This window comes from Thermobia domestica, chromosome 5, assembly GCF_964235325.1.
Source record: "Thermobia domestica chromosome 5, izTheDome1.hap1.1, whole genome shotgun sequence".
In the NCBI taxonomy this organism is placed as follows: domain Eukaryota; kingdom Metazoa; phylum Arthropoda; class Insecta; order Zygentoma; family Lepismatidae; genus Thermobia; species Thermobia domestica.
In genome coordinates this window covers 148,443,234-148,587,412 of record NC_137458.1, presented here as the reverse complement: position 1 = coordinate 148,587,412, position 144,179 = coordinate 148,443,234, and the positions used below count along the sequence as shown (strand labels likewise).

At 33.9% G+C, this 144,179-nt stretch overlaps 2 protein-coding genes across 10 annotated transcripts; both read left to right on the top strand.

Annotated features, from left to right (window-relative positions):
* The first annotated feature begins 41,385 nt into the window (after window positions 1–41,385).
* On the top strand, window positions 41,386–41,955 carry LOC145685270 (histone-lysine N-methyltransferase SETMAR-like). The gene has a single exon (XM_081757638.1). It carries the CDS (start codon window positions 41,386–41,388, stop codon window positions 41,953–41,955), a length of 570 nt encoding a protein of 189 aa, XP_081613764.1.
* A 6,004-nt stretch (window positions 41,956–47,959) lies between these two features.
* LOC145686164 (START domain-containing protein 10-like) lies at window positions 47,960–109,783 on the top strand. Of its 9 annotated transcripts, none has more exons than XM_081759170.1 (8): window positions 47,960–48,205; window positions 78,224–78,459; window positions 87,366–87,513; window positions 91,340–91,492; window positions 97,090–97,208; window positions 99,140–99,262; window positions 101,666–101,788; window positions 105,494–109,780. In XM_081759170.1, the coding sequence occupies exons 2-7, from the start codon at window positions 78,304–78,306 to the stop codon at window positions 101,771–101,773; spliced, it is 807 nt and encodes a 268-aa protein (XP_081615296.1). In that variant the 5' UTR covers window positions 47,960–48,205; window positions 78,224–78,303; the 3' UTR covers window positions 101,774–101,788; window positions 105,494–109,780. The 9 variants fall into 9 exon arrangements, with proteins under 9 accessions (XP_081615296.1, XP_081615294.1, XP_081615295.1 ...); XM_081759168.1 differs by lacking the exon at window positions 47,960–48,205 and adding an exon at window positions 71,643–71,782; XM_081759169.1 differs by lacking the exon at window positions 47,960–48,205 and adding an exon at window positions 71,664–71,804.
* The last annotated feature ends 34,396 nt before the right edge of the window (window positions 109,784–144,179 follow it).

Genomic DNA, 144,179 nt, shown 5'->3' with positions numbered 1-144,179 from the left:
ATTTTAGTTATGTTAGTAGGCCTATAAATCAGGTAACAAGTTATATTGTCTTTAAATTCTAATACGCATTATTTGTCCTTCTACGAACTGTATTATATTTAATTCACATTTATTATTATTGAAGGCACACAATTTGATGGTTTCTTAAATGATATTTTCCATTATTGTCCAAAGAAAGGTTAAGCTCAATTTTAAGATCTCTAATACCTGAAACAACTGCCCTTGCACAATATGTCTTTTGTATTGTTTTATAGCTTAAATTTCTTACGGATGAACAATTTTCTGAGTTTTCTTTGCTGCACTTTTGAAATAAATTATATTGGTTGAAGTTAAAATTTAATGTATTTTCTATTTAAAATAGCTGGAACAACCAACACAGTTCAGTGAGACAAACAACCCTATTCAGTGAGACAACCAACCCAGAGACGGGGCAGGTTGTCACTGATGGAAGACATTTTTGAAACTTCAAAAATGCCACTTTCGTAAGAACATTTATCAATGAAAAACCATGGTATTGTGTGAAAGAGATACCAAAGTTAACACAGAACAATCGATACTTTCATAACTTTCTTTCCTGCAAAGTTACATTCCGAAAACCAAAAACTGTGACAACTAACCCCGGCCTCCCCTATTACTGATTTTTGTAGATTTGTAATAACAAATGTTTTACGTTTATCTGTTCAAGTTGTGTCACAGTACTTCTAGGAACAGTTGGTGTAGTTGAGATAATGATTACTCTTACTGTAACTTTCTGATATTTCCGTAACTTAAAAAAAAAAAAAAAAAAATCGTCAGCCAGATCTCTATATTTGCTTGTTTTTGTACTGAATATTGCATGTATGTCACAAGTCAATGGTACTGTTACATTTATGATGGTTACTTCTTGGTCCATTTTTCAATAGTGATGTTGGGTCTGTTTGCTGGTACCGTTACATCTGTTTTGATTTCTCGATCCCAGTAGAATTTGTATTTCAAGTATTGGACTTTGCTGGTATTTGTGGTATGGCTAGGTATCGATTATTATTATTATTATTATTATTATTATTATTATTATTATTATTATTATTATTATTATTATTATTATTATTATTATTGGTTAATGATAGAAATCCAAGCGTGTTACCATCTTATTGATAATAAAGAAGAAAATGATTTAATTGTATTATTAAGACTATAACGATATTGAGCAATAGAAGACTGTTGGAATGCCTATAGGATTAAAAAGAGAAGAATGAAAAAGAAAGTCACTTGAATACACTGATGCTATCTAGATTATTGAGTTTGCTTTAACTTAGCTTTTTATCTATTCTTTTTCGTGTGCATCATTATTATCAGGTTTTCGCGTTTCTATTATCAACTTATCACCATTCACTTACATTATTTTGTTTCTCTTACCGTGAGGTACATAATAGTTGAACATTAATTAAATATTTCATTTATTATGTTTGAGACTAAATAAAAAATTACAGACCACTGTACTAAACTTTCTTACTCCCATTTTCTTAAAGTTAAATTCTGTCTTGCTGCAGATATTAGAGAAACATATATATTTCTTTAACAAAATATGAACAAAATTATACGAACTTATACAAAATTTTAGTTTTCGTGTAACTTCGTTTGAAGTAAATCCCCTCCCCCTTAAAAAAATCTGTATGGATTTCGAGAAAATTGTCCGAAGAAATTCACTCCCGAGAGTAAATTAACTATTTCTTGTGGATTTGTCATATGAAATGACTTACGTCAAATTTTAAGAATATTAATGATTTTCTATTCTTATTTAAAAAATTATCATTAAAAACCTCTATGGATAAGCTACAAATTCTGGACTTTTCCTAGAAAAAATGATTATACCATATTTATAGGTTTATTAGTGAAATATTGATTTATGAACATATGAAGAAAACGGTTTGAGCTGTTTCCGAGAAAATTTTATTATTATTATTATTATTATTATTATTATTATTATTATTATTATTATTATTATTATTATTATTATTATCACTGCAGCAAAATGTCCTTATTTGGAGGGGCACGGTGGCTCAGTGGTAGAGCACTTACCTCTGGTGCATGGGGTCCCTGATACTATCCCCGGTCAAGTAAGTTTATGCTGGACAACATCGTGTCCGTGTATTCTCTTGGGATACTCCCGTTTCTTCCAAACCTCTTATTCCACCAATTCTTCCATCATCATTTACTTGCCTTAATCATCTGTCTCCCTTAGCCTAAAGGCCAAAATGGTGTGATTTTTATCTGAAAGATTCAACTTCATTTAAATACGGTATTTATTTTTGAGGGTGAGCTTAATTAATGATAAAACAGACGAATACATCCTATACGTGCAAGGAATAAATTCTTAATATTTGAATTTAGAAACATGGTTTGGTTGGTTCATGGAGACTAAAGTCCTTTTCAGCGCCAAAGTTATATCGAGACGTGGTTCTACAGCTTAATATGAAATATGAATCACTTGAGCTTCCTCAGGAAACCGAAACCAGATCTCGCGGATCTAAGTCGTGTATGCTAACTATATAGTTATGAGAAAGCTCCTCAGGAATGTGAAAGCCACAGATTTGTAACTACAGTAGTTATACGCAATAACTCTTCCAGTCAAACAGAAGAAGAAAATCTATTTTATTTAGAGGAGATAGTATGACTATGTACACAGACAATTTTCTTCTTCTTCTTCTTTATACCGACATACGTTATCTGTATGATTATTGTTCATTGAATTTCTATCTAAAGCGATGATAGACAGAAGCCTTCAAGCTACAGTGGATGATAAGCTGAATTCGTGACATAGTGTCTGTTCATATCGCAATAGTGCTCACGTGCAGCTGTTTCTCATAGTACAGTATATAGAACTGAAGCAAAAAAGAATAAGGACTTCGTAAATTCGAAAGGAATTCAAGGTAAATGCATATTGTTCATCATATATCTGTTTATTATTAAATGTTTATTGTAATACACGTGAGAACGTAGCGGGAAGGGAATTCCGCGGAATCGCGCACTTGTGACAAGTTTTTGCAATTTTGCATGGTGTTAGGTGTAGAGATAAGGGGCCGGCCGTATGCAGAGTCATTTTGACGCATGATTAGTGCCATACTAAAGAATTCGACGAACATAAGGTTTCTGTAGTAGATCTTTAGTATGACGGTAATCATTCTTCAAAACGACTCTGCATAAGGCGGAAGGTTTTCAAAAAGCACCACAAACAAGCTGAGGCTGACCTCTGTTGGCCTGTTTGCGTAAAAACAAAATGGCCGCCGGCGAACTAAGTCTCTCTAGATTTAAAGTGCTATAACTTCTACAAATTCTTAATTGAAACTTTGTGATTGAGTGAATATGTAGGTAACATATTGGACACATCATTTTACTAGAATATATTGCTATAGCGACGCTATCTTTTGAATATGGCGTCCTTAAATCCCAAAATTACGTATTTTCAATCCATTTTCTTTGTATTTAAAGGTAAATAACTTTTTTATTACCACGTGTAGGTAAAACTACCCTGAAACGAACGTTGTTGGACAGTTCAAGAGCTTTCCAACGATGTATGTGCCATTTTTGTATCTTTAAAATTAACGGAATTAGCCCATTTTTTTGTGATCTTAAGTGTAGTACTTTATGCCTTTAATAGAGTCGGAAAAATTTGTCTGAACCCTGCCTTTATAAGTTCGTGGGTTTTTGCTTGAAGACATGTTGCGTGTAGGGAGAAAATATCTTCATTAGAAGCTATCTAATCATGTGGTATCAGGTGTCAAGTCGAAGAATGTGGTAGTGGCCCGGGAGGGGAAAGGGAACAAAATGACCGCCGGCGGAATTCGTTTCACTAGCTTTAAAGTGCGTTTTTTTTTTTTTTTTTTGTTTTTTTTTATTCTGACATGATATTAGGTATAGAGATAGTATTTTCAAAAAGCATTGCAATCAAGCTGAGTCTGGCTTCTTTTGGCCTGTTTGGATAAATTCAAAATGGCTGCCGCGCGAAAACTATTTTATGCTTCACATCTATTTTGCCCGTGCGTTATAAAATATTTATTTTTCATTTTTTTTTTTTTTTTTTTTGCCATATTAAAATTGACTCTTAAGGTGATAATGGGTGATATCAATAAAAATAAGTAACTACTCCTGAGAAGTCCTGCTCGAGAATCGGAGTAACTACACCTGGAGTAATCTCCTCCCTCAATTTCGTAGGTCTAGTCTGCTCCAGATTTATGAACGTTTACTCGCCCTTCCTCTGCACGTAGCACTGAGTCGTATCAATAAAAGAAGTGATTACTCATTTCTCCCATTCATCGCGCAGTCATTTCGTTGTTTTTAACCTATGGCGTAGTATCTTAAAAGCCAGGAAACGGGCAAGTAGCAACGATAGCTTCAATCAAAGTGCATTTGTGGATATTGTAAAAGAGTTTCCAGTGGTACTTTCAAAGTCACAGCTACCAGAAAGTAAACGAAGGAAAGCCGAAACTTTGAAGGTAATTACAGTGAAATGCAACGAAATATCAAATTCATCTACGACTGAGACGCAAATTCAAAAGAGAATCTTTAATATTCGAGCGAGAATAAAACAAAAATAAAAAAGAAGAAAAAATAATAAAAAAACGGGAAAGAAGAAAGTAATACTCAAACCATAGGAATGAACCTATTTGAGCTGATGGATGTCGATTGGAATCCAGCAATATCAAGATTAACACGACAAGCGCATATCACGTGTTGTCCAAGGTCTTTGTAGATTGTTTGGCTTTAAGAACGAAATCAGACACTTGGCTCCTTTGTTTTCTTTTTAAAAAAGTCCAGCCACCCACGTCATAAATCACGTCCATCTGATTGCGTTCTCCATACCATACATGTCCCCTTTCGCCTTGACATAAACAAAATACATTCTCATGTATACACCCTTTCTATCAACGTCGAGTTGAGTTGATTATTAGTTTAACGTCCTTTTCAGTAGCGTGCCTATGTGAGACAGAACCCACTGATTAACGTGGAATCCAAACCACATGAGCTCCTGCCGGGAATCGAACGCGGGTCTCCTATGCCAAAGGCATGTACGCTAACCGCTTAGCCACGAAATAGCTCTTCCTATTAACGTATTACTCTCCAAAATACTAGGTTTCTTTAATGCCACTTGTGTATAGTCAAGTGCTCCGATAGCACCCGGAAATGTATATTGTTCTTGCCACTCTGCCTTTGCTGTTTGTATATTACGCACACTTCCGGAAACAATCCATTTTCAGGTAGTCATAGACAGTACTTTGAGCCACACCAGAATCCCCTTGAATTCCAACCTTGAATTCCGGATCACTCACGTAACGCAAGAAAACCAAGGGCACCGATTTCTCTGTAAATTGGGGGGGAGGGCATTCAGATGCAGAAGGTATATATATCAGGATTTTAAGACAAATTGCACTCTAATTATGCCAAGTATTGTACATTCATAAATACAATAGGGGGCCCACATGAGCTTTGGGGGCCCGGGCCCCCTGGCGCCCACAGGATCGGCGCCCTTGAAGAAAACCCGCATCTTTTCATCATTACGTAGTCCACCACCCCGAATTTCGGTTGATTCTCCTTAAAAAATGTTGTGCTAATCACTACATTTTCTTCCATAAACTTATAATGCTTTTTGTAATCTCCATTTCCAACATTTCTATGCAGTTTATAAGTTTTTCTACGTAGTAAAACAATCATATACTCTGCCATATTTCGCACGGAGTCACCTATTTAGCTTGCTCCACAAATTTGGAGAAGTTACTAGCATGACAGAGGAGTCTTTGATTTTTATTGATATCAAACGCGTAGTAGTTACTCGGCTCGAGAATAGAGGTGTGGTTACTTCAAAAGGGCGGGGCTTCTTCGAGGTCAGCCGGGACGACTAGTGCTCAGTTCTCTTTTTATTGATACCAATGCGAGTAACTACTTGAAAATTGGGCGTAATGAGTAACTTCTCCGTTTTATTGATATCACCCAATGACTTCATCTAAGTGAGTAACTGCATATTGCTCACAATATCCATTAATATACCATTTACAATTATTATACCATTAATTAACTATGTTTTCACATATTTTACCACGTTATACACATGTTATTCATACATTACATTTATAGTTTGTCCGAGTTCTGCATTATACATTCAGAAGATTTGATGTTATGCTATCTGAAGTGTGCACACAAGTATTATTCAGGGGCAAACTTTGATGCATTAGTGAAACTGTTTGTGCAACCTCCTTGGCACTTGCACAATGGACAATTTCTTGCAGTTCGTTGTCATTTGCAATTACCCTTACAAGCAACGGAACAACTACAATGCAGTAGAAGTGAACACCCCTTGCTTGCGTCCGGTAGGTCAGCTCAATATGGGATCCACATTTCAGTTCGAGCATTCCATTCCCAGCCCCAGTTAGTTGAGTCAGGGATGTCTGGTACTTTAGAAAGATTGTCCCCAAATAAAGGCAGCAGTAAGTAAAGCACGCTTTGCATGTTGGAATAATGCATGCTGTGTCGGTGGAATAGAATCGATGGTTTCCGGCTGTGTATGAACTTAACTTTCCTTGCCTCATTCACAGACTCTGCACTGCAATTTCTACTGTACAAGGACACTGTAAAACGCTCCAAAGTTGCATGTGACTAGATTCAAGTGTGAGGCTACTTGGTTTTGGGGTAATGGAATTGTCAATAATATCAGAGGAATTAAACCAAATATTCCATGCTGTCTTCTTACCAATTCCAAGCATCAGCGACGTTAAATCACATCCTGTGTAGGCGTGAAAGAAGGCAGGAATGCCTGACATAGTTGAAATCCCAACTGTTCACAAATATAATGGATTGGAATCTCTTTGAATGCCTTTCCTGATCCAAAGCCGATCCACAACTCGGTCAGATTCATCTGGTTGAAATAATAGATTCCTAGGACAACAACATCGGTGTCCACTGCCCGGATATAGGCTTTTCTATGCCCTTGCTCAGAAGCATGATGTAAATGGAGCATAAGCAGTGTATCCGCTTCTTCATGGAGCCAGGGAAGTTACGTCTGTTGATCTGTTGCTAAGTATCTGGTCTTCTTTTGTTGTAAGCAGCAAATACTTTGCAGCATTGGTGTGTTGCACTAGTTCTTCACTGAGGAACTGTTAGAGCTCGGCCTTATTCCGGGAATCTTTTAAAAAGTTCTGCCATTCAGTTCCCTTAGGAATTGGTATCTTTGGTGAGACTCTAATTCTCCGTCGGGGCCGCGGTGGCTCAGTGGTTGAGCGTTCACCTCTGGTGCTTGGGTCCCGGATTCGATCCCCGCCAAGTGAACTTTAGGGTGAAAAAACATCGTGTGCGTGGGTTTCCTCGGGGCTCTCCCGTTTCCTCCCACTTTCTTCATTCCACTATTTCATTCATTACTCATCATCACCGTCTCCTTTAGCCTAACCTGCATATCTGTGCGACGTAAAACTCAAAGATTTCATTTCATTTCATTTTTTCTAATTCTCCGTCCTCCAGTTTCACTACGCTTTTATGCGAGTTTGAAACTTGAGACTTGGATTCAGGTATCTATCGCACATTGCACCAACCCGAGTTGTATGTTCTGTTGTTTGTTTCTCCAAAAATGGCAGTAAATACATTTTAGTGTAGTCTTCAAACACAGAAGCACGCTGGGGTTTGACCAGGTGAATTATTGCTAACATATCTAGCAAAATCACTGACGCCTGCTTGGCTGCTGAGGAACGCCCAGGAGCAGGTAATTCTGGCAGACAGGAAAGAAGAGTAGATGTTTTTTTTTTTTTTTTTTTTTTTGCCTGATATCAGTTTCTCGTTATTGCATAAAGATGGTGGTTCTCGCTGGTTCTCATGTCTAAAGAAGTCATCTATGTCGGCATTAGGTCGTGCTTGCAGATAAAAAGAGTTTGGTAAGTGATGTCTGACAAGAGCTTAGTGGCATTGCAATTTACACTAGATTGCAATCTAATCATTTCTGCTCCTTGAAAAGAGAAAATACTATTTTAAAAACCCTTCTATTTGTTACCTCACATGTACGCCCTTGAAATGTTATTTGTTATTTTAAATGACCTCAGAATATATAAAGATTCATTCTTCTCATTGAAAACAGTTATAAAAGTAATAATCGAATAAATGAAGGGCTAAAGTGGAAGTAAAGCATAATGTAAAGTTTTCGCGGGCAGCCATTTTGAATTTAGGCAAACAGGCCAAAAGAGGCCAGACTCAGCTTGTTTGCAATGCTTTTTGAAAATACTATCTCTATACCTAATATCATGCCAGAATAAAAAAAAAAACAAAAAAAAACGCACTTTAAAGCTAGTGAAACGAATTCCGCCGGCGGTCATTTTGTCCCCCTTCCCCTCCCGGGCCACTACCACATTCTTCGACTTGACACCTGATACCACATGATTAGATAGCTTCTAATGAAGATATTTTCTCCCTACACGCAACATGTCTTCAAGTAAAAACCCACGAACTTATAAAGGCAGGGTTCAGGCAAATTTTTCTGACTCTATTAAAGTCATAAAGAGCTACACTTAAGATCACAAAAAAAGGCTAGTTCCGTTAATTTTAAAGATACAAAAATGGCACATATCTCGTTGGAAAGCTCTTGAACTGTCCAATGTTCGTTTGAGGGTAGTTTTGCCTACACGTGGTAATAAAAAAGGTAAAGGTATTATTTACCTTTAAATACAAAGAAAATGGATTGAAAATACGTAATTTTGGGATGTAAGGACGCCATATTCAAAAGGTAGCGTCGCTATGGGAATATACTGTAGTAAAATGAAATGTCCAATATGTTACCTAAATATTCACTCAATCACAGAGCTCTCAATTAAGAATTTGTAGAAGTTATAGCACTTTAAATCTAGAGAGACTTAGTTCGGCCATTTTGTTTTTACGCAAATAGGCCAACAGAGGTCAGCCTCAGCTTGTTTGCGGTGCTTTTTGAAAACCTTATGTCTACACCTAACTCCATGCAAAATTGCAAAAACTTGCCACCAAGGGTGCGATTTCACTCGATATAAGGATATTCCCTCTCCGCTAAACGAATGTTTCATGAGGAGTGATGGCTTCTGAAGGAAAAATTTAACTTTTATCGCTTCAAACTAAAGGAAGAAAACACCTAATATACTATAATTTTTGTATACAAGAATTAATGCAATGGAAGTTCTCTTTCCCTGAAGCAATAAAAACTTAATTTTTTACTGATGTTACTTCTCATCAAGTTGCCACTCATCTTCAGATTGATTGAAATTGATAAGTGTAGTCTACATATACATCCTTGAATTTTCCTGCTAAAGTTATTAGTATTTTATTCGCATTTGTAAACGAGTGTTTGAAGCACTATTGATTTGATAAAAATACTTCAATCTTTGCTAGAAGGAATAATAGATAAGGTAGGATGCAGGGTCAGTTCTAGGTATTTTGACATCCTAGGCGAGAAAGATTTCAATTTTCCCCGTTTCTCCTGGCGCCCCTTTACCTAAAAAAAAAAAAAAAAAAAAAAATCCATCCATTGCGTACCTAACCTGAACCTAAGTTAATAATATGTCATTTCGATTTCGATCAATTTCAAGTACATGGTGAAACATGCTATCATATATGGTAGCTTGCTTTATTACTTTTACATGGCGTTTTTTTTTTTAAAGTAATTGTTAACCCGATTAACGTTACAATGTCTGCAACGCCAAAAATAAATAAATAAAATTAAAATCTCCCCCAGCACCCCTTCCTCTAAATAAAAATTTGCCATCCTAGGTGGCTGCCTAGTTTGCCTATACGGACAAGTTGGTCCTGATATTTTTTCCAAGTGGGGAACAAAACTCAGACACTCAAGCACGTCGCGAACAAGGGCGAACAAAGGCAAAATTTTCACCCGGGCATAGTGACTTTTTGCCTCCCCTCTCCCGTAGTCCTAGCCTATATTTTACATTTTATTACAGTGACTAATATTTTAAACCAATTTTTCAAAAAGAAAAATTAGTACTCAAATACATGATATAGGTATATGTAATAATTAAAAATATACATATGGGATCAATTTCATTGTTTTTTATTATTATTTACCGTTATATAAAAACAAAACAATCGAACAGCATTTGTTGAATATTACTAATGTGACATGATTACTGCTATATACTTCAAAAGAGTAACATGGGCTATAAAATCCGATAACATTCATTACCTGGGGAAAAAATTCACGAAGAATATGACCCACTTTAAATAATACCGACTTCCCCCATTCTTTCTTCTACATGCCATGTCTCGATTTGTCGATAGAACCCCCTAGCTCTATGAAACTCTCTTCTTCCATGGTGGAATGGGAAAATATTATGTAACTGACGCTACTTTACAAGAATATAAACCAAAAAAAGTCAGTAGAAAACACGTTATAAAATTTACTTTTTAGGGCTCGTTTTGGCGCCCTCTTGACTGTGGCTCCTCGGACAGTCGCCCGGGTTGCCCGGGGCTTGGTCCACCCCTGGTCGCGAATATACACAGTTTGATGCACACATGCTCATAATACATCATATAAAATAAATTATTTGCACATATATCCTTGTTAACTACAGTGAACAATCTATACTAGCATAGTACTTAAATAAATATATTAACTACTATAGTATATGAGAGCAAATTAGTATATTTTGTCATGTGTTTCCAAGAACTGAGCAGAAGTTCCTCATGGCTAAGCGGTTAGCACACGCACCTTTGGCATGGGAGACCCGAGTTCGATTTCCGGCGAGAGCTCAAGTGGTTCAGATCAAACGTTAAGCTGTAGATCTTCGTCTCATATAGCTTCGCTGCTGAAACGGGTGCTAAACTCAAAATCAAAATCAAATCAAACCAAGAACTGAACATCCTACAAAAATCCAGGAGGGGGCCAACTTCACCCTTCACCCCGCTGCCATGCAGGCCATATGTATATAACTGATATTCAACGAACTTAAAAAGTTCGTTACTGAATTTTCTATGTCTCTGTGTGTGTGTGTGTGTGTCTATCCGTTTGTCTGTTATTTGCGATTTGTTCAATTTCGAACCCTGCATTCGATAGAGCATCAAAAACTATCACAGAAAGTGATTAAATTTTTCGCGTCACTTTTACCGTTCCCGAGATATTGGCCAAAAGTGGCCGACTTCCAGAGATTCAAGAAGCCATACCTTGGGAACTGTAAGTCATAGAGAGACCATATTGGTGTTGATCAATATCTAAAATATTTTTGTACCAAATAGTAACCGCTGGCCACTGGCCACTGGCCAATTGTATAGTGACCATCTATCAATATCGGTACGAAAATATTTAGCATTCTATTAGGGATTGATTACCATAATATCATATCTCTACGACTTACCGTTCCCGTGCTATTGGCTAAAAAATGGCCAATTTCTAGATATTTAAGGGGTCATACCTCGGGAACCATAAGTTGTAGAGAGATTATATTGATGTTCATCAATACCTAAGAGGATGGTAAATATTTTAGTACCAAATAGTAACCGGTGGTCACTGTCCAACTGGCCACTGGTTTGGCCACTCACCAGTTGTATAGTGGCCATCAATTAATATCGGTACGAGAATGTTTAACATTCTATTAGAGATTGTTTAACACCGATATAATCTCTCTCTATGACTTACCTTTCCGTGATATTGGCCAAAAGATAGTTCCGATTTCGGAAGATTTGAGGAGACAAATCTCGGGAACCGTTAATCACACAGAGATCATATTGGTGTTGATCAATACCTAAGAGGATGGTGGACATTTTGGTACCAAATAGTAACCGGTGGCCACTGATTAACTGTCTACTGGCCAACTGGCCACCGTTCCCCAGATATTGGGCAAAAAAGTTCGAATTTCTAGATATTTAAGCATCCATATCTCGAGAACTGTAATTCATAGAGAGATGATATTTTGCTAATTTTTGTGAGAAAGAGAAGAAAATGCGGATAAAATAATTTAGTTTTACATCCAGGAGCAATGACAGTTATCCTTCCCGCTCTATCTCTTCATTCTTTTTATGTTCGTTCTGGCAATGCTCTTGGAGCATTCTCAACTGGTTTAATTTTTATTTGGCACTTTCATATTCATAGTGAGACATCTCAGATAAATGTATTTAATACCACCTATTTCTGATATGTAATTATTTGTCATGCATTCTGTATATTTTAATGTTTAAGATGTAATTATTCTTTATGTTTTGATCATTTTTAATAGGTACAGTATAAAGATTGCATTAAAGTTAGAGGAAGCACAATAAGATTTTGAATAATGAGAATAGTTTCCAATTAATTTCGCTGTGCACTCATTATCTTCGTTAATGAACTTACAATTCTTAATATAATTTGCAAGCTTGCAAGGAATTATGGATAATTTTATTTTTCAGTTACCAATCCTACCCTCACCCTAAACGATGCCCCTGCCTAGAATCTTAACCCAATATAATAAGATTTATAGCGAACCAAAGAGAGAAAACTATAATTTAACTAAATTACAGATTAAGTAATGTACGTTAATAATACCGTAATAATAATAAATACTTGCATATGGTGATGCATATGTGATCACCATTATGATGTTATATCTTCGTGAAGAAAGAAAGCACAAGTCGAGTGAAAGCATGGACGCATATTTCTGAAAAGTGTGGTTCAGAATTCGATATTAGAGATGCTATTTTGTCTAGCTACAACTCTGTTAGAACCTATAAGAAGAACATATTGCATGTAAATAACCAACTACTACTAAACTGGTAAATATTTAGTTTCGCACACTGACGACGGCTGGAATGGGGAAACATTTATTTATTGATGGAGAGGCAATGTAGACTTCATTAAAATTTAATTTCGCTAGTAATGTAATTATCAAGCACGCACGTTTATTCTGCAGATGGTAGACATTCCGTTACAGCAAGAGTATCAGCTGACATTCTATCGACCATGAACACATTTATGTCCATATTAATAACAATAAGAACTCTTAAACAAGGCTTTTAAAAAACAAGAGCTAAGCAGAAGCATAACGCGTTTGAAAATCAATATAGCATTTGCTAATTAGTTATTATACTGTAGACAACGGTCACTTCGAATTTCGTTTCCAGAAATGTGACTAATTGTCGTGTCATGTTAACAACTTAATTAGCAGTAATAACTATATGTTAGTAACTAATGAACTCTAAGTAAGTGGAAAAGATAAACTTACATGTCAAGTTAAATTTAAACTTTTTAAAAGGAGCACATTTCCCTCTCACACTCTTTCTGAAATCACTTGATATTACTTACAGAAAATTGAGAAGTTTTGATGCATGATGTTCCAACGTTACTTGAGTGTTACTTTCAACGTTTCCTACGTTTGACTTAAGTATTACTGTCTGGATAATCTTCATTTCCTCTCATTACTTTCTGTCAGATCTACGTTCTATTTACATTCCAATTCCTCTTAAATAATGCCCTAACCAGTTACTTTTACTCTATTTGCTCTAGTATGATTCTTCTCTCCTTCGCTATTGCTAACAGCTACTGATTTTAGGTTTTACAGGGTTAGACCCAAAAATCTCCCCCAACATATCTTCCTCCTGGACATTCGAATTCTACGAGTGAGGACCCAAAAGAAACCGGGCTTTCGTTCGAAAAAAATAAATAAATAAAATAAAATAAAATAAATAATTTATTACATTTTTTACAAAGTTCTTTCAGTCTCCTTCAAAGTACTCTCCATTAAATGCGATTCATTTCTCCCATCTTATTTCCCACTGTTTGAAGCACCTCTGGAACTCTGGAACTTTTATATCGTCCAGTGCGCTCTGCGAAGTTCTTTTTACAGCCTCTACACCATCAAAACATTTTCCTTTTAGATTTTGTTTAATTCTCGGAAAATGTAATTATGTTGGTCAAAAAGTTTGGATCACTTTCAATCTGATTTTTCAAGTCCTGGCTCAAATTCAGACGAATGATTTGATCCTGTGTGAGCAGGCGAGAAACAAACTTAGTGGCAACATGTCTCATTTGCAAAACCTCACGCAGGCACGAGCTCTAACTCACTCCTGCCTGTTTTGAAATATCATCGATCATGAAACGACGATCCTCGCTGATTTTGGGGCAGATTTGTTCGATGTTTTCGTCGTTTCGAAATGATGAAGAGCACCCAGAACGAGCATGATCTTCAACACTCATTTCACTTAAACCGCCCAAACCACTCAAAAAATTGTGTGCAGTTCATAATATCCTTCTTGAAAGCCTGTTGAAGCATTTGGTAAGTTTTCGTTTCCGATTTTCCAAATATGATAAGAAGCAAACACACTCTTGTTCCTTTGAATCTGACATAACGATTTCGCAGGCGGCAAACGAGAACAGTTGAGAAAAACAATAATACGACCAAACGTTAACCTCTTACGCAGACGCCGCTTGGTTAACTGATCTGGGAAGGTCTCTACTAGACCCACCTAGCAGGAGAACTCTCTACTACGCCTAGGAACGGCAGCGCTCTTTCAATCCGGTTTCTTTTGGGTCCCTCCTCGTATTTTACCTCTAGAATGTTTTGCACCATTGTGTTCCTTTTTGTCAGTTGCGTACCGTTCACTGCAGCCTCCGTAAACTTTACTGTGAGAACTGTTGCCTTCATCATTAAAATATGTAATAATTACAGACATGTTTGAGGCTTTTTCCTATGCTCTAACTTTTCTTTCAATATGCAAAAAGATGAAATTTAATTTTCCAGTATGTTTCATTTTCTTCCAAATTTTTCTAATACGAATGCAAGTTGTTTGAATATAATTTAACTATTCTCACTACTGGCTTAGTTGGTTTCTTAATGGGGAACATTATTGTAGTTTACTCAACTTTAGTAATTCTATTAGTTTTAGAATTGTGTTTAAAACAATTTGAGTATTTCGTAAATATCAATAATGTTTTCAACATAGCAGTTTGTGTCTTCAACATAAGCACGTAGTCGTAGCGAGAGTCTAGGTACTCTCGTTCAATAGTTTTTTTTCTCTGTTTCCATGATAAGTGATGCTCTAGAATCGACTGAACCAAACGAGGCAGTTAGACCCTGAACAATTCAAAAATGAGATGTGATCCTGTAAATAGCTCCTGATCCTTTGGCATCTAACTGCGTGAACTACTTTAATAAGTATGATAGCATTAAGTTCCTGAGCTCACTCGTGGCTAAGCGGTTAGAGTGGCCTTTGGCGTAGGAGAATTGGATTCCGTTCTCGGCGTGAGTTCATGTGGTTCGGATTCTACATTAAGGTGTAGCTCCACGTCTCATATAGCCTCGCTGCTGAAAGGGACGTTAAACGCAAAATTACATTACATCATATAACTATTAAGTTCCTAAAATTGTTTCCGGTTTGTCATGTTTGGTGTCTGCTATTATGTTGCCGAACAAAAGGGAAAAAATCCAAACATTCTCAAATTTTAGTCGAAATGTCACGACTTCCACTTGAAGTTGATATGTCAATTAATTCAATGTTGATGAACACAATCAAGGAGCGTAATGTTTGAGTACAATGACAGATTGATAATTTAACAAGAACTATAAGCTGAGCAATGTACGATAATAATAATACGAAAAATGTAAGAATAATGTACTATAATAATACTACGATAAAAATATGTGGTTGTGTGTGATGACGTAAATGTGATCATATAATTGCACTGTACAATAACAATATTTCGATGAGAGGTGAAGGCAGCGGAAGGTCAGGAACATGAAAATGAAAAATATGATTCACGAAGAAACGTACACTCCCAGGAATCTTTTGAACGAGATGCAATATCAGAGAGTTTGGCTTGTAATAATATGACCCTGTGTTCGATTCCCAGCTCAGCCTTTCAGAAATATTCTTCGCTTGCATGCTGTTACTTCAATAGATTTACATTTTATTCCTTCAATAATGTACAATTTTAGATTACAAAATGAGTTTTCATTTTTTTTTAATTGTATAGATTTACACGTATATGCTACGCACTTTCCATAACACCAATGTTTTTTTCATGTTTTAATATTACCTTGCACGATAATCCTTAACACAATAAGTAATCTATTTATATATAGTTTTTAAATGCTACTGTGAAGAATATATTGTAAGTATACTAATACAGAAAGAGACCTTGACAAAAATTTAATGCCTTTACATAATAAAGCTTTCTGATTAAATAACTTAAGAAAAAGTATTACAAATTTGATGTTTATAACAAGCTAAGTTTTACGTCGTTATTCTTGCGACATGTAATTGCGTAATTTCTAGGAGACGTTGCTTATCTAAAAATAGGCTATTACTACATACATCAAGATTCAGTATAAATTTAAAAATGACAACTCTATTTTCAATTTACTATATGAACTTTTAATTTCTAAAACATCTTTTTCTAGCAGAAGACTATTCATTTGCTGCCAAATAAAACTTTTACGCAAACCTTTACAAACCTTATGTCTTTTATATTTGAATACTGATTGTGAAAAGAGAAATTGTTACGCCTCTTTCAGACTATGCGGAGTTTGCCCCGTGCTGCATATGGCACGGCGCCGTGATTATTTGATTACCATTAGTATATATGAGGATTTTCAGATTATCTGGCCACGGCGTTTCATCGCGTGCGGCCTCCGTAAACATCACGGCACCCTTCAAGACGCGGCGCGGCCCCACGCCGTACACGTTATGTTGATTAGGGACTATTGTCGCTTATGGTTCTCTTCAGACTAGACGGCGCGCGCCTGACAAAATTCTGTTTACTAGTTTATTGAAAGGTGCTAAATTTCACCTAAGTTGCTTCTCAGCCTAAGTTGCTTCTGGCTATCTTAAGAAATTGATTTCATGGAAGATATAGATACATTACTTACGAGGAAAGGGCGTGATGTCACTCATAGATAATTGCATCAAATTTGGTGTAGGAGTCGGTAATAGGAATAGACATGAACGTGTGGAAGCATTCGTTTCACAGGCGTTCGAAATCAGAAATAATGGACCCTACAGTTCTAGAAAAGTATGGCCTGTCAATCAGACATTGATGGGACGGAGCTTTTGCTCGCTGTTGTGGCCAATGCAGAAGAAGTTTAATGAAGTAGAATGAACGCAAAAAAGATGAGCTGAACAGAAAATGAGCCAATGTCCACCCTAAGTCACACCACGCAAATGCCGGGATACTAAATTTATCAACTGCCCTTGCCATTACCCATTGGGTATGCGTCACTAGTTAGCTTAGTGAAATGATATTAAGGAAATAAAGGAAATACTGTATGTACACAGAAATAAATCGATGTCACGAAATGCTCATGTTCACTCTGTGTTGATACTATTAAAGTGCTGTATTTGTGAAACGCGTGGCTTATATTTGGAGTCTTGAACAAAGTTGTTGTTACGAGGCTGTTTTTGTCCAATACATTTTGCTGCTTTCTAGTGATGGGTAGAAAAAATCAAATATTCCCTTTATGCTTTGTGTTAACACAGTTATGTTAATGAACAGTCTTGTGTGTATTCAAACGGTTATTTTTGTCATGGCCATTCACAGTCGCTCCCATTTTAAACATCACTAATTCCGAAATATATATTTGTTTTCTCACAAACATATAGTACTTTAATTTTGGTATGTGCCACGTCGTAGATATTAAAAGCCCGTAAAAATGTATTCAGTTAATATTGGTCTGTTCAAACATTTAATACTTGCGTACTGACAGCATCTTATAGTGTGAAAAAATACAGCAACTTCATTGCGATTTCTTCCCTGGAAAAACTTCTGGCGACGCTCATGATTAATTTCTGTATATTTTTTTATTCATTTTCTTAATATAATTTTATTAACCTAACTAGTGATGCATACCCAATGGGTAATGGCAAAGACAGTTGATAGATTTAGTATTCCGGCATTCGCCTGTTGGGATATTGGGCGGATATTGATGCATTTTCTGCTGAGTTAATCTTTCTTGTTTTCATTCTACTTTATTAAACTTCTTCTGCATTGGCCGCAACAGCGAGCAAAAGCTCCGTCCCATCAATGTCTGATTGACAAGCCATACTTCTCTAGAGCTGTAGGGTCCATTATTTCTGATTCCGAACACCTGCGAAACGAATGCTTCCACACGTTCGTTTCTATTCCCATTACCGACCCCTTCACCAAATTTGATGCAATTATCTATGAGTGACATCGCGCCCTTCCCTCGTTAGTTTGGTGGAGGAAAAGTCCAAACTGTGGGACAATCTTCGATTCACACAAGTCCAAGAACGAAAGAACAGCTACTTGAAGGGAGGTTTGCAACAGATTGAATTACAATTTATTTTTTCTAACAATTCATCAAAGGTTGCTATCGACATACGAAAATAATTTTTAAAAATTTTCTTTCATCACTTCGTAAGTCACTAAATAATAGCACAAATGCACCAGCTACAAGTCTTTGAATACTCAAAAAATGAACCCATTTCCTTCTTCTATACCTTCGTCTTTTAGATTTTAAGTAGAACCACTACAAATATAACCTGTCTCGATCATCCATATTGTCTCTATAGTAAAAACGACAAATCAGTTTGGCCGGCAAAAAGAAGCTGCTGTAATATTCACGAAAAAAGCAGTATGTTTCACAGCACGACTTTTGTACACACGGCGCGGCGCCGTCAACGGCACGGCATGTAGTGTGAAAGAGGCCTTACTCACTTTCCTCTATTAAAGTTACAATAAAAACACGATAAAAACAAAGTATATTTTATGTGTGAAATTGTGTTTACTTTTAGCTCCTAGCCAATATCGTAACTAAGGATGCATGCTTTCCTATTCCCCCAGCGAAAATTAAAAGAAAAAAAGACTTTTCAAGTTCATGAAGGTATGTAAAATTTATAAGCAATGTTTCTTCTTTTTTTAAACTTTGGATGTTCCATCTAACCAATAGCTACTTGCTTGTATTATACAAAAATTCCACAATCACCTACTAACTTTTAAACTATGCTATACATACTGCCTAAGTGTCGTAAGTCTTATAGACCGTCTATGTCCGTCCGTCCGTCTGTCTGTCAACGAGTATAAGAGCAAAAACGATATGAGATATCAAGAAGTAACTTTTTGCAATCGATTCAGTGTCCTGTGAATCTCCTTCAATAACCCTTTATTCAAGCCGGAAATGGTTGATTTCTAGCATTTCCAATTTCAACGTGGATCCCTGTAGAACAGAAATGGTAACTAGATAACAATAAGCGGTTTTTTGCAATCGATCCAGTATCTAGAGGACATACCATCACCACCCGCAAAAATCTACGGAAACCAGAAGTAGTTGAAATTTACTTGTACCTTAGGTATTTCCATAGAGCAAAAAACAGTAAAAGATACCCAGAAGCTGTATTTTGCAATCGATTCAGCGTCTATTCAAACCGGAAGCGGTAGAAATCAACCATTCTGGTTTGAACGTTCATCGCCATAGAACAAAAACAGCAATAGATATTGACAATCGGTTTTCAACAATCGATTCAACGTCTCAAGGGAACATATTATCACCATCCAAAACACTGCCAAAACCAGAAGTGGTTGAAATTTACTAGTACTTCCGGTTTCAAAACTTTTAACTATAGAGTAAAGACAGTAAGAGATTTCGAAAAGCCTTTCTTTTAACACAGAGCCAACATCCCAAGAATGAGTTTTGTCTTGACTTTTATCTACTCGTGTACGCTGGAACCGGAAGTAGTGAGAATCTATGATTTTGCGGTTATAACAGTACCCGCATAATGGATGAAACCGAAATAGATAATGACAAGCATATTTTAATTATGGATTCAGTACCACAAGAATATGTTTCACCTCTAATTTTATTCCTTTATTTCAACAGGAAAAAAGGAATAAAATTAGACATCGATTAGCACTTCCAGTTTCAATTTTAAGCTCTATAGAGTCAAAACAGTAAGAGAATAGTGAGTAAGAGATAATGATAGGCTTTGTATAATGATTCAGAGTCCGAGAATCTGTCTTTGGTCTTATTTCTCTATTGCAATCAGTAGTTACTCGGTGTTCCCTGCTGTCAAAACTTGATTTTTTACCTACTTTGGACCCACCTTTAAGTGCGTGTATAACTGCGATTCTGTTGCTGCATATCCGGAAATAATGCCTCTTAGGGAATCCCTTGCATATCCATTGCACATTGCTGAAATAATGCATTTTTCAATAGCATATGATTGACTTCTTTTATGTATATATTGATCTCTACTCCACAGTTTTACGTGTTTGAAATATCACTGTCGCAATTTATTTTCCCACGTCCTTGGACGGCTCTATGCGCTTTTTCATATTAACTTTTTACCTCAGGTTCATATGGATTTTTCTTTCTTATTTTGATGCGAGAAATCACCTCTTAATGTTTTTCGGTATAATTCAATAACACACTGTATATACTTTATTTAAAAGAGAAAGAGGGAAATTTCTTTATTCTTTATCTGTAATGTGTTCTTAAAAGTATTATTTGTTGCAAATAAAGTAACAAATTCGTATGTTTATTGTTGATACTTACAATAAGTTAATCTAAACTTGAGATAAAGTGGACGCTTTAATTATTAGGTCTACTAATTAAAAATAATTAAAACATATCCTTTATCAGAATGTTGGGCACAAGCGTAAACACACTTATTTTGTACGTGTATTAAATATACTACTTTCCAAAATGGCATGTTATTCGTTGCAGTTTTGCTATTTAGAAAATAATAATTACACAGTAATAATATAAAATGCATAAATGCTCACAAGTATAGAGTCATGACGTAAATTGGTGAGCTTCTCCGTGACTAAGTGGTTAGCGTACGCACCTTAGGCGTGGAAGACCCGGGTTCGATTCCCGGCGGGAGCTCATGTGGTTCGGATTGCACGTTAATCAGTAGGTCCACGTCTCATATAGCCTCCCTGCTGAACGGGACGTTAAACCCAAAATCAACTCAACTCAACTCATGACGCAAACTGAATCATATAAGCTTTTTTTTTTTTTTTTTTTTTTGAAAGCAGCTAGCAATCACAAGTTTGTATTTTAAAAAGTGTGTAATTTATCAGGTATTAAAGAACAATACGTTTAATCGATGCCGTATAATGAGGGGGATGAGTTACTTGAGATTAGAACTTGAATAGTGCAAATTGAAAAGTGTCTTGATTTTGCACTATATCATGTCAGAGAATACGGGGGTTTGCGTCATGGGCCTTCGAGGGAATTGTGCACACTTGGCGAAATAAAAGGTTTATGAAATTGATCTTTGCTTACAGTGCTTAATTTGCTTAAAGAAAATCTCCCATAACCTTGAATGTGATAAAGGCAGCTACTAAATTTCGCAATGTGGCAACTACTAAATTTTCTAACTTTTTTATTTATATAACTACATGATTCTTTTTCAAATACTTTTTCTTTTGTTATTTTATTTCTGATACTAAATTGAAGCGTTTCTCATACCTCTGCAAATACACACACACACACACACACACACAGAGAGAGAGAGAGAGAGAGAGAGAGAGAGAGAGAGAATCCATTACCGGATTGACGCATCGTGCTTCATTCGTTCAATTCAAGGCCGTCATGAATCAATCATAGATCACATGTTTCCTTCACGTGATCTCTCTCTCATTAAAATTCAATTGACTAGGACGACATTGAAAAAAAAAATCTGCATTAAATTGCAATTGTATTTACAAACATCTAGAAGTCAAAGTAAATTTTCGCCACAGTAAGGTTTAGTCCATATTCAGGATTTGCTATTTCAGGACCTCTCAAAATTATTCTGAAAACAGTGCAGTTTCAGGACCTATTTGAAATGTTGTCCACTTTTAGAACTCGTATCGAAAGATAAGAGGGCACAAGTTTAAGGGCATTTAGCATAATCTCAAACTACAAAATTTGGAAGGCACGTTTGAATAGCATTTCTTTTCTCTTCTTAATCCTTCCCATTCGCGAAAAAAGGAAGTCATTCCAAATATGTGAGGAAGCTCCATCAAACCTACTTTCTAACATCGTTTTTAAAAGTTATTTTGAAAATCATGGAAATGCAATGAAAGTGAAAAATTATATACGATTAATGTATGCGATTATACTCACAATTTACAAGGATAAGTCATAAGTCTTACAATATTTCCACAACCTCAAAAAACAGGCGCGTGTATACATCATGATCGACCGTACGTACCAAGCTAATCTGACTCAAGAGGCAAATATGGCGAGCGGACTATTTAACATGGAGGGTCACCACTCAGTCTGTATCTTCAGTAAGTTTTTAGTGACAGTGACGATGAACGCTTAACAACGTCTGATATGTAAACTGTTACTCTATGAGTAGGGGATAAATGTATGTTCTAGCGCACTTTCACCCCCACCCCTCAATAACATAGCACACCCCTGCTTCCAAATATCTTCTAATCTACCCCCTAATAATTTTTAACACTTTTTATCCCCCAAATAACTTCTATCACATCTCAAATAACTTCTATCTTACTCATAATAAGTTCTAATGCATTCAATTACTAAATCTAGTTACAAAAATCACTAAATCTGGTTATAAAAAATCACTAAATCAAGTTACAAAAACAAAAAAATCACTAAATCTAGTTACAAAATCTGGTTATAACCGGTTTTGACTTCAAAAATCACTAAATCTGGTTACAAAAATCTGGTTATAACCGGTTTCGACTTCAAAAAATCACTAAATCTAGTTACAAAATCTGGTTATAACCGGTTTTGACTTCAAAAATCATAAAAACTTACATCTAAAAACTTACAATGGAATCCTAATATATTTATTGCATCTTAATCTCCAGTTTATAAGCTTTCATTTGACACTTGAATCATGAAAATCCGTTAATAATTAGCTTTAAAAACTCAATAAGAAGGAATACATACAACTTCGGAACAGATGATCTGTCACTGATTCATTTTGAACGATTCCAGTACTAACATTGGAACTTCTGAGTATGTAATAATAACAACACCAAAACTGTCCGTCCTGGCTGTCTGTCCAGGCTGTCTGTCTTAGCTGTCACGGCTTGTTGTCTGTCCCGCTTTTTTCGATTCAAGATCATCACTTTGAAGAAAATTCTTGATACAAAATCTGTCCGCAACTCTCTAGCTTTTATTACTCTGAAACATACCACATGTAACACCATCTATTGAGTAGTTGAGTAACTTATTGATCATAGCCACCTAACCGGGAAATTTAGTTAAAAGATCAATGTTCAAAAAAGAAAAAAATCAGTGTCTCCAACTCAATATATTTTTTCGGAACGTTCCAGGATTTTAATTTTTCCAGATATCGCTTTAAAACATATCGGGATGAATTCACCCCATTACTAATAAATATGATAATTGTTAAAAGTGAGTTGGCAACACTTGCAGTCCCACCCCCAAATAACGTTATTATTTAATACCTCGGTCCCTAATTAACCGATTTCAAAAATTCAAACGGTAAATGAATACTAATAACATATCCAATTTTTTAAAATGCATATATGGTTGCATAACCCAAAGGATACTTTCCCTTTTTCAATATCTCCGCAAAATTTCAACAAATCGAAAAAATAAAAATACTACCATAAGTCAAATAATATTTTAAGACTTTTTAAAGAATAACATTTTCCCGAAAACTCAAAAATAAACCCGTAAAAAATTCCCGAAATTTTGAACTTGCTACAACATCGTCAAATATTAACCGATTTTCAAAATTCAAACGGTAAATGGTTTCTATTTTCTTATAATTTTTTTCTAACGCGTTACTGGTTGTCTATGTCTAAGGATAAAATTATAAAAAATCAAAAATCTTCATTATGTAAGAATGTATTAAGGAAATGTAAACAGGACATAAATACTAGACTACAAAACAATTATTTTCATGCATTAATGGTTGCCTATGTCTAAGGATAAAATTACAAAAACAACTTTTATGACTTAAAAATATAAATTTTATCTAAAACTAAACTATACATAAAAGTTAATTAAATTTTATCTAACACTAAACTATACATAAAAGTTAATTAAATATGACCTAAAACTAAACTAAACTATACATAAAAGTTAATTAAATATGACCTAAAACTAAACTAAACTATACATAAAAGTTAATTAAATATGACCTAAAACTAAACTAAACTATACATAAAAGTTAATTAAATATGACCTAAAACTAAACTATACATAAAAGTTAATTAAATTTTATCTAAAACTAAACTACACCATACATAAAAGTTAATTAAATATGACCTAAAACTAAACTAAACTATACATAAAAGTTAATTAAATTTTATCTAAAACTAAACTACACCATACATAAAAGTTAATTAAATTTTACCTAAAACTAAACTATACATAAAAGTTAATTAAATATGACCTAAAACTAAACTACACTACACATAAAAGTTAATTAAATTTTACCTAAAACTAAACTATACATAAAAGTTAATTAAATATGACCTAAAACTAAACTACACATAAATACATTTTAATTATATCTTATAATGCCCCCAAGCTAATGTACTTATACCACCCTCTAGTATATATCTTTTGTCATCATTCGAATCTAATGCTAACTTACTTACAGCTATGGTATACACATCATGCTTACAACTTCGAATTAGATTTATATTTTTATATATTTTAACATCATTGAATAGGGTTTGTTTATAATCATCAAATTGTAACTCTTTTGCTACTACACATTTTGTTATTCCTTTTGCTTTTTTCTTCTCTTTATTTTCAACTTTAAATGCATATATCTTTGATCTTAACCCAATAAATTCTGTCATTATTTTACCATTGTTTTCATCCTTCATCTTTCCTAATACTTTTTTGTTTACTAATGGTATTCCATATTGATTGTCCTTTCCATATTCACTTGTATCAAATAAATCAACCATTTCTTTTAAGTCTTTGTAGAAATCATCTGTATTAATTTCATATATAAAACTATCAGTATCCATATAACATAAGCCTATATCAATATCATATTTAGGTTTCATAATGTTGTAATGGAAGTCATACATTAATAGTTTTGACAAATCTAGCACACTCATACCAACATATATAGGTTTGTTGAAGGTCAATTTTTCTTTTTTCATATGTATCGCACACAAATCTTCAGTAAATATTGTTCTATAATCAAAGTTCGGTTTCGCTATTAACTTTTCCACCCTCATTGGATCACATTCTAAGGTAATAGATGGCCTCTTTCTAATGTTTTCCATTGTTTTACCAAATACGCTATTGTTCATTAACTTGTAAAAATCTTTCTCGAAATCATTCTTAGCTTTTGTTCTCATATTTGTATTTAGATCAATATATTCCTTTAACCAATTTGATTGCTTGAACTCTAATACTCTATGAATTTTCTTTAATATCATCCCAAGTGACATATACAATTTTAAGTTTCTGTAGTGAATAACATATCTTTCTTTATTGTAAAGCGTTGTTAATAATTTTGAATGTTTCGATCCTGGTGGACACATATTTTCTGGACCTAATGGTAGATCTGTATGTTTATCATGTAAGTATTCTGGATATTCTAAATCAACTTCTAATATGTAGCCAGTTTCTGAATCATCTGGAATATTCATTATGTTTATGTAAGGTTGAACCCATTTAAAGTCTTTGTAAGGCATGTACTGACTCAGCCCATCCATATAAATTATTTGCATCTAGATAAGCTAAATACTTTGAAGGTTCGTCTTTGTTATAATTTTTCATATACTTATTATTTGCTTTTACATATCTCTTACTACATTGTGAAATTCCACCTCTTATACCTTTTTCTATCATTAATATTTTGTCATAGTCAGTTAACATTTCTAGTTTGATCTTAGTCATCTTTAACATTGAATCCCACGATAAACCAGGAGCAGTGAAATACCAAGCAGGATCTAAACCATATGCTTTTAAACACACATCTCTAAAACTTTCAAATACATCAGCTAATATTAATACATCTGTCTTGTTATAAAGTTCTGTATATTCACCTAGATTTTTAATATTGAATAACTTCCAAACATTTTTCGCATGCTCATAATCTTCATCACTGATGTGGGTTTTAGTAAGTTTATTAAAGAACATTTCTTTTGAAGGTAGTTTTGTTTCTTCTAATCTTTCAATTGAGTCAACATAATCATATGGGTACACACCTTTTTTAATTACTAAATCTAACAAATCATTAGGGAAGTACTTTGACGTTTCTCTATATTGTTCTTTTGTAAGGTTATTTGCTAGTTCTGCTAAACTCTTTGACATAAACCTAAATGAATCTAGAAATCGTAAATTAATTCCATTCTTTTTATCAACCTTCACATATTTTGAGTATGTTATATATTTTTCCTCATTATTTGCAATTAGTTTTATTTCATTCTTATCATAAGCAAGTTCTTTAACAAACAGGTGAGTATCATAACCACTTAAGTTGTGAATAAATACTGGAATAAAATTAGGATTTCGATAGCTTAAGTTACAATAACTGTGAGCTGCACCTCTAAACTTCCCAGTTAAATGATCATGATCTCTTACTTTTGCCTTATTTTTATTTATATCCTTTAAACATTTTCCTAATTCATGTTTCCATTCTTCTAACTTTTCAACCATGCTATCATTATCTTTAGCGAATTGTATTTTCTTATTTAACATATTTATTTGTTTTTCAAATGCTGGTGGTAAATCATTCAAGTTTCTCTCACATATATGACAACTATTGGAATTATTATATACCTCGTTCTCATCTTTAGTTAGGCCATTCATTTTAACTTTTTTGTTATATATTTTCTTTATTTCTATTGCTTCTTGTTTTAACTTCTCCACAAACACCTTTGCAGCATCTAAACCAATATAACTAACAGGACGTTTATACATACCATTTGAGTATTTAATATAATAACAGAAACTCATTGGTAAATGCTTTTGATACTTCACAGTTTTAGAACAATTATGGTCTACTTCCATTTTACATAACAAACATTCAAAATCGGCATATATCGTAAATGGTACTCTAAATGATCTATTATAATTTTGGAACTGTATTTGATTGTCATATGGTTTTGGAAGTTCTATTCTAACAGATTCATGCTCCTTACAATATAGCTCATGTTCTTGTAATTGCATCTCATTTCTAAAACGTCTTGTTAAACACCTATCACAGAAGTATAATTTTTCAGTATGTTTTGTTACTTGACTTCTTATTAATCTCGATAAATCCTTTATCCAACAAAAATGATCGTTATTTTCATCCTTTACATATAATAAATTAACGTGTCTGTCCTGCTTATTTTTTGTAATTTGAAGTGGGTATATATTATATTCATCATCATAACTATACACGTTAATGGATATGCTACTTCTCTTTTCAAACTTTACTATATCTTTTAATTGTACAGGAAATTCAATACCATTAAAATAGTTATTTTGTAATTCATCCACAATTTCTGTATAGTGTGAAGGTCGTTGAGAATCTTTTTCTGCTGGTTTTAAATAACTTGCTATAGAATATAAGAAACATTTATTATCTTTATTTTGAACATTAATTACTGCTTTCTTGTCTTTAATTGGTTTAGGAAGGTCAATGTAGGAAGAAGCTCGTAATGGTACATATTTATTTAGTCTGATTTCTAAATGTTTAATTTGGTGCAATGTCCATCCTGATCCTCTACCTTGAAATTCCTCCATCTCTCTACATAGTTTTTGTTTAGCATAGGTTATATATTCATCTAAGTCAGTTGATTGTAATATTCTTTCATTCATAGTTTTAAAATTGCGTTCTTGTACTTCTTTATCTTTAATATAATCACAAATAAATACAAGGTTGACTTTTAATGGATGGTGCTTTAATTCTTCCTTGATTTTGTTAATAACTACTTTCCCACTTATATTTAAAAACTTCACTGGATCTTTATATCCTCCTATGTTTTCAATTGTGATAGTTTGTAATCGTTTCTGTATTGCTGTTTCCTTTGTTTCTACTTTAATTGGTATTCGTTGTGGTTTCGATTCTTCAAAAACATCTTGTTTAAATGGAAATATGTTTCTAATTTGTGATCTGTTTTGTTCATCTTCATATTTTTTAATACGGTCAATAAGTTCAGCCTTTCTTAATTTAGAATAACCTTTTATTCCTTTCCTTTTACAATGTTTTTTTAATTCATCAACTTTCATTGTGTATATAACTTTCAATTCATCTGATTCATTTTGATATTGTTCGATTTTTTTGATTAATTCACTCTTATTTAAAGAACTGTAGTTACGGATTTTCTTGACTTTACATATTAGTTTTAGTTTTGTAACCGACATCTCCTTCATCTCCTCACCAGTAAAATTAACATTATTTATACTCATCTTATATGAAAAAATACTGTATCGTTTATTTATATATTTACCAAATTTTTTAGTTCATTTTCATAATATTTTTTTTCATGTTATATATACCAACATTAGCATACTTATTTTTTCTAACACAACTGCTAATACTTGTACACTCCTGCCATTGTCTACATATATTAGTGTGTTGTGTTAGTATAGGGCTTTTATGGGATCACCCCATCAAAGTCATTATTAATATGATAAAACTGAATCATTTTCATAAACTCACTCATCATAATAATTATCATTTACCTTCTTATCCTATTTACCTTTAATTAAATAACTATAAAAGATAACATTTATAATATTATATTACTTTTATTTATTTAATTATTATGCAATTATTAAACCCTAACCATTTAATAAATCCTAATTATTTAACAAACACTTTATTACTTTTATTTATTTAATTATTATGTAATTATTAAACCCCAACCATTTAATAAACCCTAATTATTTAACAAACACTTTATTACTTTTATCAAATAACATTTATAATATTATATTACTTTTATTTATTTAATTATTATGTAATTATTAAACCCTAACCATTTAATAAACCCTAATTATTTAACAAACACTTTATTACTTTTATGAAAATATTCATAAAAGTTAAACACATTAAATTTACACTACAACATTTTCCTTATCTTATCAAACTATTATGTGAATTATTAAACCATAAAATATAACATTTATAATAATATATTATTTAATTATTATGTGAATTAATATACTATAATTATTACATTTATAATATTATATTACTTTTATTTATTTAATTATTATGTGAATTATTAAACCATAAAATATAACATTTATAATATTACATTACTTTTATCTATCCAAATATTATGTGAATCATCAAACCCTAACCATTTAACAAACACTTTATTACCTTTCTTTCTCAATATTTTTTCAACCAAATACTCATCCTTATATTTAGTTTTCAATAATTCTGGTTCATAAAATCTTCCTCTAACTTCTTCATTGTTTAAATCTTTAATTTTATATGTTGGTGGATTATATGGTATAACCTCATTAATAACAAACACTTCTGTTGACCAATTCGGTGTATATCCTTTTTCAAACAAACCTTTAATTTTACTTATACGAACATAATCACCAATCTTATACTTTAACTTAACAGACCTATATTCTTTCTTATACACTTTTTTCAATATCGCATGCTCATTTTTCTTATTCACTTCTACAGGTTTCATACCAATTGTTCTATGTACTTTGTTATTATATTCATCAACCAAACCTTGCAATATTTTTAACCACTTATAATTACCTTGAACAGTGAATTTCTTCCACATATTTTGTTTAAGTGTTTTGTTAAATCTTTCAACAACAGAAGCTTTTTTACCACTATATGTTGAGTAATGATTGATATTGTTTTTTCCCATCAAATCTTCAAATTCTTTATTATAAAACTCTTTACCTTGATCAGTTTGTAAATTATTAGGTTTTCTAATTTTTAACACTGATTCAAATGCTTCTGTAACATTCTTACCACTCTTATCTTTAACAGGAACAGCAAATGCATATTTTGAAAACACATCTATAATCGTTAGCAAATACTTATACCCTTTATTTAATTTTGAAACACCTTTTAACACACCACTATCCATTTCCACAAGATCTGCTTGCCATAAATCATCTATACCTTTAACAATAACACTTAACCTAGGATAATTTTTTCTAGATGGTTTATGAATTTCTTCTATAATGTCTTCTCTAATACCTTCACCTTCATATAGTCAATCGGGCTTTTTAATTAATTGGGATTTATTAACACCACATACAACACATATACCTTTCTTAATATATCTTCCATTCTTTGTTTGTTCTATTCTTATGTTATCTATTTTTGTATCTGTTGATTTCTTACACTTAACACAATACATCATACTATTTATTATATGGAAAATTATTAGCCTCAATCTATAATTGAAACACTATATCAACTAACAACATCATTCTACAGATCGGCCTAATTCAAACTATAATTCAAGCATATGTTTATGTTTGTTTGATGCTGTTGTCGATATTTGATGATTAATACTATAATTAACGGGTGTCGATATTTGATGATTAATACTATAATTAACGGATGTCGATATTTGATGATTAATACTATAATTAACGGGTGTCGATATTTGATGATTAATACTATAAGTAATGCTGTTGTTGGTATTTGTTCATTAATACTATAATTGATCATGAACTTCAATCTATAATTCAATCTATAATCAATCTATATAATAACTTCAACAATTCAAACACTTTTCATCTATATAATTTAATCAATATAACATTCTATAACTTAGTCTATAATTCGAACAATAATTCAATCTATATAACAATTTATAATTCATCTGTATAATTCAATTTAGAATGTTGTTATATAGATTGAATTAAAATGTTGTTATATAGATTGAATTAGAATGTTGTTATATAGATTGAATATAGCAAATGGTTTTATGAAAGCTCTCTTTCTATATACATAATAACTTGCAATGGTTGCCCTTCTTCCATAGCTGAATTCTTATTTGCTTGAAACGTAATTATATCACCCTTTTTAATGTTTACAGGTAAATTTTCAATCAAAGTATCACCTAAATATTTGGTCTAGGAATTAATTCGTGCGGTTGGTACGCACACATTGAAGCTGTAGTACAAACACAAAATACATAAATACCTTAAGAAAAATATTGTCCATCGCTAGCCACCACTTTCGCCCATCTGTCAGGCAATGTACGGATTCCGTGGCGAAAGAAGTCCTCATCCTTGGAAGCGATCCAGTCAGAGACCCATGTTTCGATATCTTCTGAAGAAGTAAACCGCTGTCCAATCAAATCGTTGTTCATGCAATCGAACAAGTAGTAGTCCGAAGGAGCAACGTCTGGTGAATACGGCGGGTGAGGTAAAACTTCCCATCCGACATTTTCTAAATAGGTTTTGACCGGTTTTGCGACATATGGGCGAGCGTTATCATGTTGAACAATAAGTTTATCATGTCTGTTCTCCCATTTTGGTTGTGTTCTGGCCAGAGCTTGCTTCAAACGCATTAATTGTCGTCGATAACGTTCTCCATTCATAGTTTCACCCGGTTGCAGCAGCTCATAGTACACCACACCTTTCATATCCCACCATATGCACAGCATAACCTTTGCACAGTGAATATCTCGTTTTGGTTGTGATGGACCGGGTTCACCTGGTTTCACCCAGGCCTTTTTTCGTTTAGGGTTCTCGTAATGGATCCACTTCTCATCACCCGTAATAATTCGATGCAGAAACCCCTTTCTGCTCTGTCGTTCAAGCAGCAATTCGCAAATGGTTTTTCGTCTTTCAACGTCTCTGTCTTTCAATTCATGTGGAACCCAATGTGACATCTTTTGAATCATTCCCATGGCTTTCAAGCGTTTGGAGACTGTTGTTTGATCAACGCCTAATGCTGCTGCAAGTTGTTCCTGCGTTTGACACGAATCCTGCTCGAGCAATGCTGTCAATTCTTCGTCTTGAAATTTTTTTGGCTGTCCAGCTCGCTCTTGGTCTGCCAAGCCGAAATCACTACTTCTAAACCGTGCAAACCACTTCTGACACGTTCGCTCAGGTCACCATACACTTCCACCAAAATACGATGACTTTCAGTCGCACTTTTCTGCATGTTAAAGCAATGCAGCAGGACACCCCGCAAAAACACTTTATCAGGCACAAATTGCGCCATGTTCACTTAACTACAAACTGGTGTTGTTGACGCTTTAATCCACTGCCCTATACTACGAACGATACGCGATGACAGGGGTTTGCAACACATGTGTGGATACACGGAACTGTGGGACGCTCCGTTCGTTGCGCCATCTCTTGTCCACCCGCACGAATTAATTCCTAGACCAAATATATCTCTAGAAAGTATTTATCCAAACTTAATTCCATGTGCATTATTTTCCCATTATAGAGAAATTTGTAACCATTAGAGAGATTAAATATTCTAAAGATTGGTTCCTTAACATTTTTAACTCTCAATCGACATATTAGTGGTATAGTTTCTTTCTGCATAATCAATTTAGTAGTATCCATCCTAATCTTTTGAAAATCATCTTTCTTTATATATGTGTCTTGTAATGTTTTTAATACATCTTCAAATTTGTTTCTATCACCTTCCAATTGACTATTAACATTACTATTTATTAAATCTAGCTGTTGTAAAGTTACTACATCATGTTGGTCAATTGCATCACCTACATTAACAAGTCTTTTGTTTTTAAAATCAACCCATGTTATATTATTTGATGTAAAAACTTCACTTACATGATTGAGGTTTGTAGTCCTCCTTTTAGTATTACCAAAAATATCCATATTTATTATATAATAATTTGAGTTATTTAACAGCAAGTAAAACAGTTATACGAGCTCCACCAAAATCAATCAAATCACCATTCTCATCTTTAATTGAAACTTTGAAATTATTAAATTTATTGTGATGTATTGGGAAAAATATCTTTTCAATAGGTTCATATATAATTGGTTCTCTAAACTCTGCATTTGTTCTAAATGTTGCAATTTAAGTCTGTTTCGTTGTGTGTTGTATCATTGTGTTTTAAAATCATACCTTCTGCTAAATCACAGTGAATATTTATAGTATCAAACGGATGAAACTTTGGTGGCTTATCTCCAACATGTTCTATATTATTAGTTAACTTTTTCTCACTAAAACCTAATACAGTATTAATGGTATCTAAGGTTATATCACAAACCTCACTAAATATTTTAACTCTATTTCTCTTCCTGTCTTCCGTAATTTCAAAAGTATCTTTGAATTCATCAGTGTAGAATGGAAGGTTTGATTTAATATATTCTTCTAATTCTTTTAAACTATATTGACCAGGTTGAACTATGGCTTGTCTTGTAACTTCAGGTTCTTCAGTGCAAAATGTTAATTTATTATTTTTTTCTGTAATGTTTGGAGTTAAGTATGTTGTGTAAAATCCTGCAACAGCTACTTCTAAATCATTTTCAAATGGGTAATGCAATGACATGTTTAATACAGATGAATAACCATTTAAATTAAATACCTTCATTTATTATATAATAAATAACTAATATGGATAATTGGGATATTAAAGTAAGGTTAACAGAAGAAACGGCGAAGAGAAAGAGGAATGGTGAGTTGTTACCTGATGATATAAGATGTTTAATAGTTGGACCTAGTGGTTGTGGTAAAACGACGTTAATGATTGATAATTTTTTGTTAGCACCTAAATGGTTAAAATATGCAAATGTTTATATATATTCTAAAAGTTTAAATAAACCTAAATACCAACACTTAATACAACTTTTTCGAGATATAGAACGTAATATTAAAGACACAATAGCAATAATAAAAGGAAACAATGAAGAGATTATTCCATTAGATGAATGTGAGGACTATTCTGTTGTAGTATTTGATGATTTCATATTAGAAGAACAAAACCACGTTAGAGAATATTTTACTCGAGGTCGTCATAAGGGTTTGAACTGTTTCTATCTTGGACAAACATATTCTAAAGTGCCAAAACAATTAATTAGGGACAACTTAAACTTTCTTTGTATATTTAGACAGGACAATGTAAATTTAAAACATATATATGATGAATTTGTTGCATCTGAAATGTCGTTTGAAAAATTACAATCATTATGTAGCAAGTGTTGGAGTGAAGAACATGGTTTCTTAACAATAGATATGACTAGGAAGGTGAATAATGGTAAATATAGAAATAAAATTAAAGAATTTCTAAAAGTGTAAACTAAACGTATATGAATGCAGGTGAACGTATATGTTATGTTATGTTATGTTATGTTATGTTATGATATGTTTTTATTTTTTCTTTATATAATAAATGGATGTTAATAAAGCTAAGAAGTATATTAAGTTAAAAGAAGAACTTATTAAAAGATTTAAGGAAATTAAACAAAGTAATCGAAGTATGAAAAATTTAAAGAACAAGATCAGCCTGTTATTGATGCAATTAAAGATTTAGGGCAAGATATATCAAAAGTAGCAGAAGAAAATAAAAATCTAATTCAAGAGTTAGTTCCAGTTGTGTATAAAAGTACGAGAGTGGATTCAAGCTTATTAGAAACACCGCCTATGTATGATAGTCCTATAAATGAAAGTGATACGCCTATAACAGAAGAAATAAAACACATGAAAAAACAAATTAAATATAAAGTAGAAGGAATAGAATCTTTAGCAACAACTCATTTTGGTAAGATTGCTTCAAGATATTATGCAACTAGAGATGATAAAAGTTTTGGAATACAACCATATGATGAAGATGGGAAAATTTTACATATGATAGGAAATGCAGAAGTTAAAATTCATGGTGACGATTTAGTTATTAATAATCGACATTATACAGGAACAGAAGGTTTATGGGAATTATTGACAAAACATAATCCAACAAATTATAATGATGATGATCTAGAAAAATATAAACAAATAGTAATTGATTCTAGTGTTGCATTTCATAATAATGATCCAAGTACAAGAAAACAAAAACCTAGTAAAGGTAAAAAGTATAAAGAAATTATCAAACCTATTTGGGATGAATATATAAAACCAACAACACCTTCAAAAAAGACACCAAAATCTGGAGAAGGAATAAAGGTATATAACGAATTATCAAAAGAATACATATGGATGGATGATGTGAGAAAACTGATTGATCGCTTGATTGTTATTGATGGGGAAGAAAAATCTGGAAATGATAACTTTTATAATGAGAAAGTAGGTATTATGGATATGATTAATTCTAAACTTGCACAATTTATACCTAATGATCCAAAAGGTATAGGTTATTTGATAAAGATTTTGAATACGCTGCCACCAAAATTTTGGAATAGTGAAAAGTATGGAAAAGAATTAGTAAATGATTTGATTAATAAACTTCCATTTGAGTTGCATATTCCAGGATTTCAATATTGTGGTCCGGGTACAAAACTTCAAGAAAGATTAGAAAGAGGTGATGAAGGTATTAACCCATTAGATGAGGCTTGTAAAGAACATGATATATACTATAGGGATAATAAAGATACAGAATCAAGACATATTGCAGATAAGGGATTAGAAAATAAAGCTTGGGAAAGAGTTTTTGCTAAAGATGCTAATTTCATAACTGAAAAACTACCTGCTCTTGGAACTGCTTTAGTGATGAATACAAAAGTAAGATTTGGTTTAGGTTTATAAGTAATGAAAGTAAGATTTGGTTTATAAGTATTTTTTAGATTTAGGTTTATAAGTATTTTTTAGATTTAGGTTTATATATACTTTTTATGGAAATTTTTCATAAAAAGCTTTTAATTATAAAATAAATATGCAGTTAAAAGGTTTTACATTTACGATTCCTAATCAGGAACTTAAACAATTAAATATAGATCACATTTTAACTAACAAACAACTCAAACAAAAGGAAGCAAAACTAAGTAAAGGACAGTGTATGTCTCTATCTCTTTCTATACCACAACTTAAGAAAATAAACAAAGAAATGAAGGCAAATGATAATAAAGTTTATTATGGTGGTTTTATATTTACTATTCCAACGATTTTAGCTTTAATAGGTGCTCTAGGTTATGTTGCTGGAGGTGCGGCTGCTATTGCTAAGACTGTAGATGATGCAAAAAAGAATAAAATGGAATTAGAGGAACAAAAGCGACATAACTTAGCAATGGAAGAAAAACAAGGTGGTAAGCTTTCAAAAAACGTAAACTCCAAAACAGTAAAGAAAAAGAAGAAATTAAACCTTTAAGTAATTTAGACCTAATACAACTTGTTAAAAAACTTAAGATAAGAAACTTTAGAGGTGTATTTATGAGTGATGAATTGCCTAAACAACCAAGGAAGAATGAGTGTGGTATTGTTAATTTTGATACGTCTAAAAATATAGGAACGCATTGGATTTGTTATTGGAAAAAAGGAAATAGAAAGTATGTGTTTGATTCATTTGGAGGTAATCCGCCAAAAACACTCGTAAAATATCTTGGTCATAATATAGAGTACAATAGCAGCCGTATACAACATTTTAACGAGATATTTTGTGGACATTTATGCATTATAGTGTTAAAAATGTTTACAGATGGGTATAGTTTTTCAGAAATTATTAGTCAGGTGAATAGGAATAAGGATATTTGGAGAAGTTATATTTAAGTTTTTATGGGTTTAATTCATATAACGATTACAAATATTTTTTTTAATAATAAATATGGATAAGATAGAATCATATGAATTACAATCCTTTAAACCTAATCAAAAAACAATCGAGAATTTAAATAAGCCAAACAGGTCTATTGAATTTGATATTGACGTGGGTGATGGCTTCATACATCCTTATTATGCTGATATTTATGCAACTTTTGAAATTAGAGGTAGAGATGGTGATGGGGAATATACTACTGGTCAAAATATTAGACTTATTAATAATTTCTTCCCACATTTGTTTTCTCAAATTCAAGTTAGTAAGCATGGACAGATATTGGATATTATTGATTATCCTGGTTTAACTTCAACAGCTGTAAACACATGTACGATTTCAAAACCAGAGGCAAATCACTATGATGAATGTGGATGGGAAGGAATTACGTGGGCAAGAACAGATGAAGAAATAGTGTTTTTGCTAAGACTTTTGCCAGGATTTTGTTCAGATTTTAAAGATATTATGTGGAAGGGAGGATTGAAATACACATTTAAAAGAAGTGGTTCTGATGATAATGCATTTGCTATTTGGAAAACAAAAAAGCAGGATGGAACATATGAGAATGATCAACCACATCCAGGTAAAATTAAGATTACAAATATGGAGTTAAGAATGCCTATTGTTAATTATGAACCTAACTATGCCACCTTGTTAAGATCTAATATGTTAAAAGAAGGTAAGATTCCTATTTCATTTAACACGTATCAATGTTTACAGAAATCAGTTAGTGGTAAATATTTAGAATTCGATTTAACCACACAATTTAACTCAAGTGAATTTGATATGCCTAATTTTGTAATTGCCTTTTTCCAAACTGATAGAAATGATAATCAAGAAAGAGATTCAAGCTATTTTGATCATTGTAAAGTTCAGAATATCCATTTTCGTAATTCTAGAAATGAATCTTTCCCATTAGAATCTTTAAACTTAGATTTTGCAAAACGTAAGTATTTGAAAGTTTATGAAATGTATACGGTATATAAGCGAGCTACAATTGGAAATACTGAGATGTTTTATTATCCTAAAGAGTTTTTAGAAAATAGACCAATGTTCGTAATTAACACAAGCAAGCATAAATCAGTAACTGTAAGTGATAGAACTAATTTGAAACTGACTGTTAATTTTGAAAGCGATGTATCAGATAAAACAATTTGCTATGTTGTTATGATTGGTAAGAAAAATTTAGAGTATGATGTTGAGAAAGAAAAAATAATTGAGAAGATATAAATCAATTATATGTTTATTAGATTTGTTTAGTTTGTAAGTGTTTTTTATGACAATATCATAAAAAACTTATTTAATAAAATGACTATTCCAGATAACATTCCACGTGAGAATTTAATTGTGTTAATTGAAGATACTATATTAAATCTTGAGAAGTTATTAATGAAAAACAAAAGGAAGTTCAAGAGAATAAAATGTGTTTATATTACTCTTATTACGTTATCAATTCTATTATCAGCTTCTACAGGGTTCATCAATGTATTTATTCCTGTTACAGTGTATTCAATTATTACAACTGCATTTGCTTCGCCTTCTGCTGTTATCACTGGCCTATCAACACGGTTTAATATAGCTTCAAAGAAAGAATATTATAAAAATATGGTGAATCGAATTCGGCTGTTTAAAGATGAGCTTAATGTAATTAAGCTCATGAATGGTGAATTAACAGATGAAAATGTAAGAGATATTGTTAACAGAATCAATGACATACTTAATGAAATTCGAGGCTATTAGAAACTGATTTTTAAAAAGTTTTAATATAATAAATACGATGGCGAGTCATATTGAACTTTTAAATAAACTTGGAAGTCTTGAACAAAAACAGGTTATTGGATTAAGAGAATTAGAATTAAATACAGAATATAAGATTGTGAAAATGGAAAAGATAAAAACTAAGTTTGGAAAGAGTATTTTAGTTGAATGTGAAGAGTTTAAGGTATTTCTTCCACCTAGATTTACAAAACACTTAACAGATAAAATGATTGATGAGATCGTTAAAGATGGAATAAAAATCAAATACACTGGTTTAAAAGATAATTATCCAACTGTTGAGTTCTGTATGTGAATCCAAAAATAATAAAAATGATCAAAAATATGTCGTCAGAAGTAAAAAAATGGAGTGAATAGAATGGATCCTCAAAAGAAATTTATACTTACTAATAATTTCAATGTAATTGTAAAAAATGTGCAAACCGAAGTTCAAGTTGTTTTTGATATTAACGGTTGTCTATTCAGCTTGAATTATGATCAGTGGACAGAGTTTAAGAAGTCATTGTTTCCTATAGAGAACGAGGTTAGCAGAAGATTCCATTATCAATATCCGAACTTGTAACAATCAATATACTAATTTGTAAGTATTATGTAATTATGTAGAATTTAGTTAACTTTTATGGTAAAATCATAAAAGTGTTTTGTAATTTTATTTTACTAAATTTAGTGATTTTTATAACTAGATTTAGTGATTTTTTTGTTTTTGTAACTTGATTTAGTGATTTTTTATAACCAGATTTAGTGATTTTTGTAACTAGATTTAGTAATTGAATGCATTAGAAGTTATTATAAGTAAGATAGAAGTTATTTGAGATGTGATAGAAGTTATTTGGGGGATAAAAAGTGTTAAAAATTATTAGGGGGTAGATTAGAAGATATTTGGAAGCAGGGGTGTGCTATGTGGGGGTGAAAGTGCGCTAGAACATACATTTATCCCCTACTTCTATGTGTTCGAATACGGGTATAACGTTGCGGTAGCAACCCAAAACATTTGTCATGCGAAACGAGTAGATGCAGTGAAGCACAGCACAGTAATCCGTCAGTTCCAGAAATTTCGTACGAGTTCGAAAACTGTCGATGAGCCAAGGCTTCGGGTAACAGATTCCGAGGTCATACTATACGCCATTGTGAAAAACCCATCTACCAGCGCACTACGATCGGCATGTCCCAGTCCCTGTAGTGTTTCACCTTCACGAGCCCTGGAAAACCTCCACGAGCTGTCGTATTGTGCTACATGAGTTGACTCCAGCTCAGACCTAAAGGAGAATAGGCGTGTACCAATAGCTGCTGAAAAATCAGTGTGATGTGTGTTTCCTGAAACAGATTTTTACTTGTGACGAAAAATATATGTGTTTCCAAAATCCGAATGTATAAAAATAATGATTGATTAAGGGTCAACTTCCAAAACTGGCGTCAAACAGAGCTGTTTCGGGCATAAAGTTCGCTCTGTGTGTGGTGGTACTGCAACAGGGTAATTCGCTTCAAATTCTTTCCTAACGGACGCACAATCAATGCCGACATTTATTATGAACAATTGGAGCGGATGTATGCTGTATTATGCCAAAAATATATGTCCTGCTGGAGGAGAAGAACGCGATACCGCACTCGCCCCGAAAAGCGCAACAGAAAATGCAGGAACTTGGTGGTATCAAACTGATGCCACGCCCGACATATAGTTCTGATCTCGTCCCTTCGGATTATTACATGTTTCGATCAATTGTGCACTTCCGGAACTCATGGTGCTTTACCAAGCAGTAGCAGATAGAACAGCAGTCATTCACTCTAAAACAAGACATACTATCGACGCGACGCGACGTGGAACTGGCACGAGTTAGCTGCTGTTAAATGTTAAGGCCGTGTCTAACGTTTTGAGCTGAGATCATCAGTCCCTATATAATAACATGGTGAACTTCTGCTTTCATTGCACTAGGTATGTTGTGCATCATAATATTGCAAGACTTATGACCAGTGACGACGCTAGAGGAAAGTAAGGGGGCGGGCGACCTCCTGGTGACATCATCTACTCAGAAACACACACACACACACACACAAACACACACACACACACACACACACACACACACATATATATATATATATATATATATATATATATATATATATATATATATATATATATATATATATATATATATATATATATATTTGTGGTAGAACAAGTACCGTTTTATATATGGAAAAATAACTTCCCCTTTTCTTGTTCCCCCTCCCCAAGAAATTAAAGCTTGCGGCGACATTGCTTATGAATCATTCTTGTATACAGGAGCGAGCATATTTTTGCAACAAAACACATTTCTATCCATATACAAGACATTTCTGTAACTCGTACTAATAAATTGATTAAGAAGTTGGAGCACTCACTATATACTAAACATTGGACTTTTTCAAGTCATCATTTCTTAGAGTGTTTCTATATGAAGAGTAAAAATAGCGAAATGTTATCAATTCGGTAGCTATCTGTGAGGAAATCTCCTTTATTTACTGCATTTAATTTGTTTGATACATAAAAAGGAAAATAAAACAAATACGAGGGCCATGCCGAAAGTTTTTAGCAGCGCAATAATCTAACATCACAGCAACATTTGGTTTATTGCATTCAACACTCTGATATTTTGTGACTTTCAGCCATCAATGGCAACAATGAGTTTGTGATAGCATGGTCAGAGATAAGAGAGATAAGGAAGAGCGCGTGACCCATTGTCTAGTTAGCCATGGAGCTGTCAAGACGTGACTTTCGCGCCATGATTTTCTACGATTACAAGAAAGGCTTAACCGCGGAGCATTGCCTTGAAACTTTGGTGAATTCTTTTAGGGAATCTGCTCCTTCGCGAGCCTGTTTTGGAAATCGGTTTTGGGAATTTAAAAGGGGACTACGTCACTTGAAGATGAACCTCGTTCCGGACGGCCAAACATTGCAGTGACTACCTAAAACATCGAAGCTGTGAGGCAAATTGTGAAAGACGATCCCCATGTATCTTTCCTGGAGATCGAAGCGACTCTCAACATTGGGTCAACAGTAGCGCAGACAATTATGCATGAACACTTGGGTCTTATGCATGAACACGCTTACCAACCAGCAGTCGCAAGTGTGGTGCTTGGAGAATGAAGATCCCCCAACCAAAGGGAAGAGACCTCGGAGTGTTGGAAAGAAAATGGTTGCGTCTTTTTTCTCAGGGAAGATACATGTTGCGGCTGTTGTACTTGACAATCGGCGTACGGTGAATGCTGAGTGGTACTCAACAGTTTGTCTTCCCACTGTGTTCAAGAAATGGAAGGCCCAACATCCAAGATCAAAACTCGGCCATCTTCTGTTGCATCATGACAATGCAAGTGCCCACAGTGCCGCAAGAACTGTAGACTTTTTGAACCAGGAAGGAGTTAGATTGCTGCCACATCCACCCTATTCGCCGGACTTGGCCTTGTGCGATTTTTTTTTTGTGTGTGTTTCCCAAAGTGAAGAAACACTTGCGTGGACGTCGCTTTTCATCAATGATAATGCGATTGGTGCTTATTTGGAGTCTGTGGACAATATAGACGAAAATGTGTGGAATGAACAGTTTTCTAAGTGGTTTGAAAGGATGCAAAAGTGTATTCGTGTCCGTGGAGAGTACTTTGAAAAACTGTAATTGTTTTGTTCCAGTTCGATGCTTGTTGTGGTCAGAGCTAAAAACTTTCGGCATGGCCCTCGTATGAGATCTGGAAAAACTTAAACCGTTCTTAAACTTACTCCGCCTTATGCAGAATCGTTTTGACGTATGATTAACTTCATGCTAAAAACCTGACTACTGCAGGAAACATGTTAGTCGAACTCTTTAGTATGACACTAAGCACGCGTCAGAACGACTCTGCATAAGGCCAACTAACTCTAAATTCGTTCCTATAAAATACAGTTTAAAAATAGAGGACTACAATTGACATTATTACATAAATTAATACAGTTAAGAAAAAGTGCACTTCTCTTAAATTGCACAGTATACACATATATGGGTCGTGTGTCATTTATAAGTCCTCAAATGCAGCTAAATGATTTATAAGGATTTTCGCGGTTTAGAACTTATCGTATTCATAAGAACTTGCTTTATGTAGTTTGAACTTTTGTGCTTTAGTATCATGTTTATAGGTGAATTTTAGGACTACTGCTGATGTTCTATTCATTTGCCTTGATTCTCGAAGTCGCCACATCCACAATCACAACCATAGAGCTATGTACGACCAGCCTTAGGCAATTTGCTGCCCCCGTGCAATAGCATCATTTGCCGCACCCCGTTTCTCCAGAACGAATAATTCTTAAAAGACATGATTTTAAAATACTACCCCATCATGAATAACAAAGTTTTGTCTTCAAAATTGGTCTGTTCTTTCGTAACACTTCTTTAAACAATAAATTAAAAGTAAACTGTTGTTGTCATGTGACTAGTGATCAACCACAACAATGAAATGAAGGGAAAATTGTGGTTTTACATCTCACTATTACGCCTTGTAGGATAAAGGAGACATGATTACGAATGATTATGAAAGAATTAAGACAATGAGAATGTTAGAGGAAACGAAAGAACTTCGAGAAGAATACAGTGTCAACAATCGAATAAGACATTACGAATATAAATTCATAACTAAAATGTTAATCACCACTTTCTACTCAGATTCTTGACGCATGGATACTTACAAAATGTGAAAATCTCGTGTCATATCTATATACGCGTGCATAATAAATTATAAAATTTCCATCAACTGGAGGATGGAAGAAAATTCGCCGCTCCCTAAGTTTGCAGCTTCAGGCTATGGTTCATGTAGGCCCCAGTGTGACCACTCAGCAAAAATATTTCGTACTAACTTACGCAGAATAAACGTACTAGATCTGGGGAAAAATACTAAAATTTTATCTGCTCCCGTTTCACCCTATTTACGATATTTTGCGATATTAATGTTTTATTAGTTTCCGGAAGCTTGTCCCCTGTGGGTTGGGAAGTGACCCCCCACATTCCTGAAAGAACCCCCAACTTTAAATTTCTTACAATCAAAATTCGATACAAATCGTGTAAACCACTTACACCCTCCCAATTTTAACTTTACAAACCCAAACTAAAAGTCCTGGCGGAATCCCTGCTTAATTGTCATATTAGAACTCAATGTGAAACCACTAAACTAACTCAAATATGACAAATATAGAGGATGTCGGGAGAAAAAAAAAAATGGGCTTATAGAGAAAATCGAGTTTTAATTCCCTAATAGCCTACTGTTTAAACGTATCACCAAATATGTAATATTGTTTACTGTGGTCATTTATTAGTTTCAACCCTTCGTTCTTTGACACTTTTGTACTTTCAATTTTCCCGAATAGAATGAACTTTAAGTTACAGCACAGAATCTATAGAAATGGATGTTTCCTCCCGACACCCTTAACAGTGAAATTTTCATACATTGCCAGATTTTCATGAGATTCCTTTTTCTCTCCCAGATGTATTTATAAGGAAAGAAGAGAAAGAGAATAGTACTAGATTTGTTAGTGAACGTACTAGAACAATAAAATATTATAAAAGGCACTAGATCTAGTACGAAAGTACTATTGGTGGTCACACTGGTTGGCCCATGCCTAAATACGGCTCTGGACATGGTATTATCTGTCATAAACTCGCATAGCCTGGGGTCGAATCAGGAACTACTCGCACCAGAGGTGAGCGTTCTAACATTGAGCCACCGTATCACAGTAAAATAATAGTAAGCACCGTATTTTTAAAAAGCGAACTTCTGGTGAACGAATGGAAAATAGGAATATTCTGATTACAAGCGACTCATTATTCTCCATTGAATGACGTTAAAGGAGGTTAAATATAGTTCATTATGAAACCTGCATTTATCAATGGCAAGGCCAGCTGAATTTGCCACAACGCCTCTATTACAATAAGACCAAAATAAAAGAAAGGGGCGATGCATGAACACACCCCATCCTGCAGCAGATGTTACCTTGTGTTTACAGTGAATACGTGATATATCATCAACCTCTTTGTCTACATGAAGTATGATTTTGTTTGTTTTTAATTTTTAATTGTGTGGTTAATTGCTTCGAGTGTGTTTAATTTTTGTGTGATTTAATATGTTCTTGCTTTTATAAATCAATATTGACTCTTCCGTAATAGTGATATACGAGCAAGATTATGTTAATATATTCGTAGATATTCTATGGCCTTACTTATAAATATTCTCATTATACTGCTGCTATTAATAGGGAAGGTAAGTCGTGAAACTTTACTTTAACCTATCTTAAAATAACTTAAGACAAATACTTTTGCTGAAACCATTATAAAGACTGTGAAAGCTCGAAAACTCGAAAAAGATTTAATATGAAAACAAAATCATCTTAATACTTATAGAAAGCGAAATTCATTTTTCTTCACCCACACAAACTTAAATTTTTACATGAAATAAAACACTGATTTGGTTTATTTAGTTCCACTGTCATATAGGCTAAGTTCATGTCCAGAAAAAAAAAAGTCAAGGAGTTACACTCAACTGGAAAATAAAGTGAAGTTTGGACATTTCGAGGTGGATTTTTACTCGCAATATCTTCTTTCCTAGTATGTTTGGTTTTACTAGATCCCTGCCAATAACCAAAACTGCATACCCTGACTATATATTTAGTATACACGCTTTTGCGCGGATAACTCAGGTTCGATTTCAAGCGGGAGTTCATTTGCTTTGGATCCCACGTCAAGCTGCAAGTTCACGTCTCATGCAGCCTCGGTGCTCAAACAACAATATAAATGTCTATATATTACTTTTTCTTAGTTTTAAAAGGTAAATACTTCAGTTTGTGTCGAATTATCCTGCAATGTTATACAATTTTGCTTAAGATTTGTGTAACGTTGGTTGTAGATAGATAAGGGGGACAATGAGAATTCCTGGTAATAAATGTTAAATATCTCACTGCGTCACTCTAATTCCTAACAATCACTCTAATAGATAGCGCTACACGCGCTATCACTTGCCTCCTTGATACTAATAGATGTTGCTACTTGCGGGATTGTCCTCACGTTTGACAAGGTTAGTGGACGAAATAAAATATAAACAAATAAATTTGTTAAACGTAAGCAATTCGAACTTTTATTTAAGCACGATTTTAACCTAGTGTGCAAGCGGACTGAAGGCTTGAGCGTAATGACTAGTGTTTAATAATTTATAAACAAACAACCATATAATCACTCTTTCTTTGTTTTAACATAATTTAAATAACTTGCATATTTTGTCAAGAGCTAATCTGGAATCAATAATATTATCTGACTTATTAAGAAGTCTGGTTTACCAAAACTCCTCGGGTATATTTACTCTGTCCGTGTGTAAGGCGTTTCGTTTAACAGAACTCGGGAATATTTAACCTGTTTGTCGGGCGGATTCAGGGAGGGGGCGATCTGGGTGATCGTCCCCCAGAAGATGAAACTTTATTATTTTATATATAGATAAAACCCATCCCAGAGTTTGGAGCTGGTTAATGGTAGTTCTAAGTAGCAGTATTACAACCCCCCCCCCCCAGAAGTTCATCCTTGATCCGCCCCTGTCTGTTCGTGTGTAAGGAAACTGGTTTAATAAAACTCCTCGGGTATATTTACCCTGTCTATCAGTGTGTAAGGAATCTGGTTTACCAAAACTTCTTAGGTGTATTTACCCTGTCTATCCGGGCGTAAAGAGTCTGGTTTACTGAAACTCCTCGAGTTAGTCCGTCCGTGCGTGTGCGTGTGCGTGTGCGTGTGTGTGTGTGTGTGTGTGGCCGTTCAAAAGACAAGAAACAGAACTACTGGATGGATCAGGATGAATTTTAACCAGGAGGTGAAGGGTCAAAAGTTAGAATTTGAGTACATTGTTGGACGTGATATTTAAGCTGGAAGTGGTACGGTATTCCCAATTTTAAAGTTGATCACTATAGAGGAAAAGAAATAGCGAGAAGTGGTTTCCTGCAATCGAGTAAATGTCCCAGCAATATATTTCATTATCATCCTTAGCTATTAGAAAAAAAAAAGCTGGAAGTGGTAGAAATCAATCATTTCCGGTTTTAACGTTTATCACTGCAGAGCAAAAATGATCATATATAGCGAGAAGCGGATGCTTGCAATTGTTTAATTGCCCGAAGGATAAAGTTATTTCCAGCCTTCACTCTCTATTAAAACCGGAAGTGGTAGAAATCCATTACAATTTTCAGTACTTTTACAAAGAGATATAACGATAAGAGATGGTGAGAAACATTAAAAAAAAAAAATTACCGCTCTAAGAACAAGTACCATCTTCTTTCTTAACTCTATTCAAACGTGAAGTGTCAGTACTCAACCACTTCTTGTTTTAATGTTGAACTCTATAATAGAGTAGAAACGGTAATAGATACAAAGGATCTGTTTTCTACAATCAATTAAGCTTCCGAAAATATATTCCATCCCTTCTCTAATCTCTCTACTAATACCGGAAGCATTAGCACACTTTCGGTTTCAATATTAATTTAGAAAATATTACGCCGTACAATCCGAACTTCTTTACGTTCAGAGGCAACTCGTAAGGTAAGTCACACAAGTAAAAATTAAAACATTTCCTCTAGAAAATAAAATAAGAAAAGTTTCTTAATTTAACAATTGTTGTATACTACAATTAACAAATCCGGTAACATTTATTCACTAATTTCAAACGATAAAACTTTTATTTTTACAATGTGATTTCCTTCATGAGCCGCCTCTGTACACTTGACTTGCGAAACCTATTATGAGCGATGAATTGCTATCGAATAAGACTGCATCAGATTTCTATTTTTTTTCAGTCTCCAGATCAAAGAAGGTTGAGATCTGACATTACAATCCGGAACTACCAGGTCCATCAAGAAATTCGGTTAAATACGCAGCAACACATAAATCTGCGACAAAGAGAAATAGTTCATAACAAACTTTTTTTTTTTTTTTTTGCATTTCTTATTCTTATGAAAGTTTCCTCAGTAGCATATTGCTATTTATTTGTTCAATTATGAAGCAATTAAATCTCTGACCTTTAAGCACTTTTATTTTTATATGTGAGAAGATGATTAAGGGAAAATAGCAGACATTTCTAAATAATAATTAATAACAGTACATACAGTGATTAAATTTATACGAAAATATTTTAATATTTCCTTCAGCAAGAAGTTATATGTTCTTTTTCTTTAGTTGTGTAACTATTTTTGCTTTAGAAAATAAAATTCGTCCTTCTAACTTGAAAGCGAAGCAAGCATGCATAAATAATTAGTTTGAAGGATCTTTGGTTTTCATTAAGCGTATCTCTACTCACATTCGCTTATCATGCTTAGTCCAAAACCATCTCAGTCAATTTTATTATTATTTTTACTCTAAATTTGATCCTTGATTTACAGCAGTGTAGCACAAACAAAATCTTCATTGTTCCTTTTTCTTGATGATGCTTTTGCTTGTTTTAGTTGTCATTGAACTACGTACATACACAAACTTTTCTTCTGTTCCAATTTAACGGATGGTTTCAAGTGTTTGAATAAATACATAGCGCAACGGTTCAGCTCCAATTGCACTGGTTTCTTCTACAGATATTTACTTACTTGCTTCTCAGAGTGGCATGGACGGATAAACGTCAAGAAAATGTGGAACAGTTCCGTCTTTATCCCTTTCCATTTGGCTGATAAATCAAGTGTTTCGATCGCAGTGACATGTCGTTCTGGTTGTGTTGACGATATCTTTCTCCTTGATTTTTCTTTCGTTTTTAAAAGAGTATTATGCTCTTCTTAATTCGTAATAATTATGCAATAAGTGAGAAGTTTAGATAAAAGTGTCGTGGAATTGATTGTGAAGCATTGTGATACAGTGCATAACATATTTGGCAGAGTGAATAGGAGTATTACAGGTGAGTTGGTGAACATGAATAGCAATTGTTTATATATCACTTTTTTTTTGTTAAGTTTGAACTTTATTAACTTTATTTAATATAACTGGTAATATTAGTCAAATTTCCTACTTTATCATTCCGATCACGATCCTCAATAATTTACATTTATAGTTTAATCCAGGGCTTCTCAACCTGGGAGTCACTACCCCTAGGGGGTCACGAAGATAACCGGAAGAGATAAATACGTATAATTAGAATCTAATACCGGAAAATATTTTTAAATATTACTTTGAATTTTATTCTGATAAGCATATTTTTATTTTTATACATACTGTTAAGAACAACAAAAGATAGGTCTACTAAACATTTTGAACAGATACAAAATTGTTTAAAAATCAATCTAAGTGAAAGAAGTATGGTTTATACTAATGAGAACTGCATATTAAAATACGAGAAAAATACAAATACAACAAAAGCTGCATATTGAAATGCAATTAAAATTGAAAGCCAATGAGATACCTGAGCATGGTGTGATTTCACCACTGCGCAATGTCCCGCTCAATCTTCTGACGCACATTATCAAGTCATTTAAAATACTCGATAACTTTTTTTCAACATACTGCCCAAGTTTTTTAAACTAAATTTAGAAATAACTTTATTTTTTATCATATGCCCCAAAATTAAGGGAGTTATGAAATTTTAAAATTTTCAAACGATGTCCATTCTGAAACAGTATGACGGATCGGCTTCGATATTTGTAATATGAATGAACAGACCAAATTTTTGTTTTAATTCATTCGCTTTTAGGGAAGTTACTGTATCCACTATATACAGGAAATGGATTCTACTATTATAGAAATAGATGGATATCGTGGGATCTCCGCAATAGGTATATTAACAATCCCACACAAGTTTATTACATACCAGAAATTATAAGGGGGTCGCTGGCAAGAGGATGTGATAAAATGGGGGTCGTGACAGGAATTAGGTTGAGAACCATTGGTATAAAGGTATAATGACAGAATTTTAAGATTTTGATTCCTTCTTAAAGATTTAATAATTCCAAAAGATCAGCATTAAAAAAAATATGTAATGTGAAGATATGAAAATGCAATGTGGCTGTACAAAGGGTATTTTTAAGTTATTCTAATTAAAAGTAGTTGAGGGTATAGTACTTTGTGTGATTTGTTTATTTCCATATTTATTTCAAATTCTCTCGTTGCTAAAAGTTAACAAATTAGCTTTCAATGGAGGAAGGCTTGAATTTGATTCATAATAGGAGCAATGTTTCTTGTAAGCCCATACCTTAGGGAGCTTTCTCCCAGACCTAAGATAAATTATAATTGAATAAATAATCCTTCAGCAAATAATGCACCAGTGAAACCCTCTCACGGAGAAAATTTTGTGAAAGAAAGTCTGTATGGGAGTATCTGTAGCTCAGATCCCACGTTAAGGTTTAAGTTCACATTTTGTATAGCCACAATGCTAGAAAGAGACTATAATAGATAACTACAAGTTTCTTTCTTTTCTTTTCTTTTCTTTCTTTCTTTCTTGTATGGTTAAAATTGCTGGAGTAAGACAAAATATGAATCACTCCTTATTTCTTCTTCTTCCTTATCATTAACTTCAACTGACACTCAAAGGAGTCAGAAAGTGTACTGGAATAAATAGGAGCATTCCTTATAGGTAAGCAAACTTCTCACACATATTGTTAAATGAAAAATAAACTGTATTCAAAAATATCAGTAGCAGTGGGAGAGAACAAAATTTTAATTTCATTATCATTCACTTTTATCAATCATCCGTCTCCTTTAACTTAACTAGGTCGGTCCCGGCGTCCCCCACAGGGAACATAAAATATGACGACATTATTATTGCTTTACAACTTTAAAATCAGACTGGCAACATTGAAAACTGTTTACAAGGGATAATCATAGATGGATCGTCCCTTGTAAATAGTTTTCAATGTTGCTAGTCGGATTTTAAAGTTGTAAAGCAATAATAATGTCGTCATATTTTATGTCCTCCTATGGGGCACGCCGGGACCGACATGGTTAAAGGCCATACCATATCTAATAAAATGACAAATTATAATGAATGTACAGTATCTTAATATAGAATATAAATGATGAATATAGTATCATTTAGTGAATATTCAACTATCGCTGGAAGATAACTAACTAATTTTATAGCCTATGCAACCTGGATCTTCAATGCCGCTCTCCATTCACAAAACCTCTACACTAACTTCTGTCCTTAGTCAATTGGGTACAGTTCTATTTTTATTCTTATTTCTGCGAGATCCATCTTAATATTGTCCTGTCATTTGCGCCTAGGTCTTCATACTGGTCGTTTTCCGATTGGATTATCAGTTAAAACTTTGACAGTGTACCTACTTTTTTCCATTCTGGCTATATGACCTGCCCACCTGAGCCTCCTAAACTGATGACCCTAACAATGTTTGGCTAATGGTATAAATTATGCAGTTTCTTGCTATGAAGTTTCTGCCATTCCCCATTCCCGTTCCTCTTGGGTCCTACGTCTCAGGATTTTATTCTCAAATACTTTCAGTCTGCATTCTTCTCTCAGAGTAAGCAAGCATGTTTCGCAACCATACAGTACAACAGGCATGATTATCGTTTTATATACTTTAAGCTTCTGGGGCCGCAATAGCTAAGTGGTAGAGTGTTCATCTCTGGTGCATGGGGTCTCTGGTTCGATCCCAGCTCACGCCAAGTGAACTTTGTGGTGAATAAACAACGTGTGAGTGGATTTTCTCAGACTTCTCCCGTTTCCTTCGACTTTCTTTATTTCATTTATGTCTCACCATCGCCGTCTAATTTAACCTAACCTGCATAACCATGCGACGTAAAACTTAGGTATTTAAATTAATTTTCATATTTTAAGCTTCTAGTTCCTCGACAGAATTTGTGACTACAAATGACTTTGAACTGAATAATAACATGAATTCCCTGCTTTCAGTCGACATTTAATTTATTTGTGAATACAGTTTTGGTCAATTAACATTGATCCTAGATATTTGAAAGTATCTACTTATATGATACTTTGACGCAACCATAATTTGCAATATTACGATCCCGGTGAATTTTCATGTGTTTAGTTTTCAGTTTCTACTTTGAAAATTTTAAACAATTAGAATTTTTGAGGAGTTTAGTTTACCAAAACGCCTTTAATGTATTTACCCTGTCTGTCCGTATGTCTGCCCGTCCGTATGTCTAAAATCTCAAGAGCTGCTAGATGGATCATCAATTTTACCCAGGATGTAGAGGGTCAAGAGTTAGGAATTAAATTCGTTGATTAAAGTAATATTCAAACCGGAAGTTGTAGAAATCAACCACTTCCGGCTTTAACATTGATCACTATATACCAAAAAAGCAGTAATAGATAGCGATAACCGCTTTTATACCATCGATTAAGCGTTTCGAGAATACATTTCATCTCCATCCTTAACTCTACTAAAACCGGAAGTGATAGAAATACATTACAACTTTCAGTTTCAATGTTGATCTACATGGGGCAAAAACGAAAAGAGATTTGAGTAGTTTTTTTTTTAATCAATTTAGCGTTATAAGAATAGATGCCATCTTTTCTCTCTATTCAAAGCAGAAGTGGCAAATATTCAACCACTTCCGGTTTTAACATTGATTGCCAAAGAATATAAACGGTGCTGGGTTTCTGCAATTAATTTGGCGTCTCAAGAATAGCTACATTCCATCTCTGTTCTAATCTCTCTATTAAAACTCGAAATGGTAAAATCTACCACCATTTCCGGTTTCAGTATTGATTGAGAAAATATCACCCCATTGAAACCAAACTCTTTTACGTGGCGTTCACTTGACACTGATACTTGCTTCATACACTACGGTCTCCGCCTAACCTATTAGGCTTGTTCTAGGAATTGTCTACTTTAATACCGTCAGTCAGCTGATGTCTGCTTTGTGATTTTTTTTTTCGTGGCCCCACGTAGCGAAGTCGCTAACGCTCTCGTCTTTGGTCCCGGATTCGATCCCCGGTGGGAACACTGGTCAAAAAAGTGTAAAAGCTTTCTCAAAACAGCCATCCTGATTGAGGTTTTCCTCTTTCATACCAGGAAAATGTCGAGATGGTACCTAACATACAGATTCCAGGCGCATCCTTCCTTTCCTTTCCTCGGATAGTGTGATTGCCGAAAGACGTCATCCTTCATACGTGATGGGCTAATATGGCCATAGATGCCGAAAGCTTAGAAATCTAATTCCTAATCCTAATCTCTAATCCTGATTTTCTTCCATTTGACCTTATATTATGTCTTTTAGGAATGTCTTGTTTTTCCTTCTTTCATTTATCTACAGTTTTGTTCTCCCCTCCACTTGAATTGAGAAGAAACTATAATGATTTTTGAGTTCTTATATCCTGACTACACATTACCCGATAAAACATGCATCTTCTATCCGCCCAAAATATTCCGTAAGTTGTGTATTCTAGGTTCATGGAGTATATTATTATTATTATTATTATTATTATTATTATTATTATTATTATTATTATTATTATTATTATTATTATTATTATTATTATTATTATTATTATTATTATTATTGTTTTTCTAAGAAAGGAATTTTAAGGTTATCATAAATATTAATTTCTCTTACAACAAATCTTAACAAACAACTGTTTATTTTCATTTTTAGAGTTGAACACAGGGGCGTCATTTAGGGGGAGCAGGGAGGGGCAATTGCCCCCCTGAGTTTGAGATTTCTATAGATTTTATCAATAAAATAGAAGTAAATCAGTGAAATACGCGAAATTTTACTTATATCAAGGGGTTTTGCCCCCCCCAAGCAAAATCTGAAATGACGCTCCTGGTTGAACACTTAATTAGAATATTTTTTAAAAAAAACATAGACAACGTTGTTTACAAACTAATTCTTTCATTTTATAATGTCAATGTTAATATAAGACATTCAGTGTGAAAACTAATAGACAATCGTGAATAGTCGCCTTATACTGTATATTAGTGTGCCAATTAACTAATTTTATAATTAGTTATGTTTAATTTTGTGAAAGATGTCAAATCTATACTCAAGGGTCAAATCAGAAGCCATGATCCGTCAATATACTATAATATATACTTAAAGCCATTTCTAATAAACGTATGTATATTTTGATGCAATAACCTCATGTTTCTTTCGTATTACACCCTTAGTTCCTATGATTCATTTAAGTTTTATTTGATATACTTTAAGCATCCACATAAAAGAACTATTATGAAAGCTTAGTGTTAACTTTGACATATGACTTGTTTCGTTTGTATATACGTATCGATATTTCTATAATTAGTGAGATTCACTATTTCATAGTAATTATTTAACTAATTTCTAATTGTAGATTACTTGGACTAGTTTCTTTGTTAATTAAAAATGAAAAGAAAAACAATCTGCTTTGATTCTAGTTCATTTTTACATGTTTCTACCATTACGTGTGAATTCGTGATCATTAAAAAAAAAAAAAAAAAAAAAAAGTGATAATGTCACACTTTTGTGAAGCCTGGTGAGACTTTGACACGTAAACTGAGATACACTTTTCTCGACTGAAAATTTTGCATACATCAGCTTGAATGTAGCAACACGTCATGTGGGTTTTCAGCGTTTTTTCATGCATAACAAAATAATATATCAGATACAAGTTATCCGTAAACTTAGCTCATAATTCGTATCTTTATGCAAATGTGCCTACTTTATTTACAAGTATTTCTTCATTTTAATAATTTTTCATGATTAAGAATGACGATGTAAAAGTCAGTATCAAATTCTAAAATAAATAAATAAAAACCATGGAAATTGTTTTCCAACAAAGTTAAAATTCAGGTGTATTTTTACACAGCTAAAATTTCAACGCAGTTTCATTTTTTATATAAAAATAATAGGTTAGACTGTAGCTATCGTACTAACAAGATGCATGTGAATTTATTAGGCCTAAGAAGTCATGAATAATGTGCAAATGACAGTAAAGTAAATTAAGAAAGAATATATATTTTTTTTATCAGAACTTGTCTTTGTAGATATTAAAAATATATATTTCATCTAAGAGGTGAATAAAGACTATATCCAGGGGCGGACTGGCCCACCCTGCTACCCTGCAAATGCAGGATGGGCCCCCCAAACAGGAGGGCCCGCTCCACCAATTCTAAAAAGATGTGCTCAATTAAACCTACCAGCATCAAAAATATGCCCGGGTAACTCCCGCAAACTTGTGTTTTGCATAAAAAAAGACGTAAAGTTGAACTTTCATGAACAGACCTTACTCTTCTTCACGTTGCGGGGTTTGCGATACAGCAGCTGTTAAAAACGAGCACGTTAACGGCTTTTATTGGATTTGGATACCATCGCCTTCACCGGTCCTTTTCCAAGCCGGCGAGTGGCGATGTTTTAAAGAAACAATAGTTTCGTAGATATTGTCATTGTGGAAAGTGGAGGGGGAGTCGGAACGCTTTTGAACTGCATTGTCCTCAGATCAAGCTTCGAAGAAAAAAATCGGATCAGGCTTCGTTTTTTTTTTTTTTTCAGTACGGTAAAGCGAAAAGAAATTAGTTGCCACTATCAACGATTGTTTTATATACACCTCAAACAATTACTATGAAGTTGCTGCCCTCGGCTCGTGTTTTATTTGTATATTACATCGAAGAGCAAATCCGATAACAGCAATTCAATTATTGGAACACCAGTTACGTGTCGTTTGTCGTGGAAGACAGATCTGGTTGTGTCAGTATGGATAGTAGGACTGATTGTAAGATTACTGTAAAGAAAAAATATAAAAGTGATACTAAAAAGCGAGAACACAAACGAAGATGTGATTTACAAAAAGCTGCATCTGACCCAAAACAAGGTAGGCTATTTGAATGGGGGAAGCCCCAAGAAAAAAATGAGCGTGATGTGACTCATTCCAGTACTGCAGAACAGTTGCTTTTTTTTTTTTTTTTTTGTCTAAGGTGTTTATAAATTATAATGTATACACCACGTCTTTGGATGATTTCAGTCAATTGTAGCTTATCTTTTATGGCTATTTTTACTTGAAATTACACAAATTTAACAGGCGAACACGAAATTAACTGAACTGTTTGCTGCCGCGTAGTGCTTTCAAACGGATCAGATCAGCCTTTCATGGGTCAGGGGTCGAGTCAAGCCTGTTTGAGACACGGGTCGGGTCGGGTCACCTACGCTAGGGTCAGGGCTGCTCTAGCCACGGGTCGGCTCGGGTCAACTTTCTTATGCGCCGTTTCGGTTAAATCCTTCTCGGGTCGAGAGGGTCGGGTAGAGTTGAACGTCGACCCGACCCGACTCATGACCCGAATAATGACTCGGGTCAGGGTTTCTAAAACATGACACTCATTTGTTTAAATAAATGGTTTAAGTTCATTACATAAAAAAACAATAGCACTATATAAATAACTGAAAGCACCGATTCCGGTATTGTGTGTGTTTACAATAAAAAAAATGATAATGCCTATTACACACTGTATGAGTTACTGTTAAAATGTTCCTACTTCAGATTTTTTGTAATTAATGTTTTGCTTTTGTATGAATATATGGGATACTATTTATGGGTTGGAAGATGGACTTTTATATGTAATACATATGAAGAAAGCCAAGTACATTTTTTTTACATTTTTATACAGTGGGCCCTCATTTCAGTTTAGCAGGGTGGGCCCTATGGTTGCCAGTCCGCCCCTGACTATATCTTATGAATTTCAGCAGAAACAATTAACTCAAAGCATTTAAAATTTCAGTGTCACATTTAAATAAATGAATTATTCACCACAAACTTTGTTTAATTTATAGGTGGTTTTATAATGTAGTCGCAAAGACACGTCCCTTCTCAATTAACACAAAGGAAATAATTAAGAAAAAATATACATTTATTTCTGTATACGAATGAGGAACGGCTAAAGAGAAAATTTAGTTATTTTAATATTGAGTTTGCAACTCTGATTGGTGTCTATGATAGATTTGGCAACATAATATAAGTCATTATGCTTAATGTTACTCTCTGTTCATGTGTTGTGGCTTGGCTTTTCCTAGCGATCGCCTGCCTCACAGAGTAGCCCTTTAAACATTTGCCCTTACGTACAATGTAATCATACATTTTTCGTGATTGAAAAAAAGAATCCGTTTTGGTTAGCAGGCGGAATCAGGGGAGAAGAGGGAATAGAGTGGAGCCTAAGCTCTGTGGCTGAGCTGACGCTCCCAACTCGAGGAAAATGGAATATATTATTTCCGCTTCTCGTACACACACAAAAGAATGACTCACATTGTACTAAAGACGAGAAGAACTCACAGTAGAATTTCGAATCATTGTTTATTTGCGACGCATTATTATGAAAATAAATAAGAACACTCTGTATTTTACAATTTCGGAATTTAATAACACCTTATGTATGTTTATGTAACTTTTTTTCAATCATTTAAGGAATGAATGAACTCTGTTGAACTACATTATAAATTGATTTACCTACGAAATGTTTAGTGAAAGCGAACCCACAGACAAATATGTAAGTTTACACTTGTAATTCAAAATTATAAAATAACAATAAGTAGAGAATAATCAAGTCATGTAGAGTTGGTTTCAGGCAGACAACACTAAAGGAGGTCAGTTCCCAGTAGACTTGCCGAACTTCACACATATATTGAAGCTTCTTTGTCAATATACCCAGTGATGCTATTCAGCCGGTTCGTACCAATTCGATAGAACCTGTTGTTAAAATATTTTGAGTTCGCAGAACCGTTTGTTATGCCCATACATTTAAACATACACCAGAGTTGGAGTGGGTCAGTGGGTCGGTGGGTCAGTGGGTCAAGTGGGTCAAGTTTTCTGAGTGGGCCAGTGGGTCGTGGGTCAACAGCATCTGACCCACTGTGACCCACCACCCACCGTGACCCACTGCGACCCACCACCCACCATGACACACTGTGACCCACCACCCACCATGACACACTGTGACCCACCACCCACCATGACCCACTGCGACCCACCACCCACCGTGACCCACTGCGACTCACCGACTCAGTATGATCTACCGACCCTCTCTGCTTACTGCATTGTAGACAGTATCTTCTGAAGAATGGTAAATTTGTCTGCGTTTTACTTTCAAGACCTTCATTTCCCTTCCTTTTCCACTTGTTTCTGTCTACTTACCTGAGGTGAGTATATCTAACCAAGTGAAAAAAGAACTTCAGACACTTTTGAATATTGATATTTTTAATAGTAATAATAGCAATAGGACTTACACTACAACTTGGCTTTCGAGACCTGTGACTTTTTAGAGCTAACTACTGGAAAAAAATACATTTTTGAATCTCTGTAATATATAAATTATTATATAAAAAATTGAATGTAACTATGTGTGCCTGATCATCACGGTCATATTGCAAAGTCAAATGAAATTACTTTTGGTATATAGTTAGGCCTCAATCCAAATTAGGATGTTATATTGCTTTTATTATAATGCATAATATCCTAAGGAGGTAGTGAGTATCCGAATTTTTGAGGGAAAAAAATGAGTATCTCGCAAGCCATTAAACTTACGGAGCTGAAATTCAGTGTATTAACTCTTTATTGAAAATAAACAGAATGTGTCCTAGCATTTTTAAAAATTCTCCTTTATGTGGGGGGGGGGAGGGCACTTTCTATATATGGAAAATTGGTAGTGAGTTGGTTTGTAAAAATGATCGAAAACGAACTATGTTATTTAAGAAAAAAATCAGAAACAAAAAATACAGTCTTGGTTTCATATATCCATTGCTTTCTGCTATAACAATTGCTGAAGCTTATGTTTATTATATGGAGCGCTTACAGCACAGGGCAATCAACCCATAAAGTTGTGAGAAAAATAGGCATAAAATTTGTACTGTGAGGTTAATTACACGGAAATTTGAAGTTTGGATTGTGCGCATAATTGTATGGAAAATTTTACACTTTTTCTCCCTTTACGTTGGTCTACTTACTTTGATTTGGAACTTTGAAATTTCATCCTTTTTTCCACTGAAAAGTATTGATAATTCAACAAGGAAATAATTATACTATGATAATTTAATTGAAATTCATCGTAATTTGGCACATGGCAAACAGCAGTGTGATAATTGAAGTTGAAGGAGGAGGGAAATTCCCATTCACCACTGAACACTTTCCAGGAACCTCGTTCTCTTTCGCTTTCTAGACGGGGGAGGAAACTTGGTAATGGTATCAAACCTTCATCTGTTATTACAAAAATTACATTTATAAACAAATAAGAAATCATCAGTTTATCAGTCTTTAATTCATAATTTATTCACAAGATTCCCTATCAAAGGCGTGGTAGATGAAGTTTCTGTTGTACATGGGTCGACATTACCAACTGACATGGTCGATATGGAAAAGATGTATGGTGATAGAGAGATGATGCTTCTTGCTAAGTATTTCAAACCTGACCAAGAAAAATCGTTATCAGACTTAAGTCTAACAAGTAGATTGTCGATGAGAAGTTGCAGAAATCGGGTAGAAGTATTATCAATTTCCACGACAGAGTGCGAACGGGGATTTCCCCTTATGAATTTAAAGATGACTGATAATTGAAATAGACTAAGTGCTCAAACATTGTCTAACTTGTTGCTCATCAATGTTAATGGCCCAACGCTAGACATGCTCAAAGTAGACGAGCTAGTTATTTCTTGGCTGAAGGATGGACATCATTCCACTGCGGATGATTTACTGCCAATAAGTTACCAACAGGAAATAAATCCGATTTCAGATTTGTTTTAAGGTGGAAAATTACGAGTTACGGAAAATGTATACTTGTATTACTAATGGCTTATTTGTGTTATTCAACTTTGTACCTAATATTTAGTAAGTCTCTTCTTTGCTTTAGGTAAACTACTTTGAATAAATATTCATAATAATTGCAATTATGCATATTTGTAACTTAAATTTAACGTGGTGTTTTAGTGATTACACAAATTACAATTATGAGCATACTTTTTGGAAATGCTCTCACATAGGGTACCCGAGCACCTTTATACCCTATGAACAATTGATTTTTCAAGTCTTTTGTGAGAAAAATACTGTCAACTGAGAAACCATAACCTTTTCCATATTGTACAGGGGTATTTTCCTGCGAATAGAAGTTTCTTGTGGAATGCGTTCAGAAATTAACACTTGCAAGAATACTCTCTTAGTACAAGTATATTTTAGGCACACACTAATTTCCCTCCACCTCGAACTATTTCAGTTTCCTCACTGACAAACACTTGACCATTTTATATCGTAAAGGTCAGATCCACCGTTATTGTAACAGAGTGGTGCTTGAGCGATTGACTAGAAATTCAAACTCCGATTAGTGACAATTTCACAGTCTTGTTTTATTACAAGTGTAAACTCTTTAGTCAGTTCAGAAGAGGCCGTGGATCGTGTTCAGAGTTGATGACGATGGATTTTGGTGAGTCAGAATAGGTCAAAGTGGATGGGAGTGTTTCATGGTGGGTGGTGTGTCAGAGTGGGTCACGGTGGGTCACGGTGGGTGGTGGGTCAGAGTGGATCATCGTGGGTGGTGGGTCATGGTGGGTCACCGTGGGTGGTGGGTCACAGTGGGTCATGGTGGGTCATGGGTCAGAGTGGGTCATGGTGGGTGGTGGGTCAGTGGGTCGTGGGTCAAGTTTTCATTGACCCACGCCAACTCTGACACACACACGCGTTTGCGCGAGCATGAGATACCAAGAATGATGCTCAGACATCAAGAATGAGAATTGGTATCATATGAATGAAATGGTGAGGGTTATTCATATTTGAAACACCATTATTTATATTTGGAACATTATTTATATTTGAAACATCATTATCAACAATTGTCGATCCATTGCTCTGGATTAAGGTCTTTCCAATACTTTTTGACAAACATCCATCTTGGACAACTCGTTTCCAAAATATTTGCAGTGCTACTTAGTTTCGTCATACTACCCTGTATTAGGAAACTGTGTATGTCTCTACTTATCATTTGTGATATCCAATGAAAAAATCATTTTGTTTATCTTTAATGGTTTGTTTCCTAAGAGAATTATATATATATATCTGTCTATCTCTCTCTCTCTCTCTCTCTCTCTCTCTCTTTCTGTCTCTCTTAGACATTTTTACTGAAATGGGCTCACGACTCATTTTTGTTTTATTGACCTTTTGTGTACTGTTTTGTTTATATAATGTATTGAACCTATTTGATGCTTCATTTATAATTTTAAGTTCGTATCGTATATGGAATAAAAACACTTTGTCTTAAATTGGCCCTCCTCGAAGGGCGGAGAGCTTCCCTGGGGGCAGTTACCTCCTTCCCCGACAAGTTACTGCCCTGATTGTCTCTCTATTTTAGAAGTAAATAAATAAATATACTGTAAACGAAACTACTTGACTTTTCACTATTTCTTAGTATTGTATCCGTTTCAAATCACGCTCTCAAGTAGGTATATATATATATTAATGAGAATGTAACCGAATTATTTCTACAGAATCGATTGAGAAATTCTATTGAAGAAATATGTTGAATAGTTTTGACAACATAAATCATTTTTCACTTCTAAAATAACTTGAATTCACTGTGCTGAATAAGTTAAATAATTATGTATGTAAGACACATATATTAAATATATGATTATACGCAATGTATAATGTAGAATGGCAGATTTACCTGTAATAATTTTTTCCCACTTCTTCGTATTTGCTTTGCACGCAACAATTAATATTCTTCCCAAATAAGACACTCTCAATTCTTATAGTGTAAAAAGACATCTTTACTACAATGATACACAAATACTCGAACATCTGGTTCAGTGAAGCACAGTGTTTAGGGAACTAACAAATAATTATCTTGATAATAGTAAAATGAATAACGATTATTTAGCTAACAAATCTGTAAAATTTGAAAAACTGAAACTAATCATGGTTGGTTGTAACAGTCGTAGCTACAATACCCAAGACGTTAAGTGATGTACTTGTATTATCTACCTCAATGTCTGATCTGGATAAGAATAATATAGTAACTTGGCACGGTCGGGAGTCGAACCCGGGGCTTTACTCCATAATACTTGTCATAGTTCCCTCATACAAGTTGTTTCTTTGCCAGGCACAACATATCTGTCTACATGAGCTGTCAATTAATCTAATTGTGAGCTCCCTAGTGAGTAGTGACTATGTGGATAGCGCACGCGCCTTTAGTCTGGGAGACCCGGGTTCGATTCCCAGCGGGATCTCATGTGGTTCAGATTCCACATTAAGCTGTAGGTCCACGTCTCATATAGTCTTGCTGCTGAACGGGACACTAATTTCAAATCTCACTAACTAACCAATAATCTACTTGTGTTGTGATACAATTCAAATTTTGGGAGTTTGAACTAAGAACTCATTAATGAATTGTAAATTTTAAAGAAATAATAGATGACCAATTGCTGAGAACTTGTGCGTCGGAACTCATTCCTGGAGCTCCCAGAAAATGTAAAATTATTCTCCGAAATGCCCTAAAATGTAGAGCTATTTTCAGTAAACACGCTTCATCTCCTATTTTAAGAATCACTCAAATGATACTGCTGCTGCTTTCCAAATTCTGGTGTCATGTAATCTGTCCAAATTACCTCTGTAATCTCCACTTTCGGACCAGTAGCGTCATTTCAGATTTGGCTTAGGGGAAGGGCAAGACCCCTTGATATAAGTAAAATTTCGTGTTTTTCATTGACTTACTACCATTCTATTGATAAAATCTATATAAATCTCAAACTCGGAGGGGGGGAGGCAAATGACCCTCCCTGCCCCCCTAAATGACGCCCCTGTTTCGGACATTTCAAAATTTCATCAGTGCCGTTCTTGTCTTTAGACCTGTTCCTGTCTCGAAGATTGAGAACTGTGCAGAGCTAACTTCGTTATTGGGCGTTTGGTAGTGATGCGCAAAACGATAACTATGTGTGTAGAAGACAGACTCGTCTCATTCCAAGTTTCATTACAACGATATCTGGTGTCTTTGAACTCCACTTTCTTTCATATTACCATACTACAAAACGGGGAGTTATTAATCTGTGTTACTGTGTCATTTGACTAAATAAATATTTGAAATCATATTTCCATTAATGTACACAGAGCGATCGAGTTGTTGCCTGATTGCTAACTACACCTTGTAAAATGCCCTCTCTTCCTCTGCATCGTTCCTTTATCTGAGAGAATTATGGATAGCATCCCTCTTACAGATACGTATCCAGGATTTCGTAATAGGGGGGGGGGGGGCGTGACGAAATATTGCGGTTATCACGCCAGTGCTCGATCATTCTGAACTATTTTACTGTAAACATATATTGGTTCGTTTAGCCAGGATTTCGTAATGCTGGGGGGGGGGATAACATGAAATACTCTGGTTACACACCAGGGGCTCGATCAATCTAAACTATTTTAGTGGCAACACGTATATTGGTTTGTTAGGACAATAAAATGAGGATATGCTAGTAAGTATTTCAATACTGAACTATCTCTCGAGTAAAAGAATAAAGAATCTCGAGTAAAAGAATAAAAAAAAAGTATTGAAAAAGATATAATATTCCGAGTTTCTTAAGTTCTTCTTAGAGTCTATCTGATCATCGAACCGGTTTCTCGATCATCATTTGTTGTCCATAGGATTAGCATGGAGCTAAATGGAATTTGGAATGCTCCGTTACAATAATATTCATTTTCAACTTGATCCCCCCCCCCACACACACACAGTTTCCTCTACACAAAGCTCCTCATAAGAAAAGAGTAACCATACGCTTGCTGTAGCTTTATACTTTTAACGCTGATTCTTTTTTTTCTCGGTTTTTTTTTTGTGTCATCCTTCCTTAATGTTTTACATTTCTGGTTCCGAAGGGGGAAGGGGGGTCCGGACCCTCCGGACCCACCCCTTGGCTACGTGCCTGCCTCTTAGCTTCCTCGGTTCTGTGGTGGTGTCTGAGAAATTTCCGGATATAAGTGCATTATGAATAAACATCGAATTTTTATGCAAATGCGTATTTTGTTTGCTTATATGCATCTCTGTTAAACTTGGAGTTTCTAAAAACAATAATACAGCTCGAATTTGAAGTTTCATAATATATATAAATGCATATTTTGAAGGTTTAAGCATTAAGCATATATTAATGCTTAAGAGCATATTCTCTAAGTTTATATTTTAAATATACCCTTACAGCATACAATAAATTCAATTTTGCATATAATTACAATGCATTTAAGTTCTATGCAACAAAATGGCTTTTACTATGAGAGGATGTAGAAGCGCTTAGTTTATGAAGGACTAATGTTTTTAGCAACCCTTCAGCAGAGCAAAGACGCTTTCAATTGTCAAAGCGCTAACAGAAATCTGATAATGATATAGATTCATTGTAATGACGTGTCGACATCAATTCAGAAATAAGAGACGCGAGGAATGCTGCTCAGTGAATGATTAGCTCTAGTTGAAGTTCAGCACGAACTCCTGGTAAATTCGCGCGCTCTGTGTTAAAGAAATTGATGGATGTTCTTGCCAGAGACCCCGCCTACCAAACAATTGAAGCCATGGAAAATACCTTTAAGGGTGATGTTCCAATTTACCATAAAATATAGATACTAATCTTGCTCTTCTCTATAAAATTTATTCTGTAACTTCTGTTGGTGTTGACAGGTCATTTTATGGCTACAAACGTCACAAACTAGCTCCATAAAATGTAGAGAAACATCTCGTGATATACTGTAAGGCTAATTGTGTTCTCATATCACCGTGTTCATTTTAATCTTATAACCTGTACATGCTGTAAAAATATTAGGATATATAAACTGTAAATATCATAAATTCTAAAGGGAAGTCCCCAAAACGTAAAGTACACTTTCCATTTTATATTTCAGCTACAAAACTTCTGTCCGAATGTCACTGCATGTTTGAAAGTGTTCTCTTTTATTGCATTGGGCCGCGGTGGCTCAGTGGTAGATCGTTCACCTCTGGCGCTTCGATCCCAGCCCCCGCCAAGTGAACTTTGTGGTGGACAAACACCGTGTGCGTGGGTTTTCTCGGGGTTCTCGCGTTTCCTCCCACTTTCTTCATTCCACTATTTCATTCATTACTCATCATCACCGTCTCCTTTAGCCTAACCGGCATAACCGTGGGACGTAAAACTCAAAGATTTCATTTCATTTCATTTTCTTTCATTGCATTGTTAGTGCATATTAAGTGCATATTTTAACACATTTAACAGCATAATTTCATTCATATTTCATGAATTTTAAGTGCATAAAATTCCGATATCTAATTATGAAATAGTTCACCTTTCTAGTTTAAAACCCTCTGACGTCCTTGGTTGAGGCTGAAGTGCAAGATCTCCAGTCATTTGTTAAACTCTAGACATAAGGTTGACGAGCATCTAGTTTTTATATTTAACAGGGGATTGATATTCAAACTCGAATCTCTTGTTTTGAGGATCCGGTCATTCATATTTTTTCCAGAAATGCCAAAAAATCAAGAATAAATTCTTCTGTGTGCTTTAAGATCGTCGCCTAAGATCTCCTTTACTGTTTTCCTGCTTGTTAATTTTTCAATGAATAAAGAAACTATTTTAAATGACATTTTCGTAGCGGGCTTTACAATATAATTTCTAATTTATTACTGCACAATAAAAAGAAATTTCTTAAAACGTGGTCAACGATACCTTATCAGAAAAGTGGTAAGAAATTAATTCTTCTTAAATTTAACTCCTCTTCTTTGCTTCTGAAAGATTAGAAGAACTTTATAAACACTTGTTTCGACAGGTATCTAATAATGAACTGAACCAAATCATTAAAAAGTTCTCCTAACCTTCCTTGTTCCTGGAAAAAGAAAGGAAAAAATGATAATAGATATTATTCAAGGTTCAAGCAGAAATTTCAATATAAAGTAAGAAGTTTACTAGTCTTTGGGTGATATACAAGTACTATAGATACTTTATTATTATTATTATTATTATTATTATTATTATTATTATTATTATTATTATTATTATTATTATTATTATTATTATTATTATTATTATTATTATTATCATCATCATCATCTTAAATTTTCAAGAACATACACAATATAGTGTTACTGTACGCATTCTTTATGTATATACACCTTTAGTTGTTACAAAGGTGTCATCCTATTTTAGAGTACCATTCATGATTTGTGTAGTTCTTTCAATAGGAAATGCACTTCTATAAGTACCTTATGAATTATTTCTTATGGGAGAAGTTGATTTCCTGGGTGCTGATTCACTTTAGAAAGGATTAAACAAAAACATGAACACGACAAGAGACGACTGTTGGAGAAGAACAGTTTGATTTCATATCAGGAAGAGGAACAACTGATGCTATCTTCGCTTTGAGACAATTTATGGAACCAGTGATGTAATGCTATAGATATACCACATTGACTTGACACTTAATCTTCCGTTCCAGACGCTGCTATCGGCTGAAGGAATTCCACTCCCTTTCGCCAAGGCTCTCTCGCTTGACAACAGCTGAACCCTTATTGGCTCAGCGCGTAGGTGTGAGCTTTAGTTCGCATTTTTGCCACGGTTCAAGACATTTTGGCAGCACTATAGAACTTTTGGTAGATGTACGCTCGACCGTTTTCAAGAATATAGCCTATATCCACCTCCATATAGGCTCGCTCTTTCGTAAATTTAAGGTGTGTATACGCTATACCATAAAAATAATAGGTGGGTATAAGCTGTATATTCCTTATACGCTCAATTATAGCCCTGGATGGAACAATGTAGGGAAATGCAAGCGGATTTGCACCACATTTTCATAAACTTGGATAAAGTAAAACTATGGCAATGCATGAGAAAAATGAAGGTTTCTGAAAAAAGTGTGTACGGCTGGTAAGTGACATGTACGTGGGAGCAGAGACTCAAGTGAAGAATAGTGTGGGAACGACAGAACGTTTCTCTATAGAAGTTGATCTGCATCACGAATCAGTTCTCTGCCCATAGTAGATCAATTTGATAATGGATGTGTTGGTGAGGAAGGTAAAAAATAATATTATGGTGTATGGTGTCGGTATATGCGGAACATAGATAGAGAAGAAACAGGAAGAATGAAGAAGGGTGTTGGAAGAGAGAGACATGAGAATAAATAGAACAAAGACAGAATATTTGGCGCTCAACAAAGAATACGAGAGCTTACTGCCGCTAGGAGAGAGGCTAGTACCGAGCTCGAAATTTAAGTATCTTTATCTTACATCGACCAGGATAGATTCATACAGAAACCCAACATAGAATAGACCTACAATCTGGCTGGCTAAAACTAGAAAAGGATTAGCGGAGTACTGTGCAACAAGAAAGTAAGTTTCAAGTTAAAAGGTTATATACATAAAACTGTAGTAAGACTGGCAATGATGACCAGTATAAAATCTGAACAATCACATAGGCCCAGGAAAAGAAAATGGAAGTGAAAGAGACGAGAAAGTTATGGATGTGTCGTGCGACCAGGGCAGGCCCTAGGCAATTTGCTGTCCAGTGCAATAGCATCATTTGCAATCCCTCCTTCCGTAGAAAGTACACATCTTAAAAGCCACGAGTTTAAGTAACATTATCCCGTCATCATTTTAATAACGTTAATGAAAATATAGGATTCACTTAATAATAGTAATATTTTTAGATTACGTGTATAAAAGTTCAGTGAAAACTATCTATAATTAAGAGTGAATTGGAGAAACAAAACCATTCCCTGGTCTCTTCGGTGGGCTTGTAGTTATAATTTGTACTCTATCCACGCGAGTATAAACTAATGTAACGTAAACTTGATATATATTTTAATATGAAAATAGACATTTCAGATTAGTAAATTTAACATAATCATAATAATATATTTTTAATGTATTTCGATTTTATTGGCCTATAGTTTATGCTGGCTTTTAACAGCCCTACAATTCTTGCTTCCCCGGGAACATATGTTGCACATATGATTGCCAGCCCTGGGTCTGACGAAGGAGGATAAGGAGTGATAACATAAGAATGATTATTAAAGTGAGACCCTTGTGTAAAAGTTTCAAAAATGGAAGCTAAGATAACTGAGACATGTAGAACGAAGAAACAATGACTATGTCAGAAAGAAGATGGAAAACTAGAGCTGAGAGATAAAAGGAAGAGGGGAAGAACCAAAATGAGATGAAAGGACAAGATGGAAGATGATTGGAGGTAGAGGGGATGGAGAATAGAGGACGCCCAGGATAGAGGAGAATGGAGGAAAGAAATTAATGATAGGAACGCTGATCATATATAAATATTGTGAAAGGCGGAGACATAAAAAGGATAGTGCAACAAATACAAACCAGTCTATGATAGGTGGATTCTAAAAAGCACGAATGCTATCTAGCCCGCGTAAGGGTAGGACGATGATGGTAGGCCCGTGAGGCAGCGCGGGGGGGGAACAGGCACCCCGGTGATAGTAGGTATGTGGGTAAGCCAGCATAGTGTAAACATACTAGGCCTTATGCAAAGTCGTTTTGACGTATGATTAGCGTCATACTAAAGACCTGACTACTGCAGGAAACATATATGTTAGTTGAACTCTCTAGTATGGCACTAATCACCCGTCAGAAAGACTCTGCATAAGGCGGACTGTGTTTCTCGTGTTACTATCTGCCTTATTTGTCAGATAGCTTTAAATAGTTACGAATCATGACATAAAAACACTGCACTGACATACGAATTCAGATCATCATGGTTTCCTTATAGAGTATTACATGGTTAAAAAATACACTTAGGATTATGTTATTTTAAACATTATTAGGGATGTTATATGTACACTCATATCCAAAATGATTGTCGCATATCTATAACTGTCTTCTTGTAAGAATATAATTTGATGATGATTTTGCAGGGTACTTTTAATACTGATACTATGTGTATAATAGGAAAATGTATATATGTGGTAAATTTCATAGGAAAACAATTATAAATACGAAAATTATAATGAGTAAAATAAAATGTTGCTAAATGGAGAAGAAAATTTTATTTTAGTTTTATGGTTCTTATTTATTGCTCTTTTGACCTTAAATTTGCTACATACATGTCTTTGCCGATTATAGACATACTAACATTATAAGAAATACCGTTCGAATTCGTTATCAAACTACGTATATTCCTACAACATATTTATAGACATGCGACAATAATTTTGGACATGGGTGTACATCCCTATACTCTTTCATCACTTAGATATTTCTCTTCTAAAATAACATTAGGCATTTCTTCCGTAAATTTTAGAAATCTATTTTTCCCTAAACTTCAAGACACCGATGCAAATGCCATTAAATTTTGTCTAAGTTTCTTTTTTATAGTGAAGAATGGTTGTCATAGTTTGATTATATTCACAATTCTCTCTCTCTCTCTCTCTCTCTCTCTCTTTCTCCCTCTTTTTTTGTGTGTAATATTACTATACGCATGTCCAATCCAAAATCTCAGCCGCAACGCTTTACCAGTCCCTCTGAGGTCAAACAATGCCAGATTTGATTACACTTGCATCTGATCAATCTTAAAGGAAAATAAGATAATGTTGACACTGGGAGTTTACCGAATGTCGTGTAGGCTACTTTTATGGAAAGTGATAGTACGTTTATATCAATAAAACCGCCATCAATGGCAGTGGGATCCGCGATATACTAACTACATATTCCAATTTCAAAGTTGTCCTCTTGAGCCCTTCGGAGCTTTGTGTTTACTTTCGGATTTAACTTACTGAAAATACTTTCTGATTTATTGAAAATTAAAATAAAAAAGTAATCTCTGATTTGTTGAAAATTAAAATAAAAAAGAAAGTAATCATGTTCTGATGAGTAGTCAGAAAATTTATTAAAAAGACTATGTACTACTATAGCAAGCTTTTTGTAACTTTTAGGAAATTCTTCCTTTCTTAAAGGATATTTCAAGATAGTTCGAAAAACACAAAAACCGAACATCTATTTTAAGAAGGGAAATTATGATTGTGTTAGTATTACAAACTAATATTTTACCTTTAATTACTATTGTTTCCTTTATTTTTTTCCAAAATGTCATGGTATTCTATCAGAACTACAGTGTGAGTTTTCAAGAGGAAGATTTACAGAAACAAATTACGTATTATGTAGATAAACAGAAGCGGTGTATTTTCTTCGATTTCCGAAGAATATATATCGATTTTGAAATTGTAAATATTAAAGAAAATCTCTATTATACTTCACAATAAGGTACTAGAAAACATATTTTACATTCATGAAAGTTGTTGAGAATGAAATTTAACATTAAAACGTTCATTACAACAAAAGAAGTCAATCTCAAGATGATCAATAATTTCGTATCTGTTGATGTCTGCTGGGACAAACATTTAGATACGTTACATTGATCTTTCCTATTTTCAAAAAATGAAGTATTATGTATAATATACATCTAGTAATATGCCTCTGCTAAAGAAAAAAATACACGTATTAATAGGGGGATTTTGTCCTATGCTGTTTGTCTCAAGAAGGAGATTTTGTCCTATGATTATGCCTTCACCTCAGGGGGGGGATCTATCTGCATTCCGATTTTCACTGTAGGAAGAAAGTGTATCTCTTAAGGCTACTCCGTTCGATCTCTGCTTAAATAGTATGCGAAAATTACTTAAAGTATGGGTCATCCTTAGGATTAATTCGGTTCTATCACTGTAAATTAAGATAAATCATTCTTGGGATTCTAATCTGCTTGGGAGAACCATATGACTTTAGTTTGCAATCAAATCAACATTTCTACGCAACAAGGACTACCAGGGAGAAAAATCTATCTAGAAAAGCTAAGACCTTGTATTACGCACTATGATACGCAATATTAAAGTATGATATCTGAGAATCACAACTGTGGTAAGTTAATACCTAATAGTAATAGCAAAAGTAGCCTTGTGTTCAAACTGAAAAGTAATGATAAATTTACGTCAAATTGATAAAAGTGCTTCTTAAAAGACAGTTCTTTAAAGGTCTTATACATTTACAAAATTGTTTAAAGACATCTGTATTAAGATATATACAAAAATAAGTTGATTTCATAAATAAAGATTAGGCTATACAGTTATAACACGCATACTGAAAAAAATACTTTCATGTAGTTCAACACAGGAATAATCGATATATTAAAATGCTACGTTGATATGTTTGTGGTTCCTTTCGACAATGTGATCTCGGAAACCATAAGCTCTATGAGTTTTGATGTGCTTTTGAGTTTAGTGTCCCTTTCAGCAGCGAGGCTATATAAGATGTGAACCTTCACAGAGTGAGCGATGGCTCAGAGGTAGAGCGTTCAATTCTGATGCTTGGGGTCCCTGGTTCGATCCCAGCTCGCGCCGAGTAGACTTCGTGGTGAACGAACACCATGCTCGTGGGTTTTCTCGGGGTTCTCCCGTTTCCTCCCACTTTATTCATTCCACCATTTCATTCATGTATCATCATAACCGTCTCCTTTAGCCTAACCGGCATAAACCATGGGGCGTAAAACTGAAAGATTTCGCATTAAGCATTTTGTGAACCTACAGCTTAAAGTGGAATTAGAACCACATGAGGTCTCGCGGGGAATACCATAAACTTCAGAACATATCGTTTTTGCTGGTCCACTTCAAATTGCGTGTAGATCTACCAGTTCTCATTCGTTTTTTTTTTTTAAAGTGTCATTATTTTCCTATTGAATCTTTTAGGTGTTTTGAGCACATAATAGTATTTAACAGTTACTAGGGCATTGCTAAGGTTGATGTCCTTGTGTTAGGCAACCAGAAGAAGAGCTACGAATAGTGGGTTGACGGACATCGCAGGCGAATATGAATAGCAAAATATATATGCCAGCAAATTCAAATGTCTACAGAACCACAATGAAACCTAATTGGATACCAATTTATGAGACGAAATGGGAAGGAAGTTTTATGTTCATATTAGAACGATGCCCTGTGTAGAAGCGCAGTTTCAGCTAGTCTATATATTAAAATGTTACGTTTATATGTTTGTGACTAATTCCTTTCAACAATGACATCTCAGAAATCACATTCTCTAGAAATGTGTCGTTTTCGCTGGTTTACTTCAAATATTGTGTAGATTTTCCTATTGTCATTAAAATCCCCCTCCCCTAAAGTGCCGTTGTTTTTGTATATCCAGTGTTCTAGGGGGTGTTTTGAACCTATAAGACTAATATTATCGACAGGGCTTTGGTAGGTCTTCGCTGTTTCCTAATAAAAACGCAATACAAAATTGTAACGAAATTGCTAGCTATCGCAGGTCAAAACGTAAATGTTGCGTTGCGTTAATGCAAAATGTGCAGTTTAGTTTGGAATAATCGGTATAATAGTTATAATGGCTTTTTGCAATTTTACGTTGTATATCATACGCAGAATATTGCGAACATTGATTCCACGAATGAATTCCACGGTCTCACTAAAATGCTTTTAAATAGAGGCCTGGGAAATGTCGGTGAAAGAATGGAAATTGTGTTCAAGAGAACCTGAGAAATTTCCGAGAAGAGGGAGATAAACAATCAACATTAGCAGAAAGAAAAGCAGAAAACAACGGTCGAAGATGCGTGGGTGAGAGAGTGTAGAGAAATATGTTAGTGAAAACGAGAAACATTGATAATTATTAGTTCCAAATGTTGGTCACAGTATTAAAGATAGTGTAACAGACAGTTATAAATACTACGTTAACATTGACCTGTACCACTATGGGCAGAGTTCCTTTTTTAGTAGTTGGCCTTTTTCTTCGAAGTGACTATAGAATGATACCTTATATTTATTTACAGAGATTAAATTAAGTTAGTTCGTAAGTAAAGTTCCGTTTTAAACTGGCTAAATCAATGTAGTGATATATTAAGAGATATGCCAGCACTAGAGAACTTCATTCAGTACTGTCTCAGCTTAGGTATCCACACACAATTCATGGATATTTTTTTGATGAGGATGCACTCCTAATGCCTTGTAAATTATTTCTTGTGCATTCCTGGGTGCTCTCAGTACATATTAACTTTAGAAAAGCTTAACTGTTATGGGTATATTTAAGCACCCAGACATGGCGTGAAAACTACACTGCAAAAATACCCACCAACCTGTGCTAGGTTGGCACTATTAACACGAATTTTATCTAGAACCAAATCAGCGCAGGGGTGTAGCAAGTGGGCCGACGTAGGAATGCGTGCGTAGGTAGCAGGCGTGTCAGTGACGGTAGACATGCGCAAAACGAAGATAGTTAGAAAAATACGACAGGTTGACTCGAGCAGATGGTTCTACCAAATAGAAAATTTATAGGTAAAATACGATGTGAAACATTTTTTCTGAAGGAATGAGAGCGTAATATGAGTAATTTCTGTCAGTGCACAGGATACTGAAAAGAATTTTGAATGACAGTGAAAGTTGGTAAGCATTGAAACCTTTCGAAGGTAAGAATTATTACCAGTATTTTAGCTTTAACCTAACCTGCAAATGTAAGAAATCTGTCAAAATATGGTAAAACCGTCTGCTCGAGTAATGTTATACGACATATTTCTGTCCATTGTAAGGCATATTTTTGGAATTGGGGGGCAAAGAAACTACTGTCGCATGTAAGAAGAAATTAAGAAATAATCTTGCACTAAAGCATTGCCATCACAGAACATTTTGAGTTCATCATGGCCTCGTTATGCGGTGAAAGTGATTAAAAGCATACATTGTGTATTGAGGCATTCCATATCAAATCAACACACGATTTCGGATCGACCATCACAGATTACAGTGATATTTTATAATCTGTCCGCTATCATCAGTGTGTCGAACAAGCACAAATCTCAACTAGATTTGTAAAACTGTCTCAAATTACAGGTCCCCAAAGTTTATCAAAAATTGCATGAGTGGCATTCGTTCGATTAGCATTTGAGGCTGATCTAAAGAACGTAGAACATTGATAAAAGTGTATTTTGAAGCTTTGGAAAGAGCTTTAAGAAAATATATAGCGCTACAGAACTTTTATTTTAATTTGGGTGGATTCGAACTTGTCGTTGGATTTGAGCAACATGAGCTCCCGCCAGGAATCGGACAGATTACACAGAAGACATAAGGATGGATTAAGATCAAATTAACTTACCAGTGTCAAGAAAGAACACTGACTAGTTTTTGTTCATATTTGGAAGTCCTGAATAATGCTTACAACTTAGTTTGAAGTCAACATGAAAGGCATTTTCGGTTGTGACTACATCTTTGTCAGGTGGGTCAGCATTTGGCTTCCCAGAATATGTAAAAAATGGGGATAGATCAACTGAATGGAGAAACGTCAATTTCACTTTATCCTACTCTTATCTTTCCCCAAAAATATATGCCAGCCACTACCTTTTGTTATAGATAGCAGTTATGTATTCACTTATGTCTGGCATGCCGGGTTGTCATCCAATTTGGTGAGTGTCTGTTCCAATGAATCCTGACAATACCTTGACAGAAAATTTCAGAATATCTGAAGCTGCAGGAATGAATACGTAGAATTTCTGTTTCCCAGGAATTGTTTTTTCGTTAAATCGATCTTGTAGAAGTATTTCTGGCACGGTGATCTTTACTTGACTAACAGATGTAAACTTCACTCTAGTAACGTTTGCCGCTCCTAGTTAAAAACCGTCGTGGAGTAAGAATTACATTATCATATGAATGCTACAGTCTTGCTCGGGCTGCCAAACTCTTGACTGTACCACCAATCACATCACAAGGCCCTTTTCGTGAGCTATTGCAACAGAACGCCATTCAGCCTCTACTATACTAAAATCAGCTTTATATAAACGCATGTGTAAAAAGCTCTTTTTTGTTTTTGTATTGCACACAAGATCCATCAGGAAAGTAGTATATCTCTTTCAGTCTAAACTAGTTTCTCAAGAGCACAAGTTTTTGTGGGAAGCAGTACACAAGCTTAATGTTGTGTTCGAGACACTCCAAAATTACAACCAAACCGACATGCTATGTTTGTTTCCCCTTTATAGTACACTACAAACAGTGACTACCCCAGCTTTAGTTTCCTGAAAATGAGGGGGGGAGGGAGTAGGGGCAATATATATATATATATCTTCTTTTGTATATTGAAAAGGATAATTTTATATTATTTTGACCTAGTGACAATAACACATGTATGAGGAGCAAACGTAGTCAACAAGGAGTACCTGCTCCTTCTACCGTCATCACTGACTATAAATGGATGAACAATGGCTTGCTCACTAGTTTAATGATTGCTTTGCGCCTCATCTGTTACAAAATTATCTCCATCTATTTTACAAAATTTTTAAAATATGGGTTTTTGCAAAAATCAAATTTTAAAATTTTGAATTTAAAAGAAAATAAATTTTGAGAACTTTGAGGTCCTGTAATTTTGAAACCAGTTGACATATCAACCTGAAATATCAGGGTTCGTCATTTTCCGGTGGCACTAAGAACTATAATAAATTTCATTAAAATATGACAATGTAAGGTGAAATTTGTTTGAAAGTTTTGTTTATTTGACACGAAATGACTCATTACGTATTTCTACATCATAAGGCATGTTGTAGGTAAGATTCCCATACATTTTGATTATTTATAAATTCCTCTTTTGAAATAACATTACATATTTTTTCTGTAAATTTTACAAATCTTTGGACACCTAAACTGAGACAGCACCTTTTATCTAAACTATAAAATCAAAATATTAAAAGTAAAAATTAATATGTATAAAAATATTTTGAACTTTAAATGTGCTAAATGCAAATTCATTGTTTGGTGCCTGAAACAGAAAAGATAACAATCCGCTGAGTACAAAGTGAAAATGTGTTTTATGCCCTAATTTCGTTACCTATAGGAGGGCTGTACGTCCAAAAGTTTATTACTAACGAACAGTACCGAAACTTGTTGAGACATTGAAGCGACTAACCACGTAAGCTCCCCAGCGTTTGAGAGGGCCGACTTCAAGGTACCCCATATACTGCATATGATATTATATGAACATGAATGTGTAAATGAAGCCTGTAAGTGAAGTGGAGATTCACATCATCCAAACAAAACGAAAATCTAACCTGGGCTCATTTCAGTAAAATGTCTACTATTATAGTCCCCCAAAAATGATATGTATTTCCTTTAAGATTATAAGTTGTGTCAAATATTGTCTCCTTAATTTGGGTAATGAAGCATGGAATCGAGCCATCACACCATTAATAAAAGAACTGAAATTGATTTAAAGTGCTGCTCCTCCCATCATTTTATCAAAATATATAAGATGAAGCATAAATGGAATCTTGGTCCTACTTCAGTAAAACACCAACTGAGACCCTAGAAGTAATAATAATAATAATAATAATAATAATAATAATAATAATAATAATAATAATAATAATAATAATAATAATAATAATAATAATAATAAAGTTTATTAAGGTTTAAGGTTTTAAATTCTAGAAGGGCTCAAATATTAATGCTCTACCCTACCCTCTAATTATGGTGCTGCTGTTGAGATAGTGATGTTACTTTTAGAATGAGGATTTTAAGTGTCGTTTTAATATTAATCGCATTGGCCAACCTCCGAAGAAGACAATAGTACAATAAGATATTTACAAGCATTAAGCTAAAGAAAAAAATACTAATATTGAAATAATTCAACCTGATACCCGTGGTTTAAATCACACACTATTATTGAGAAACATCGAATATGTACGCAGTATTAAAAGAATATTAGTTTGTAAACGGATTTTTTAAAAATGAAATAAAACTTTCGCCACATTGATAGTCGTTTTCGGGAATTATTATAACGTAGAACTAAAAACGAAAGGGCAAGGAGGAGCCACTCTAATACCTTATTTTATATTTATTTATTTTATTATTATTATTATTATTATTAGTTCTAATGTCTCTTGAGTTTTCTCATAATTTCTCAAGGGCGTTCCGGCTACTACTTTTGGTGTTGTAGTGTAGAGGACGGTGAATAATAACTTGTTTTATAAATGATTTATGTGGTTTAGTACTGATGGGATGATAATGAGTCTTAGCACAGTTTTGTGTGCATTAGAAACAATTGTTTACAATATTAGAGCGGCATTTTCTGTATACATAGATTCTCTCTTATTGTTGCTTTAAGTTGTATTATAAGCTATCGTTTTACTCGCTTCCAATATAGAACAGGGAATCATTATTATACATAACATAAGAACATGGAATCCCACGTATGCAGAGTTCGACACCAAAATCATAAAAGAACAGAAATTGTTCACACACACACACACTATCGCTAATGCAATTGCTTGGTGGACATACTCCCACATTGTCACGAGAGTCCACCAACTTCGCCATGTCCAAACCGGATTAGATACTAGTGACTTTCTCAAACTACTTGACCGAGTAGGTAGAATATCTCTTTACTCTTCCTTATTCTACTGCATCGTAGACTCCTCTATATTTTGACTATAGTACTCACCTAGTTGTTTTCCGTAAGTACTACAGTTACAGAAACACATATTTCTTGAATCATTGGCTCTTTTAATCTTAATAAACATTTTTATTACTTATAGGGCCCCGGTTGTCGTTTTACTGAAGTAGGACCCAGATCTCATTTATGCTTCATCCTAGGGAAATATATTTTGTTCAAATGATAGGATAGCAGCAGCACTTTCATTCATTTTCAGTTCTCTTATAAGTGGTATGGTGGCTCCATTCTATGATTCATTACTTAAATCAAGAGGACAATATTTGACACAACTTAAAGCCTTAGGAGATATATATGTTAGTTTTGGAGAATATAATAATTTTACATTTTACTGAAATGAGCCCAGATTAGATTTTCCTTTTCTTTTGATGATGTGAATCAATTTCAGGCTTCATTTACACATTCATGTTCGTATCGTGTCATATGCGGTAAGAAAGTTTTATTTTATACATTCTATCAGTCAATACTCTACTACATTTTATGCTACTGAAGTCTGCTCTGCACCAATATATGCTGCTTACTTTATTCAACTATTCTAATGTGCTCAAAAAGCATTTATAATGGCTAGTAAGGTTAATCTACCGAAATTTCAGCTCTTAAGAATGTTGGGAGATTCGACTTTCATTAATGGCCTCGTTACAAAATGAAGGGATTATGTTTGCTATTTCCAGGAGTCGAAACGAAATAGAATGAATCAATTTGATATCTCGGAGTTGTGTTGTGTGGGCTAAAGGTAAAAGAAAGAAGTACAAGCAAATGATTAGGAGATAGTTGGTGCTGTGAAATAATGAGAGGAAACTAAAAATGTCTTCCTCCTTAAAAAAAAGTCAAGGGTACTATATTGTTCATATGTTCCCACAAGGCTGCTGCAATCGTATTATGAATCCTTCGAACTTCAAATTTGCTCAATAAACATAAACTTCATAAAATTCTTGTACTTTGTGAAGCCGAAATGAAATGACTTACGAGTAGTTTCTTATGAATGTCGTATTCCATTGTAATACCTAAATACAAATAAGGACTTCTTCGTGTCTAATTCAGTCCGCTTCTGGTGAAAGCCTGGGTTCAGTTCCCAGTGGGAGTTCATATGGTTCGGATCCCACGATAAACTGTATGCCTACAACTTAGGATTGCAAAACTTCAAATAAACACGTATAGTCGCAAATACCAGGTGTGTTTTCACCGTCTCCCTTAGCAGACTCGGAGTATAACCATGGAGCCTTAAACTTAAAAATAAATAAAAAAATGTGTTTGTTCTTCGTTACTCTGTTTAGTTTATATATGTATGTTTAAGGGGTGTAAAATATCGAGTACAAACTTTGTATATCTGTTACACCCATTCATCTAACCACATTGTAAGTCGTAAACTCCACAGAACGGCGTATTCTTCCTTTTTTTTCTCTTTCGTTACTACTACAGAAGCTACTCTTCTCTTCCACTGTGTCTACAGCACCAAAAAACTCTCTTCTTGGAATGATGCCCGGATATTTTTAATCATATAATGTATATTTGTATTTATTTCACTGTAAACTGTGGATTTTGTAACTACTATTATCATTAATATTTATTTTATTTAGGTAAGCTCATGTGATAGTTCAATTGAGACGCCAGGAACGTAAAGGCAGCTAGTCATCACTGTGTAAATGAGAGTTGTGCAATGGAAGTTGGAGTGGTTAAAGTAGCAGAGGATCGTGATTTTGAAAGGCTAAGGAATCTATTAGACAATCATGCAAATTGGAAACTTGAGTACAACAAAGGACAAACAAAAGTTTGGACGAGATCAACAGAATCCACAAACTTCAAAATGATAAAGGTATGCCAGTCGTCTTTCTGTTCTTTTTATTTATTGCTGTAGTACCCGTTTTGTTAGTTCATTTTATGTGCACGAATATCCGAGTACTGGTATATATGTTGTGTGTTTGTGTGTTCTAATCATAAATGCCATCTGTTCCTTCTTTTTTATGGCCATTATCGAATTTCATATTCATCGGAATTCATTATTTTGCTGTACGTCTTTATGCAATACCAAGCTGTAAAGGGAAGACTAAAGTGGAATAGTTATTTACTGACGCAATGGCGAAATCGAACTGGAATATCGCGTCTTCTGAGATCAACGAAGTCAAGTAGCGCAGGAGAGAAGGGTGACCGTTCGTCCTCATCAGATGATGTTGGCATTGCAGTATCGTGAGGACAGCTACTATCGTGAGGAGTCAGGAACTACTTGAAAAAAGATATTGCGAATCCGGTCCAAAATGTAAGTAAAATTGAGTCATATTTTTCGTGGACTGGAATAAATACCAGAGCAGTTTTATGTCATTAGTAAACTGAAACCTTCAAACAGTGTGAATTTCTATGGATTTTCTAACAACTTGTTAAAAAAAATAATTGATGTTATAGTTGAATCTTTAGTTTATCTATTTAACTAGATGCTTGTAGAGGGAATCTTCCCTGACTGCATTAGATTGACAATCACAGTACCCTTACATAAGAAAAACGATAAAAGTAAGCTTAATAACTATCGTCCTATATCCTTAGTGCCAGTTATATTCAAAGTTTTTGAGCAATGTATTGAAAATCAATTATTATACTATCTTAAAACGAATAAACTGCTCCACAGTTCGCAGTTTGAATTCAGACCGGAGTTTTCCACGACTAAGTCTGTGGAAAATATAGTAGCACACATATTAGACAATTTTGAAAGTAATTATATACGTGTGCAACATTGCTAGAGCTGAGTAAAGGTTTCGATACACTGTCATTCGATTTATTGGTTGCAAAATTATATTATCGTGGTGTTAGGGGAATTGAGTTGTCATTAATTTAAGTTCTATCTTAGCAATAGACGATAGGCTGTCCGTATTGCAAATGAAGGATCAAGTTTATTGAATGGAACATTAGGGGTGCATCTGGGGAGTGTGTTAGGATCTTAACTCTTTCTATCTGTGTAAATGACTTTCCAAGCTTTCTACCATAGAAATCTGTTTTATATGCTGACGACATAACATTTCTAAGTACAGATAAGATTTTAATGAGAGATAAATTGAAAAAAATAATGAAATATTAAAAATGCCATCAACATCGTTAAAGTAAAACTAACTTTATCTCAATGAATCTGATAGAAACCATTCATTTTTTTTTCTTGCTAATCATGAGACTGATGCAGATGCATGCCATTCTGAAGAACTTCGGAAATCTATCTAGATCTATCCACCTTCAGAAAGCTATCCACTGGAATGTACGTACTGAAAATCTATGTAAAATATTATCTAAAATATTATTTTAATTTGCAAATTAAGGACAACAGCTACTGAAACCGTGCCTCTTACAGCGTATTATGCTTTTTTCATTGTCATTTACAATACGGTATATTATTGTGGGGTAATTCATCAGGTACTCAAATTGTCTTCAAATGGCAGAAGAAGGCTAGTAAGAGCAATAAAAGGTATGCCAGATACTGTGTCATGTAGACCATCCTTTAAGGAGATGCAAATAATGATAGTTCTTCTTTGTACATTTATAGATGTCTTATGCACGTTAGAGAAAATCAGGATGGTATTTGGTTATCACAATAATCTTCACTCATATAGTACAAGACGTATAGATGATTTAAATAACCTATATGTGAGGCTAAATACAACTCAAGCTATAAATATACTGGCATGAAACTGTATAATGCATTACCAGTACCTATTCGACGATGTGTAATGTCGATTTCGAAAACCATTGTAATGCATTTCTTGTAAATAATTCTGTCTATTTATGGTATGAATAGTAGAAGTCCTCAAAAACGGCCCAACAGTTCTTAAACCGAACCGAACCATTCTACAAACCGAACCGAACACTTTACAAACCGAACCGAACCGGACCGGTTTGAAGTCCAAACCGATTGATTCGGTTTAGACTACAAACCGAACCGAAACCGGTTAACCGGTTCTTGGAACACCCCTACTTTACCATTGATCTAATGACTAGCACGCGCGGTTGGGTTTAATATTAAAATGTAATTGTAATGGACATTTGGTTCATGTTGTTCCGGGTTCGATTTCCAGTGGGAGATCATTGAATTTGAATGCCTTACGGTGGTTTGAACTCGAACTTAACATGAGTCCACGTCTCGTAAACCTCGGTGGTGAAAAGGGTTGCTAAACTTCAAATAATACTAATAATTTTAGAAAATATCAGATATACGTATAAAACAAGAATTAATATTCAAAGAAGAGGGAGAAGAATATGCACAATAATAATAATAAAAGATTGGATGAAATCGGTTGGGTTTATATCAGTTCTTGTAGGTGATTCACATTCAATATTAAAAAGGAATTGTAATGGTAATAGAGCATGGAGCATACTTTCAGTGTGCGAACAATGTATGTTCTAAGTGAGTGACAGGTTTTAAATATGGTGCAGTGCTAATGGAATATAAGCTCTTGCTTAAGATAGAACACATTGTCAGTTATAATTAGTAAAAGTATAAAATGTGAATTAGAAACGTACCTTATAAATATTTCCATTACAAGTCGCTGGTTGTGTTGGTTTTGATATTGTATATTATATCCATGACAACATGACGTATTAATAAAAATAATTTTTATTCATTGTTACTTTACAATATGATGTTTTGATATTGTAGTTTGGCAGTATCAATGCATTAATTGTTATTTGTTATTACGGGTTTATAGCCGTGTGTACCAACGAAGTTTAAACGAGCGTTCACTCAAACGCGTTCAACATTAAACTTTCAAGTTTAAACGTGGTTCCTGGACTTCCGTTGCGCCATTGAAAGTCGAAATTCAGTACATCTCGTTTAAGTAAACTTCGGTCAATTTGTAAAATCGACTCTGATTGGTTGTCGTCTTTTGTATCTAATCTTCGTTTAACAAAGTAACAAATGAGAAAGCATACCGCGTGCTGGTCTTTTCGACTTTAGAGATTGTGTGCATAGAGTTGTGAGTATAATTTCACTGATCGTAATTGTGATGGAAACAATAATGAAACCACAAGCAAAAAATTTTTCCGGACACGAGAAATGTAATTTCATTAGTGGAAACATACAAAGACATTATTGAATGTAAACAGACTGACTTAAACCAACGAAGTTTAAACCCCCAAATTTGGCCGTTCAAGCCAAAACCAAGTTTATCCACCATTTGACCGAGACTTAACCTTGAACGTTGTTGGTGCAACAGACATTTCCACCGAGCTTGGTTATGACCCTCGTTCAACAGTTGAACTTCATTGGTGCACACAGCCATTAGTGATCACGATTTTTTGTTTGTTTGTTCAAAATAATGCTTCTTTGTCGTTTCTGCTAATTGATTTTGTCGTACAATCCAGTCATAAATAGATCTGAAAAATAATTGAAATATTTAGCTGAAATAGTTGAAAAATATTTTAACGAATACCTTAGATGAATATATATATGCATAATATAGTGGGAGACCCGGGTTCGATTCCCGGCGTGAGCTCATGTTCTTCGGATTTCACGTTAATCAATAGGTCCACGTCTGATATAGCCTCGCTGCTGAAAGGGGCGTTAAACTAAAATCAACTCAACTCAATATACAATCCTTGAGAAAAATATTTTATACTGATGAATTGAACCATATAACTAAAGAAAAATAACAACAACGGTGATTGAAGAGCTGAGAATCAGTCGAATAACATTAAGATACTTACTTGGATGCTCCGCTCTAAACCTCTGTGAACAGATTTAATGATACAATGCTCCTGCAATACAGGAAGTGTCTACATTATTTTTGATCGTGCTAGTACAAGTAGTTGGAGTGTGTTCATTTGAGGAAACATCACATGCTTGGAATAAGGTGGGGAGATATTTCCCAATGTACAGGTAAAGAATAACCACTATTATGACTGAAAAGATGCGAATCAGTCAGACAACAATAAAAGACAACGTACCTGCAGGACTTTCTTGAAACTTCTGTGAATATTCTTTCTAGTTTTCCCAAACGTCCTTAGTAGTTTAAGGCATTGTGGGAAAGGTAGCTAAAGTAAGGGAAAGGGAAGTGTAATAAACATCTTAGTCCGACACAAGTACACGTGTCAAGTAAAGTAAGCAAGAGCTCCTAGAGCCAGATATACTCTCACATCATAACTTGGTAGTAATGAAATATAATTTATGATATACAAGGAAGCATCCTTTATAGAAAGTTTCAAGTCTGTATAAAATATGGATTACTGAGTTGGGGGGGGGGGGATAAATTTCAAGAGTCGCTCAAGTCAATCAAGGAATTGTAATAAATAAATAAATAAACAAATGTGGAAACTATTTATTTTTCCACACAACCACCTGCTACAGTTATGCATTTATCCCACCGTTTGACTAATGCCTGGAGGGTTTCGAAATAGAAACACTTGTCAGTATATCTAAACCATTCTTGGACAGTTTGCTTCACTTAGTCGTTGCTTGGAAATGTTGATCTCCGAGGAATTCTTTTAAGGGTCCAAACAAGTGGAATACCGGCCTTTCTTGTCATAGCGATCCTTCAATTCAGTACAGACTTCGTTTCTTCCAAAAGCTGAAACCTATTTTGGAACCCAGCGTGCACTCACTTTTTCGAACAGCAAATGGTCATAATTTATTATGTTTACTGTACCCAACGAAAAATTACACAACTTTACAACTTCACGACAGGTTATGTCACGATTAATAAGCTGTTTAACACCCTGCATATTTCCAGGAATGATGCTGTGGGCTGGGTTCCACCACGATCAGAATCGTCAGTGACAGACGTACTGCCAACTTTGAAATGCTTGCACCGTTAAGGTGTCTTACTGCGGCCGAGTGTCTCATCATCGTATTGTGATTGAAGTCTTTTGTAAATTTCAGTTGGTATTATATCCTCCTTCACTAAAAACTTCATCCCATCCAAAACTTCTGTGTACACGTTCACACTGTTGTCTATCATCTTGAATAACGGTCTCTGGATTGGCGCGCGAAATGAGTTCCGCCTGCGAGTAACAAGATATAATTGCCAGTTTCTACTTCATGCACTATTTCTGCCCTGGGATTCGATTTGAAACCTTTAAAAAAAAAAGAAAAAGGTTCCGGATTAACTTGAACGCCCCCCGTACCTTGGATGAATTCCAAGGACTGACGGAGAAAAGAAATAATCAAACACTGGGAACATAAACATTGAATCGATATGAAAAAACATATGCTAGTACATGTTAGTAAACAGAAATGTAGGAAGTGGATCGGGGAAGGATAATCATCCGTCTGTTTCCTGGATTAATCAATTCTTCGGATCAGGAGACTGCTAGAAAGCCAGTGATAAGAGGTGACAAGACTCGCAAAGAAAACCATATCTTCTATATTAAAAAAAAAAAAAAAAAAAAAAAAAAAAAAAAAAAAAAAAATTAAGGTCTGATACAATATTCTAGAACCAGATTAGAAAAGTAACCCTTCTTCAGTTGGTAAAACATCCAAGAGGACGAATTAAAAGAGAGATCTAGAAGAAAAAAGTGGGAGAGATTTAGAGATATGGGAGCAGTTGCAAATGCCAGTATTTGTCAAACTTTTTTTTTCTTTCTTTCTTTTTAAAGTGGAGATCAGTTCTATTAGTCAGAATATTCTGCTGACGACGAAACTCTTGTTCCCTTCGACAGCAAATTTATTATTTCTTAATTTGTTTTATATTATTTATTTACTTACTAATGTTTCGAGCATATACTAGTAAACAGTTATAGCTTTAAATACAAACTTAATTTGTTTGAGAACCCTGTTCAAGTTCCAAGACAGTTTTTCTCTTTAAAATAATATAAATTGGATTAATTCATTCTTAGGTACCACAAATTCGAATTTTCAAATTGATTTTAACAATAAATAAGCTAAAATATTAAAAAATAATAATACTATTTGAATAAACGTAGAATTTTTAGAACCCATGGTGAATACATTGACGTGTAAAATAAGTTACAAAACAGGTACAAAAGCATAAAATTAATAGTTGAAATCACACGAGATGCTTTCGTTACACCTAACAATAACAAACTGAACGATAAAGCGCATGGATGGCTCGAGCGCTGAGAATATCTATGCATAAACACACTGAACAGCGTGCTAGTCGTTCAGATTCCAAAGGAACGTTCGTGTTCCAGAGGAAAATTTGCTCTAATATTCCAGGTTGTTCGAGTTCTGAGTCGTTTCGATTCCAAAGGCAGTACTGTACTTACTTTTTAAAAATAGTATTGGTTAAAATTTTCACAATTTTCTTCTAATATTATAAGAAATGTATATACTGTGCCGGTGCTGTGCCATAAGCTGTAGCTCAGAATAATCTCTAAAATGGGGGTCGCGGTGGCTCAGTGGTAGAGCGTTCACCTCTGGTGCTTGGGGTCCCGGGTTCGATCCCAGCCCCCGCCAAGTGAACTTTGTGGTGGACAAACACCGTGTGCGTGGGTTTTCTCGGGGTTCTCCCGTTTCCTCCCACGTTCTTCATTCCACCATTTCATTCATTTCTCATAATCACCGTCTCCTTTAGCCTAACCGGCATAACCGTGGGACGTAAAACTCAAAGATTTCATTTCATTTTTTTAATCTCTAAAATATTCACAGAACAATGTAACAATTGGGGATGAAACTGATGCACAACACGGTACTTAACTGCGAAATAATGGTTGAATTTAAATAAAATTCAAATGTTTTAATTTTGAAAATGACTAGTTGGGGAAAAGGTAAGAGAGAGAGATAGGTTATAACTAAGAAATAAAGGATGAGCACTAGCCTGACATTCCGATGAGGGTGGTGTCATCCTGGTCATCTGGATGAAGAATGGTTTTCCCTGGAGGAGCCTGGATGTACTGGAGTCAGCCAACAACTGGATCTTAATCCTGTTGGACTGCCAGGGGCATCGAGTTCTCTTGTCTTGATGCGTTTCCAATTATGTTCTTCTACACCTTTATTCCACTAGTCAGATATTGAACTCTACTGAATCTGCGGTGATGAACCGACAGAATGGTAATCCCAAGACATGGAGTTGGATGTTCTTCAATGGAGCGACATGCCTGTCACGACGATCCTGCACCTCCCCAAGCCTTGTGTCGAATACCCCCTGTTGATGTGTCGTCCGTGGTTTTGTTTGGCTGTAAAGTCCTGAGTTTGGCGTTTAGAGAACGGTAAAATATCAAGCTATGCGGAAAATCAAGAAGGAAACTAGTCGTGTTTATTAACAATTTCAAAAGCGAGAATTAACAAATACATGATTACAGAAGCTGTCTGGAAATGTACAACATTAATAAAAGGTTTTTTTTATTCCGCTGGATTTTATAGAATTCATGATACTGTCAAAGATAGTCGTAAAAATAATGAAATAAAATTTAACAAATTAAATCAATAGTTCGCAGTCATCTCACAGTCACATTACTGTTAATACACAGATCCTTCACAATACATAGTACTTTTTAAAAATATATTACTATCAAGAATCTTTAAAATAATAAAATAATGTGTGTGTGTCCAACATCAGCTTTTTGCATGGGAAGGAGACACTTAGAGCCACTAAATCTAATCGCGTACGAAGCAGTTTTTTTCTTCGATTCTCGGTTCGGGAGTGGAGATCGAGTCAAAATATATTCATAAAAGAAGAAGATAAATACCCGGAACAACAGATATTAGTGTCAAATTCATAATTTTCGGAGTTGCTAAAAATGAGTAATGATACTCCCGACGACATTCAAGTTCAAGTTTAGACCCCTTGTCAAAGAGGGTGAAAAATAGGATGTCCAAAATTACCGATATTAGTGTAGTTTTCGGAATTGCTAAACTGATTGGTGACAGTCCAGATGACAATTGAGCTCAAGGTAGGCAAGAAGGGACATGTCAGGTGATCCGGAAATTGACAGGGGCATCCCCGAACGTGTCACTCTTCTTTATTTATTTTGTTCACTCATGTTGACAGTGACAATCTTAAAGGTGTTATCTTCGTTAGTTATGTACTTTACTCATATTGATAAGGCAGCGCCTTTGAGCGTTGGTTTTTCTTATTTCTTTATTTAATTTATTTACTTACAGAAATTTTGCATAAACCTCATCCTCTTCATGCGAATAATGAACATTTCAATTAGTATGTTGTATTAGAACATGGATTTAGAGTTTATATAATCTACACTTGTTTGAACTTCTCAACTGTAGTGTCTGATTCACTTGAATATTATTTTTTTTCTCTTTTTTGGACATGGTAAATCAAGGAGGGCTCAAGAGCTTACCTCCAAGGACCACAGTTTGAGCAACGCTGCCATAAAATACCAAGAAAGCACTAAAGCAGGGATAGTGGCGGGATTTAACTAAATTTTAAAGTTAATAAACAAATAAATAGTTTTGTTCTTAAAAAGAAATTTGAACTATAAATAAAATTGCAGATATTGTTACTCGCACGAAGGTGATGAAATTAAGATAGGCCTGATACATTGTAAGGAGTAACAAAGATTTTTCATCTGGAAATAAGCAAAAAGATAAAAGGAACACAAATATGCAAGGTTGATTTTCCTATACACTCGAGTGGAAAGAGAAAAAGGTCTCGTTGATTAATGAATTGACTAAAACTATGAAATAGCTTGGTCCTATCATTCTCTGCTTAGACTTGTAAGAAATCAATACTTCAGAGCCAGTTAAACTCTCGTAAATAAGGGATTTCATAACTTTTTCTCTCAGTTAAATTTAGCAATTAATTTAGCAATGTAAAAAGTTCATTTTATTTTCAGATCAAAACAGTATTCTCTGATATTGATCCTGTGGTGATGTATGACGTTTTGCATGATCCTGAATATAGAAAGGTCTGGGATCATCATATGATTGAGTCTCGTGATATTGGATGCCTTAACCCTAATAACGATGTTGGATATTATGCGCGTAAGTATTCCCTGCAAATTAAATCTCACGTTTTAATTTTAGGTTTCACCTTTTCAGTTTATAAAAATAATTTAATTTTTTTGCTTATTTGTATAAATAATTTAAAGTTCTCCCTGTGTAGGGGTAGGTAGAGCTTAGTAGAGTAAATCATAGTCTGGAATCGTCTCCCCCATTACCGGTTTTTACTATAAAAATCCTCTATAAACAGTATTTTACAGAAATACTACGATGATGTTACTTCTATAATATTAGGTAGAGAAAGGTGACCCAAGGCCCAAGCAGCCTAGGGCAGGATCTTTACAGAGCTCCGCAGCAAGCTGTATGGAATGGTTTAGGAATCCCCAATGCTCCGATGCAAGTAGAGAGGGAATGAAGAGTCACAGAACTCCGAGCAAGTTAAGTGACTGAGGTTGGGAATTCCGACAGAGCTCAGAGCAAAGTAAGCGGTAGGAAAGGAAAGCCTAAGTTCCGAAGCAAACTAGAGGCTTTGGGTTGGATATCTCCTAGAGCTCCGGGCAAGCTAAAGGAGCGATTGACCAGCCGAGACTGATAACTGTCCATGGAATCTACTCGGTTATGTAGACACTCCAAGTGAGGCGATGGCGCTGCTGTTCTCTCGTCGTCATATAACTGGTGGTATCGGTGCTGTCTCCGTCGTCTGCAACTGCAGTACTCTATAGTAAGGTGCACGGTTGTTTATAAATAGGAGCACATGTTGGGTGTGTGTAAACATAAGCACGTGGGACATTGAATAACCATTTCACAGATTATTACGTAAATATGATGCTTTTGTGTAGGAGTCATGTCAATTGAACCGCAGAGAAACTTACTCCCTTTAAAATATTGTAATGTATCGCATTGGACACATTAATAAAAAGTATGCAATTTACCTACTGTGTGTAGGAATATTTTAGAAACTAATATTTGCATTGTTCCTTCACTGTGATCGTCATCAGAGTTTACAGATAGGAAAGAAACGAAGAGGTTTGTATGTAAACAAACACATTGAGTAAAGAAAACTGATTTTTTATATTTTAATGTAATACACGTAAATGTAAATGTTGAGTTTTCAACGATCTTCTCTGCACCAAGTTGTTTTATCGAGTAATAAACTCGACTAAAATCAGTAAAGGGGATCACGTGAAACTTACATCTGTGCCGGTAGTTGAAACGGTCAGTATCCCATCTATGGAGTATGGCCACCGTTATCCTTAAAGATTATGGGATTGACTTTATTAACTTACCTGGTCGAGATAATCGCTCTAGCTGTGTATCGCAGGAAACAGATTCCAAAAATTCGCTTTCGTTCAAGAGTTACCATGTGGAGCAACTGACGGACAGATGGACTACTAACATTACATTTTTATAAGATCTACTATCGTGATCCTAATAAAGTTTTCAGGTAAACCAAGAGTAATCAAAATATAAGAGACTGATTTGTTTGCATCAGAACATCTTGCAGACAGGGACACCTGTCAAATTGGGTTTCACAAAGCAATAAAAGTGTACGCACTCGTATATTAGTCTCCCAGCTGTCATGGCAGTGGGCAAAATGCCGCCGAAATAAAACCGCTTTTGAGAGTTACTTCATGATTTTCTTCCTTTCAAACTTGAGCGTATCTGCGTAGTATAACGGTGTCGTGGCAATAAGTTTGTGGTAGGATGGGCTACTGTTAGTGATAAAATTATAGGTTATGCATAGCAGTCTCTTCTACAATCCACATCACCAACGAAATCACGTTGTGCTAAAAAAGATCCGGGATATTGAGACGTGTGAGAATCCATAACCACAACGTGGCCAAACAACTAAATTTGGCCAGTCAACAGTGAATTGTGCAATACATCACACATTGAGATTGCAAACTGTCCACAAGGTCTGTGTGTGCATCAACTTCTTTGTGTATCTCGGAGTGAAAGAGCATGCTCAGAAGGCTCTACGCGCGGCACTTAGCTCGTGACCTCTGGAAACTAGTTGTGGTAATTGATGCAGCATGGAACTACCTTAGTGACAGTGGGAAAATTCGGGGCATCACCTACAAATGATCAAGACCGAACGATGCGTTGGTACAAAGAAATTATCTCGAAAGGTTTTGTAGTTCTTACTTGCTTTTGCTATAAAAGGATGTTCAAAATTCTTAATGTAGAGAAAATTTCAAAATCAATGCTGCTTATTACCAAAAACATGTCCTATCTCCAGTTTACAAGACGAAATACCAGCATTATATGGCGACACCTATCGTGTAGAACTGGAACAGGACAAAGATTTAAGGCATATGACAAAAACATCGTTGACCTCCTACCGATGCATGGCAGCTTCAACTGATATCCCTGATATTCCAGTTAAAAGAGTTCAGATGGCACCTTTCATCACGTCAGTCTCGTACAGTAAATGGCCTCTGGAAAGTCTGCAAGCAGGAGTGGGACAACATACCGCTGATATAGCTGCAACGAAACCTGCTGCAGTGGGAACTCCGATGTCGTGTAATGGTCTTACTGGTGTCCATCACATCGAGCATCTTAGGTAAACATTTGGTTCGGATAGAAACGGATCGGTCTTTATATATTTGAAAAATATTTCCGTTATTGGAACATTGGGAAAGCTGAATAGTGATGTGGAATTATACATTAGGAAAATGGAGGAAGAGGGAAGGGGGGAGGATAAATAAAAATAAACTATTATACTGTTAATGCATGAACAACATACAACTGAAAGCTTGGTTAATACTAAAGCACTAAAATTTTCTGCTGGATGTTCCTGGTAGTGAGAAAGTACGTTAGATGAAGACCATGTGGAATACATATTCTGAGTTACATTATAGTTTGTAAGGTTGTAAATGAAATGTTATACATTGATTAGTAGCTGCAGTGGACAACATTAAAGATAAGTGAACGAGTTCATAATCTCTTCAAGGGAATTAGAGAGTTCAAAATGTCTAGAGTAAGACATTGGAAAATGTACGAATGTCTTTAAATAACAGGTCATGTTTGCAACTAAATCATCACTGACAACATATTCAGACGTGTTGACTGAACATCGCAGCACACAGTGGTTATATACTTTTGGAACACGAATGATGTCTTAATCTACAATGTGTTAGTTATGTGGTAGTAAAATACAGTTAACGTTATACGGAAGACATTTATATGAGTAAGGAATTTTAAACTCTAAAATGAGAAGACACTGATGGCTGCAGATAGACTCAGGTGGTTCTTTATTCTTAGAAGTATTTACCTGAAGAACTAGACAGGGAGAAGTGTGGAGCGTATTTTGTACCTCAATGATCATCCCATCTCACATATTTCGTGAATAGAAACCGAAGGAGCGTATAAAATGGGCTGTGTGTTACAAACTTGTCTGTGAAATCGGAAATGTGTAAATTATGTTTTCTATTGGATCCGATTACTCCTTCTCATCGTATCTTTTATAACACTGATGTTTGAACTTAAAGGTTGCTATATGGAGAATTTATAATCCACACATTATGAAACACTTATATGAGCTTATTTATTAGTACTGTTCATTCTTTTTTACTGTATTGTTTGAAATTTATTTTTTTATGTACAAACATTTCACATCTTTTTCAATCTGTCCCATTGTGTAATGGTTAGAATATTAAATGTCGCAGGAAGATTACGGTATACTTGTGATTCATAATATCTCGTTAAAAAAAAAAAAAAAAAAAAAAAAAAAAATCAATGTTGTCATTTGCAGGCCTAATCTTCATGTTTTCTGTCGTATTATTTATTTATTTAATTAATTAATTTTAATTTTGTTTGGTTACATTTAAGTGTGATTCATGTCGCAAACACTGTTTTCTCCAAACAGTATCGTGCCCCGCCCCTCTTCGGAATCGAGACTTCATATTGCAACGATCATGGTTGGATACCGGAAAAGAGTTGTTTATCATCAATCACTCTGTTTTTCATCGGGACTTTCCTCCACGTAAAAGCTTTATTAGAGCTACCTCCTTTTTTACAGGTATGTATTTGTTTCTATTGCACGGTAGTTAATACATTTTTCATATCATGTGGTATTAAAAATCTTAAGATCAGAATGAAATAGTGATAATGAAGTTTGGAAATAGTTTGTTGTGTTATTTATTTTCTATGAAGGATCTCAATCATAATAAATGTCGCACAAAGATACATTATACCTGTGATCCAGGGCAATTGATATAAACAAAATTCTGGGCGTATATTTTGTCTATATCTATATTCATTTTGGTTCATCTGAAAGAAATACGATCCGGCAGAGCGCGTCCAATCCTTCTCACATTTATATATATATATATAATTCTCATGAGCTAGGTACCTATAACTGATGTGCGGAATAGATATTATAGATGTCAGAACTTCCGTTATTTTAAAAATGAAACTAAGTTTTTAAATTTTATATCCATTTTATATCCATTTATATCCAAGAAGATCTAGAAGACATTGCGTAAATAAATGATGATAAAATATACAAACAATGACAAAAATTCACGAATCAACCGGCTTACTATGCTGGTGCGGTAACCACTATGCTACCCGGTTCACTCTCTGGACAGCCATACATTCTATCACTTTTGAGCTCGGTGCTCGACCATTCAGAACACATAAATTATACCACAGCTATTATGCTTAGGCAGCTCAGTATCTATATTACATAGCACCTCTGACGGTTAACATCTGTATTATTCCTTCCCGCTGGTCTAATGGCAAGCGCGCACGTCTTTGGTACACGGGGTCCTGGGTTAGATATCAAATGGGAGAGCATTGAACATTTTACAGTGGTTCGGATTCCGCCTTCAATCCATAGGTTCACGTCTCATATAGTATCGATGCTGAAAGGGGACGCTAAACTTCAATAGACAAACAAACAAACAAACAAAGTAAATGTGAACGAATGATGTTAACTGATGAAATTATCAATGTCAACTGCTTGAAGGCTGCGTCATAAACTCAAAAAGTAGATACCTTCCTCTTCTCGATCTAGTTATATCAATGATAGAGAAGAGCAAGGTAAGGACGTTTTGAGTTTGTTTATTAGTTGGTGGAATGATGATAAACTGCAAGGGAATGGGCGTACGCTGTGAAGACATATGACCACAAAGACTTCGTCATCTGAAACTGAACTGCCAATGCCTCATACCACGGGTGAGCAGTTTACTAATAAGAAACATTACAGTATAGGCAATGCACATATTTACATAAAGATGAAGATTTATAATGTTCTTTCTTTATATTGATACAGTTAAGACAGTTGCGTCTTTCATTTACTTATAAACGTAGTAGATTGTATATTGAGTAAATTTATAGAATTTCTTGCCATTAATATTCGCATCAAGGAATTATTATTAAATCATTTCAATATACTCTGATGTCTTCTTCAGTAATCCATAACCCACTTACACATCAGAGTCATTAAAAGGATGTTTATATGTGGAACTATCATAGCGGAGTTGACAAGACAGACTGAAGTTTAGACAGATTTTCAAGAAATAAGGGCCTAAGTGCAGAAAGTGATCATTAGCTTTCTGGAATTTTTGTGTAAATCCATGATAATAGTTCAACATATAAAAGCTCCTTTTAATGAAATTTGTGTGTGACTAGGTTATGTGGATTACTGAAGAAAATATCAGAATATGCAGAAATGATCTAATAATAACTCATTGAACCGAATACTAAAGGTAAAAGATTCTATTCAGTTGTGTCCTTCTTAAAATTTAAGATAAAAAAAAATAAAAAAATGAAATGAAATCTTCAAGTGTAACGTCCCACAGTTACGCCCTTTCGGCTAAGGAAGACAATGATTAAAGCAAGTGAATAATGATGGAAGAATTGGTGGAATTATAATATGGGATGGATGTGAAACCCAGAAAAAACCCACGCCTCCGCAAAATCCGAGAGAAATATATATGTTTAAGAAACATATTGTCTCTGTTTGTGTGGTAAATTTAGTTAAGCATAAAAATTTTGAAAAGCTGAACTGTTAAGAAAAACCCAAGAATTTTTATTATGGCAGTCCTGTTTTTATTATTGATGTTTAGTTTCCGACAACTGATATATTCGAGTAAGTAATGATGAAGGAACTGATAACATAAATATAGTAAGGGGGAGGGCGCATGTTAAAAATAAGCTCGCAGAAACCGAAACATAAATCCTTCGCACCAGTACTTAGTGTTACACTTCTGAGCCAATCTTTCCCTTATATCTTGGTGTGTTTTTATAGTGTTGTACAATCTACTGCCACGGTATCTCGTCTCAGTTAAGTTTGAAAAACATATTGCTTGTTTTAACCCCTTCAGGTCCATACGAATTGTAAGGCAGCTAGAACATAGTTTTCGAGTTATTTAGGCTAAAACCGACATGTAGATTTCAAAAATCGTTATCGCAAAAATATCACTTCAACGGTTACATAGTTATAGCCTGGGATATATGTGACTCTGTGGTCAATAATGGATTTTTTTAAAAACAAATAAGCATTCATAATTCTATCTGTGATTAGTTTTTTTTTTCTATATATTTTTATTTCTCTAAATAGTGTTATCAATTTTAATGTTTGTTGTATATGCTAATAGTATTGTTTTCTATAAACTTCATAAATCCATGAGTAGCTTTTAAAAATTATACAAAACCATAGATTGATTTTTAAAACTATTATAAAGCAGTTTGCATTCATATTCAATCTCATTTAGGCAATCCCAACTCATGAAAATTGAAGCATTTTAAATGATCCAGTACAAATTTAGGACAATTTAAAGAAAATGAGACAGATATATCCAATGGACACGAAGGGGTTAAAGTGAAAGAGAAATTTGTCAGTGCCGTTATGTAGTCAACAGAAAAAGGTAGATCATTCCTTGAAATGCGTTTAAAAATAATTAATTAATGACTTTAGATACTGCTACATACGTTTTATTTATTTATTTACAAATAGTACGTACATCAGTGTTAGAAGTTTATCTGTATGTCTCTCCGTAACGGGAATGCAAACAACAGTGGACATAATCTGCTGCTTAACGCTATATATTATATATTATATATTATATATACAGTATTAAAGAACTAAACCAGCTATTCATTATTATTGGCAAGAAACGACGTAGCTTTTAGCGTCATATAAATTCGATTTTCTTAGAAACTATGCATTAGAATTTACCTTGAAGCACATCATTCTGCCCAACTCGATTCGATCTATCGATTGGTATGTTTCTCATCCCTGGGAAATTTTAAAGTTAAACAAAAAATAAAGTTTGAATTAATCTTAATTTTGGGGGCTGTATCTCATTAACCATGCTCTATGCTGTCACCTTGCTAGTATGACGCTTAATGACGATATACTTCAGTATTAGATTCATGGCATGATTAATTTTTAGATTTACAAAGAAAAATTCATTTTTGTCGATTTTCTCGTAAACTACTCATGGGAACTTATACTCATCTATATCATTCCGTTCAGTTTAGTGTGATCTATGGATTGATATATATCTTATCTTTAAAGATTTTTGTTTCAGTTAAGTGCTAATAATGTTGTAAGATTTATTTATTTTTTCATCATCTCCCTCGAACTTCTTCAGTTAAATTTGTGAAGTGCATGACGTTTTGTATACTCTGAGGCAATTCAACGTTTCTGTAGTTCGGTACAATCAGATTTGTTATCGCCGAATTAGTGAATCTACTGTGTATACGAGGGTAACTCAATATTGAATGAGAGACTATATTTTCGCTAGTGTTTCGTCGACTGGAAAATTGAGCCATGGGTGGTTCCACAAATTCCTCGTAGTCCCATACGCCATTACTAGCATTCAGGTAGCTTCTTGGTGGCCGTGGAAAACTAGTCTTTTGTTATATGTCGCACACACTCGCGAACAGTATAACAAGATTCATCAGAGGACAAAATTTCACTTTCATAAAGAGGCTCTTTTAGTTTAATAAAGGTGGTATAGTCTGAGAGCAACATCTGAGGAGTATGGATGATGAAGTAGGACTGCAAGCCCAAGGTTTTCCATATGTTGAGACGTTCCCTTGCTTGTGTATACCCATACATTGTCATGCAGCAGCAATGTTCTATTTATCCATTTACCTTATCTCCTCAACTGTATTTGCTGACATTCCCATTAAATCTCAACTAATCAATCGATCCTCAACTGTATTCCGCGTAGAAGAAGTGTGAGTGTCTTACAATTCAGAACTATTCATCGTGTGGTTGCTAGGAAGCCAATAAGTAAGCACTATATCCTTCCTGTTTCAGGGAAACAGTAGCAGCTGGAAAGGTGTGACACGGACTTTTTTGGTCAAGACTGCCACACGCTTCCACTGCTTCGATTGCATCTTTAACTTAGGTGTGCTGTAATGAAACTGCGGTTCATCACCGCTGATTAATCGAAAGTATAACTGTTCTATATTCGTATGATATACAGTTAAAAGTTTCTGGCTTGTGTTACTCATGCTTCCTTCTGTTCAGTTATCAGATTTCGGGATACTGAAAGTTTTCTGTTTTCATTTTCAACTCCGTATGGAATATTGTGAACACTATTCTATTTTTCTGACACTGTCAGGTTTATTGCCGCACATCTGCTGTTCTTGAAAACGTTGTTAACTTCAATCACACGAGGAGTTCTTGCACTAAGCAGCCGTTCAGCGCTCACTCATGTCCACTCTTAAATTGTTCAATCGATCTGAACACTCACATGACTTGGATCTGCATCATTACACATTGCACATAATGAAAATCTCTGGATATCCTCATGGATACACGACAATTAGGACGTCCACCGTTGTCTGTATTGGTCGCTTTCCATTATACTCGACGTTTCATATCTTATTGATATTGTCCTCTTATTAGTCCTTCCTTATACTACGTAGAAATATCAGTCCATCTCATCTTTGGGAAAGAAATATCAATCACTATTCGTACCAGATCACATCAAATGAATAACTGCAAATCTTATGCACCCAGCTCCTCCTGGGTAGAAGTTAACGTCGCGATAATGATCTGTGGTGCTTTTAACATATCCTCGTATTTTTAACATGTACTAATAGCGCTACTAGCAGTGTGGACAATCATCTATTTATATTCAATTCATGTATCCACCACTGGTATCCATTATCACTACAGGTTATTGCTAGTACTTCCGAACAACATGCCACATTTTGTATTCTTAATTTTTGAGTGATTGGAACATCACCGAAAGAAAGCAACAATATGTTTGTTATATTGTTGCATTCATCATTAAAAAATAAATAAATAAATAAATAAAAACAAATGTATTTGTTATTGAAGAAGTCATTAATACAGACTGAACAATCTTGTTTAGCTTTTTTTTTTTTTTTTTTTTTTAAGAAAAAGTGCTTTCTTTAGAAAGTTACGCAAGATTTTTTTTTTTGTTTTGTTTCTTACATATGCTATTGTAAGCTTATAGTAAGACGTGTAAAAGTAGAGAAACCATAGTAAACATAAATAGAATTCCTGAATGAAGTCTGTATAAACAGAGGCTTTATACTTGACATTCTATTATGTTTACTAAAAAATAAATATCCTCAAATAGTTGAATTTCATGTCTTCTCTCTACAGAATTGTGTACTTTCTAGGTTTCTTGGTTCGACCAAATGGCTCTGGCTGTGAATTAGGGTATGTTTCTCATTCTGACCCTAAAGGAACGTTACCGCCATGGTTGGTTAATAAAGTTACACAAATTTTTGCGCCAAAGGTATGCAATATTTCATTTATTTTAAATTTAAATTTCGATACATTTTTTTATAAATCGGGAGGTGATTGTTTCTGTCGCAAACTTTTGTCTTTGACGGAGTCAGTCAATGATTCTTTAGTTCTACTGGAACATCTACCTTGTGTTACAAGTAAATTACTGTAATGTTCTAATTTTCCATATTAATAAATTTCCTAGCTGTCACACTGGAAGAATAGGTTTGTGGAAAATATTGAAAAGGCATATTTCAGTCTCCTTTCCCCCTCCCCCTTTAGGATGTATATTTAAATCGAAATAGAATGATAAAATTCCAGCTCCAGCCAAGTGCTAAATATGCCATTATTCTATGTATAAAAATTTAAACCTTCTTTCCTCTTGGGATATACATTTCAATCAAAGTGTAATGATAAGATCTATGTCGACCCAAGTGCTTACTATTTTAAAAAGAATTCAGTTTAAACGCAAGCCTGTACTTCCCATTAGGCCAACTAAACCCATGCCTCGAGTGAATCATTTTTTTCCTTTATTTTTGTTTGATCAAAAACTTCTTTAAAAAACCAAGAGCAAAATAAAGGATCTTATGCGTTTGATAAAAAGGCCGTGCACTTCGAATTTATGCAGTAATAAATACAAAAACGAGAAACACTCAGCTGCATGAACATAGAAGTGCATCAGATTTACTCAATAATGATACAACATGCTTCTCTTCCGCTATCAGGCTTGGTCCTTAAATTTACTTTTAATTTAGGAACGAAGGAGTGCAGAAGGAGAGAAGAGGAGTGGATGAAATTGTTAGGGGTGTTGACGGCAAAAGTGCATAGGGGTGCCAAACTCCTAAATGCGGCTCTGTTAAGCGGTTTAACCGTTTCCTTATTTTGACCAGTTTATGCATTCAAGAAAGTAAATAAAAATTTTACACAAATTGTTCTCTTCTGTCTTACAAGGGGAATTTTCGAAAATGTTGGCACACGTCGAATTTCGTCTCCTTAACTTGAGGGCTCTTGAGATACTTTATACCTCTGCCTCTCCTTGCGAGACGCATCTTAATGAAAGTGATACAATTTTTTAAAAAATCCCTAAGGTAGGCACTATGTTTCAAAATTCATTTCAAGGTTCAACAGTGTGCATTTGTATAACAGACAAAAACACAAGCATCGAGCTTTATATGTAAGAATAGAAATTTGCGATACAGTCTTTGCGTATAGATTAACATTAAACGAGAGTTGTAAATTCCCCCTGTTTGAAACTCTTCAGGACCATTGAGGCATAACTTTTCCCCTCATTGTCCTTGCCCTCAAAGCCCTCCTTGCTACTCTAGTGGCTACCGCGTATGCCTTTAATGCACATGGTCCCGAGTTCAATTACTAGTGGGGTTCACAATAATTCACTTTTATTAATTGTCCGTCTCCTTTAGCCTAAGGGGTACGTTAAACTAAAAAATTTCAATGTTAAATTTCCAAGTGAAGAACGGAAGCTAGGGTAATTAACTCCGAAAAGCGAAGATTTAGATGTCTTAATTATGAGACAAATGCTTCACTCCGCGCTACAATTTCAAAATACTGTCGTATTGAACCTAAACGTATAATTTTCGTTTTCTTCATAAACTTCTAATTTTATCACACATCTAGTATTGTATAGGCATTATTAGATTAATCTATAAATAAGTAAATACGTAATAATAATAATAAAAATAAGCATAGTGGCATTTGAGCCCGAATTTCGGAAATACATGGTAACATAATATGAGTGAATTCAAACGATGCAATTTTCCGTACATGTAGTTACGTGAATACAGTTTACGTATCTAAATATTTAACATTTTTCACATATATTTTAATTTATTACAGTGGTCAACAGATTGCGCATGTGTTAATTTCTCCGGCATGTTGACAGATTTTTTAAAAATTTGTATTTATTTATTTATTTATTTTCAGATGGTTAAACGTCTCCACAAGGCTTCACAGGGTTATACGACTTGGAAAAACCAACACAATCCGAATTGGAAACCGTGGCACTATCCTGAACAAATAACAGCTCCAAGGATTAGTGTAAATGACGTACGTATTATACGCTTTAAAAAAATGCTTATTTAATTAAACTGATGATGGAAGAAAATAGTACATGTAAGAAAATATATGAGTGTTCTTACAGTATATAACGCGGTTTTGAACTGCACGGGTTTGCTCTAATGCGGTCTTTATTATTGCTAAAGAGTGGTAGTTGTGACAAAAATCCAAAAGTGCCATATTTTGCCATTTCTGCAAGAAATAGTGAATAAATGCCATTTATTGTAATTATGACTGTGTTTGCCATTTTATGGTTGCTTCTTAAGTTTTCTTCATATTTATACCGGAAGTAGAAGCTGCATTGCTTACCGTCTATTTTGGAATGAAAGTTAACGCATTTCATTGGAGGGAATAAATAATAAACTAATCAAATACATGGAAAGTACGATTTATGTTGCTATGAATTCCAAGGTTGTGATGTGTTTCAGATATGATCCTGTCATATTGATAGATGTTGTAGACTTCAAATGCATTTTAACGGGCAGACAATGTAACTTGTATGTAGACAGTCTTTTAAAAAAAATGTTTATGATATCGTGCAGAAGAGAACTAGATGTTGTATTGCATGACTGCTTTATCAAGTATCAATGTAGGATTTGTCTAATATAAACTTTTTTCTTTAACGTAGTTTTTGGCCACGGTATTCATTAGCATATTTTTTCTGTGGTTTTATGTTTGATACTAACATTTCTATGATTTGTAATTCTATTTTCTCTCTCTCTCTCTCTCTCTCTTCTTTGTGATGTGTTCTGGTTATTGATTCTTTCGAAGTCATACTTTTTAATTAGCGCTATTTGCAATCTTTAATGTAGATTAACGCATTTAATACGTGCTTTTTGTAAATTAATGATATACACCGAATAGATACATTTTTGCAGTATAAACTGCTATTTTTGAAATTTATTTTGTTAGCTTGCTTGCCTTTTCCTTTATTTATTTATTTATTTATTTATTTTTCCACCACTGCCGGTCCTTAATTATTACGCATGAGTTACGAATTGGTAAAAGGTTTGCTAATTCAACTATATAGGTAAAGTTGAGTACTGACTTGTGACACGACAATATTAATTACAATTGAAAAATGGAAGCATGGTGGCTCAGTGGTATAGCGCTCATCTCCGCTGCTATGGGTTATTGGTTCAATCCCAGACCATGTGATTGACAGTATTGTGGTGGACAATATTGTGTTATGGGTTTTCTCGGGGTGCTCACGTTTTCTCCCACATTATCATTTCCTCTGTTTGTTTCATAATCATTCACTCTCATTAATCAATTTAATCACCCGTCTTTAGCCAACAGGACTAATCCTTGGGTGTAAAACTATAAGACTTTTTTTTATTTATAATTTATGTTTATGTTGAATGAACAAATTCAATTTAAACTCACTGTAAATACCTCGAACAACTCGGTTCGTAAACCAGTTATCTGCTTTATAGAACCAATTATCCAGAATTATTAGAACCAGGGTATTCAGAAACTGTTAAAATCAATAAAAAGAATGCATATAAAAACTATCCTGTATAATGTTCCTTTTTAATGATTTTTTGCCGATATTTTCAGTACACTTCATGGGTAATGTTCTTCGGGGCTAAAGCTTAAGAAAATCCTCATGCTGTTATTCACATATTTGTGTTATAACAAACGATGATGTGAAAATATATACACACTCTTAATATTATAATAATTAGTGCATTAACTTTAAATACCATCATTATAATATTAAGAGTTTGTATATATTTTCACACCACTGTTTGTTATAACATAAAATTGTGAATAACAGTATAGAAGATATTTCTAAGACAGCCCAAATTTGAGACATGCTGGAAATATCAGGAAAATAAAATTAAAAAACATTATAAAGGTTAGTTTTTAGTTTCGAGTGACGAAAAGAAAGATGAAAGTTGGGTGATCGTGAAAAAAAAAAATGATTTTCGAGATTTTAACGGATTTGTACGTTTCATGGCCCATAGATACCGAAAAAGTGAGCTTTCGACATCTGTCCGTCTGTTTGTCCTAATATGCACTCACTCACAGGCCATTCAACGTATTGTGACCAAGTTTTAAACTTAAACAACCACAGAAGCAGACTATAGAGGTTTAAGGTGTGTGTATTGTATAGCAGGAAGTAGTTTTTGTTGAACAGTACAATATACATCATATCTCTACTAAAACCTTTTCTTTCTTATGCGTTGACAATGCTGACAACTATCAGTGAAAATTAGACATTTAACATGTTTGCTTAAGCTTCATCAAGAGATACAGAAAAAAAAATGTTAATAACTTTTGAGTTATTTGCTAAGGTTGCTCTTGAATAGCTTACAGTATAGTGTAATTATATTTGACTTTGGTATAGCAATACGTATTATAGAAAACAACTTATTTGATTTTCTACAGTGTGTGAAGACTGCATCGGATTCTGCTATCCAGTACATTGATGAGTCGAATATAGATGAGAGCTTAGCAAAAGATTTGGAATTAACAGATGACAGTGATGATATTTAGACAATAAGTGATCAAGTAAGTAAGTGCTTTTCTCGTATAATGAAGTATTAATTAATGTCTGAATCTTGTATTTGAAACTTTTCACTTTGCATATAGTCAGTGTTACCCAGTGTCGAATTTAAGCTAAAGAATCATTCTGGACGCAAAATTATTGAATACTTATTTAATCTGTAAGAAAGTATTGCATCATTACTTGCTTTAATGACCGTTCAGATTTCCTGGGCCTGTTGTGTTAATATGACTTAAGATGATATTTACATCATCAGTGAACCAAAGTTGGAAGCTGTTAGCATTACGTCTTCAATACTCCTTCTAACATGATCCAAATTTTTCAACAACATTGAGATCTGGCGAATTTAGTCTAGATGAGATTTAGGACGGCAGATTAATGTTTTCTTTGAAGTGAGTAATTCTAGGTCAAAAAAAAAAAGTTCTATTATCACCTTATAAATGTATATCTTCTTTGGTTTCAGAAATTGGACAAGCGGCAACAGTCTCATTAACCAGCTCGAAAAATTTAACTGTGATGCTTGTACTTTGTACAGCTCTTTGGATATAAACAAACTATAAGTGTATCTTATATTTCTAAACAGCACTACGAGACGACCCGATAACGGTGTAGGCATCCAATTCAACTCACTAGCTGACGATAAAGCGGGCTGCGAGGTAGTGTAATTTGGTTAGGCTAGGTAAAGAATTCTGTTGCTACAAACAATTACCTATACGTATTTACTTTATGAGGAAGTTCACAACAATTATTCTCTATGGTTGGCAGTTTCTGCTCTTTCTGGAAGTAACGGCCTGAATTGTTAATACAAAGACACATCCTTGAGACTGTTTAGGTAGAGACGCAACCCACATTGAGCAAACTCATTGCATATTCAAGTGGTTGGTCAGAATGGATACACGTTTTTAGAATGGATCAATGATTCCAAGGATATCTATCGTTGCGAGTAATCCCTCCATTATGTTAAAATTTACCTCAGTAATCGTTGTTAACGGACGACCACCTTGCAGGATAAGTGCGGCAGACTTGCGACCTTTGACAAACATTTTATGTCAACGAAATATTGTTCTCTCACTTAACATCTTTGTTTATAGGCATACTTCATTTCCTCACATTCGCCGAGGCCGATAACCGTTTCGAACACTGTATCGAATTGCACAGCGCTCTTGTACTTTTTATATCCATATTCACGATTCTAAGAATCTGCAATGTAAATTAACACACCTTCTTCGCATTGCTGAGCTTAAACTGGTGAACAAAACACGTTCTTCTCGTTGTTACGGTTACACGACGAGTTAAACTACATGCCTACATTGTTGTCTGGTTGGTTCGTGAATTGTTTGGAAATACGAGTGCGACTGACAGTTGTTTTGAGACAGTTTTTGTACATTTTTATTGAAATCTTTCCCAACTTCCCTAACTCTTGGGTGGCCATCATTGTAATATAAGCAAGATATTAATTCATTATACCATATTACGCGTCTCCACTGTTCAGTAGTGCGGAAAAAAAGGAAAAAAAAAAACTGTTTGGCTCATATCAGCATAAACACATCATATATTCACAATGATCGTTCAATAGTAGGCTGTAATTTCCTTACATGAAACGTTACCGAAAGCTTTCATCGTTTATCGTGAGTGGTTTTTCAGTCGGGTGTAAGATGAGGGAAGACAGTTTCTTATTGAGGATTTTTTAGAATATGTAGTTGAATACACCTATGAACAATCTTTTTGGCAGGAAAAGTAGTTCCCCTTGGTTTCTTTGCTAAAGTTATCGTCTAGAGTAGTAAGTGTATTTCACTGCCCATCCTACAAAGTCTCTTCGATAAGAAGAGGCCCTCTCTAGCATTTTCCCTCACCGTCATATCTAATAGAAAAAACACTCTTTAGAGTTGAATACTTTTGACAAATTGAAACTAACACAAGAAATGTATACAGAAAAACTTTCGTAACCGTAACCGTTAATTCGTAACCGTTATTTTGTGATGTATCTTTTGGTGTATATTTTCCTATTCTGTACAAAGTAGAAGAAACTTATTTGAAGTATGATAGCTAACAAAATTAGAAGATCAAAAGCACCCTTCCACTACATGTTACAGAGATCTTTTTTTCACACAAACTAAATTCAACTTTCTTGCAAGACAGAGACAGAAACAAATGCTAACCTGACAGTGAGAGGTCCAGACTGTACAGTGGATACATTAAATCCGTCCAGCCAAATATTCTAAATTTCTGATGGGTTGCTAAAGATATATGAGGTCCGACGTTGTCAGCGTGGTATACGATATCCTTTCTGTCGAAGAGTCCCGGGCATTTTGAATTGCTTGGTGCGCTCGCGTTAATTGTCGACAGTACAAATCAGGGTCTATTGTTCTTCCCGGCAGCAGCAACTCATGATAACCCAGACGCACAGCATAACCTTCCTAGGGGTCAATATGGACTTTGCCACAGACTGTGAGGCTTTCCTTGCTTCGACGACGAACTTTCTTGCATAATGTTGCTGTAGATTATACACTTTGTATCTCTGATCAACCGCTTCAGAAATGGCTCTAGTTCGTTCTGTTTAAGTAGAGATTCGCATATGGAACTTCAATCGAGTAAGTGTTTCTGAGTCAGGTCATGTTGCACTCAAACATATACTTTTTTAAATTTTATTTATTTATTTATCAGCCTGTTTCCTCCAAATGGCTTAACATCGTTTGGTGATGGATGTCAGACCCTTGGCGATGTCTGACTGATTATATACCGGTCTTGCTCGATTTTTTTTTTTTTTTTTGGATAGAATTTCATTCTTTTTTCTGTGATTGGTCACTCACTGCGAGAAGTATCTTGGACATCAAGTGACTGAATCATATTTTGGCTGTTATTTTTGATAACGTATCTTGCCCATAAACAGCACAAATTTCTTCATGAACCTACGCATTATTTGCGTCTCTATCGAAATAAAATTGTAAAATGTAGCGCAGTCTTACGGAAAGTTCACTCATCTTCACGGGACAATATCTTCCGCCTGATTCTAAGAATTCCGATACTTTATCTGCATATGTACTAGCTTCAACCGTCAGCTCGAAAATGACGTTAGGCTTGATCTACTGCGACTCATACCCTAAGATTTGAAACACTAATATCGTCTTGTGCGCAAAAGGTTCAATACTTTTTAGATACCCTGATAGTAAACGTGGTAATAGATAACGAGAAACTCATTTATTATTATTATTATTATTATTATTATTATTATTATTATTATTATTATTATTATTATTATTATTATTATTATTATTATTATTATTATTTACATGGATTCAGCGTTGTAAGAATAGGTATTTGTCTATTTCCACTGAAACAGGCAGTAGAAATCTCTAGATTGCTGTATTAAATGTTCGGTAACGGTAATGCTTCTTTTGTTAATCCACTATAATAATACATAACAAATACTATATATGTTTTTTAAATTAATTTTTGGTTAGCATAAACTTCAACTCTTATATCCAAGCTATCTACGTATAATTAAAAAAAAAAAATAAAAAAAATTCTAACCTATCTTCAGTTCCTCGAAGATTAACTCATATAGAAGTATTAAAATTAGGAATACGACAAATACAAAAGATTGAATAGGTATGTAAAAAAATAATAATTGTATTGTAATATCCTTTGTTTTTATACCTTTGTTTGTGGTAAAAGTAATTATTTTGATTGTTTTTCTTTCATAATTAAAGATCTGTCCACGTGGTTTAAGTGTAGAATCCAAGAAAAAAGAAGAATCTTCCAGAAGAATCAACTGCCACAGAAACCTTGTGAACCTCTTGAAGAGAAATGTGATAGTATGATTCAGAGCAGTATTATCATCGTATTGGATACCAAAGAAACAAACGTAATCTGCTTTATATCCAAAGTTAACAGTACAATTTCTTGCATTGTTATAGTGATTTAAATTTTATGTGAAGTTCGATTTTAATTTTCGAATACTTGAAGCTAAAATGTATGTGTTAATTTCCACAAAAAGTTTTTAAAGTAAAAAGTTCACCAAACTCTGCGTTCTTTTGCCATTCTTAAACGTTTCGTTCAAATGTGTTTGTATATATCATATATTTTGACATCACTAAGAAGTTCTTTAACCTCGTTATAGGGAAGATATTGAAAGGGCTAACTTGTTTGTTGTGAATATTCGCAGTCAGTGAATGAACAATTGAGCAATGAGTCGTTGGTTATTCGTAATTATACGGCAAATTATAAACTTTTTAGATAGTAAGACTTTTTTTTTATTCTCGAGCTCATTCGTGGCTAAGCGGTTAACGTACGCGTCTTTGGCGTGAGGGACTCGGGTTCGATTCCCGGCAGGAGCTCATGTGGTTAGGATTCCATGTTAATCAGTAGGTTCACGTCTCATATAGCCTCGCTGTTGAATGGAACGTTAAACTCAAAATCTACTCAACTCAACTCGACTCTTTTTTTAAATTTATTTATTCTCTGTGACAAAATGTTGTCAAGTATTAAAGACAGGTAAATGGTGAAAGAATTCTATATATTTTGACATCACTACGACTCGTGAATTTTAAGAAAATCATCATTTTTCATAAGAAAATAAATTATAAGGCAGTTAGGAGCACATCTTATTAATACTAGTTCAATAGTAAGTCCATATATGAGCTATTTCTCTTTAATTACGATGACTAATCAGCTTTAATTACGATGACTAATCAGCAGTGTCATTACCGTACATAATCATAAGTTTCTGGTTTTTGAGTACTGTGGTTGTCATTCTCATAGTGAGTTTTCTGAACTTTAACCTCTTTCACACCTAAAGATATTACAAACATCAGTTTCTGTAATTTAGTCATATCACCATACTTAAACAATAAATTAATATCAAAATGTTAATATTTTCATCATTTTACTTCTCAATACTTACTACGATATTCGACTTTAAAAGCTCTCCTTTTGCTCGTGAAAACTATGGAGCTCTGAATTAGGTACTTTCATGGAACTCAGGGCTATAAATTTAAATCCAAGTCATATGTATAGGATTGGCGAAAAATCCTTATACATAAACTTCCCTAGAGTATTCCTATTTTATTCCGTCTCCAGCTGTCCCATTTTCTCTGTTATTGTAAATCTTCTTTAGACTCCAAATTAAAATAAATCCATCTTACTCGGAAATTTCTAGTCTTAAATCTTGGAAAAATAATTAAATATTGTGGATCTTCTGAATATTGATCCTGCGCCGAATAAATTATCCGACAGCATTTCCTTGCGTAGCTGTTTTGATATGTTGTATAAATATTCATATCAACAATTTTTGAGTTACCAAAATCTAATATTAAATATTATTTGATTATATTTTTGATAATCTAAGAATTTAGTTGACAGAAAATGTAATTAGGGAAGCCTTTATTCCAAAATTATATATTCAAAGTATGCAGTTTATTGAAATAAATACACTATTTCAGGAGTAAATGCAAATTCATAAATGGTTTGTATGAGTGATCGGAACGCAGAGCTTGGGAACCTGACATAATGAATTTGTATTTGGTAGTACATAAGAACCAGTGATAATGAAAACAAAAACGAAATTTTGTTTAAGTACGTGTTCGTTCTTCAATGCGTGATACTTGTAAATACACATTTACGGTGGTATGTTTTGTTTTGCAGATTTTTAACATTTTCATTTGTTTATATATGTATTATGTGAAAATTATTATTAACTACGTTTGGTTTAAACGTATGCAATTGAAAAATCATTATAGTTATTTTTATGCTGTGCATCACATCGATATATAAATAAGTAAAGTTAGAAATCGTAAGATATGTATATTTCGCACATGCTTTTCTAGATATATGTAGATAATGAAGTTAAACTTTACGATAAATTTGAAGAGGCAGAGTTGTTACATAAGTTTCATATGTATTTCTTATTTGGTTGAAAATACCTTTTTGTGGGATAGGACTATGACGTAAAAGTAAAGTGATTACTTCTGAAGTGCAACATTTCAACTTTAAACCCTGCCAGGACTCGTGAGGGTTATGCTGAACAAAATTATGATGTGCTAATTTTCTTGAGGCACAACCGTTATGTTGCTCTTTACTATCTCATAAATTATTTCATTATTATGTGTTTGCATGTATCATCTTTATCATCTGGAAGAACTGTTGCACGCTAAATTTGATTATTTATTTTTTAACGTTTATTTTCACAGTAAATTGGATCTCAGTTTTAAAAATGTTTTTCCGCTGTTATTTTTTCGAATTATTAGTTAATATTTGTAACTTTTCTAAACCAACGGTCAATGCACACACTAGTCACAATGATTTATTTCACCTTACTCTATTTTTCTGCAACTTATGTCATTTGGTTCACGCAACCTATAAGTAAGGTTTGTTAAGATAATTTTAAACGACAGAATTATGCAGATATAGAAAAAAACAATGTTATAATTGCGAGAGTTGTCCGCACTAGATGTGCAAATATTTCATCTGATGCAGGTCCTGTACAACTCTCTTGATAAATTTTACGCCTCAAAATGGAACCGTTGTTTCTCCAACTATCCTAAATAATCTATACTACCGTGTACCAAAATAGTGGGTATTTATTCTGAAATATTGTTGAATATTAAAATAATATTTAGAAAAACAAATTATGCATATTCTTTCGTTAAATTTATATTTCAGTCCATAAGGAAATTAAATTCTCTTTCAGAATAAAAGACTGTAAATAAAGAGAAGAGGCATCTCAGATATATATTGAAGCAAGTTTTCTATCTGTGTTGAGAGTAAAATGAATTGTTAATATGCTAAACGAATACTTTTTTTTTTAACTTTATGTTATCCAAAGATAACACCAGTACCATTCTTAATCAAATAATGTATTTTACTGTCGAGAACCTATACAGAACGTCACGTTAGCCTTCTGCCAGTAATAGGCAATTGAAAAACGCTATAAATTCATTTCGTTTCATTTTGTTGCACTATATCAAATGTGAACTAAGCTTACATCAAAGATACAGAATGCCAATAAGATATATTCATGTCATTACTTTGATAAACATTGTGATGGTGTCCGTTCACAACACTTCCTGTATGTATATGAGAAATGGCATAGATATAACTATTTTTTTAAAACTTCTAAAGTAGCCTTGAATATCTAATTTTCAATATGAAATCTTATAAAAATTAATTTTTATTATATTAATTAATTGTAAATAACTTGATAGTAGTAAAATACTAAAAGCAAAATTTAATAAAAGCTTCTTTCGAGTGATTGTAAAGTGTGATGGTCGCCAAACATAGGGATCCAGAGGACTAAGATAGTATGTAGTTACATTTGTTCAGTATAATCTCGTTGTTGCGACTTCACATGTGAAAGCTTCGATCCACTCAACTTGCAGCGTTTGAGTAAGGATCTAAGAACATGCATCAAGAATATAGGCTAACAATTCGCCAGTGTCCGTAATCTTTTCATGAAATTCCATTTTTATCTGATCCCACAAATAAAAATCTATCATTGTTATCCCGAGGAATGTTGCTTCCATTTTACAAGCCCACGGCAGTCAGTCTAGTGATAATGCTTATTCATGGACTGTGGTATTTTTGTTTGTGTGTTAGGGCATCTAAGATGTTCAATTCACAATTTTCGTACAGAACTAAGCATGACATACCACTGTAGAACTAACATAATACTATCCTGGAGCATCACAAGGTATGTTTCTGAGGTTAGAGTGCCAGTAATGAAGATGAGGTCAACAATAACTTGTGTCCCAAATCCCTCTCCAGAGCAACACGCTTTCACCAAATTGTATTTTGAAAAAGTTGATCAAATTGAGATTTGTACCACTCCAATACCGCACATTTTGACGATTGAGTTCTCCAGTGAAATACTGTATAAGTTCGTCTAACCAGTGAATAGGATGTCACGTGTAAGGTCGGGATCATTTCGGAGTTGTACTCATTAACAAAATTTTATTCGACTCACAAGTAAACCTTACGTTTGGGTGAATCGAGTTGCTGACTGAGACACATATGAGAAAGTAGTACTAAATGTGGTTAGTATTTCAGTGAAGTTTTAGGTGCGAAGCTCCAGGGATTTAGGAGATACAGCTACCAGAACATCACATGGAAGTACAGAATAGTCTTCATACAGTTGGAGGTAAAAGCTCTGTAAGACCTCTTGTAACGACAAAAGGTGAATAACAAATATATGGGTACATATTAGGACTAGGGGGAAGTCATATAGTAAGGGTATACCTGACGGCGGCCATCTTGAAATCCGCCATTTTGAATTAAGATTAAGTTTTTAAAATAGGAATAGGGTCATGTGATACATGATTTAAGGCGCAAATTTAATCGGAAGAACAATGGTGACGTTAATTTTGATTTAAGCGCAATTGGTAAAAAGTTACAGGGAAATTAAATATTGTTGCTGCATATGTGTTAGTCCTTTACCCCACCTTGTAAATTTTGTGTTAATGATAATAATTAAATAAAAAGCAGATGGATAAATATTAGGTCTATGGTAAGAGTTGCCTTGATGTCGGCCATGTTCAAATCCGCCATTTTGAATCAGACAAAAGTTTTAAACAAAACGCATAACAGTGACACCTTATTAATAGCAAATTTTACCATAACTCCAACGGTATAACCATTTTTCCTTTATCATTAACCAGCACAAAACTAATAGATCGCTCCTTACAACTACTGCTTTGACGGAATTGTTAACGACAAATGTGTCAAATGTAACTCGATTGCCTTTGTCAGGTGTGCTCACTGTGAGCAGAGCATTTGTGCAAGTCATGCACTCTTTTCTGAACTACATATTGATTGTACTAATTGAGAACTTTTCTGGAAGAAAGACCCAAGTTCAATTATGACTCAATTCCACTTTGGTCACTTTTCCTTAAATTAGCAACTTGTTTATGCGATAACAAATGCTGGTTAATGATAAAGAAAAATGGTTATACCGTTGGATTAATGGTAAAATTTGCTATTAATAAGGTGTCACTTTTATGCGTTTTGTTTAAAACTTGATACAAAACTGTTTTGTCTGATTCAAAATGGCGGATTTGAACATGGCCGACATCAAGGCAACTCTTACCATAGACCTAATATTTATCCATCTGCTTTTTATTTAATTATTATCATTAACACAAAATTTACAAGGTGGGGTAAAGGACTAATACATATGCAGCAACAATATTTAATTTCCCTGTAACTTTTTACCAATTGCGCTTAAATCAAAATTAACGTCACCATTGTTCTTCTGATTAAATTTGCGCCTTAAATCATGTATTACATGACCCTATTCCTATTTTAAAAACTTAATCTTAATTCAAAATGGCGGATTTCAAAATGGCCGCCGTCAGGTATACCCTTACCATATGACTTCCCTCTAGTCCTAATATGTACTCATATATTTGTTATTCACCTTTTGTCGCTACAAGAGGTCTTACAGAGCTTTTACCTCCAACTGTATGAAGACTATTCTGTACTTCCATGTGATGTTCTGGTAGCTGTATCTCCTAAACCCCTGGAGCTTCGCACCTAAAACTTCAGTGAAATACTGCCCACATTTAGTACTACTTTCTCATATGTGTCTCAGTCAGCAACTCGATTCACCCAAACGTAAGGTTTACTTGTCAGGATCATCCTCACTGAGGTGATGCAAAAATTGCAACTTGTATGGATGCATGTGATTCACTTCATAATGCGAACGATAATGACGTGACTGACGATGGTTTGTTGGAATTAAAGGATGCTCTTCTGTAGACTTGACTCATCGCTGCTGCCAGCACCATTGTTAATGTTGCCTTATTTTTTTCCCATACGTGGTCTGCGTCTCCAGTCTGATAAGTTACATTTCCTGTAAATTTCGTAATGAGTTTAGTTGGGGTGTAATGTTCTACGACCTTACTCCAATTGCTGGACACTGCTCAGAGGACTATCCATACACTCCTCTTTCGTCAGTGACATTGTATCCCTCACAAGACCAGAGCAGGATAACTTCTGGATCACCATATAGATTTTTCTTGCTTACTTTGATTCATAATAATATGCACTTTTTGCATTGTAAAGGTGTAGAGATGTTCTGAAATTAGTAGGAATAACGAAAAAAGAAAAGTTCCATTATTATTTAAACCACACAAGATTTTAATATTTCCTATTGATGTACTTCTGACAGTGAAGCATCAGACTATGAATTCAACATTATATATACAATTCCCAGCCCAAAATATTTTAAATCATGAGGCTGCGTTTTTTACTTCTGTCAAGAAGGAGAATGTGAGTACGTTACATTCATTGTACACTTCAGTGATTAATAGCTTTACATACTTTCATCGAACTGGTTAGTGTACTCTTATTTGGAAATCTGTTTTGAAATTTTTCTGTATTTTCTTCTAAGGTTTACGAACTCTTCAGTTCATTTAGTTGAAGAGAGCATTATATATGTATATACATATGTAAATATGTACATATGCTGCGCGTTTTATTTGAGTAATTTCTGCATTGCACAAAAAAATTGACACCCACATAATTCATGTGTTAATTTCTTTATTGCCAAATGTACGATTTCTTTTTCTCCATCTTTTCTTTCTCAAGTCATATCTTCTACTTATTCTTTATATTGCTTTATGTATCTATTCTGTTTTCTCCAGGAAGTCATTATTGCTGAATTACGAAAATTACTCTGAACTTGATGTTCCACATGTTTGAATATTTTTCGAATGCACAGTGAAAATATAAGCTTTTTTATTTAAAAACTCTTTTCTTAGGGGAAAAACAGCAAACAATGAGAAACAAAATGTAATTTTGATTACTATCTTCTTAATATGCCAAAGATGTAACAATAAAAGCTAATTACTTACATCTAAATAAGAAAAAAATAATCGTATGGACCTGTGAGGAAAAGTGTGCATGGTTTCAGAACTAGGGCCGTCCAAAAGTCTGGAGAAGATAGGTTGTAATACGCATTTTTTCGTACACGAGAAACCATGGAATGGTAGTCCATGTCGTCGTAAAGGAAGTCACATATCCGCCATTCAAAAATTCATCTTTCAGCAATTTCCAGTGGTACACAAGGGATTCTTCACAGGGCATAAGTTTCAGATATGCTTCCGACAGAATTCCCAGGTATACGTGCTTAAAGATAAGTTCAAAGTAGGCAAAAAAATATGAGCCTTGAGAGCAGGGAACACGGAATGAGTCGGAAGAAAGTTAGAAGTGTTACGAACCGCCAGCTCGCCGTTTCTCGTGTTCGGAATTAATGCGTGCTGCTTCGTATTTTTTGACGCTTTGGACGGCCATCGCTCCAAGATAATTCACTTTTTTCCATATACTCACATGAATATTCTTGTCTTATTTTGACGTGAGAAATGATCTCTTCAAATTTGTTGGTATAGTTCATTATTACCCTGTATATGTTTAATATAAGTTGCTCATTTAATTTAATAATGAACAAATATTTTGTATTTATATAGGCGTGTCGTTTGGAGTTCACATTTTACATATTATGGTCGATTCAAAATGTTTATTTTCATGATACTCTTTATTTTGTTAATTCTTTAAATTAAGTTGACGAACTGAAAATATAGTGTATTCCATCTTCAAGAAAGAGTTATTTTAAGCAATAGCAAACAGCACTTTAATCTTCATTGTTTTAAAAGATATATATTTTTCGAGTCTTGTTTAAAGATTTGCTCTTTCTCGCACTTTTTTTAAATATATGTTTAAAAACTGGGTGTATATATATGTGGGCGTTGCGTGAGCGCATAAGCATATATATCTATACTTTTAATTTTACAAATACATCCGAATAGGTTGTGATATTTTATCTATTAACGAAGTATTTGATATATTCCTTTTTAAATTTATAATTCCTTTAAAAATGTCTTGCTTAATAACACTGTGATTCGTTTCTAATAACTGATTTTTTTTTTCTATTTTATTGGGTGCGCAGAGGTCAAATACCATAGTTTTATAATTACATTTTGTTAAATTAAAAAACAAACTCTCTCTCTATATATATGTGTGTGTATTATGTAATGTTACTTATATATAAGAAAAGTTAATATACTTAATTTTATATTTTTAAAAGAGATTTTTCTGCTTCTGTTCCCTAACGTGTATATATATATATATATATATATATTCTTATTACGCTGCCTAAATTATTTGTTTTAGTTATGTGTGTGTGTGTGTATGTGTAAATATAAACTGTCTTTAGAATCGGTTTGTTTTAGTGCAGTAGTCACTTATACTAATAGTTTAAAGTACAGTATAATTTATTTCTCTCTGTACTCGATTGATATATAAGCACATTTATTTTGGTAAAACGGAAATATTTAATCGCTTCACTTGTGAAGAATGAAAGCCCAATCTCCCGCATGCCGAATGGATTCTTTACTGTTCTAATTTATCAGTCTCCTGTGTACCGTGCTTATTTCTTTGCTTCCAAGCAACTAGATTGCTCCAGACCAGTGATGCCAATCTATGCGGAAAATCACATTTCGTGGGATTTATTAGAAAGGAATTAAAGGATTTTTTTTCGAAGTTGGTAACATATATGAGATTTCTAACAAAAATTTTCTAAGAGCGGGAAATAGGCATAATGATTCGTCAAGAAGTGTAAAATCAATGTTATCAATCAAATTTTTTGCTCAAAACCTCTTCGTTATCGGGAAAGTGGATGCTAGTTGCTTGTGAAGTGACTTCATCATGTGTAATTCTCAAAAATTAAGCACCAAGGAACATAAATTGTGTTCTGGTATTTAAGAAAGAAAGAGAAAATAAATGAAGAAATTAAAGAAGGAAAGAAGCAAAGTAAAATGTCAAACGAGAAACAATCAATTCATGAAATATTCCACACGAAATGAAATATTCCACACGAAATATATGAGAATGACGCTTTTCTAGTATTATGAGCTCAATAGAAGGTAATAAGATAAAGGTATGATGGACACTATATTTTTAACAACAGACAAAATATACTTGGTTTGGATTAAGAAAAACATTTATTTTATAAGCATGGAAGATCGAAATTTGCGGGTAATGCACTCAGATAGTGAAAAATGTAACATACATTTTTCATATGCATACATAATATTTTATTTGTCATATATCTTTTTTATAGTTTAGTATAACATGGGAAATTGGAAAGCAAAATGAGACATTTTGCCTTTTGAGATTGTATTTTATTATGTTTCAGTTGACATCACTGAAACAGACAATTAATTTATAATGGCAATCTATTTCCTTAATATTTTGAATAACGACTTTCCCTCGATTCCCGCCAGTCCATCAAATAATTCGTTGTGTTTCTAATATTGCTTCCTGACCGCTGTTATTTGTGTGGGAATGAAATAATTTAAAACATTCTTTTCATTCCGTTGTTAGAAATGTATTATTACTCTAGCAGTTAAAAATTTTGTCTTAAACGCACTTTTCATTGTTATACCGTACAGGAAGCAGCACAAATACTGTGTCTTCCGTAGCTTTCTTAACATATAGTTAGTGTGTACATATGTGTGAATGACAAGTTAAAGAATCTACGAATATATATCAATATCACTTAATTATTTTCACTTCATGATCTATGCAAGAGTTTTATAATTATTATTATGCGTAGTGTGTAAATAATATTTTAAACTCCTCCAAAAGTGAGATCTAGCGCATTAAATATAATCTACAGGACAAAATCAAACTTGTAGAACTACGTTCTTTTCCTATGCAGCACTAGATTCTCTATTTATATTCTTTATTAACTGATGTATGCATTTATACTGTTCAAGTAGTTGATAAAAGAGTGGGATCTCCTTTAGAAGCAATGTTTTAAGGCAAAATATATCTTAGTTCCTACTAAAATGACATTCCTGTCAAACTATTCAAAAGAATGAAGCAATTAGTACAAGAGAGTTGCCTATCAAATACGTAGACGCATAAAACCCTTTGTTTTGTGTTTGTATGTTTGAAACAAATCCTATGTTTATATACGAGTATTAATTTTCTATAAATTTATATGTTAATTAGGGCATTTTCTAGAACTTTCTTTATATTTTGTGTCGATAACTTTAATTTGAAAGAAGGAATTTTAGGTTTTAGCTATCTTCATTGCATTGTGCAGTTCTTGTACGCACAGTCTTTACTACACAAATCTTTGGGTAAAGATAGGTCGAAAGCAAAGACTAAGCAAACTATTTTTGAATATCGAGTAGCAGAAAAGTCATACTTAAGGCAATGTAAGAAATTACAAGAGCAATTATGATTTGTTTTTGTAACTAAATTTCATATCATACTGAAATTACAAATTTGATTTGATTTGTCCTTGTCCATTTTCAGTAATATGCATTTTTGCTTATTTGTTAAATTTAATGTAACTATTATTCTATATGGTATATTGAAACTTGATTCGTTGAATTATTTCGATTTGGCTTTGGTGATATTACTCAACACTCTGTGTGTATAATGCGTAGTTAATTATTTAATAGTATTCTTGGACTGCACATGAATTATGATTTAGAATATGTACGAGCACGGTAGAAAATTTCGTGAGAGTTACATATAGAAATTCAATGTGTAACATCTAATACTTTTGATTATCTAATACCTTTGATTACTTTAAATGTTGTTAGTAATAGAGACTTCATTAACTGTACTAATTCTCTAGAAACGTTCTCAAGAAATGGTTATAATATATTGTTTAAGAACACTCGATCAGTTTTATTTATTTTATTTTATTTTTTTGCTTGTTTGTTTTTTTTATTTTTATTTATGTTATTCATTATGTTATTTAATATAATTTACCTTGTATGATTATATCGAAGGGCTAACGTAAGAAAATCTAATAAATATGTTTTCTTTGATTTTAGATAGTTATAATGTAAATGTGCTTAAATTTAAAATGTAATTCCTATTATATTTTTTTTAAAAAAGATAGATAAATCTACAAAATCGAATATGATAGTTGACTCAAAATAATAATAATAATAATAATAATAATAATAATAATAATAATAATAATAATAATCATAGTCAATTATTAGACGATTATTTGCCACGAAAACAACTCGAATTAGGTTTAAGCGCAATACTTCTTTCGTGATATACCTCAACACATGTATACAGGGTGTCTACTGGTCATGAAAGTCATGAAAGTCATGAAAAAGTCATATATTTTGCTTAGTGGTCATGAAAGTCATGAAAAAGTCCTTTATTTACCCAACTGGTCATGAAAATCTGAAATCTCAGAGTATATTTTTATACTTCATACTTTTATACCTCATACTGCATGTACTGAAACAGTTGTATCAGGTCAGTAATTGTGAGAATTTCCCCCACCAGTTAGTGCTGGCTAACTGGTACTTTACTGTTTTCCTAGCTGCTCCCCATTTCATCTTCTAGTCTCTGTAATATAGTAACAACTTTTTATTGTCCAACTTTGTGATCTGCTATTTCTTTACTTCTAAGAAATGTAAATTGTGTATTTTTGGGCCTTTAGACTTATGCAAATAATATTATTCGTTTGAGTTTGCAGATTTTAAATTTGATGATCTATTTTTTTTTTAAACGAATTTCTTTTATAATTTGTTTTGTCTTTGGGCAGTTCTCTGAGTGCTTAATTTTAGACAAATTTCTGCTAAATAGATAATTATACTCAGAATTAAAACTTCAAACACAGTATAGAGTGATTAACTGGTAAGAGCAGGCCCGTATTTAGGTAAGTGCTATTCTGTGCTCGAGCACAAGGCGGCAGAATTTTAGATTCTTTAAGATTCACAATAAGTGATATTTAAGACTAGCAACCCGCATAGTTCCGATGCACCACTGATGGTAGGGGTTTATTATTACTAATGGTAAATTTTTATCGCCATGGTCATGAAAATTTGAACAAAAAGGTCATGAAAAGTCATGAAAAAGTCATGAATTTACTTTCTGGTATTCCAGTAGACACCCTGGTATACTATAGTATTAGCAAACTATTTCAGTATATATGTTGATATACAGAAATAATATTCTATAGTGGCTTAAAATGTATTGAAGCTTTAACTACAAATCTATATTCTTTCTCCGATTTCAGTTGATAGCCGTTATGTTGCAACGACACATGAGAAACGAATCATTTGTCTTGAACGTGAAAGACAAAGACAAGTACAAAATCATTTATTAAATTCAATCGTCCTAACACTACTGTGCCAATTTAGTGTGAACGAACTCTACCCTTGAAATATTTCCGTTAATGTATGTTGCATAGTAAGTTTATGTAAGTTTATCCGTTTTCGTAGATAACGTAAATGTTTTTGAATTGTGAATCGTATTCTTTTAAATAACTGTCGAAGTGTGATTTTTCAAGTGGAATTTGTGTTAGTCTTATTCAGCAAATAGACTATGAGAACAGAATTTACAGTTTAAATTTATGAATCATTCCGCGTAACATACTTTCACCACATATGAAAGTTGGGACGACAAACATAGTGTTCACGCATGTTAGCCACTCGGATGCATGGGAATGCGTTAGTGATGTCTACAAATCACGTTGATGATACGTCGTTAAACACAGTTCTTCATATTAAAATCGAAATCCTAATGTTCACTTACGTTCTCATACTGAAAGTACAAATTTTCAGTCCATCATCTTTCTTTGAATCGTATATACGAATGTTTTGTACAGTGTGTAGTTGTTCCTGATCAAATTTTATTACTCTTATTTCCTAATTTACTACTTCCCTTCTTTCAGCTGTATTAATTTTAAGTTCGTAGCTTCATCTGATAAGTACGATGAAAGATCCAATTTTGAACATAGAACGAATTAAGAATACGCGTAATTACGCAAAGAAACCATAATTTATATGTTACTATTGAGATTGAACCTGATTTTTTATAGAAGAATATCATCGTAAACAAAGTAGAAGACCTAATTGAAACGAAACCAAATTTAATTCTAAATTACAGGTAAAATTTCGGTTTGTAGATGTGGTATTATTTATAATTAATCGTCTGTGCATTAATTGAGATCTTTACATTCATGACGAGCGAGAAGATGCAGTTATCCACTTTCTTGTTGGAAAATGAAAAACTTACACTCTGTATTTAAAAAGTGAAAAAGTGGTGAGCGGGACAGACAATTAAGAAAAAGATTAAAAATTCGCGTATAAATTAAACGAATAATTAAATCATAACAAACTCACACCATCAGTTTTAACGGCATTGTGTGGAAAAGCCACTTTTACATTTACTTGCTTTCCACCGTAATGTTTGTAACGCTCTGAATTTGGAAGATGAAAGGACTGTCGAAAGTCTTATTATAAGATACGGAATCTGGACTCTAGGTTCACCTAACCGTTTTCAATGTCATATTTCTCTCAGTGGCCCTATAGTTTTTGTTTTTTCTTCTCTCGCTTTTTCCAGAAACGCTTCCTCTGCTTGTAAATCACGAACAGGACTACCAATCAAGTAAAGTGAATATAGACATATATTGATTAGAGTTATAAATTTATTGTGTCCCTTGTAACTTGACTGTTGAAACTACTGAAATACAGATTCTTAACTGTTATTAAAAATACTCTTTCTTACAATCATAGCTTTAACAAACTATATTCCCATATTTCATCGAATGAGCTAGAATATCTTCCATACAATTTTCTTAACATGCTTGTAAGACACTTCTAAACATTCGCTTTTCTCAGAACATCACAAATTATATAATTTATTATTATTATTATTATTATTATTATTATTATTATTATTATTATTATTATTATTATTATTATTATTATTATTATTATTATTATTATTTAAGTTCACAACCAAACAACCAGAAGGCTTTACTGAGACAACGTATATGAGGTAGTACAAATTAAACGAGCTAGTGTACGTAGTCACTCAATAACAAATCACGGAATCGCGTGTAACTTTTGATATAACGATGGGAAAAAATTACATACATAATCCAGAATGTAAAGAATAAAAACTACAAGAAAATACCAAGTCAGGCTTAGAATAGGGAAGTTTGGAAATTCGCGTCTAGCCAATCGAGACCTTTCTAATCCAAGAAGTTTTCACGTGCATTTCTAATGGTTAGCGCCATGTGTCTTTGGTGTGCGTGGTCTCAGATTTGACATCCGGTGGGGCAGCACAAAGTTTTCGGTCGTGACTCTGTATTATGAAGCAATTGAAGAGCTTGAATTAAGAAGTAGCTAACTCCAGTCTAGAAAACCAAAAGTAAATGTTGTGATGGGAGTTGATGTGCCAACAACACATCACCCAATTAAAGGGCATTTTGCCGGCCATAGCGCTTCATGAGCTTTAATGTTAGAGAGCTTATTTATTGGAATTGTATTTCTGGTGGCTTTAACTCACTTTCTAAATTGTTGAACCTTGATAAGACATGGTAAATATTGTCACAAAGGTTCCAAAAGTCACGGATAAGTTTTTACACTTCCGACAATTCTGTTTTTGTCTAAGGTAAATTTGGGATTTTTTTAAAGTTTTAATTACAATGATACTATTTTTTAAAAAATCGTGATGAAACGTAGAACAAACTTTATTTCACATTATTTTCACGTGTTCCAAAATACTATACTTTTTATTTTGATTAAAATTCTTAATTCTTTGTGTCCAGCTTCATTTAAACATGATAATCTTCAATTGTTATCGTTCATTATTTAGCCGTTTTCACCATGATTATGATATTATATATATATATATATATATAAACTACTGATTTTTATTTAAATATAGATAAAAGAACTGTAAAGTTTTACTTATTCTAGCCCTATGAATAAAAGTACCACATGGTGAACTAATGTACGTATACAGGGAATAAATCAATTAACATTGGACCAATGAACCAAATCAGTCTTCCTATGCTTTATTTCTTCTTACATTGTCTATTTGGTGAACACTGAGGCCTAATTGTGGCATATGATATATAAATATAATAGGTTGCAGTAAATGTGCGTTTTTCATGTTTTGTTTGTGTTAAATTATTCGTACTTTTTTATTACTATTATAATTTGTCTGGTAATAAATGTGGAAAATGTTAAATATTGATAGATCGTTGGCAATAACATTTTCTTTTAATTATTTAGACAAAGAAAACTACTTGATGTATAGATGTATATGTTGTTGAAATAAAAAGGACAGCAGCAGTCCTTGAAATAGCAAGCAGACAGTATCAACTGTGAAAACTAAAGTATACGCAGTTTATAAATCATTGTAATTATATGTGTTAAAATATCTGGTACCAATAAGCGTAACTTTTCCAGTTATTTCTGTTTTCATAGTCGAATAATTATTTTAAAAAATACAGATGATGCTCAAGAATAGCAAATGAATGTCTTTATTAAAACTGTCGTCTTAGAGTTAGACATTGGTAGGATGCCCTTAATATTTATTTATAACGGCACTTTAATTTCAGTTGTGAAGCAGGACCCTTATAAATAAATTGAAGTGTATACACCACACAGGACTTAGTACAACCGTGATTTTTTTTTATATGTTTTCTAGTAATTGTGTTACCAAGTTTAATAATTTGGTACATAAAAAAGAAATTTATCACGGTTGTACTATTTATGTTCAGTACTATTTATCAGTTCTACTAAAGATTGAGATTAGGTTTCTAATTTTTTAAATATATATATATTCCAGCTTCTAAATAAAATATTCTTAAATTGTATATATTTGTTCCAAGTTAGTTAGTCAAAATCATATCAGTCCTTACTAGTTTATCTGTCACAAATTTGCACAAATATTTTGTGTCTATATAAATTTAAAACATTAAGACAGAGATATTACTTGAGATATTTAGTCTCACTAACGTGTATTTTAATAAATTCTCACAAAAATTTAGTGAAATTTGTTAACGAGGAAAGTTTTTTTTTAATATCAGTTTGAAGAATGTTTTAAATGTTTTTGATGATATATATATAACACTATATTAATGTGTGCTGAACAATTTTTTGAAGCAAAAAATGTGTTCTTGCGTACATTAAAATGTTTAACACGATTGTCTCCAATATGTCATTGACCGTTAAACTTCAATATTTAGTAATGATTCCTTTTATTATTGATTTATGGTGAGAAGTTTTCTCGGGGTATTTTCATTTCCTCCCTCAATAACATTTTTTAAAAATATCATTTTACTTTCATTTGTCATCTCTTTTAGCTTGTAAGGGCGAACACATTGGAGATTTCATTTCATTTTTTCTCTTTACCTTCGTAGCTTTCCCGACACTACTGTTGTTCCTAAGTAATTCTGTTCCAGTGTTCTTGAGTAATTCTACTCCAGAATTTTATTTTCTTACGGAAGTTCATAAACAATTTCTGTATATTTTTCACCCACCAAAAATAGTAGTCTTATTTCCAGACCGAACTCTTACATTGTGCAGTAACTTTAACATTAATATTTCTTCAATATACCTAGGTACACTAATTAGAATATTTAATTATTACAATAACTAATAGTTGAAACAAGTTTTAAGGCTATGAACTTAAATGGCGAATCTAGTAGTAGTATAAATAATGTTATGAAAGCAGTAGATAGTATTGTGTTTTTTCTGAAAGTTTTGGATTATTATTTTACTGGTTTACTTTCGGGTCCAAATCGTGATTTATCTATAATTCGATTAATTTTGACCTTTATTTGGAACTATAACAAAAAAAGACACAAATTGCGCAGAATTCTTTAGTCATTGAGGACGTCTTACATGGCTGGAAATAATTTTATTAAATGCTATATTTGTAGCTTATTTCAATTTTTTTAAAGGGGCGAACACTTTACTGATTGCCCATGACATAACGATACAATTTGTTTCATTTTTTCTTAATAATAAAATGAATTATAATAGTGTAAGTTTGGTTTATTAAAATACTATTTTAATAGTAATTATAATACTATAAGTTTTATGAAGACTCTATATAGTACTGAGCATTGTTGCTGCCGCTTGAGGCGTTGACTGATATAGTCTTTTCAAAAACATTTTAACTAATTATTAAATGCTTTATGATTTTTAAATTCTAAAATTTCGCGACACATCCTATGGGCCTGCGCGACATCGGTTGGAAATCACTGACTTATTTGATGAATAAATATGATAATTGGTATTTTAATACGTAACCTTTCACTTAAAATTCTTAAAATTTTATATAAATACCAGTTTCGAGAACACCAATTCTCTCTATTCATATTGGATACATCCTATTTTTACTGTTATAACTCTTTATATAGAAATCTTAGTTGTATCAAGAATAATTTAGATGAATGTTGAAGTGTTTATATCATCTGAATAGTGAGAGGATTATCAAAAGCATATCGCCTACCTTATTATTAGCAGTTAGACATGCGATAGGTAGGGTTGCCACCTTTTGGTAAGCTTAAAGCGGGACATAGTTATCGAACATTAGCAAATTATCGGTTTCTCATACTCAAATATGAAACCAAAGCTTCAACACACACTGTATTTTAAACTATAATGTGTTACAGTTTCGGATATCTTACATACCATTCATCAGATATTATAGAACATAAATAAAGATACAGACACACACACACACATATATATATATATAGTCATTCTTACGAAAAAGTCAAAATTTCAATTGGCTGAAGCCTTTAGCCGATCCCGTAGGTCCTCGTGTCTATTTTCCAACCAATCACGTTCCGCCATTTTTGGTCCTTATAAGTGCCTTTTTCAATTTCATCGTGTCTACGCTATCCAAAATTCTCTGCCATAATTCATTAATAGGTATCTCCAATACTTCCGTCTTATCCCAGTTAATTTCGTGATTAGTTTCCTTAACATGTTTGTATATCGCATTGGTATCTTTCTTCCTCCTCACATCATCTTTATGTTGTTTTATCTTTTCTTTCATTCTCCTTCCCGTCTTTCCTACATATGACATAACGCATTCCCCACACCATACCCTGTAGATGACTCCTTCTTCCTCTTCATTAATCTTTTTGGTGCCTTTTCTATTCTTCTTCTTTATTGATCTCAATAAGTTTTCTCCACTACTTCTATAAGCTTTGACCCCTCCTTTCTTAAGTAACTTCTTCAGTTTGTACGTTTCTTCTCCCATCCGAAACTGTAACACATTATAGTTTAAAATACAGTGTGTGTTGAAGCTTTGGTCAGTGTTTCTTTGGTTACAATATCCAATCCAAAGCCATGGATAGTGTTGTTATCAAACATGAAACAATTTGTTAAGAATAATAGAAATAAATACATATATTCATGAATGAAAATGTAACAAAAACACTCGAAACGGAAAACCCGTAGCATCTACTTGTTGGCGATTAATTGAACAGAAGCTATGAACCATTGAACCGACAGATAAAAAATAACATAATCGGCGGTGGTTTTACTGCCAACAGGAATAATTTATTGATAGAACCATATCCATATCTCGATTAGTCATGGCTACATATCATGGGTCGAGATTTACAAGGCCACTCACATATTTTGTAAGTGTTTTGGATAATTTGACTTCCCACCGTGTTAGGCATAATTTGGGACACTGAAAAGTTTCTCAAAATTCGGGATGTCTCGCCTAATTTGGGACAGGTGGCAATCCTAGTGATAGGTAACGAATGTACATTAGTTAACCCAGTATTACAGTCTTGCTGAAAACAGTGATCATGCAATGACTTTTTTTTTTTTTTTTTCAATATCACCAACTAAGATTTATAGGTAAGTACTTTGATACTTAGGCATATAAATCCTTTTCAATTTTGACTACCGGGAGGGAAAGATTAAGTAGGAGAAAATGATATGTATGCCTGATCAATTGTTTTGTAACAAGACTTTAGGTGAACATCTAATAATATAGGGTGCTCTTTAATGAAATGCTTTTAGATATGATATCACTAATTCAAAGTAAGATACTTATTTTTAGGTTCTAATGTAGAAGTTGTCCTTTTATTTATTTTTTGAGGTTATATTGCAGAATAGCCTTCCTAGTTTTTATATTTATCTTTATTTGTTTATTCCTACGTACTCACCGTTCCTATTTTTTATGCATTTTGTTGAATGGAGCTGCATAGTCAGAATGAACATCAGTAAGCCTGTTACAGTAGTGCCAACTTGTATAGGCCCATGAGGCTAGAACCCATGTAATAATTTTGGCGCATTTATTACTACTCCATAGTATTAGCTCTAGAAATAAAGTTAAAATCTACAGGTTTAACAATATAAGTAGATAAATAAGTAATAATTACTTTTAGTGATTAGGCTACTTTAAATGCATGACAACTTACCAAGTAATGATTATTACCACAATTATTGTTTCAGATATCTAATTTAACGTTTACATTTTAGTACGATTTTATTTAAACTATCCATGGTTCTACCGGTATTATGAAAATATAATTTCTTCCATGAATATCTCTTATTCATGGAGGATAGGAGATATGGAATAAATTCTTCTCTAAATCGTACAGGCACTCTTTGAGTCTATCGAATGATTTTTGGAAGTTACGAGGTGAGAATGTATTTCGAGCTGTAAGACATTTAGGGCCTTACGCAGAGTCATTCTGACGCGTGATTAGTGTCATACTAAAAAGTTCGACTAACATACGTTTCCTGCAGTAGTCAAGTTTTAGTATGACGTTAATCATACTTCAAAACGACTCTGCATAAGACCATTAAAGACTAATCATTATGAAATACGTAATTCTTACAAAAATCTACCATATTGCCAAATTATGTAAACTTTTGTGTATGTTACTATTGCATGGTCTGGCTATGAAACTCCTGTAAATTTTGATCTTGTTTTTCTGAACATAGATTTCAGTGAACCTATTTCTGTAGAACGGGTGATAGTGATGCGGTAGTAATATTATTATCTCAGTACACTTAAACAGTGTTTTAAAGTGCACAAGGGGAAATATATATATAAATATATATGTCTCCATAATAAAGTGAATAATTTCTAACATAGTTAGAAATCATTTAATCATGGAAGAAAACATAATTAATTACTGAAAAATATTATGAAAGTTATTGCTATCTGTATATAATGTTGATTATATTTCTATAACTGTTTTACATCAATGCACACTATTTTTATCAATGCTATTATCACATTACAATGTTTATATGTATGTAAAGTCTAGTCAAGTGATTGTTTTAAAGACCTGAATAGTTGTTACCTTTTCGAGAGTTTAATCAAAAAAATATAATTGTTTAGTTTCATTTATTACAATTGTATAACTTTTAATTCAGAATTAAGATTGTGATAGTTATCTGCTTAATGAAAAATTATTAGGTAGAATGCACATTTAATAATTGTATGTAAGAAGTTTGACATGTTGGTTAAGTATATATATATATAAACATATGTCTTGTGTTATATTTATGCAGTTACTGAAAGATTAGTATAAAAAGTATAGAATTTACTAAAGTAGTATATTTTTAAACTATGTATGAATGTACATATATACAGTATATATATTGTGTACTGAATCAAGATAGGTGATAAATATATATATATATACAAAAAATACTTTAAAAATGTATTATTATTTTGCTTCTAGGTGATTGTATTTCAGGAGGAAAAAACTGAATTTAGGTAGTTATTTATCGAAAAATAAAGCTATTTACCGCTCTTTTCCATTACTCAGTGAATCAACTTGAACAAGATTGAGTTATCTATTCTGTATTCGGGTATTGTAAAGTCTTTTATATATATATATAAACCCTCTGTAATATTTTTGTCAAACCGCTGGCAGAGAAAAATGTAAGAGAGATTGTTTTTTCTACATTATGTTCAGTCTTAATGTAACTGGGTGAGAAAAACGTCGCGAACTAGTTTGTCTACTAAATGCTAACTTTCTTACCCATATTTAGCAAGGTTAAGTCGCGGTTTAGAAGAAAAAAATAAAAGTTACACAGTCCGTCTGCTAAGTTAAGGGACTTGCAACAGTGCCACGTAACTGATAGCGATATCTGGCGGAGTAAATGCGAATTAGTATAACATCTGAAGAGTTCGTTGGTTTGCTACAGCAGGTATGTGAGTTCTAGTGCTTCAAGTGAAACGTTGTACCATGTGATGTCATGAGTACGAAAACAGAACAGAGGATGCCAATCAAATTTTGTGTTCAACTTAGAATGCGATATAAACGGTGGAAGTGACTAGTATTGTGTACATATTTTCTCGAGCCAATGTTTTCAAGTGACATGCTCAGTTCCTTGGCGGTCACGAGGATGTCATGCACGATCTTGAGGCTGGGCGACTGACAACAGTTTGAACTGCGGAACAAATTGAATTGATAAAACAGAAATTACTTAAAATCGTTTCCAGCCATTAAGATGATAGCTGAGGATCTGAATATTTGAAGAGACTATTAGGAAAATTGTGAAACAGGACCTTCTGAACAAAAAAAAAAAAAAAAAAAAAAAAATCTTTGTCGCACGCACTGACTAACGAGTAAAAAGAGTGGAGGGTTTCTGCGAGTCGTGGGTTTGTGCAAATAGCAGACAGGGACCCAAGTTAGTTCAAAAAGATCATAACTCGTGATGAGCCACTTTTTCATGCATACAAGCTTTCCACAACGCCTATCAGTAAAGAGTCTCCGTAGCCGAAGAAAACGCGCCTTTAAAAGTCACGCGTAAAGACTATGATGATGGTGTTCCTCGACTCTAGAGGTATGATTGACAAAATATTCATAGTCGAGACAAACTATTACAGCAGCAATTTACTAAGACATTATAGATCAGTTATTGAAGAGACTTCGACGTGTGAGACCGGAGGTTCTTAACTCTCACGAGTGGCTCGTCCTTATTGATTCATAACGAGAATAAACATAACAACATAATACATATAACTTATTAATTTATTTATTATATTTTATTTTCATTTCTTGTATTATAGGCATCAATATATGCTGCCTATAATTAGAATATGTTGACATTATGTGCTCGATTCATGTGAGAATATATCACATAATGTAGAATTTTAGAATATAGTTGATAAAGCTTCAAGAACAACGACTTTCAATTCATACCTCAATAGAGGCTGAGTGAAGAATATGGTGGTAACATCTGTCTGATTATACTAAGGGTTTAGAATGAATTAACTTCAAAGCATGTTATCAGGAAAGACATCATTTGCCTAAGAACTGTATCTTCTATGCAATGTAACTATCGGTTCTCATTATACTAGAATGTATTGGTTTTAGAAATCAAAAGAAAATTTAGTTCATTCTAGAAGCAGGTCGGAAAGATTGATTGTGCTGGGAAGGCCTATTGGTTTCCCTTTAGAAATACATTTCAAAATGGACATTCTTAATTCAGAATTACAACTTACCATAACATATACCTGAAAGCAGCCTTCAAAATACCTTCAATGTACGGCTTGCAAGTCCTGGAACCGTTCAATACGTTTAGTTTTTGTAAAATCAAATGTAATTATCAATTGTGATACAAAATACAGGGTGCGGCAGCGTTCATAGCGTAACTTGACTTGCGTAGTACATTGACGTACTGCATGAATGCGCACCAGCTCGTGCCGCATTCGTGTATTAATGAGCTGCCATTTCGAGTGTGACAGTGACATGGAGCGGTGGAGTGCACAGCATCGTGCCTTTGCTGTTGCAAGTTGTTTCAAGAATAACGACTCTGTTATTGCTACCCAGCGTCTATTACGGCAACATTTCAGCTTGGGACGTCAATGGAAAGTTCCAGATGGACGGACCATTGTGAGGTGGGTACGTGCATTTCGAACAACAGGTTCTGTTTGCAATGGTAAACCGGGAAGAAGTGAAAGAACTGTGCGGACACCAGAAGCCGTGGAAAATGTTCCTGCTGCAATATTGCGTAGCCCAAAAAGATGTGCTCGTCGTCATTCGCAAACTGTGCATATGCCCGATTGCTCATTCAGGATAATATTGCACGAAGATCTCCATTTTCACCCATATAAGCTGCAGATTGTCGAGGAAATTAGGTTTTGCGATTGGGTTTCACAAGAAACATTCTGCTTACTGCTTAACCATGCGTAATCTCCTTCTCCAAAATCCACAAATGTTGCACTCCGTCCTGATGAAGCTCATTTCGAGTTATGTGGTTCAGTGAATAAACAGAATATGCGTTATTGGAGTGATGTAACCCCGCATGAACTGCACATCAAGCCCTTGCACAGTTCTCGTGTCACAGTGTGGTGTGTAGTTGCTTCCTTTGGGATTATTGGCCCTTACTTCTTTGAGGATGACAGCGGTGTGGCTGTAACTCACCAGTGAACGCTACGTAAAGATGCTGCAAGACTTCGTTCTTCCCCAATTAGGTATGGTCGATGTGGATGTGGAACAATTATGGTTTCAACAAGACGGAGCGACCTCGCATCTCAGAATTTGCATAGACTTCTTGCGACAGACATTTCCAGGTAGAGCAATTTCCCGTTTTGGTGACATTTCCTGGCCGCCTCGCTCACCTGATCTTTCATGTGCGGACTTTTTTCTTTGGGGCTACCTGAAGCAAGAAGTTTTCCGAACACGTTGTCCCAGCATTCCTGAGTTGAAGGACCGTATCAGAACTGCCGTCGGCAATGTCCCAGGGAATACTTTACGCCGAGTTATGGAAAGCTTCCAACGCTGCCTAGATGAATGTGTTGTGCAGAGGAGGCATCATTTGACAGGAGTCATATTCAAAAAGTAATCCACGCAATGGACAATGACTTACACATTAGTGAATGGCATATCTTTAACTATTAATTGACGTAAGAGGTAATAAATAAATTACAGTTACTGCCTGATGGTGTGTTTTTAATATCCTATTATGAACGCTGCCGTACCCTGTATTAAACAAAAATCCAATTATTCAATGTTTATTTGTTTCAGACATAAATTGTTATAGTTTATTATATTTTAATACTTTCTTTTGCTTTTCGCTGTTTAAATTTATTAGGCGCAGAATTCGTGGTTTTCTTGTCGCCAGTGGTTTTTGCTTAGTTAAATAAACTTGCAGTTTCCAAAGAATAATCGTGGAGATCCACATAAAATTAACGTAAATAAGTAAAATATGTAACTACGAACAAATGAATAACAATATGAACAAATAAATAATAGCAAAATATCTGTAATGCTAATGAATGTGAGGCATTACAATATGGCCTTCTTTGAAGGTAAAGAATCAGAATACGTCTTTTTTTCTGGTTTGTATTAGTGCTCCCGTTTCATTGGTGATTATGATCTACCCATGTAACCAGTTGCTTTTTTATTTTTATTTATTTATTTTAATCTTTAATCGGGCTAAGTTGTCCAAATTTGCATTCTCATCCGTGTTTGGTCAGGTGTCTGTTTCTATCTTGCAGTTTCTTCAGGCACAAATTTTTGGTGGAAATGTGAAATATGCGTTCAACTGAAATGCCTAGAGCTCCTGTAATATCATTCACCCTTAATCGGTGATCCTGGAATACCATATTGTACACGGTTTTACAATGCCTGGTGTAGTGACAAAGTGGCGTACGCAATGGAAAGCTTCCGGATTTTAACGCCCTTTGAGAAAGATGTTATGCAAAAATAAAAATTAACCATATTAAGATATGTATATAAACACTCAAAGTGATATGAACTTGGAAGCTTGAAACCCCACCACCACTTAATGGAATTGTGTACGTTATTGGGATTCACTTTGATGTTCATCTTTTAGTCTTTCACGAATGCATTTAAACTCAGATGTTCATTTAGGAACAATTAAAAATGACAGAGACAAATCCCCCAGAAATATTTTTATTGTCATTATGTATTTCTGTTGCCTTCATACCCTTCTTCACCAAATTTTTAATGACCGCTCGCTGTTCAAAATTTGTCATAAAGAAAGAAAGAACCAAAGTAATTTCACGACGACAGTTACCTGTAACTTCAGCTGTTGTTTACTGAACCAGAACATGAAATTGTTATAACGAAAGATTGTCAATAATAATAATAATAATAATAATAATAATAATAATAATAATTTATAATTTTATTGCATACTGGAAATTACAGATAAACCTGCCCACTTACAATTTCCATACAAAAAACATGCAAATAGCAAAAATAAACATAATACATAATAAAATACAAATGATGCATGCACAAAAAAAATCATGCATAAAAGAAACATGCTCTTATATAAGAGAAAGTAATACTCTCAGCTGATTATGAAATGATTATATAACTGTCTCTGTATATTGCTAAAATTATAATAAAAAATGTCAATAACACTGGCAAAATCATTGGCCACTGATAAGATTTTATACAGAGAAACATCATTGAGAAAGTGAATAGGTTTAAATATTTTCGGATTTCTTATATGATAACTGGTTGTACACAGAGTTATTATTGATAACAGATTCAAATTACCGTGAAGAATTGAATGTAACATTTTAAGATCCAGAATAATCCTTCTTTCAGACAACCTTAACATACCTAAGGACAACCTAACTTCATCCAACGACATACCTTCATAGCACTTAAACTTCCAGCGTAATCACGCAAGAAAAAGATTTTGAATCGTCTCCAAAGTAGTAGATATATAATCCATACTTCTATTCCATATAATTGAACAATATTCAAGATGACTTCTAACATTGTAATAATAAAGAATAAGGCATGTTTTCACAGAATTAAAATCTTTGGACATCCATTTCAGAATTCCAAGATTCCTTCTCGCTTTGGAGGTTATATTCTCAAGATGATGTTTGAAAAGCAATTTACTGTCAAAAACAATACCTAAATCTAATAGTATCTACAATTCCAATTGGAGTATCATTTATAAGTGAAAAAAATTGGATTTGTTTTATTCGTAATATTCATTGAAAAAGTTTTGTTACAATTTAAAGGTAGTACACTGTTTTTAGACCAAAGTAGTATTTTATTAATATTATTTTGGAGCACCAAACAATCATCCAAATTTACAATGGTTTTGTAGATTTTGAGGTCATCTGCATACATCAAACATTTACAATCCAAATTTTCAGTTATATCATTAATAAACACAAGGAACAGAAGTGATCCGAGATTCGATTCTTGCGGAATACCGGAGTAAATGTTATACATATATAGATCTGAAAGACTACCCTTATACCTAACCACAAACTTTCTTTGGGACAAGTATGATACTAACCATGCAATAAATACAATGGAAAGATCATAATGTTTCAATTTGTAAATTAAGATGTCATGTGGTAGCTTATCAAAGGTTTTAGAGAAATCGAAATAAATTACATCGATCTGACCATTACTCTTAAAAATTGGAAGAGTATCAGCCATAAAACATGTCAAGTTAGGTGTAGTTAATCTATTTTCATAAAGCCATGTTGATAGATAGTAATATTGGGACAAATGATTATATATCAACTTATCAAAAACCTTGGGTAGGATACTCAACAGAGAAATTGATCTGTAGTCGGATAAATTTGTCCCATCAGTCTTGGGAATAGGAACAACAACGACCATCTTCCAATGTTCAGGATAAACAGAAGAAAGCAAACTCAAGTTGAACAAAGATGTTAAAACAGACGCAATGATGGGCACAATGCCCTTAATAATAATAATAATAATAATAATAATAATAATAATAATAATAATAATAATAATAATAATGCATTCGGGCTGGGAGCGTTGCTGTTCCCAGCACGTACTAGAGGAATGGCATAGCTATTCACCGTCCTCAGCGTTGCTTGTACAGTGCAATGTGTACATGCAGATGAAGAGGTTGGTGTCAAATAATCTAAAACTATGTTTTCGAAGTTCGAGGAGCGTGGATGGATAAAGATTGATGTATCCGTTGGCAGAAATACGAGGACTTTTTATGCGACTATCCAGGTAACTTGTAGCATTGATGTCTTGTCATATTGGATGCTGGTCCGAAGGGTAGCAAGGTTCCAACAAGGACGTGAAATATGAGGATTCACTATGTGCTGGACATCCTGTTCTCGATGCCCAGTACGTGGAGTTAGTATCTCCTGAACAAGAGAATTAGCTGCAGAGGCAGGACGAACACTTCACTACGACAATGTTACACGTATTTCATACGTGCTGAAGTACCGCAAAATTGCACTGTATTAGGCCTCTGATCTCCTTACAGAGATTTATAAATAAATATGAGAACTCATTATACTCTTGCAAGTGACCATTTACCACATAAAGTGGAAGAAGATGCTTTTCTGGACCGAAATTTTACCATGGAGGAAACCTGGGCATAGTCATACGAGCCAAAACTGAAATGACAGTCCAATGAATGGCGACACTCATCGTCCCCCTGTACCAAAAAAGTGGTCCAAGAATCCGTGAATTTGAATGTTGGGTTAATAAAAGTGTATGATACGGAAGATATCGTACTTCTTCGTGCGGTTCCTAGGCCAGACAGTAAATCTCATGTACTACCGCCGGTTCTTAAAACAATTTTCGTCCTCCTTTCTAGAGGAAATTGTGGTAGTTATGTCCTCCCATTATGCTTCATGAAATTGCCCGTTCCTACGATTTTGCTTTTGTGAGAGACAATTCAAGGGTGGGAATGATAAGTTCTTGAACATCCCCCATACTCCTAAAATATGAGCACCTGTGTTTGATTTCTTCCCCTAACTGAACGAACTACGTAGAGGACATAGCTTGTGCATAGGAGACACCATTCTGTACATAGGATATTCTATTGTGAACATCAATAAAAACGGGTTTGCTACTGGTATACCAGCATCTTCCAGCAGTGTGACAGTGGGCCATAAATATGGCTAGGGATTACATTGAAGGCATGTAAACGTTTATACGTTCTACAATAAAGAGTTTGTACTCTATGAATGTGTTGTTATGACCAGCCTGGCGAGATTCTTAAACTGAAAAACCGGGACACCACATGACAAGTCGTGTATTCCACGTCCTTCTTTCGAATCATTTCCTCGTACAGTAGCAGTAAGTACGCCAGAAACTTTTACTTAGGGGGGTGTGGTCTCAGAATAGTGATATAATTTTTAAACAAACAAACAAGAAAACAGTATATTTTGTTTCGCAACTATTGCAATACTATTATTATTATTATTATTATTATTATTATTATTATTATTATTATTATTATTATTATTATTATTATTATTATTATTATTATTACCAGTACTACTGCTACTACTACTACTACTACTACTACTACTACTACTACTACTATTACTACTACTACTACTACTACTACTAATAATAATAATAATAATAATAATAATAATAATATCAACTCTTTGCAGTGGTAGGTTCAATAAAGTAAGTTCACACATTTGAGCATTTATTATTAGACCTATTATTAAACTAAGTAATACAGTGAAACCTCTCAGAACGGACATCGGTGGAACCGATTATTTGTTCGTAAATTAGAGGTATCCCTAAAAGGAAGGGTTCTCTCTCATAACACCACATCACATATATTTATGGCATGGAAAAATAAGAAAGTTTGTCCTCTTACGAAGATATCCACTATTGAGAGATGCCCGTTAAGAGTGGTTTCACTGTATTAGGAATTAACCTCCACTATTTTACCTAGTAATTACATGTGAATTGATTACATACGAATTATTGTAATCTAATTATTTCACAAAATTCTGCTATTATTTCAATTTATTCACCCCAACAAGTTTTAGTGGGTGATTTTTTTTTTTAAATATTAATTGGGAAAAAATTCCCTCGTCCCACGCTGAAATCACACTCGTTTAGTAATTAATACTGTACATAGTTCCAATTTCATTTCATTTAATATTCTAACCCTGTTGTTAACGTTAATTGTTATAATATTATTTGATCTCTTAATCTCCGTTCCTGCCCCTTCCTGGGTACGTTATTGGCTCTGAATATCTTTCATAAGAAAATTATCCATTGATTTAGTTTTTCTCCAGAAATCCAGTTTTTCAATTTACAAATATGTTGTATCTTTCTGTTTTGTCTTCTTTAATATACCCTAATTTTAATAATCCCAGGGCTCATAGTGTTCTGATCTCTTGTAAATAGTGGAAAAGTGAAAAAAAAAAAAAAAGGCCAAAAGCACACAAAAAAAGTGACCAAAATCTCATCATGCCCCTTTTTCCTTTTGTCAATTTCTCCATCACCTCTCTCTCTTTGTTTGTTCTTTTGTTTCTTCTTTAATTCTTTTTGAGCTTCCTCCTTTCTTAGGTTTTCAAAGTACGTTTTGTAGTTACGGTAAGCAGACTTAGCTGATGTAAACAGCTTCTGAGTAAGTGGAACCAGTTCTGGCCTATTTTCGAATTTCTTCATCCCAGACATTGTATTAACTTCGCATTAAGAGTACTCAAAAACGTGAAATATTCAAATTCATCACCTACTCTTAAGAAGAACATACAAGAAGCATAACACAAGACGAACATGATGAACCACACAAATACACATACACACAACGTTGAACGGAGCGTTAACTAATACGAGAGAAAAATAAAACATTATTATGATAGAAGAAAAAATAGAAACAGAAGGGTTCTCAACCCCGCCTTGAGAGCTTAAGAGTCGGCGGGACTCAAGTGACCTTGACAAATCGAAGATATCGCAATGCAAAGTGTTTCCTTATTTTGGCAACAGATGGGGTTGTTGCTGAAATGCCGTCAAAGCAAATGGCACCCCTCCTTTTCCTTCGTTTTCCCCTGCATGTGGTCAAAGTTGGACAGCGCAGGAGAGGGGTGGTTACGGATGTAAATGGGACAGAGGAGTAAAATTCCTTTCTTTTGACTAAAAGAGAAACAGAAGTGAAGAAAAAATAAATACAGAGATATTGTAAGAGGGACCAACATGATATCAGCCGTCAGCCACTCAAATATCTACAACGGTCACATAGAGAACCAAAGCACTTGTCGCCTGTCTCTTTCTCAAAGGATTCTATGGTAAATAACGCGGGAATAGTGCAGAAAGAGTCTGATATAAAATGAAGAACTATGCAAATATTTAAAAAAAAATTAAAAAAACGGGAGAGTCGGTATTCTAATTTATTAAAAAAAAAAAACTTGGAATTGAAAGGCAGAAAACCCAGACAAAGATCTGAAATGTATTGACAATGTGACTCTTTTTTAGTGGAACCCATTTCCTTATTTTCTTTTCAAAATATGATCACCAGATTTACCCTCTCTCTCGCCTTCACATTCGAATGGTCCTGGGATCGATACCAGTAGTTGACCATCCTGAATTTTTCCTATTACAACAGGAAAGGGGCGCAATGTTACATTTAGCCTTGGGTACCGGCTTAGAAGGACAGGAGGGAGCATATGCCCTGCTTGGTATTGGTTTTTATTTGGGGAAATAGACCACTTCATTAACAATAGAATTAAAAGATGTGTCACCTTCTTCAGGAAGGTACACTCATGTCCAAAATTATTATCGCATGTCTATAAATATGTTGTTGTAGGAATATAATTTGATAACGAATTCACCCGGTATTTCTTATAATGTTAGTATGTGTACAATCGGCAGAGACATGTATGCAAATTGCAAATTTCATGTCAAAAGAGGAGTAAATAAGAACAATAAAACGAAAATAAAACTTTTGTGTCCATTTAGTAACATTATGATTTACTCATTCTAATTTTCGTATTTATAAATATTTTTCTATGAAATTTACCAGATATACATTTCCCGATTATACACAAAGTATCAGTATTAAAAGTACCCAGCAAAATCAGTATTACATTATATTCTTACATGAAGACAGTTATAGATATGCGACAATCATTTTGGAGATGAGTGTACAAGGACGTAACAGGTGTTTGTTTCAAACATTGAATAAGTGTTCGTATAAATTGAACTTATTTCCTGATGTCATAGAACTAAGAACTGTCACAGAGCGACGTAAGTCCGGTGACAATACAATATTTCATTGTTACTTTCATACTTTGCAATATATCTATTTATTTTAAAAGCAAATTTTAATATGTTTCTATTTTCAACTATTTTATCCTAAAATAAATACTAGCCTTTAACCAGCCCTTATTTCCCTGGTTACATATCACTTTAGGATTTGGAAAATGTGTCCAACGAATAAAAAAAATGATAAAACACCTTTTAAAGACATTCTTTTGTTAATCAATTCGCACTAAAAAGTTAAAAATAATTTTATTTATGCAAGACTAAATAAAAAGAATGGGGCGCGTCATTTTAAGAATTTATAAAGTAACTGTATGTAAGCCTATATTAGAGCGCATCCCATTTTTTTTTTTTTTTTTTTTTTAGTCATGCATAACCAAAATTTTTTTTTTTTTTTTTACTTTTAATGCGACTTGATTAATGAAAGAATGTCTTTAAAATGTTTATTAGTATGTTTTTCTATTATTATTGTTAATGTTTGCATCCTTGGCATAGGACGTTTATTTTGGTAAGGTACCGTATGGTGCGTTTCTATACTACTGGGGCATATTAAAATTTAGTTTCCTATGCGATACATTAAACGCACTTTTTTATATATATAAAAATTACTACCGAATATAGAGTATTTCTCCGCAAATAAGAGGGAGACAGATTGAGGATACCAAACACCCCTACCGTTGATTGAGAAATATTTCGGTGTCGACACTGATGAACAACAACTACATTTGAATTTGAATTTTTTACGCTACTGGTGCTTTTGGAGTTTGAGGTCCTTGTTCGATTCTCTGTAGGATCTCAAGTGGTTCGGAATCCACATTAAGCTGTAGATCCACGTCTCATATAGCCTTGCTGTTAAAAGAGAAGCAAAACTTAAAAAAAAAATGAGAATCTCGTACAAAAGGAAAATCTACTCTATTATAGCATCACTGAAATAAAATTTTTCTTTTAGGTATTTTCACTGTATTTGTAATAAAACAAAGGAAAGGATACTAAATACAGGACTAGAAAGCTTGTGTTAAAACACTACATAACTAAAATGCACGTGCGAAAACTATAAATCGGAAACGATACTAATAATTCATCTAGTTCTATATTGCTACCGATATGCGGTGTTAACTGTCTTTAGCGCCATCCACAATAGCATCTTGAAATTAAAACCAGGTTTCACGTGTAATAATATTTAATTTTCTTTCTCAAATATTTAATAATATTTGAAAATTGTAAAAACTAGAACATTTAAATGTCCCGAATATTGTTCTCGGGACACTGGGACAGCTAGCGGAAAATCGTGAGCATCCCGGTAAATCCGGCACTTCTGGTCACTAAGTATGACTTTCTTTTGAAACTTCATATATATAGGTACACTCCCAGAAGATCTCTGTCACTGGCAGTATATCCCGTGGTTACAAGACATTATAAAGATATTTGATTTTATTTGACATTTTTAGCACGACCAAAAAATTTTATTAATTTTTTCTATCCCAGTAAGTACGACCTTGAACTTTTCTTTTTAGTGGAATATGCCATAGTTAAAAGTTTGTTTTTCCAGTTTGTGATGATGATAATATTTGTATTACCGAGTAATATAAAATTTGTATTATTTTTTATTTTATGTATTTTATTTCTATTTACAAAACTTCCTGGTAACAAGTGTGTTCCTCAGTTCTTAAGCAAGCCCCAGAATCCAATGTTCGGAACCCTACGTATGATTGTTTAGAAAGAAATTCAAATAATTATTAACAAATAAATGATTAGATAAGTACATTCGTTTTTAATACTCATTAGGCCATATTTCTTAACTGGCTTTGTACTTTCAGTTTCATCAATTAACAGTGCATATTTGCAAAGCATGTCATAAAAGCTACTGTAAGATGTAGAAGCATGGTGATGGTTGTCGTTTTGAGCGTCCGAGTAGACTAACTAACTAACTCTATGGCCTATGGGACCCGGAGGTTCAATGCCGCGTTCACAAAAACTCTCCACTGACTTCTATCCTTAGCTAACTGCATCCAGTTTCTACTTTGTATTCCAATCTCTGCGAGATCCATCTTAATATTGTCCTCCCATCTGCGCCTAGGTCTTCCTAATGGTCGTTTTCCGATTGGTCTTCCTGTCAAGACTTTGAAAGCGTTTCTACTTTCTTCCATTCTAGCTACATGACCCGCCCACCTAAGCCTCCTAGACTTCACGACCCTAACAATGTTGGGTAAACCATATAAATTATGTAGTTCCTCGTTATGAAGTTTTCGCCATTCCCCATTCCCGTTCCTCTTGGGTCCGAATATTCGTCTCAGGATCTTGTAAGAAACCGTAATTCAATTGAAATTTTCGATTAATTGAGTTAGTGTATAACATAAACGAAATAAAAAGTCTTCTGTAATCAGCTGGCTTTAATGTTCTTTTTATTTTCATACAAAAAAAAAAAAAAATATAACAAAACAAACAAGCTCTAATTCGCACAATTTAAGAATGCAACATACGAGAATTAACCAAATCTAAGTTGATTTTCAACTCATCTTAAATTTCAGTGACTCTTTTAAGCCATTCTTCATAGAGGATCCTGCAGACCCTTACTCGTACATTCCCTTTTGATTTTATTAGTATTTAATATTCTTTTTTATTTTTTTTTTAAAAAAAAGTACTTCCTCATTTAAATGTATTATCTTTGTATTTTTTGTTTCTCTTTTCTCAATTCAAACCTGAACGTGCTGTGCTGCACAATTCAGGTATTTCGTGCTATCATTGCAATATGAAGTATTTTATCAGTGCAGGAGATAATTACACATTTTATTGTATTATGATATTGACATCTCATTTTATTTCCTGGAACAATATACTTTGTGTATTTCAGATGTAATCATGTGATCATACTTTCAGCGCAGAAAACTTGTTTTATCTTTCTTTTCTCTTTCTGGCTTATCTTTTATGAATAAAAATTATCAGTTCGTGCTCAAAATAACAACGGAAATAATTTATCTTAAATTTACTGGACTCTAAAAATCAAGTTAACTGACAAACATTTCAAATGTTACTCACACCAACACTTATATAGATAAGTGTTGCTGTATTCCAAGTGAACAGACTATTTTTGTGTTAGAAAGAAAGATAGATTTTCACCTAAGCCATTATTATTTATCTAACTGTATTTACTTTTAAAAAGTAGCATTGATACGTGTTCCCCACGTAAAGTAGTTTGGTTTGTATGGCGTGGTTGTTCTAAATTAATATTGAAACCGGAAGTGGTAGTGGATTTCTATTACTTCCGGTTTTAGTAGAGAGATTAAAGTTTAAATGAAATATATTTTTGGGGCGCTTAATTGATAGCAGAAAACAGCTCCTCGCCATCTGTTAGCGTTTCTACCCTATAAAGATTAACATTAAAACCTGATGTGATTGATTTGTGCCAGTTTCAGTCTTTGAGTCTGAATAGAAATTAGGAGAGATGGTACCTGTTCTTAGAACGCAACGTCCTTTTTTATATATGAAAATATATTTAGTATTTGTTACTTGAAATGCCCGTATGCATTATAATATAATATATGTTTATTTTCCATAATGTCTTGTTCAAAGGAAGAGGTTTAAACCTCGATACCTTGTTGCATACGCCACTGTACTGGTTATTAATGAAATCAACAATGATTTGATTAACTGAAATTAAAAGTTTATCTTATATTAACTGAAACTGAAAGTTCATGTCGTTGCGAGAACTTGATGTAATTACAGCTACTAAAAGATATAGCTGTAATGTATATAAGAGAAGAAAAACAATAATTATTTTTCCACAAATACACCATTTTCAGCAGTGTTGCAAACTTTATCAATGTTTATATCTGCGGAACGGTTTGAGATATCGGAGTACTGTAAACGGCAAAATGACTTGTTTTCCAATTGTAAACCATACAAGCAATTAGATATAGAACTTATCTAAGCCTGTTTTCTAAATAAAATCTTTCGAAAAAAAAATACTTTTTCAAGTCCTTGTAATTCGTTCGGAACCACTCATACCATGACCATGGTATCCAACGCTCAGGTACTTTCGATGTGCATTACCCTGTCCATCTCCATTGTTCTGTGTGTGTGATAGAGGAAGCTTCCAAACTTTGGATGATTGTGATACTATAACATCCTTAGTTTGTAACACTGAATAATAAATGTGGTATATTAAATACGGCCCTAATAGGTAGGTAACGAGAATAAATATTTGAAAAGTAGAAGTGGCTTTCGCAAAAGCGGTGATGATGCTGTTTCTGGCTTTTTTTTGTCCCCATTATCAGCTAGTATATGAATATAGCGGAATTTGTTCTCAATGAAGTTTTTCGTTTATTTTCTACCGAGTAAAATAGTTGAGGATTATATGCTTGATATAATTATTGATATCCTTCGCCTTTTTTGATGACCTCAAAGCAATTTTTCCCATGCAATACTTTCAGTAATCTGCTGATAAATAACGAATTGATTCATGTGGCAAAATCTGTGCCTGTGGCTGTATCAATCATCTTACGTGGAATAGAAAAAAACAAGAATGTGTGTTAGCGCTTTAGAGGCAATCAGCCATGTTGAATTTTGAAAATTACATAGTTAATGATGCCGTCCATTGTAAAAGAGTGCGAAAAGTTTATGCTTTTATTTCTTTCTTTAATTAGAGATTTTCATCATCATACCCTTCACAAATTTCAATAAGGGAGTAACTCTTAACATTCTAAGAAAACACACTTTGTTTCATGAAAATCAGATGTTAGTTTTACAGAAGTTGAACCGAAGCATAATTCTGAAGTTAAGACTAATTTAACCTCTTTCCCTTGACTGGTGTCAACTAAAAACAACATGACTCATTTGGAAAGCCTGAAAGAAAAGATACGTACGCAATGTTTCATGAAACTAAAGTAATTTTTAGGAGAGTTGCAGTTAACATGCTTTCATAAGATTGACTGAAGTCATTTTCTTGTCTTCGACAAATTTCAATCCCAGACGTACGAATAAAGTCTGTAATCTCAAACAAAATACACACATTATTATTCATAAAAGTAGGAGAATTTTGATGTAATTTTCAAGGAACATTTATTTTTGATCATGAGGAGGCTAAAGTTACTCCCTATTTATTGACTGATATCAGTTAGAAATCTTCAGGAGTAAAATATACTCCATAATGCACTCTCAAATAAATACGTTTTTACGAAAGTTATCGCGGTGGAAATTTTTCTTTAAACTGGGGTTGAAATTCATTTCGGGATATTCGACTAATTGAACCTCAGATAGTGGAGACAATTGGGAAACCTCAAAATATGTACTACGTCATGTTGCATCAAATTCGAAGAAAATCCATTTTTTAAAACGAAAATTATCGCGAAACATTTGTTTTTATTGTGTTGAGTATTAATTTATTCTTGCCAGATTTCAACATCAGTCAATAGAGATCATTGGGATTCTTCAAAGAAAATATGTACTATATTACATCAAAACTGAAAAACTTTCTCGAGTGCCACTGAAGAAATCTTTTTTTTTTTTTTTTTTTTTTTTTTTTTTTACCAAGGGTCGTTCAATACGTCTTTAAAAATTCCGAAAGATGACGCTCTTAGTATCGAAAAGGATTTGCTTTTAGGGAGCGTTATTCCTCACTAGATTGTTAAAATTTTAGCTGTATATCCATTACGTGATTTTGTTGTCATAGTCGATTGAAGAAACAAACGTTTGTTTATTAAAAGAAGAAGGAAAGAAATGGGTTTTGTGCGGTTATTGAACACTACTATTTGAAAGGTTTGACACTGAAAAAGATCAAAGACGAGTTGGATGAAGTTCATGGCACATCAGCTCCTGTATCTGCGACTGTTTACAATTGGGTAAATGAGTTTAAACGTGGCCATACATCCACAAACGATGAACATCGTTCCGGACGTCCAATGGAAGTGATTTCTTCCGAAATGATCGATAAAATCCACGATATGGATCGACAAGGTACAGTGTTTTCAATTTTGTACGAAAATTTGGGTTTGAGAAACATCTCGGCAAGATGGCTGCCGCGTTTGCTCTCAGTGGAGAATAAATGCAATCGTGTGATCGACTCGGCGGATGATTTGGCGCTTTTTTTTTTCTCGTTGCAATCCCAACCAGTTTCTGCGGGAATACATAGCAATGGACGAGACATGGATACACTACTACACTCCAGAAACAAAGGAACAGTCGAAACTGGGCTTCAAAAGGCAATGTAGCTCCGAAAAAGGCGAAGACTATGAAATCGGTAGACAACGCGCTGAATCGTCTACATCAGTTACTTGGAAAAAGGATAAACGATAAATGGAGAATATTATGCATCGTTATTGAACCGGTCGAGAAAAGAAATCAAGAAAAAATGTCCTCATTTGACAAAGAACAAAATCTCTTTCATCAAAAAATGCACGGGTGCACACCTGCGCAGTTTCGATTGTGCAGGTCATAAAAAATTCGAATTATTACAGCCACTGTATTCATCAGATTTGGCAACCAGACTTTGTTTTATTTTCAAATTTGAAAAAATGGTTCGGCGGAAAGTGATTCACGTTGAACGTGGATCGCCCAAACAGATGCCTATTTTTAGGACCCTTCGAAATCCTATTTTTGGACAACTTAAAAAAGTTGTAGAAACTAGGGAAAATGGGTCAAGCTAAAAGGAGATTATTAAAAAATAAAAAATCTACCTAAAAATCTTTTTCTAAGGACTTATTACACGACCCTATTTGTTAAAAATTCTACCTCAAAGATTTTTTAAAAATCTTTTTCTAAGATCCTATTAAACGAACCTCGTTGGATAAACTTGTCTTTTTCCAACTTATTTCATTTGTTCCATTTCAACCCCAAACAATGATGACAATCAGGAAGCCCTCACGGAAATATGCTCTAAATTTTATCAAAATCGAATAATTTTTACGTAGGTTATACTGGAAAATTTATCACAGTATTCATTCATTATGTAGCCAAAATCCACTAGTGAAATCCTCTCACCTAAACAAATAAAAAGCCCATATGGACATAGGGCGAAAACCGCGTTGTTTCAAAGTTATGCGATGCCGAAAGCGAGGAAAGTGTAACTTTGAGGTTGCCTAGCTCGAAAACTATGACATATTAAAGGCGGTTAAAGAAATATCTGAGGAACTAGTACACTCTCTATCTAAATATCCATATTTCAGAGTTAGGTCGTACCGGCACAACGAATTTTATAGGGGGAGCTGGGATATCGGAACCCTGATGTAAGCACGTATCGGAAAAGAGAAGATATGTTTTGGTAGAAAAATCTAAATATCGGTTTATTACGCTGTTATGTCGTGTACATGAGTATTATCATTTGTAAATTTCACATTATCACTAATTTTAATATCTGCAATTATGCAACCAGACATAGCACAGTTTAACACCAAAGAAAAGTGGTTGATAACACTTGCAAACCAAGTTCTAACAGTTAATATCATTTGATAACGGTGATCTAAGCGGGATAAATGTCACAAACAAAAATGACAAACAAATAATTGCAGAGATAAATATAAATGCATTGTTATATAAATCTCCACAAAATTTAATCATGTACGAAGCAGCTGCTCGGGAAAAATTGGTAAGGGTCAACGTTTATGAACGTTTCT

Bases quoted from the DNA above. Each gene is read 5' to 3' on its own strand.
- LOC145685270 (XM_081757638.1), top strand. From the start codon at position 41,386: ATGAACACGCTTACCAACCAGCAGTCGCAAGTGTGGTGCTTGGAGAAT.
- LOC145686164 (XM_081759173.1), top strand. From the start codon at position 78,304: ATGGAAGTTGGAGTGGTTAAAGTAGCAGAGGATCGTGATTTTGAAAGG. The intron at 97,209-99,139 runs GTATGCAATATT...ATTTATTTTCAG, and splicing joins CACAAATTTTTGCGCCAAAG to ATGGTTAAACGTCTCCACAA. The intron at 99,263-101,665 runs GTACGTATTATA...GATTTTCTACAG, and splicing joins CAAGGATTAGTGTAAATGAC to TGTGTGAAGACTGCATCGGA.